We start from the raw sequence: 144,179 nt of genomic DNA on the forward strand, positions 1-144,179 counted from the left end.
AGCTGTTCAGTTTAATGGCAGTTCCATGTGATAATTTGTTGAAATTTGATGCATCAGGTAAACAAGGCAAAGTAATTAGGATTTTCACACAGTATCACAAATTTTGGGTTTACAGATGCTGTCAAAATATCATGGCTGTTTGAGCAGGCTACTTTTAGTGATCATAAAAGCAGAAGTTACTTAACTAAATTTGTGATTTCCCTTTCTTGAATGATAATGATGCTAAACTTAAATGATTTTACTTGGTTAAAATGTAATTTACTATCTGAAATTTGGCTTAGCTCAGCTTGAAACTAAATGTGCAGTTGGTGGTTTAAAAAAAGTGACAAAAGCTGCTAAAATATTCAGCACTAAGAATATCTTTGACTACTTAGATGCTTCTGGAGCAGTGGCTGAATAGGGTAGTAATGGTCGTCGTACTGCACTACAACCTTCTCCTCTCTCCCATTATGCTGTTTGTATCATGCTTGAATGAAAATATATTTCAGTTCCCTGAAAGCCTCTTCTCTGCAGCTTGAAACTTTCAGCAGATGAGAGTATTAGAGGAATATTTTTGCCTCTGCTTCTGCACTGAACTGAGAATGCTGCAGGACTGTGAAAGGATTCAGCCAAACTGCAGAACTTCCCTTGCCCTTCTCTTGAGCAGCCCACTCTATTAGCAGCTATTGTTAGCTAGTCATAGGAGATCCATTCAGCTAGTCTAATTAATTCAACAGGTTCTATTCATGAAATGTGTAAATGTTGGAGATTAAGGAGATAGTAGCTATCTCCAAAATGCTTTTGCATGCATATCTGTTTCTGCACATTCATGTTTCAATGCTGACTGCAAATGTCTACAGTAAAACCATGAATTGGCCACTGCTTAGCCACAAGTATATCATCCATCTATTTCTCACTCAAGTCTTCAGACCCTAGTTCATATAATTCTTTGATCTTAATGGAAAGAGAAAGGACCAGATCATCCCTTACTTTCTGGTATTGTTATGTAACTAGAGGTGGGCTGTAATGCAGATTTGTATCTGAATCTGGACTGCCCTGAAGCTGGAGAATTTTGTAATCTTGGTATTGTTTTCATTGGTCATCTGCTTCTGAATTTAGGGCAAAAAAGTACATGGGAAAAAAGAATCTTTAGTGGAGGGATTTCAAACGTTCTTCTGTTCAAATGTGTTTGACATAATTATCATCTCTTAAACCCCAGTATGTTAACATACAGTCAAAGGTGTCCTTTCTTCTTTGTTTTATTCAGATTCACTCCGCTTCTGGAAGAACCTCAAAAATCTAAAGAACTTCTGCCACAGTTCAGCATTACACTGTCAACAAGTTCCCATTCCATCAAGAGCAATGAGCTCCACAACACCAGGTCAGTTTGTTTACGTTGATGCCTCCCCACTGCAGATCAGTGTTCTGTATAATTCTTGGTGTTGATAAAATTGATGTGGCAAGTGATGGATAGCCAACTGCAGTTCACAGGATATGACTGTCTTATAAAACAGGACAATGGCTATCCAGGCAGAAAAGGCCATTTGGGGGGATACTTTATTTCAGCTGAATTTTAAAGCTGGTATAATCCTACAGAGCTTTAAAAGATGGTTTTATAGAGTTTATTAGGAAATTGAATAATCATGATTGGACATACGTAGACATCTGAAAACAAATGGATTATTTATATTTCTATTTAGTTGTTAATTTATTTTCTGCCTTTGCACAATTGCTTTGTGTAAATGAAAAACTGTAGCTCTAGAGCCATATATGCCCACATTGGGCTTTCTCTGAAGAGCTTCCTCCTTTAAGCATGTGTAATTAACTATGGTCTCACAACTGGCTTTATCCAGTGCCTGTAAAATGAATTACTGAAGGTTCACCTGGTAGAAAATAAACTCTTAGTAGCTTTACCCAGTATTCAAACTTCCAAGAAAACAGAATGCTGCATATGGAACATGCTTTGACTTCAGCTCTTTTGAGGAGTGAGAGTCCCCAGTTTGAATCTGTGCAGCATCCCATATGGTTCACACTTTGTTCACCCACACTTGAAGTGTCTATTTCTAGTACTGTTGGTAAAATAACCCTTTACAGGTGGCTTATTTTATGACTGCTTTGGTTTTGTGCAAACAGCCTATAAAAGCATCAGGGAAAACACTGTAATACTTAGTGAGCTGAATTTGTCTGCTAGATGCCCTATCTCACAGCAATGCAATTTAGTGAGGATTTTTGGAGAATCATGGATGGTAGTCTTGAAATACTTTTGTGTTAAATGGACTTAATCATAGCTGGGTTTCATACTTGGGCTCTTTTTGCATACAGTGCAGTTTGGTGCTTGCAGTGAGTTATCCATACAAAGCATGATGGGCATTCAGCAGAAAAGCATGTCTTTGTTTTATCTGTGTCACAGTGGTGACGAATGAAATTATCCTCTACTTTCCTAAACCTTCAGTTCCAATTCCAAAATACTCCACATGACTGGGTATCTTTCCAATATTTCTTACCTAACATTAGATACAGTTTGCAGAAAGAGCCAAAAAGCAAATTGACTCTCAAAAAAAGAAAGTAACTTTTCCAGTATCGCCATGAAGAAAGAGATTGTAAATATGCATTCTTGTTTTCTCTTTCCAAATCCAATAAACAAGAAACATTTAAAATAATCAGATTATCTGTAAAGGTATTTAGAAACTTTAGAAACATTGTTTTCAGTAGGAGATAGGTGTCTAAATGTCCTTAAATCTAGTCCATTGTACCCCCATGTCATTAGAGTTTGCCTGTGAAAACTGCAAGTTGTTTCACCAATGGTGTCAGAACACCTCTGTGGCATGTACAGAGTTGCAGTATTCAAGGGCAACATCACCCATGGAATTCTTTTCCTTTCCCTGAGTGAAAGGGAAGTGAGCAGGATTTATTTGGACTGAAGTCTGACATCCTCCTTGAAGTAAATGCTGTGGAGTAAAGGATGTCTCCTTGTGTCATCTCTTCTGTCCTTGAATTGAGGGACTCTGAGGAGTGTTTTGTGTTCTGTTCTGTCACCTTTTGGTAGGCACCCAAACTTCTGCTTTCAGTGCAGTTACTGTAATAGACTGGTAGGTAATAGAGTGGTAGGAATGGCTTCCCATTTCTGTGACCATTTTATGCCTGATGATTAGAATTTCTCAGAAAATTAAGCAAATTTTGTATTTTATTACATCCATAGTAAATGAGTTCCCCCTTTTCAGTCTTTTCCAAGCTCAGGATAAAGGGGGAAGTTTGTTGGAGAGGGGGGAGGCTCTTGATTGGGCTTCTGCTGATTTTGTTCTTTCTTCTGCTGCTGAGGACTGCCTTCCTGTCGTAACTGCTGTACTTTGGGCTGAATATGACTTTGTATTGTCATTTGTATCAGTTTTACTGTTTCATTTAATACTTTTATTTCAACCTGTGGGTCTTCTCTTCACAGTCTCCCTTCTTTGTTGGGGAGGGGTCATTGTGGAGTAGAGCAACTGCTCTAGTTTAGCCCCAGATACAGGGTAGACATATAATTGCTTTCCATTCATACCTAAGTTGTCAGAAAGTCCATTGAAAGCCCTGGTGTGGAAGAAGAAAAAAGTATGCATGTTTTGTTCAAATGCTGTCTGAGAAACCTCCTTGGATAGGATTTGTTTGCAGCAGCAACGTGCAGAAGTATTTCCTTACATTGTATGATGCAATGAACAGGTCTCCAGTGTAGCAACATCTACTTGCAACAACACTGTAACCTATTAAGTCCATCTCAACACTTTGAACCTTAAGGGACCAGGCTCTTGCTTATCTGTAGAGCTATATAAATGCTGAATCCCTACAGGGGAAGGTGCTGCTGCTTGGTAGTTTGCTTTGCTTGTTATAAATTGTAAGATCGTTAAGGAAATGTTTACATCCTGTTGCCATTGCATGTTCTGAGCTGATCTGTGTGCATAAAAAGAATTGGACACAAAAGGAAAATACTTATTTGTTCTTGTAGAGAATAGTTAACTTACAGTTTTGAGAGATTTTTTTTTTATTAATACTAAATAATACCCAGTGGTGAATCCAAAATACCTCTGTGAGTCTCTTAACACTTGTAAATATGTCTTCTATTAACATGATGTTGTGGTTGAAGAGTCATAAATTCATAGAATGGTTTGGGTTGGAAGTGACCTTAAAGATCATCTAGTTCCAACTCCTCTGCCTTGAGCAGGGATACCTTTCACAAGACCAGATTGTTCAAGGCCTCATCCAACCTAGCCTTGAATACCTCCAGAAAGGGGCATCCACGACTACCCTGACCAACCTGTTGCAGTGTCTCAGCACCTTCACTCTATCTGTTGTGTGCCTACCAGCTCATTTTCCAAGAATTCCAACCCTTACATTTTGTTAGTCTTTTCATAAAATGATATAAGAGAATTTTGAGTCTAAACCAAAGTAGTAAATGAAATACCAGAAGGCTAAAACTTCTGCTTCAAATAGAAATAGTTGTGTTTTGGCAGGTGTTTAAGTTCCATTGAAACGGAGTTTATAGATGGTTTTTGGACTTCTGGCTGTCATCTGAATGAATCAAATGCTTTTGTTCTCTTGCTCCTGAGCACTCTGAACTGTCTCTCAGGAACTCCCAGGCTGAACAACAGACTTTTTTCGAAACATTTCACCAGCTCGTCAGGATTTTGCACTTGCCTCAGGGGTGAAATTCCAAACCACCAGGGAGGACCCACTACTCTCAGGTGACACTCAGCTCTACTGCAAGCACATACAGGGCCCTAGCACACTGGCCCCTGAAAGGAAATGCAACATGTCACAGAAAATGGAAAAAAAAAGACAAAACACAGCAAGACAAAACCAAACAAAAACCACCACAAACAAACAAAAACCTGCAAACAAAGTGAAACAAAATAAAACTTACATAAAACTCTCTTAACAAACTTCAAACCTTAACTTAATCCTCTTGTTATCTTGCTCCTCACTGACTTGTTTATCTTAACCCTTTTGTCTCCTGCCACAATTGACTGTCTTAATTTTGACAGCTGCTTTTGAGCCCCAGTTGGGCACCAGAAGTATGTAATAGTTTAGTGTAAGGGCTAATCTGCCTGCTCCCTAAGTGCCAAAGTGAGGGGGAAAAGTAACACAGAAAACTCAGGGCTGAGGTAGAGAGATAAGAGTTTAATATAAGATCATAATCACAATGCATAATTACTTTAGCTAATAATCTAATTAATACAATGCATGATTATCTTAGTTTAGCCTACTTGGAGAAGCAGCACAGTGAAATACAGGAAAAACTGGCATAAAACAGAAACCCAGAAGCAGCAGCTGCCTGACTCAGGATCACAGGCTCACTCCCACCCGTTCTGCCACCACACCTGCAGAAAGCAGCCAACACCCAAGAAGCTGGAACCAACCCAGAAACAGCAACCAGAACATGAATCTTCCTATGTTGCAATCTGAACTTCAAGCCCTTCCATACTTTGCTCCAGTTAGCACTTTCCTTTTTTGAAGCTGGCATGACTGCAGCATGGTCTGAATAACAGCAGCAGGTTCAACTCAATCCATGACAAAGATACAATGGGAATAAATTTTATTTTTCAGTGGCATTGGCCTGTGGTGGTGTTCAGTGTGCATAAAGGTTTTAACAGTGTAGAAAGAGCAAAAAATGTTCTGTTAGCTGTTGGGGAGGTTGGGTTTTTGGTTTTGCATCTCAAAGCAAGAACAAAAATTGTACTTTACCAATACTTGACTATTAAACATTGGAATGGTCTGCCCAGGGAGGTGGTGGAGTCACCATCCCTGGAGGTGTTCAAGAGGGGATTGTACGTGGCACTTGGTGCCATGGTTTAGATAGTCATGAGGTTTAGGGTGACAGGTTGGACTCGATGATCTTTGAGGTCTCTTCCAGCCTTCTTGATTCTATGATTCTAAGTGTTTTATTAAGAACTTATTAAATATTCAACATTTGGTGTAATGCTAAACATACAAGCATGGATAACTTGCATACAAGAACATTAATGTAATTTGCTAAAAAGATTTTTGAATGTTCCAAACCAGTCTGCAGAATGCCATGAAATAAAGATTATGCCCTGTTTTATATTAAGCAGGTATACATATATTTTAAATAGATAAATATGTGCTTATGTTTTAATTAAGTTTAGGAAAGGCAATTCAGGAAATTGCTTTTGCTACAGAGTGAAAATAAGGTGCCATAACTCATGTCAGCTAATTCAGCTGTTAGAAAAAAGTTTTCAGACATAGTTAATGTTTTTGAAAGAAAACTTGTTTGGTAAAGATAATTGTTGAGGAATATAATTAGATTTCTGTGGTATGTGACAATCTGTTTAAAATAACACTATCCAAAATCAGTACAGCCTTAAATGAACTAAAAAAACATTGTACCTAGGGAAAATTGTTAGCCTCTGAAAGGGTTCCTGGTAGACACAAGGAATTTATCAGTTTAACACTGCTTAGTATTTATCAGTTATCTAGAGGAAAAGAAATACTAATTCTGATAAATCTAAGATCAATCATAGTGAAATAAATTTGGTGTTATAAGGTTAGATAAGCCCACTTGATAAAGTAAATTATTTTGAAAAATATGCATTTTCATTAAATGAAAGTAACAATGCAGCACTTCAGAAGGGAAACATCAGAATATGGATTAGAAGCCTCTAGAGGTTTCACAGGGCTTTTGCCAACACCAGATCAGGTTAGGCACGGTGTTCTCTACACAGTACACTAGAGGTTGGAAGGGATCTCTGGAGATCATTGGGTCCACCAAAGCAGGATCACCTAGGGTAGTCTGCACAGGAATGCATCCTCTGGATGAGTCCTGAAACCCTCAAGGGCTGGAGATTTGCAGAGCTTTCCTGGGCATTGTGCTCGAGTACCACATGGTCTTGCTGGTGAGAAGCCTGAGCCTTCAAGTTAGTTCGTGGCGATTGAGCCTTTTGCTGTCATCTAACAGTGCTGAGAAAAACATGCCTGCATGATTCATAGATTCATAGAATACCAGGTTGGAAGGGACCTGAAGGATCATCTGATCCAACCTTTCAGAATACCTATATTCTTTCAAGGTAAGAATGGAATATAGTTTAAATGAGATGGCCCAGAACCACTTGTGATGGTCCTCCCAGTACTTGCAGGGTGCTTTGAAACCATCTCCTTCATCCTCACCAAACGAAATAAGCTCTGCCTCAACTTCTCCTCATGGGTTGTATGCTATAGTACTCTGACTTGATTGTTCTCTTTTGATAGCTTTCTGCTATCAGTTTTCCACTGTCTTTCTGTACACAGGAATGCTTGATTATAAGAATCATGAAAAAGGAAGCTAGTGCCCTATAGTAGCTAATAAAGTGCTTTGTAATGATGTGGGAGCTGAATACCGAGGGTAAGTAAGCTTTTTGATTTGGTGGCCAGATCCAATGTTAGGGATGGAGTAGAGAGAAGCTTTGAAATAGTCAGAAATGAGTATCTCTTAGTTTCCTTTTAACACAGAAAAGCAATATGGTTAGGGTCAAGGTGAACTTTTCCTTTAATCTCCATTTAGACCAAGTGAGCAAAACTGTTCTTGGAGCACAGATTCTAATTCTGATAAAGACACTTCAGAAAGGGTGTTGAGGAATAGTTTACAGAAATAATGCAAGGTCTGAAAAAGATAACCATATTGAAAGAAGCTTCAGGAATTCAGACATTCTATCTGTTTTACTGGAGGCTAGGAGACAATGTGACTGATGATTCTTTTGCACATTGTAATTCATATATAAAAAAAATTCTGGTAATAAAAATTCGTGATTACTCCTAGCAGAACAATCTAATGATATCCTGTGGCTGTAGACAAACTCAGGTTAGAAACTGGGTTCTGTTTTTCAAGTGTTGACTACTATCCATTGGCATATACTGGATAATCATGAGAAATTAATTCCTCATGTGGCTCATCCTTACAAGCCAGAAGTCCCAACAGCCACCTAGAAGTAGCTTTGATTGTCACTAAATGTGTGACAAAATTTTAACTGCTCTTGTGGTATTGAAATGTCACTATTAAGTAGAGTTCTTTATATCTGAAAACACAGGTAGATGCTTGTGGTTCCCTGTGTCTCTGAAAACTCACCTACCTCCTGAGTGGCTTTACTCATCAGAGTGTGTTTTAATCACTTAAAAAATGTTTCAGTGACAAGACTTATTGTCTGTCAGTGGGAGGAGAAGACCAGACTTGTGTTGGAGAGCAGTCAGAAGACTGATCAGGGGAACAGCATTATTTGAAAAGCAACCAACAGGAGGTTACCTTTTGAGAAACGATTTCTCACAATGCCAGTGCCAGAATAAGCAGCTCTAGTGACTGCCTGCAAGTTGCTCTCACTCTTCTCATTGACTGCTTGGTCATGCCAGGGGTATTTATTTCTGTGGCCACAAGATGATACAGATTTGGGAACTCATCCAGGCTCAGCTGTTTCCAAGCAAAAAAATCTGTTGTTCTTAGCCTGGATTGATGTGGTTTACTACATAGCCACACCGTCAATAGTATTGGCAAGGTAAGGAAGGAAGAGGGCAGAAGAAAGAAGTGTTTAACTTATGTGCTGCCTCTGCAAGAAACCATCATGAGTTATCCTTTAGCAGGAGAAGCTTGATCAGCCTCTAACAGTGTGGGATTGTCTAGCCCTAGGTAAAGCTGGAGAGCAATATCAAGGACTTCTTCCCACTGCTTCACTTAATTGGTCATTTATGTTTACCAAGTATTAAGTTTCCCAGTTTCCATGAGGGATTTGGAGGATCAGTGAACTTTTTCTTTCAGCTCTATGTCTGAGAGAAATGGCCAGCAAGGTCACATCATCTGTTGCACAGTGTACCAAAGTGATATTTCAACATCTTGACTGCAGGCATTCTTTCATGTTCCTTAAGTTATATGCAGCAGAAAGCATCTGGAAGTATATGAAATACACTACTTCAAAAAATCATGCAATTAGTGTTTTCCTATTTGAAGTTATAATGTTACATTTTTTGTAACAGTTTCTAAAATGTTGCATTATACAGAAAGTTAAATGAGACCCCGTTAATAAAACCTTTCTTTTAGTTTCTTCATTCATTACATTAAAAGCATGAATGTTGATTATATTGAGTACCTGAAAAAAAAACAGGTGTGTTTGACAACTTTTAATTTTTTTTTCCCCACCCACACACTGCCTCCTAATATTGTCTCAAGCAGCCAGATGTTTCTGCAGAATGTTTCTGCAGTGATAATTTGTAACACTTTCAACAGGTAATTTGGAGATTAGGTAACTCAAAGCAGGACTATTTTGTAGCACCTTAATTTTGAAGCTGCTGACAATTTCAAAACTTCATTACAAAGTCTGAAATGTTAGTGTGTGGAATATCTTGATCTATAAATTAAATACTGCTTTGTAGCATTTAGTAAATGGAAGCCTAAAGGGACCTCAGAGTATGATTTAAATAGGGGTAAAGGACTCACGTTGTGGGGTAGATCCAAGTTCCTGCTGTACCAATAAAATTCTTGGTTTGAACCTGCCTTGGAGCATTTTTATTTTATTAAAAATGGGTCATCTCTGAGAAGACTGGACAAATACCTGTTTTAAAAGCTAATACCACCTTAAGTTTCACAGTCCCCCTTGGTGACCTGTTTCCATGTGTGCTTGTACTCAGAAACATAAGGTTCCTATTCTTTCTATTTATATTTCTACTAGTTGTATCTATTTCTGTTTAATGTTGCAGTTTAGATATGCCAGGTTTGTAAACTTTATTTCCAAGTTTGATGTGGTCTGAAACAGATTAACACAGAGGATCTAATTTTGGACTGTTTCTTACCGTAGGGGAGGATTTGGAAATATTCTTTTTTCTTTTCATTTTCTTAGTTATGGTAAAGCTGAGCAGCTGTCAGGGGTCCTGGGCTAATGCCTAATTTTGGAGAGGACTCTAGTTTCTGTGGCTGTGATGTGTAGTGTTGGTGTGGTCAACCTCAATGTCTGTTCCAGTGTTGAGTTTCCTACAGATGCAGGCTTCTGACTGGGAATTCTGGCAGAAAGGAAGGCAACCTGACATGCTTTGACAAAACTCTCATTCATGAAACATGGGATATTTTGAGTTTAATGGTTTTGGTTTAACACTTTGGCAGTTTCTGCCAAAATAAAGCACTGAGCTATTTCAGTATTTCTGAATTCCTACCCAAAGTTACCAGTTGTAGTCAAAGGTTGTTTGATCTGAAGACAGAGCTGGTGACCACTGCCATGCTATTTTCTCTCCTCACTTGTTCAGTGTTCTTCTAGGATAGCGTTTGCCACTGTTTCTTTCCAGTGTTCTCTTTACTAGATAGTAAAAATAGATTTATTTATTTTTCTCATATATTATGTTTCTAAATATTTTCCTATTTTCAGTTTTCTCCTAGATTCTTAAGCTGCCACCTGGAAATAACAGGGGAATTTCTGTGGTATAAAAGTAAAATTATGCAAGTAATTGTTTATTACTCTCTCACTACTTAGCCCTCAATTTGCAGACATCATCACTTTGAAGTGTCTAGATCATGGATTAACCAGCTTCTCTGCCTCTCAATACCTGATTATAGGGCATTCCCATGACTTTAGTGATGCATATGACATGCTGACATGTGGCTTTCTCTGTGTACTGCAGTTTAAGGCTGCATCTGTGCTGTGCAGAAGCAAGTTCACAGGTTTTTAAAAAATTCAGTGTCCATGTCGTCCATTTACAGAAGTTTTGATTCTTTCTACACTGAGCAATGAAGAATGATCTGACATGAGTGGGAAATTGATAAAGCATTACTAATTTGGAGCGTGGTAGGGGAAAAAGATGTCTTCTGTAAGTATGGAGACCTGTGAGTTATTGTTGTATGCGCAGTGTGGTGTGACTTGCATTGCTTGCAAGTCAGAGGGGTGAAATAAAATTTATGTTAACCATTTCAGGAAATGGTCAGCTCTGACTCAGGAACAGCATTAGTAATCCTTTGTCTTGCTAGACTGTGCAGCCTGTATGCAGTCTGTGTTTAACCAGATCTTATTAAGGATAGAGGGAGCTGAGTCTCAGTAGTGATGCCAGCGCTGTATTTCTAAAAGTGATTAATAGAAGAAGCATAAAAGAACCCTGCTTAAAATAAAAAGACCAAGAGCACAAATGATCAGAAACCTATATAAACCCCCAGCTCCTCTGTATGTTGAGGCAGTACTATTTTGAGGCAGTACCCTGCAGTTAAGGCCAGCGCACAATATACACACTAAGCTGCATGAAGAAACAGACATCAGATATCTTTCACAGCTTCCCCTAAGGTGCTTGCAGCTGTTTCTCTAACCTTGAAGTATATCTTTAGTGACTTAGGGTGAATACAGCTCATTTAGATATCCCCAATTCAGCTTTCAGTAGTTACTGTAGTTGTAGAAAGCACTTCCATTGCTCAAAAGCTGCCTCAGATCCTGTTGAATATGCTTTTTCTGCATTGGAACATCAGCAGTTGCCCTAGACAATTATTTTTTTGTGTGGTCAAGTTCACAAGTAAGTGTAAGCTAAGACAGGAAAATCCTGAAATAGCCAGTGAGTACTTTGTCTTCTCTGTTCAGCTCTTTTGTAAAGAGAAGAGGATAGTGCTGCTACATGAAATACTACATCGCCTTTCCCCTGTGTTATTTCTGTGACTTCATCAATGTTTTACCTTTCCATAGGAGGACCAGGAAAGAAACTCTCCCAACCAATCAGCTGGATAATTTAAATAAAATCAGTATTTGCATGTAGAGGTGAATTGGGAAGAAAGATACTGACACACTGACTTGAAAGCAACATAGAGAAGGGAAACTGAGATACAGTGGAGACCTTAAGCCATGGCAAGGAGAGAGAAGTAAGCACTGGACTTGTCTTAAGAGAATAAATAACAAGGACATAAGAAAAAAAGCTATGGAGAGAAGACATATTCACAAACATAAGAATGCATGAGAATAAGTGTGTCTAAAGTGTGAGTAAGGAAAAGAAATTTTTTAAAGGAACTTCCTGGGGAAATAGCCTCCCTTCCGCTTGGCACTGGCCCTTAATATCTCAAGGGAACTGGGACCAGTTTCTCTGGTGCTGCATGCCTAGCTGCTGAAATGGAGGTTTGTTTCAAAGTTGACTTAATTTACAGATAGCCAGTACTTTATGGTGCTGAAAACATTCCCACTGATGAGATTCTAAGATGTTTAGCTGCTACTAAGCTTTCCAAGTCAGCTGTACTAGTGAGGTAGCTCAGTGGATATGGATTAGAAGAACAAATTCCTTTAATTGCTTGTTAAAGGGATATCTGGATTACTTTTGTAATGTTTTTGTATTTTCCTACCTGGGGAAGTGTTCCTGGAAGCAGTAAAACCCTTTTACTTTCACAATTAATAGACCTTTCTGTGTAACTTTATCCAAAACCAAACTCTGGGAGTGTACCCTCTCGATGAGTGCTAGCAGCTCCCTTTGCCAACTCATGCTGCTTGCTTTGGTTTTGAAGAGTAAGGGGTCAGAGGTGCAGGAGGTCACATGTACAGTAGTCTATGCCATATAGGTTAAAAGTCCATGTAAAATGTAATTAATGTAAGAAAATTGTGGCATGGATTAGTTTAAGCTTAACTGTGTTTAACTCTATTATACCTTATTGCTGGCCTTCGCTCCTCCTCACCCAGAGAAGGCTCTGGAGAGACCTCATAGTAGCCTTCTAGTACTTGTAAGGGGCCTATAGGAAAGGATGAGGAGAGACTTTTTATCTGGGAGTATAGTGATAGGTCAGGATAAAGTAGTTTTAAATTGAAAGAGGGTAGATTTAAGTTAGATATTAGGAAGAAATTCTTTACTGTGAAGGTGATGAGACAGGAGCAGCCCAGAGAGCCTGTGGAGCCCCCTCCCTGGAAGTGGTCAAGGTCAGGCTGGATAGGGTTTTGAGCAACTTGATCTAGTAGAAGGTGTTCATGTCCTAGGCAGGGGAGTGGGAACTAGGTCCCCCTTCTAACCCACACCATTTTATAATTCTATGATTAGTGTTCTTTGATGGCAAAGATAGTATTTCCACTACTTTATAAATATGGCTGCATAACACATGGAGATAAATTGTCTGGGGACTCTATGGATCCCTTATGAAAAAAAAAGAAAAAAGATGTTTCTGGGGAGGGATTGGGCCAGAAGAGATGTACTTTCTTCCTAGGACATCTCACCCAATATTATCTCTGAAGTGAATTATCTGGTTGTCTAGCACCTTTTTCTTCCTAGGGTCTGGGCTCTCCAGAGATACTCTCTGCAGTCCTGTAAAGAGCCAGGAGGTACAGATGATGTTTTATTTAACCATCCCTCTTTGTTGTGCAGTGACTGTGCCACAAGAATTGCACAAAGCTTTTCTCTACTGTAGGCGGTTGTTCATTTATTAATGTAAACACCATGTGCTTTGGATGTGTGAGCCCTAAAAATAAACTTGCAGAGTTAAAAATAGATCTCTGGGAGTACTGAGATGCTGCTTAATCAGAACCAGCTGCAAGCTGTCTAGAAAATGTAAGTTATATGGAGCCAGATGGCTTTTGCCCTTTTTGCTTTAGACAGCATGTAATTTGGGTAACTACAGCTACAGTGATGTATTTTCTCAGTCAAACTGTTTGATAAACATATTTGTTTCAAACAGACACTTCCAATTAGAAAGCCAGTAAAATGTTAATTTATTTTAATATTTCTCCTCATGGGTAAGCCAAAAGGAGAGTTACATAATGCTAAACTCAAAGGCATGCACACGAACTGCTCACAGCTGTATTCATCAGGAACTAGATTATGACTATGCATCTTTGTACAACGGGGCTCTTACTCTGGGAACAATCCCACTGAAAGCATGGGAAGAATGATTGAAATGAAATTGTTGACATAGTCAATGGGACTTGTGTGCAGTAAGTCTGCAAGGGTGAAGAATTGCACAAAATATAGGAAATGTGTCAGAATAATACCTGGTCAAGTGTACATGCAAAAAAACCAGCCTGTATGATTTCAGGAGGGGTTCCCTGTAGCACTTCTTAACTGATGATATGAAAACCAAAAGCTGTTCTGAGCTTGGCAGTTTTCACAATTCACCATCCTGCTGTTGGGCACCTGTCATCAGACCTTGTTTAGGAGTCTTGGTGGCTAGTCAGGAAGCGGGAAACTGAAGCTGAAGTCTACTTTATTTGATTTGATTAATAGAATGCCATGAGGATGATTAGGGGCCTTGAGCATCTCCCCTATGAAGAGTGACTGAGATCCCTGGGGCTGTTTAGTCTTGAGAAGAGAAGACTGAGAGGGGATCTGATCAATGTCTATAAATATCTGAGGGGTGGGTGTCAGGAGGAGGGGGCCAGGCTCTTTTTGGTGGTACACAGCGATAAGACAAGGAACAATGGGTTCAAACTTGAACATAGAAGATTTCACCTCAATGTGAGGAGAAACTTCTGTGCAGTGAGGGTGACAGAGCACTGGAACAGGCACCCCAGGGGGGTTGTGGAGTCTGCATCTCTAGAGACTTTCAAAACCCACCTGGATGTGTTCCTGTGTGGACTATCCTAGGTGATCTTGCTTTGGCAGGGGGGGTTGGAGCTGATGATCTCTTGAGGTCCCTTCCAACCTCTGATATACTGTGATACTGTGATACTGTGATTTGGACCCACCTGGGACAGAGATTTTTGTGTTGATTTGAGAAGCTTGAAGTTGAGTACTTCAACTTGCAATCATCATAACTATTTGTGAGGTCTACTGATCTGCCTCTAGGGGAGGTTTTTAAGGCCAGGCTGGATGTGGCTCTGAGCAGCCTCACCTAGAGTGAGCGGTCCCTGCCCATGGCAGAGGGGTTGGAACTAGATGATCCTTGAGGTTCCTTCCAACCCTGACAATTCTATGATTCTGTGAGCATACTGTGAAATTGCACAGCCTCCAGACCATTTCAGCTGTGTGTGTATAAATTGCTAGTTGCTCTAGTACTTACCTGATTACAGAAAAACCTGGGCAGAGGAGGTGGAATATATTTGAGGAAGTGGCCTCTTTTAGGAGTAGTCATCACAAAAGCAAAGCTGTGCAAACGTGAAAAGCAGTGATCAGGTTTTTACGCCAATATGTCAGATGAAGACTGTTGTCCAGAAGTCAGTCTTGGTTTAAGCAAAGGCTTTTGGGAACCAGGTTCTCACTTTACAGGCAGACAATACAAATTGCATACAGCTGGCATGAAGCAGTTATATTGAGTGATTAAATATCTCCACATCCTTCTTCTATCAGTGTTTCACATTTCTGTGACTGGATTTAGTTAAGATCTTTCTTGATGTTCTAACAATGGTTCAGCTTTTTTAATCCTTAGCACTTTTTGCTGCAATTAAATGAATAATTATATTTTCTGAATGAAATGTCTTTTTCTCCATAAAATTTTCTGTCTTCTCCATAATGATTTTTCTTTCTCTGCTTCATCCAATATCCCAGAATTCCTCAACTCTAATGTCTACCATGCAAATTGTCATCATATAAATTTTTAAGCCTCCTATGAGAAACCACACAACTTACAACCTGTCTCTGAAGTTAGCTACCTGAACTAGCTTAGTGATACTGTAAGATGAATTTTTGTTGGTTTTCTTTCTCCCTAAATGCTTATATTTAAATGTATCTGTCGTGCAGAGCTGTCTGAAACTGGTAGTGTGCATTCTCTCCTCAATTCTTTTGCACCTGTCATGCTCATGAGTCATGAGCTTTTTTGAACTGCAGGAAGCAGATTAATCAGTCTTTTTGTGGCCTGTAATTTTTTTATACTAATTGGTGCCAAGCAGAGTTTTTGGTTGCAAGCTTTTTTGGAAGCATTTTAGTATGAAAATAACTTTGAAAAGTGCTTTGAAAATGTGTTAATTTACTTTTCTTTTTGAATTGCACTTGTTTGGGCTGAAACAACTTGCGATTTAAGAACTTGCAAATCTGTCCTTGCCTGAACATGATTGCAGGTTCAATTTACAAGTGGGACTTAAAATAGTAACACTTGTAGTCAGGTTATAAGGTGTTTTAGGTTGAAATCAAATTAGAAGAATTTACTGGTTTTTGACAGCAGAAGTGATAAATCTGTGCAGATGAATTTTTAAGTAGCTGTATACATGACATGCAGTCTTAAACTGATGAATGCTTGGATTAGATCATCCCAGCTGTAGGAAGAATTCTATGATGATTTGATTGCTCCAGGCTTTCTCACTTAAATATTTTGTCAGTTACCTAAAAATGGTTCCCTATTTACCATAGGAATGGGTCATAATTATCCTAAAGAGGAGGGCAAGAAGGAAAGTGGAAATAAGATCTGAGTTCTTTGGCTGAGATTTCAGGATTGTTTTTTAAGAGCCTGGTAGAGGAGAGAAATACTGCATTGCATATCTACTACTTATCTCCCTTTACCACTTTCCTGATGAGGAGATTAAGATTAGTCATGAAATTATCTTTACATTGATTGTGCTGTTCAACAGATCTGAATGGGTACAAGCAAAGAATTATGTTGTAGCTGTAAAGAGATCTGCAGTAAATTGTGCCACAGGAGCAGGTTACATTTAAGGGAAGAAGCAGCAAGAAGGGATGATTTTGACCAAGTAATTGACTTCTGAATGTGGTTAATTGTACTCTTTTTTTTTTTTAATTCAACTAACTTCCTTGTCAAACACCACATGAAGTATCTATGTGTTCCACTTGAAAGACATCACAAGAAAGATGTTCTCATGTCAGTGTTTTGTGCTGTGCATTTTTGCTGGAACAGCTCAATTTCATTAAAGTTCAGAAATAATTTTTGGTTGAACTGGTTCTTGGTTGTTTGAAACCTGTTTAGTTTAGCTTAATTCTGATCTAACGCTGATCATGTTGAGATGTGCATTCACCAGGAAGCTGTGCTAGAAGAGGACTGGAAGCTGTGAAAGCCACACTGCATGCAGAAGTGAAGGTGGGCTAGAAGGAGGCAGCTTTTCCATAGCTTGCAGGTCTTCTTGTTATCTCAATTATATGAACTCATTACTCAATTTAAGAATTATGAACTTGCTTACTGTGAAATCCTCAATATTTCCAAGTATTTAGCTTTTAATTCAGGATACTTCCTCGTTCCATTGTAGCAGAGAATTTCTCAGGCAGCTGAAGCTGAGAGAACTGAGCCTTAGTTGTACAGCAGTCTGGTCAGATGTCTGTTCCTTCCTTCTTTCTTCTTGTGCCTGGCCTGAGAATTTTTTAAGCAAAATGGTTTTAGTATTATTGGTAAGTGGTGGGTAATTTTAGACTATTTTGCTACCTGCTTGAGTTTGTTCATACATGTAAATTAATGTAGTTCTTTGTAAAGTTGAAGATTGGTTTATGCCTAAATATAGATGGGTTAAAAATTGAAAACAGCAAAATGATTACAGATTTCACATAGTGCACTACTTTTTTTAGGTTTTAAGACTAAATCCCCATGTTTTGGAAAATGGTGAATTTTTCCAAACTGAATATTAGGAATAAAAATATTCACGTATACAGAAATGGTTGTTTTTGTTATGACTCTGCACGTAGCTGGAAATCTCCCTCTGAGATTACTTTTACTATTAGTCTAAAAGTGCATCCTTCTCCCCATTTTAGCATCACCACCAGAAAAGAGAAATTGATTTTTAGTTTTTTTTTAAATTTAATAATGTAAATGCAAATGTGCTCTTTTAAAACAAAATAAAGCTGGACAAAAGAAAGCTTTAATAAAGGCTAATACTTTTTGTAGAGGTTCTTATATACATTATAGTGCCTTCTGTTAAAACTATCCAGGTCTTTCTGCATGATAGCATTTCCATGGCTTGTTTACACAAGGACACTGCAAAAAATTAATCTTCACTAACTAGACATGAAGTGAATTAGTTAAATTGCATTAAATCTTTGTTCAAAATTAGTTTCTTTAATTTATATTAGTTTGTTTTGGAAGTTGACTTAGTTGCATGGAATTAATTTAATCCTGAATGAGTACACATAATGAAGTTTAACTAGTTTGATCACTCTTCTTTACCAAATAAATCTGGATTGTTTTCCTGTATTTTGATTTTCCTTTGAATTTCTATTTCACTTGAGATGAGGTTTCTAAAAATGCTATTATACATGAGCTTTTTGGGTATGGGTTGTTTGAGGGTTTTTTGGTTGTTTTAAACTCGCTATGTTACTGTAAGCAAAACCATTTGTTCACCCAAGTTTGGCTCATGCTTATGTCTCAGGAAATCCAAACTAACTGGAACTAGTAAAATTACTCTGTTGTAGCATCACTGCAGAATTATCCTAAATCACTTGAACTGTTTTTTTTCCCCACCTAAAAATAAGAAAAAAATTCTTTCCTTTGAGGATGACAGAGTGGAACAGGCTGCCCAGAGAGGTTATGGAGTCCCTTCTGACCCTTACCATTTTGTGCTTATCTGTAATTCATAATCTGAATAAATCAAAGAACAGTCTGTACTGCTTTTGGCAGTAGGAAGTCAAGTCAAAGTGCTTCCAAAAAAAAAAAAGCAAAACCCAGAACAGAAGGCATTTTTGACTGTCTTACTAGATATGGCCGAGCACTGGGAATATCAGGGCTTGCCTGAGGTACTCGTTTCATTAGGTCTGTATGAGATCTGGCTCCTTCTTTCAATTTCAAAAAAGGGCCTCATTTAAATTGCAGTCTTCCCCTTTGTGCTTTTGTTTAAATGTTATTTTCCCAGTTCCTTTTAAAGTGATTTTCATTTTACTTGGAGATGTCTTTAGCATGGACAGCAATAATGACATTTGTGAAACATTGAGGAGCTGGATCTTCTTTTTTCCCCTACCATTGTAGCTGACCACAGACCAGTTTCATAACCTCTCTTAAAGTCGATTGCTCAGTTTGAAAATCACTACCAGATGTATACCACCCTCTTCTTGAATGTCAGCTATGCTTTATGGATACTGAAGTAGTTGGTACCACTGATGAAAGGTATAGTATTCCAGATCTTCCATTTTACTACTCCTTTTGATAGCAGAAATGGTAGAAGATGATCAAAAGAGGAGGATGTGGTAAAAGAGGATCATCCTTTGGTGACAGTTGCCACTCTTAGATAATTTTGTTTTTCCCAGTAGCTATATTTTAATCTAGCTTGATGTGATGTTGAGTGGGCTTCTTTCTCTTTGACAGAAGCCATGACTTCTGACAAATGGTTCCTAAAACCCTAATTTCAATGACCATGAGGTGGCAGATGAGCTAGAATTGAGGGAGTGGAAGTGTTTCATGGTGGTTGGGTGAGCAAAAAATCACTGGGAATGGTGGGGAGCAATGCTTATGTGTCATCAAATCATATCCATGCTGTGTTTAGTTAGTAATGGTTTGTATTGCTGTATTTGATTATAAGTGTGTGTTGTTCCTATATGCATATAAAGCCATACTTATTTAAAGAAGTATTTGTTGTTGCTCTTCCTCCCAGACAGAGGTAAAACCCCTTTCCTATGTTTATAGAAAATAGTTTTGGGTGGAGAGAGAAAGAAGCAAAAGGATCAGAAGGCTGGAGCACCTCCCAGACAGGCTGTGAGAGTTGGGGCTGTTCAGCCCCAACTCTCTGGGGAGAACTTATAGTAGTCTTACAGTACCTGAAGGGGGGCCTGCAAGAAAGCAGGGAAAGGACATTTTGCAAGGGCCTAGGATGAGAGGGAACAGCTTTAAGTTTGAGGAGGGGAGATTTAGACTGGGTATTACGAATAAATTCTTTACAGTGAGAGTGGTGAAACCCAGGAACAGGTTGCCAAGGGAGGTTGAGAATGCCCCCTCCCTGGAGGTGTTCAAAGCCAGGCTGGATGAAGCCCTGAGCAACCTGGTTTCCCTGCCCATGAGTATGGGGATTGCAGCTAGATGATCTTTAAGGTCCCTTGCAACCTAAACCATTCTATAAATCTGACAAACAGTTACACCCAAAAGGTCTTCTCAGCCTCAAGTAACTGTAAGTCATACTAAGAACTCTCTCTTTCTTACATTAAAGTGGTTTTTTTTTTTTTTACAAACCTATGTTATTGTATATTGCACTTTGCAAGGAAAGAGTTATCATACAATCCAGCAAATCACTGTATTAGTTGGAAAATTACTGTTTGTACTCATTGATTGAAGGACACTGAACCCTGTAGGTGCTTACCTGATGGCTGTATATTTAGAAGACCTCTTTTCCAAACTGGCACACTTAATTCTTCTCTCCGTTTCTCCCCATCTTTTAACAACCATGTTGAAGTCTCATTGAAATCTTCTCTGCTCAGTATGTGTTCAAAAGATTTTTTTCACATTTCTATCCTGAATGGATTATAATAATTTTGTTGGAAATGGCTTCACAGGGCTTGAGTTTCTGTATCGTTCCTGCATACTTATATTCTAATCTACTGGAAAAGCTAACAGTTTAAAGGTAAAAGAAATGCAAATGTTTCTTACACATGCATTCAGCATGTCTCCTGGATGCTTGAAGAGATAAAACTATTTAAATTCAAAGAAGTTATGAATATTCCTAATCAAAGCTTAAAAATCTGGGGTTTAGTTCACTATTTTTATTGATAGAAGATTCCTTTACCAAAAAATACAAGACTTTCGGATTGGAGTATGTAACAGTAGGCTGAATATGAATTTACAAAAGGTTAGTTTTCTTCTAGCTGGAAAACTAAATCTGTGTGGTGATGTAGAAACACGCACTTGAATTGAAGATACTCACATTTTACCAATAAATCTGTCATTCAAACTCCTAATACTTCTGTGCACGTCAGACTGTCTCCTGGTATCTGCTGAGTACTTTGTGATTGACAAATTCTTGGGTTATTTCAATGTGAATGTAGGACTGTGAGAAATACTTTCCTTAATAAGCACTATTTCATTTTTAAATTGCATGCTCTTTTACATTACTTGCATATATTTTAAAATATGCTGGGATTTGGTTTGATTTTTTTACAGTGTAAGAGCTGCAGCCACAATGTGTGACACAGGAATTGAACAGCATGTATTTTAGATGGGTAACTACAAAGGCTCTCATCCAAAGAATGGTTTGTTTTCATAGTGGGTCAATGACCTCGAAAGAATTATTTTTTCAGAATTGTAAAGAGCTGAATAACAAATTCACTGGGAATCAGCTCTAAAAATCTAGGGTAACATAGTCCCAGGCATTTAAGTTGAATAATGACCAAATGAATATTTCAGGTGACATGTCAGGTTTTCAACTAGCAATGTTGTTTGCAGGTTGTGATGCATTGGATGCCAAGTGCCCACCAAAGCCCCTCTGTCACTCCCCCTTCTAAGCTGGACAGGTGAGAGAAAACTAAACAAAAGGCTTGTGAGTCAATATAAAGACAGAGAGATCACTCACTAGTTACTGTCATGGGCAAAACAGACTTGACTTGGGGAAAATTAATTTTAGTGCCAATCAAATCAGAGTAGGGTAATGAAAAAATAAAACCTGAATCTTAGAAGACTTTTCCTCCACCCCTCTCTTCTTCACAGGCTCGTTTTCATTCCTTATTTTCTCTATCTCCTCCCCCCACAGTAGCACAGGGGAACATGGAATGGAAATTGCAGTCAGGTCATCACACATTGTCTCTGCAGCTCCTTCCTCTGCTCCAGTGTGGGGTCCCTCCCATGAGAAACAGTCCTTTAGGAACTTCTCCACCACAAATGCTTCTCATGGGCTACAGTTCTTCACAAACTGCTCTAGTGTGGGTCCCCTGTGAGTTCTTGCTGAGGATATTGGTGCTATTTTTTTAAAGTCTGGGTCTAAGGAGACTCTGAGAAATACATGGGGTTACTTAACACGCAGCAATCATATCTGCCTTAGAAATGTCTTTGAATGGTAAGGTAGATTCTGGAAGTGTGTTGAGGAGAATAATATGCATGCCCTATTCTTACTTTTCTTGGGACATCTACTTGTGAATATTGTTGAAGACAAGATATCAGCCTCATCTCACACTTCTTCCAACAGTCAGCTGAAGTTGTCACATGTTATCTTTGACTTCCTAATCGTTAATTTAAGAGAGTTTTGTAGTTCATTCCTGCTTAAAAAGAAAAAAAAAATACAATCCAAGCTCAGCTCATCACTTAGTGGAGATAACTGACAAATTAGTATTGAGAAATTGGAAGATGTGTATCTGCATTGCTTTTGAACAATGAATAGTTTCACTAGCTGAAAGCTTTTCCAGACTGTGGACCAGGACACTTAAACAACATTTGGTCAGAAATTTCAGTCTAGAATTTCTCCTGATTATGCTTTGAATTTTTTAATCAAATGCACTAGATTCAAACTGACCTTTAATTCAAGAATGTCTGATGTATACAGAGTTGAGATTGCTTAATTGTTTTTCCTGTTATTTTTCCATCTATTTGTTAATGTACAGTTTGGACCTATTTCTGGTTACAAGATCATCCCCTTACATGTAGACAAACATCATGCTCTTGTCTTGCTGCTAATTGTATTTTTGTTGGAGTTCTCTTTTGATTGGTAAAGTGTTCCTTACTTGGACTATGCCCAGCAAACACAGTAGCATTAAAGAAGTTTTTCTTACCTATCCATTAATGTCTAATATAGAATAGAATGATTCTGCTAACCAACAGTACTACATCAGCAAACATCTTGTGTAGATTTGATTCCAGCTTGCAATTTGTGATTATATTATGCTCCTGTGACAACAGAACATGCTATTTTCCCTACATGAGAGAAAGTGGTACAGAGGGTAAAAGAATTCTCCAAATTAGCCACATCTATGTGGCTGAAGGTGGGTTAATGGTAATGATTAAGGGATAGTGGTCCTGTTGTGATGAGTTGTGAGGCAGTTGTCTGACTCCCAAGCAGATAAATTATCAGGATAACTTGGTAAGAGGGAGTGGATTTCTGATGACTAAACCAGGATGGCAGTTGCACTTTCTGCTTTTGCTCTGCTGGTTTTGAATAAGCCAAGTAATTTACTTACCAGTAGTGCATGGAATGCAGTAGAACATGGAAAAGTGAAAACAAAATGTGAGTTCTTTACTGATGTCCCCTCCATACCTCTCAATAAACAGCCTCAGCTTCCTCCAAAGAGGCTTTTGCATCGTGCTGAGTTGTGTAACGTGGAACAGTCCTTAGGAGGAGTTCTGTAGTAAATGTGGAAAACACCGCAAAAGTATCTTACAGGACAGGTCATTCTGATAGGGCAATGCTCTTGGCAATATATTTTAAAAGAATAGCTTCATTTCTGTTAGATAAATGTGGAGCTAATCCCCTAAACCAGTCAGACCTATTGTGGTTCTGGCTGGAGCAGCTGATGAGGTATGCCTCCTCTCAGTGCTTTCAGTCACTTCTGGAAGTTGCTTGCCTCACAGCTCATTTGTTTCCTAGCAGTTTTATTTACAATCATAAACAGTTTAGAATAATTTTTCCTAGGGTAATAGTTGTCAGCTGTGAGGACTGTAGGGAAAACAGATTAAAGCCCACTGAAATTAAAAAATGGTAAGATGCATGGAAGGGTACTAGGGCTCTGCTGCAGGCCTGGTGCTGTACAAGCATGATAGAATTGCTGTGTGATGAAGCAACTGTATCTTTGCACTGTTTTCAGAGTTCTTGTGTCCAAAACATGTGTCTTGTGTTTGTATTTTCCTTTTGTTTATTTTGGGGAACTGCTTTTGTTGTTTGCTTGTTCGTTTTCTTGTTTGTTGTTTTGGGTTTTTTATTGCTGTGTGTTGTTTTTGTTGTTTTGGTTCTGTTTGTTAGTGTGGATTTTTGTTGAATGATTTCGTTGGGGGTTTTTTTTGGTGGTTTTATTTTTTTTTTTTGGTGTGGTGTTTTTTTGATGGTGTGTTCTGTTTGCCTTTTCCGTCTCTATCTTTAAGCAGTTCTTGAAAGCAGTGCTTTTTTCTCTCAGAACATCTCTGAACAAATGGAAACTTTCTGGTTATTTCAATGCTAGTTCTTCAAAACATGTTGAAGAGCTATGAAGGCAGATTTCATAGCTCCTCAGGGAGGTGCTACAGAGGAAGGTGAGTAGCCCAAAGTCACAGGATCCTGTACAGGATGTTAGGGGTTGGAAGGGACCTAGGGAGATCGTTGAGTCCAACCCCCCTGCCAGAGCAGGACCATACAATCTGGGTCAGGTCACAGAGGAACGCATCCAGACAGCCCTTGAAAGTCTCCAGAGAAGGAGACTCCACAACCTGTCTGGGGAGCCTGTTCCAGTGGTCTGTGACCCTTACAGTAAAGAACTTCCCCCTTGTGTTGAGGTGAAACCTCCTGTGTTGCAGCTTACATCCATTGCTCCTTGTCCTATCGCAGGGAGCAAGTGAGAAGAACCTGCCCCTCCCTCCTGACACCCAGCCCTCAGATATTTATAAACATTTATTAAATCCCCTCTAAGTCTTCTCTTTTCCAGACTAAAAAGCCCCAGGTCCCTCAGCCTCTCCTCATAAGGCACATGCTCCAGTCCCCTAATCATCCTCGTAGCCCTCCACTGGACCCTCTCCAGGGTCACTAAGACTTTTTAGGCTTAACATTATAAAATCAGGATTCAATAAATTACTTGGGTCAAAATTATTTTAAAGTATAAAATATACTTTCTTTTTATATGAGAAACTGTTTGCAGGCCTATATGATAGATTTCTGGTTCTGAAGACTTAAGCAGTATTGGGTAGCATATGTACAAATGATGTGATAGAAGAAGTGAGATTTTCTACATGAGGATGTGTTACTTTATGTGATTAAACTCCCCATAATGTGGCCTAAAATAGTTATGTAAGACAGAAAAGAAGGTGTATAGTCACTAAGAAGTGTATGCCTACTTAAAATAGAAAACAAATATGTTTTAGCTGGTTTTATTGTCATGATGAATTCTTGGTTTTTCCATATTGGAACAAATTTGAATTGATCTTGATGACCAAAATGGAGAGGAAGATTTTAAGTTTGTTTTCAAAGCCTGTAGGAAACAAGCTGCTACTTCCTTTTGAAAAACACTGAAATATTTTATTTCTATATGAAATATGTGGGGTATCTATTACAGTGAGGATAGGGAAATGCTGAAACAGGTTGCCCAGTGAGGTTGTGGATGCCCCCTCCCTGGACATGTTCAAGGCCAGGTTGGATGAAGCCTTGGGCAACCTGCTCTAGTGGAAGGTGTCCCTGCCCATGGCAGGGGGGTTGGAACTAGATGATCTTTAAGGTCCCTTCCAACCCAAACCATTCCATGAATGAATCTATGTTTTTAAAAATATGTAGGAAACCCCATGTTTCTCTGATTGTAATAAATCACTTCTAAAGGTAAGATAAGGCTTTTCGTTGCTGAAATGTCTTGCACCGTCACATTTGTGACTGGAAGGCAAAATGGCATTGGTGTGCTAATGGTAACAGCTGATGCAAAAACATCCTGGAAGAGGGAGTATGACTATTCAAGGATTGTGTAACACCTGATTAGCAATTACTGGGACAATGGTAATTTATTAAAAACATTTTAAATTTAAGTTGATACAGCTGCATGCATCAAATCAAAGATTTGGAAAGATGCTTATTTGGTATATGAACAGTTTTGTTAAATCTTGTGGATGTTTGGCATTTGCTTTCATCCACTCTCTAATGAGATAACTTTACAATTTGGAGTACTGCTATTTTCCATTCAGAAACACTTAAAATAGCAGAAAAGGACACAGTTCCTAATAGAGGATATGATACTGTTCCTGTCTGAAGGACTTCTGCTAGAGGGGAAATGTGCAAGATCTTGTCCTTCTTCCTCCCCTCCATCCTCACCAGTCAGCTGGGGACTGATAAACAACAGGTTTCATTGACCTCACTCAAAGCAAACCCAAGTTTGGTGGAAGGGGTACAGGAGCATGTTTCATTAGGTAGTCTTTTTTTTTTCTGTCATTAACGTAACATGGAAACTAGCCAAAAAAGCCACTAAGTTTATCTGAAGTAACACTTGCAGCTTTGTGGAAGTATGCAGCTGAGTAATAGAACCAAAATAGCAAGTTATTTTAAGGAAGAGCATATGTTCTGTAACAATGAGAAACTGGTGTACAGATAAAAGAAATTACAGATCTAAATATAATTTTCAGATGAGAAAGAGCTGTGGCTTAGTGCCACGAAGTCTTCTGGAGATGCAACCATTAAAAGTTGTTTAATGATTATTCTTCTAGCATAGTTATTTAAAGAAGCATCATTATTGGTAAACTGCTGTACTGCCTTAAAGGTGCACATTTTGAAGTCTGTAATGGTACATATAATTGGCACTTTTCATGTTTGAGTGCACACTGATATATAGGGTACCATGCAGTGATAATTGCAGGCTTTTTTTCTACAAGAAAGGTACATTGCAGAGCCATGCTATTTGCTTGCTATTTAAAGATACTGAAAGCCAAATGCAGCTATCTCCTCTTAGAATTAAAAATGAAGACAACATTGGAACAGATTCTTGGGTTAGTTGAGAGAGCAGCTTAGGTGTATGTGCTTAGAGACTGGAAAACAATTCCAATACAGTCACTTCCACAGTATCATTCAAGATTCTCAGTGCTTCAGCAGATAATAGCAAAGTTTATTTTGTTTAAAAAAACCCAAAGGTGTCTGGTGGAGAAGAGGTGAAGTACTCCTTTTAGGATGAAAACTTTCTTCCATAGAAGTTTTGTAGTTTCATGCAAGAGATTAATTTCTTTATTAAAAAGTTGTCACCAAATCCCCCAAAAATTCTTCTTTTCTAAGTGTTTCTCCTTCTGCTCTTTTCTTTCTTGAGCTTCTCCTTAAGCAATTAGATTTGCCATATGTAAAAGTCACAGTGATGCACAGAACAAGAGATTAGAAGATTAAGCTGCAGTTCAGTGTGGAATAAGGAGACCCTAAGGCATCAGCAGATAAAATCCACATAGAGCTGCTCTGTTCATCAAGCTCGGCACAGTCAGGGTAAAGCTAACTGAGCTTTGAAAGCCTCAAGAGTAGTTATATATAATATATTTATTGTTAAAATTCTACTGTTCAGGCAGTAGCAGTTTGAGGATATTAGACTTTAAGACAGTTTTAGCAAAACAAATCAGTTCTCATTTGATTTGTAAATACTTTTCTTCATTTCTGAACCACTTGGACATCAAATCTACATGCTGCTTGCTGCTGTCTGTAAGGAAGATGTCATCACACAGGACTTCACAAGATGAAATGTTGGCAGAGGAGACACATGGAATTTAGGGAGGAAAAAGTCAGGGAGAGGTCAAAGAATTTAGCTGACATTAGGCACATAATCACCCTCTCTCTTTTTTTTTAAACTGTTTTGCTTTTTCTCTCTCCCTCTCTCTTAATCATTGAATACCAGTCTGATCTCATTAGTGTCCGTGTTATAAACTAGCTGTGTTGCTTTGCTGGGCAGATGCAAGGAGAAAAGAAAGCTTACTAAACTAAGAAAATTATTGAGAAATTAGGAGAAAAGAGAAGAAAAAGAATCTTCTGTTTTTCTCCTCTGTTTTTTTTTTTTTCAGGTGTTTTCTTTTTCAGATGTTTTCTTTAATGCTGAAAGTATGAGACAAAGTAAATATAGTAACTTTAGCTCTTACATTTATGATTCCCTGAAAAAAGAAGATCATTTTTCTCTGAGCCAGAAATCATCTCTGCATCTAAAGCAGTGCCAAGAAAGGGAAGTATAGGAGGTAAGGTAGTCCTTTGACTTTTAAAGCTTCAATGCACAAGTGTGTATTTGGAGTTGTCTTCTAGTAATAAAGAAAGTTAAAAAAAAAAATCCCAGTGTGTTTAATGATGTTTCTGTATGTCCAACATCTGTTCCATTGGTACTTACTGGTATGTGCTGCAGTTCCTGGCTGGGCTACCTGTTTTAATTTCTTCTGTAAATTAGTATGTGGAAGAATAGCTGACAGGATGAGATTTGGACATAGAGGTTTCAGATGCTCCCTGGAAACTTACATGAGAAATTATTGGCAAAAATGCAGGAGAATACAAAAACACAGCTAGTCATGATAGCTGTGAAATCTGGGCAGTTTGGAAGGTCTTCTGGCCAAGATCAACAGTTGAAAAACGCTCTCTGACAGTTTTGATACCTGGCTTGGAGAAGTGGAAGATGCTTTTTGATAAGGGGCAACAAAATATTTTATGTGGTGTACCCTCAGTAGAGTTGCAACTAGTAGTCTATTTTACTTGTTTATTCTTACGATTTTAAAAAAAGCTACATCAAAAATGCTCCTCATTTGGAGATTTGTGCATCCATGCCATATGTTAAAAACATGATGAAGAGTAGTTGTAGAATCTATGCAGCAACACTTGTCCTTTATATCCCTTCCCACCCACACTGACATAACAGACGTGGAGTCTGTTATCCTCTGCACCATTTTTATTCCTCCTGCAAATGTAATTTTCCGACTATACCAGGTCAATGGTCTTAAAGTTGACCAGAGATTTTATATTTCTTTTTTTATTTTTCTGACTCACGCTTGGAGAACCTAAAAATAGACCCTCAAAAGCACTGGACTGGTATATCTGGAATACATAAGCTAGAAATTAAAACCTTAGAAGTGGCTGAAGGTGAATGTAGAATAAAAAATTGCAATGGGTTTTTCAAAGTACTGCTGCAAGCACCAAATCTGTAACATTTTATGCCATTTTTCATATTTCAGTGTGTCATTAAGGATTTAAAGGATTTTTTACAAGTGTTTTGGAAGCCAACTTTACTGTTTTTGATCTGAATTGCAGTGTGTAGTTCCCAGTGAGAAATTTTACCCACTTTGACTTGTACGTGCTGGTATTTTGGCCTATTTCTATAGCCCCTGCTTGTAAAGCATAAGGGAGCAAAAGGTGTTACCCTGAGCCGTCTCATCTCCTTTCAAGTTTTTACTCAGCATCCTGTGACAGTCATTTGTAGCAGTGGGATCATAATCAACCTTTAATGCTTGATTTGTCATCTTTCCCACAGTAAAGGCAGCTTCTAGAGTATATTGGGGTGTGTGTAAGGATGGAGAGCACAGAGCTTTTACGAGAAGTACAACCAAAGGCGATGATCATTTCACACACGTATGCCTGTGGGCAAATATGAAACTCGTGGTTTTCATTGTGTAAGCATTTTGCAGATGATAGAAAACCATAATACTTTTGTCATCAGCAGTTTTGTCTTGTGCATGAGATGCTTATCTCTCTGGCTTTTGACAGGTGGATGTGAAAACGTTTCCCCAAAGGTACAATGTAAAATGAATAGTAAATTTCACTTGAATTTTACTTCAGGTGTGCAATATTTTGCAACAGTTTCATATATGTTGTTTTGGTTATCCATGTTTTATTTTATTTTTTAATTCAAACTGTGCCCAGTGGCCCAGATCACATCACCAAAGGTAATGGGGAATGGAATCATAAGAGAAAACTATCTAGGAAAATGACCTAAAATAGTTTTGGGAGTTCCAGCATGCTCAGAGTCTTTTCACACAGTCAGGATCTGTGATAAGAAAACTGTCTACAAAATACAGTTTTCTTTTCTGGCTGTGGAACATGAGTGGCATAACAGAGAAAGAGATTCTAGTTTGTGACTATCACCCATGGAGGAGGCAGTGCTGAACCTTCTTGGAGTGACTCCATCCAGGAACAGCTTGAGAGATCTGCACCAACAGTGATCTAGACACAAGTTACATTTGTCTAGACTCTGGAAATACTCTATCTTTATAAAGTAAATTTGCTCTTTGAGTAACCTGAAGCAGGAAAATGGGAGTTACAATGTAATTTAGTGCTTGTTTAGTTTCAGAATTTCTGTCTGTTAGAGAAGCCTCAAACTGGTCAAAAAAAGGGCAGCTGGGGTTGATCCTGCTGCAATGTGAATGATTGTCAAGCTTGCCTTTTAGAGAGCTCTGCCTTCAAAAGGGCTGCTGCAGGCAGTGCTGCCTGCGCTTTGGGAACAGGAAGACTGGAAGAGTTTTGCTATTAATTTTTTTTTTCCAGAATACCAAAGTGCTCTGACTAGTCCTCTGTGAAATTAATTTGGAGTTTCTTCAGCCCGTTAGACCAAAACTTTTAGTAAGAAAAAGCCAGCTTTTAAAGACTCCATTTCTCTTGTCCATGTGAACACCTTTTTTTTTGGATGTTGCTGTTTTCCCTTTTTTTTTTTTGCCCCCCCCCCCACCTCGCACCATGTGTGCAAATATAGTATAAAGAAACAGCTTAGGGAAATGAAACAAGCTGTCCAAATTTGTAAAAGTTCAAGGAATTTCAGTAATGTGTAAGTGGCCTAAATGGGGATTGAAACAGTTTAGACATTTTTATTTGTTTTTATTTTAAATAAGGAGGTCTGTAATGATTCTCGAGACTCATTACAGCAAGAATGATACTGAGAAATGAGCTTGATGCTTGAATAGTTAGCAGTTACATTGGAAGAAAAATACAGATGTAATATACAAACCAAGAGTTTTTCTACTTTATCATGTTCTGGGTTTCAAAATGTGCTATATTTTTTTCTGCTGTGGTGACATTAACCTAGTAGAATATCTAAGCAAGCATAGTAGTGTTTGCACATGCAGAATGAATAGAGTAGTAGACACTATAGTTAACTATACCAAAATGGATGCCCTGTATTGTGGCTAGTGAAGGAAGCTTTACGTTCCTGTGCTATCTCCAGTACAGTGATTTACATCCTTTATCAATATTAAAAGTTTATTACTTCTTATCAAGCAGACATTGAAAGTATTTTTTAATTCTTTCCTCTAGAGCAGAAGATAACATCCTCTTCATATGATGCACTGGTAATTTAGCTCTTTTGAAGTAACTGTTCTATCTCGTGCTGTCTCATAATCTATAGAATGGTGCAAGCAGATAGCCAAATGCAGAGCATGCTCGTAAGAATCTCCAACTTTTTCGTGAGTTCCAGAGCCCCCAGATTTGTGGATTTTTAGGAAAAAATGTGAAAGGTTTTCATGGATGAATAATAAACTGCTACTTTTTTTGGGGGGGGATGCAGTTCTGGTGTATTTTTTGTCTTTTGGAATATAGTTAGCATGCATAAAGCACTGCTCCCCTTTGGTGTTTATAGGAATGTTTCAGTTGACTCTTTGATTTGTTTGAATAAACCTATATTTAAAGTGTGCAGGTAGTGATGATGTTAATATAGGTAAGGAATTGCTGACTTCTGTGACAGTTCCTCTCTGTTCTCCACCTAACAGCTATTTTGACTTAATTGGGTGGGTTATGCCTGGTTTTAAAAGCTACAGAGTATTATTACACTGACTAGGGAGCTGGTGAAAGTACTGTAAGAGGTCATCTTCCCTGTCCTTCATAGATGAGGCAGAATCAACGTGGCTCTACTGGAGTCAGTAGGGGAGTACACATACTGCTCCAGTAGTCTTATCCTTTGGTTAGAGTTGATTGTGTCCCAGGTTTTACTGTAGAAAGCTTTCTGAGGTACATTACAACTGAAATTCGTGGATCATTTACTGATGGAAATCCAGGGAAGATGCCTAAATGCTCTTCTGGACAGATGATTTACTTGATGCTTTTATAGCTGATATTTGTAGCAGCAATGCACTGTGATTTAGGCAGTAGTAGAAAAATCCAGGTATGGAATTCCTGGGGCTGTGCTATTATATCCAGCATTTGGTTACCTTCTGCTGCTTTTAACTATTTTCAACACTTGCTCATCCAACTTGCGAAATGATTTTGGTTTTTAAGCCTTCGTGGTAAATGAAGCACAGCTGTTAGAATATTTGACTTGAAGACAAGTGTCAACACAGTAAACATAAACACTGGGAAAACAGCCAGGTAGTTCATCCTGGATAGGAGAGATACAAAAGGGAAACAATATAATTCCCTATTGGAATAATGTGAATGTGCCATTCATTTCACAAATAATAAGCAGAATATGATGTTGGGCATAGCAAGGAATTAAAAATGGAATATATTTAAAAGATGTTGGAATGATGAAAAATCTCTTGCATTAGTAATTGCATTCAATAACTCTACTAATTCAAACATGTATTTTAAAGAACTGGGTTGACAGAAATTCTGTAAAGCATGGAGAAGGGAAAATTCTCTTCGGTGGACAAGCAAAAAATATAAATACCTTCAGGCATGAAGGAGAAAATATTTGCACGTGTAATGGTTATCTCACAGAGTGTGTGTGGCACATAGGTACTGCAATACGTGCTAGAAGTATGAGAAGAACTTCAGCTTTGACTGAGGTAGTGTCTTTCAGAATTCTTTCAGAAATTAATAGGAATAATCAAAAAGCCTTAAACCCACATTTTCTCGGCATGTACAACATGGCTGGACACACCCACCTTGCCTGTTTTCATGAGTGCTTAGTGGCAAGCCATCAAAACCGCTCCAAAGCTACCAAGCTCAGATCTCTTTGCACCACTGCAACTATTACAGGGAAGGTGAAAGCTGTCCTTAAGCAGGAGTGATTGCAAACCAACTATGAGTATGTATGTTTTGGAAATCTCAGAAATGTTTGCCCATCAAGGAAAGGAAACTGCAATGGGGAGATAGGGGGAGTGCACAGCAGTTTTAGTGTGATGCACTTATGCACAATAAATGTTTACTCTACCAGGAAATTGCTTCAAAACCATGTAAGATCACCTTGTCCAAATTCCTGCTTTTACTGAGGAAACTTGGGGAGGTTATGAAAAAAGAGTTGTTTTTTCACCAGGTTCTGGAGGGTCTCTTGCTTTCCGGATCCTGCTGTCTTTTCTTCCCAGGATAAGTGAAATGATTGCACAGAAGCTGTTTAATAATAGTAAATACTTAAGAAATTGATAGTGCTATTGTAAAGTCTTTTGCACTGTCAAGATACAGCAAAAAGGACTTGGCAATATTAATCTGAACGCTGCTCTGCAGGGAAGATACCATGTTATTAGAATTGTTGTGTGGCAAAAGGATGGTGATGAAGGTGAAAAGGAAGGTTGTTGGGTACATTGAAAATTGCTCCATAGGGATTGTCCATTGAGTTAGATGGGCAGTCCCTATGGATGGAAGAAACAAATGTGAGAGAGACGAAGTGTAAGAGTATCTCTACTGAGTGGTGCAAGGCCATTCTTTCAAGGAAGCAAGAGAGCTTCTGTAGGCTGGTGGCTTGGGCACTGCATGTGTTGCAGAGGTAGGGACACAGAGTGTGGTTCCTTGTGCCTTCAGTCAAGTGTTGGTTGTTTGGTGTGATGGGGTTGTTGTGGCTGGGAGAAAAGATGAACATTTACCTAGTTTGTAACTTACCTCAAGTACATAAATTGACACCCAGACCCCTGAGGTGCTTAAGCGTTGAATCTTTTCTATATTTTACAAATGGCAGAGAAAAGCATTGAGTAAACCAAGGAACAACAAACGTCAAGATAAACTTGGGCTATTTTTCTGGCTTAGCTTTAGCTAACTTGCCTTAATCCGGTTTACATTATTTCAATGCACAAAACCAAAGGGAGATGTCTTAGTTTTTTTTCCAAATACTGTTGCTAAAAGTAGAAATTCTTTGTTTAAAGAAGCTTACTAAATCAGGAAATGGAATTTCTGTTAATTTCTTCCAGAATTTCTTTTAGATGTGGTGATAAACATTGTGTATTAGAGAAAATCATGGCTCAGCAGTGAAATTGTAATTTGAAATAAATTCCAGAGAACCAGATCATTACCTGAAATGAAGTATGCAGTGCATGTGTGAAAATGTATTTACTGATGTGGTGTTAAGGTGAAAATTAAACATAAAATTATTTCTTTAAAAGAAAAAAAAGTTATTTTTTGTCTCTCATTACCATTGGTTGCTTTTGCTGTATGATGTGACTATAAAATACTAATATTTTATTAGCACCCCCTATTCATGTACAGATAAACCAGTAGAAAACCTCTTGACTCTTGACTCCAAAGTAAGCTAGATCAGGTCTGTTATATAACTTGACTAGATATTTACAGCTAGTTTATTTTCCATCCCAACTAATGCAGAATGGTTTAAATTTGATTAATTTCAGTTTAAAGCAGCAATGAGGAAAAACTGCTCCTAGATAGATTTGGGGGGTGGGGGGGTTGTTGGTGGGATTGTGGGATTTTCTTTTCTCTTTTCTTTTCTTTTCTTTTCTTTTCTTTTCTTTTCTTTTCTTTTGTTTTCTTTTCTTTTCTTTTCTTTTCTTTTTCTTTTCTTTTCTTTTCTTTTCTTTTCTTTTCTTTTCTTTTCTTTTCTTTCTTTTCTTTTCTTTTCTCTCTTTTCTTTTCTTTCTTCTCTTTCTCTTTTCTTTTCTTTTCTTTTTTCTTTTCTTTTCTTTTTCTTTTCTTTTCTTTTCTTTTCTTTTCTTTTCTTTTCTTTTCTTTTCTTTTCTTTTCTTTTCTTTTCTTTTCTTTCCTTTTCTTTTCTTTTCTTTTCTTTTCTTTTCTTTTCTTTTCTTCTTTTCTTTTCTTTTCTTTTCTTTCCTTTCTTTCCTTTCTCTTTTTTTCTTTCTCTTTTCTCTCTTTTCTTTCTTCTTCTCTTTCCTCTCTTTTCTCTTTTCTTTTCTTTTTCTTTTCTTTTCTTTTCTTTTCTTTTCTTTTCTTTTCTTTTCTTTTCTTTTCTTTTCTTTTCTTTTCTTTTCTTTTCTTTTCTTTTCTTTTCTTTTCTTTTCTTTTCTTTTCTTTTCTTTTCTTTTTTTCTTTTCTTTTCCCCTTCATAATAAAGCAGAGATTATTACTTCTTGGATGTTGTATCTACTATCTTTCTGTGACTATAGGTATTGAAGATCTGGTCTGAGACACGGCAATAATCCTGCAAAACTGATGTGGTGATTCTGTTAGTATTTTTTAAGAAACAAAAGGAAGAACTGGGATGGTAAGCTGAATTACAAGCCCATGGAGTTAGGTACTGCTGTAAGAAGTGGGAGGGAATAACAGAACCAGCTAGTTGACTAACCACTTCCCTTCATTGTTGCTTTTATTATCAGAACAGCCTTGCTAGCTTTCTAAACCACCATGAGTTACATAAACGAGATCGTGTATGCTCTAACTGGTAAGTTCCTTTCATTTAAGATCTGAATTGAAAACTGAATTGGAACAGATCCTCAGTGATTAATATTTGAATAGGATGTATTGCTTTTTGTTTTCATTAATGAAAAAAGATCTAGACACGTTCTGCCTTAGCAAAAAACTTCATGCTGGTTTAGAAGGGTATATTGCTTTGACAAATTACAGGGAACTGTCAAAACAATAGTAACAGTTGAAAAAAACAATGCAAGCCCATAAGATCTGAAAGGTGGTTTGACTGATGTTTTTTTGAATGCATTGAACAATGAACTTCATTCCTCTCAAGCACCGAGTCTCACATTGTGTTGTCCTTCACTAATTGAAGGCATCTATGCTGGTTGCTGTTACTGCTTGATGATTGGAAAATTCTTGTTTCATGGTTACTGTTCCAGGTCTCATTATAAGTAATTACTATAGGTAAAAATCCTAAGTAGTAGGTTAAATAAGCAAATGCTCTTCAGTATTTTCACCTAAAAATACATTAGATAACCTGAAGCTAAGTAGTCTTACAGTGGAGACAGAGTTAAGGCTAAAATAACCTGGCTAAGGCTAAAATACTGCTGTGCTCAAAAAACCCGTTCAGTCAACTATAAAGCAGGACTTGAAGTGGAAGCCTGGTGTCTCAGCAGCAGTACAATTGAAGACTAGCTTGTCTGTGGATTCTTAGTATGCAGTCAAAAGTTGTAACAGGGATAGTAGCTGTTACAGCTATTTTCTTTTTGGTTTATGTTTGTAATATAGGTAAATAAACAGTGGGATGAACTACTTTTGTCAGTATCTTTCTTGACTTAATAGCTTTACTTAAAATATATTAGCACCTTTTTAATGCTTGGGTTAGTTTTTTTTGTTTGTCTGTTTCTTCCTAGCAAAAACCTAAACCAAACCCCAAACACAAAAGAAGCAAAAACCACCCTGGCAATAGAAGCTTTACATAGGGAAGGCATCATAAAAAACAAGATAAAGACAATATATTTTAGGTTCGTCATTCGAGACACGTCAGTACCTTAATTGTTTTTGTTTTATTGCAAGCTGTCCATTCACAGTGATACTTTATAGTTTCTACAATGTTTATTTGCAAAGTGATTTCTATGATTTCTACTTACATTTGGATATTTATTTATGAAAGACAAAAATACTAAGCTGAATTTTTCAGGAGTTTCATGACATTGATAAAAGAAGGGTTTTGAAATTATTGTAGAGAGTAGGTTTAGACTGGATCTTAGGAAGTTCTTCAGTACAAGGGTGGTGAGACTCTGGAATAGGTTGACCAGGGAGGTTGTGGATGCCTCCTCTCTGGAGGTGTTTAGGGCCAGGTTGGATGAGGCCTTGAGCAGCTGAGTCTAGTTGAGAGGTGTCCCTGCCCATGGCAGGGAGTTTGGAGTAGATGATCTCTAAGGTCCCTTCCAACCTAAGCCATTCTGTGATTCTGTGATATTCTCATACTGAAAAATAGTAATTCCATTGGAATCTTGCATAAGAAAATATGGTGGACTCTGGAAGGTTCATCTAGGAGACACCTGACGCTTGTCAGACACTTTTGCCTGAAAATACGGATGTAATGAAAAGGCTTTTGCATAACTTAGCTTTAACACTGATGGCTTTGGAAAGCCATCGAGGAAAATATCCAATAAGTCCTATGAGGGCAAAGCATAAAATACCAACAGTAGTGAATAAGTTATAGCTGCAGAATGGGTTACTTCTTGAGGCCATCAATATCCCTCATCTGAGCAACACAAAGGTAATTAGCAAGTAATTTGTTACTGAAATAACAAAATAAGCTTGTTTTCCAGACATCTTAACCCTTAATACTACTCTCTGTTTCTTTACATCAAAGTTTGGTGTTGTTTTATTAAGTTCTCCATCTACAGTATGTCAATCTTCACTGATGCTGGATATGGGGTAGAGGTATGGTTTTGCAGATGACTTGTCAGTGTTAGGCTAATGATTGGACTTGATAATCTTAAAGGTCTTTTCCGATCTAGCTTTGGTGGACCTGTGAGAAGATACATGAGTGAGGAATTTGGACAATGCTGCTTTCATTTGCAAGTAAACTGGAGTTCTGCAAAGACATGATAATCCCAGACTTCATTAAAGCAAACAAACCAGTGAAAAAAAAATGGCCTTATTCTTCAGCCCTCCACCTAGACCCTTGAGGAACACAACTACAGCAGCCTGGTCTCAGAGGTGGCATTGAGAAGCTCCTGGGTGTTCTCCCTGATGCTTAGTAAAGGCAACCCCACAGTGGGAGCACTAGTTAAGTTCTCTTTCCTTTCCCAGCTGCCATTTTTGAGAACCTAACATGTTTTACACCCTGTCAGACCTGGCAGAAATCATTCTGTGAATTCAGAAGTTATTGTGATGAGGGCATAACGGATAAGTTTCATTTCCTTAGGAAACCAGGCTAAAAATAAGTTTTTAGCTCTTCTGTGTGCAGAGGAAGAATTTGTAAATGTTGGTACCAACTTTGTTGCAAAATGTGTGGCAAAAAGTGATTGTTTTAAAAACATGACATTTCCCCCTAATAATGTGGGGGACCTGTTGTTTAATTTTAGCAAGTCTTTTCCTTCTTCTCCCTATCACTCAGATATGCCTTGAGATGGCCTCAGGAACAGCACTTCTTGGTTTTAGAAACAGCTCTTGTGCCTTAAAAGTCCTAAAATGTAATTGATAATCTATGTTAGCAGAGCCTAATTACCTCTGGAACCCTAAAGCTGTCCAGTGTTTCAGACTGGTGTTCCCAGTCCAATATTTCATGTCAAAGCAATTGTTGTATTACCCATTCCAAAAAGTGTAGTGTTAATAACCCTAACAAGTGTAGATGAAGGATGAATGATGAGGGGAAGTTCTTTAGTATTGCACTGTCAATGTTTCTGGAGACACATGGGAGAAATAAGGCTGTCCAGGAGTTCACAGTTTATAGGAGAAGATACTTAGGAGGTCCATCAGAAGGTCTCTTGGCAATTGCACATTCCTCTGATTCATCTGTCTATAATCTCCTTCCCTGTCATAGGTATTTTGAAGGTCCAGCCTCGTTTGTCACCTTCTGTAGTTACTGTGGAGAGCAAATGACATTTAGGCCATGATTAGAATTCTGTTTCCATGGTGCTCTCCTGCCATCAGTGCCTGAATGCTTATAGGAAATGTAACTTCAGGCATATTTAGAATAAAGGTGAGGTTTGATGTTTCTTAGCACTTTAATCCAAAAGGAAGCTTGTAGTTATGGAGCCCAAAGTAATTATTTTGGAGGTCATGTAAGTTGTAGGAATTGGTAATATTTTAAAGCTTCTCTGAACCTTCTGAGATTCTTCCTCTGTATCTCAGATACTGTCAGCACATCATTCTGTCAGTGTAAGTTTCAAATGGTAATAGAAATTTTTGCCTAATACAATTCACTGAGTAGTTTGATTATTTTTTTTATACAGTTTTCTACCCTGTATTAGTGCAAGGTGAAATGGAACAGAATTAGTTTGAATAGTCTACAGGAATTCTATAGGGCAGAGTTAAAACTGTCAAATGATAACTTAGGAATGATAAAATAGAGGGTGGAAAACATTTGTCCTAGTTTGTCCAGAATGACATCTCTTGTGCCATAAATTGGTAAGTGATTTTATTCTCAATCATAATTTTTTAATCAAATATTCTTGTATGAGGCATGATCGTTGCACATCTGCATTTAGAAGTAGAAGCAGGAGCATACAGCTTGCTGAGAGCTTAAAAAGCCCTGTATTTACAGCTGGCTTTGATGCACTCTTGCAGTGACACAGCAGATGCTGACAATTACCATCACTACAACCACTCCTTAGTGTTGGTACATTGTTCAAATTGTGCTCAGTTAGCTGATTTGATAACCAAGGCTGTTTCTAGGGCTCTCTTATTTCGTGATTTGTAATTACTTCTGGCTTTGTAAATGAAAACAATGCTGCTGCTGATTCTGTAATTTGTAATCCTGGTAATTGTAGATTTTCATTAACTTATTTGTCAGGGCTTTGTTGTGCAGAAGATTGTTACTGCTGCTGTTATATTTAACAAATGATCATACAACTCAGGAGAATGCCTTTCTTTCATATGGGATCTATTTGCAAATCATATGTATTTTGTACAAATAAGACACAAAACCTGCAGGGTTTAATTAATTGTTTTCATACAGCAGAAAATATTGACTGAATAAATCATTTGGAAGTAAATAATACAATTAGTTGAATAACTGAGCAGCATTATTCATTTCATGCTTGGTATTATGATTCAAATTCCTTTCATATCTGTCTTCATAGTGAGTAAAGAAAAAGCTCCATAAGACAACTATTTTAGACAGATGAAGATGATATTCAAGAATAAACCTTTAAGGTGTGAGGTCATAAGTAGGTTTTGGGGATTGCAACCATTTTTTTTTTAAACTCTCACAGATTTCTTTTTGCAGATCTTCTAGTTAGACTGTTGGTTCAGTCTGACATGATGGTTTGAAAGGATGAACTTTTATATCCAAACTTAAAGCAAAGTGGGAGTAAAGTTTTGAAGTTGTGCCAGGAGAATCTTTGACTGACACATGAAGATTAATTTTTCTTAGGGATTTTTTACCCTTCACGGTGTTTTCCCAGACTGAAGAAGATTTTAGACTATGAACCAGATTTATCCTTTTATGTACTCACTCACTCTGAATTGCTGCATTTAGAAATGTTACATGCAGTTGAATGTTGTTTAATAATAAACTGATAAAAATTCTGCAGAAGATGATCTTTTCTCAGACATGTATTAGTCTGAAAAGGCCATGCACTACTCCCTTAATGAATATTTATGGTTTATAACCAAAACCTTCTCTCTCATGTTGTGCATGTCTAGTAAGAGTACTTGGTGTGGAGATTGAACTTTATTTTCCATGATGACATGTCAAGACTTGGAGTGTCAGCTGAAGACTGTTCTTCCTCTTGCTAATTAACCTAGGTCATTTTTCATGCCTATATACCTGTAGACCAGAACAAATATGTGAAATGCTAGATGCTATTATTGAATTAACTCTGGATAAGTTAACTTGAGGGGAGAAATATGGAATATTTCCAGAATCTGACTTGGCTTAAAAATGACATTTAGTGTTCTTACTATGCTATTACTCTTGGACACATAGGCAACAGTCATGTAGTCTACAGGTTACGTATGTGAAGGAAATAAAATACCAAACCTTAATTTGGACAGTAATGTGTTGTCTGTGTAAGTAGAATCCTCTGATTCTCAAAGAATCCTCTTCCTTCACTGTGATAATCTGTTCCTTCTTTAAGATAGAATCCCAAACTCTGGTTTTAGTTTTATGTGATTATATGAGGACCTAGGTTATCTACTGTCTTGTTTGCAAGGGATTACATTAACAGGGATGCAGGCTATATGCATGCAAATATAATTTATTACATTTTTTATATGAAGCAGTGGCTTATTTGACAATTTCTGTTCTTTTCCAGAATTTTTCTTTATTCCTGTGTAAACAAAAAGCCCCTTCCAAGTTACAGACCAAAAAAATCCAGTTCCAAATCCACGAACAATTAAAAAACCCCTCTTTATTTATACAAAGCTCTTGCTGAAGTACAATTTGTAGCTGTTTGGATATAGTGCATCACTAAGCTACTTTTTTTAGGGGGTGCAAAGCTGCAACTTCCTCTTGGGCCTTTGTAAATCTTAGGTGATTCAGAAAGCTACTTTGAATCTCTTTTCTAGACCAAAGTACAGTGTTGTACTTCCCAGCAAGTTACCCGCTTCTTTCCACCCCATTTTAATGAAATTAAGTCGTGTTCCACATTTAATCTGTTTTCAGATTTGATTCAGCGGTTTCCAGTCATCATTCAGCAAGATTCATAATCCAAATTCTTTATTTATAGCTGTAACATCAGTAAGTCCATGTGTCTTTTTTAGACGGATGAGAAGTTTACTCTTTCCATGCTGCAAACAGCTGGACGATGATTCTGTCTGCATCTGGAGACTACAGAAAGCTGTTTTGGTACCATGCCCAAGCTAATCATGCCTATTTCTTAGCGTCAAGAGTTCTGTGCTGTCATAATTGGAGTTAAATAGCTTTCAGTCAGTCCAGGAGGCAGGCAGATCTTTACTGTACCTTCAGAGAAGTTAATAATATTTCCATTTAAATCCATGGCAATTTCTTCTATACCCATCCATGAACTTGTATGTGCTTTTGAATTTTGAAAGAAGGCCTGAAGATAATAATGGATCCGTTAGACCTTAGAATACTGACTAGAAACTCTACTCTATTAAAGACCTTTATAGTGAATTTGCAAAGTTATGTGCAGTACAGGACAGTGCATACAGGCCAGTGGTATTTGCTAGGAACCTGAAGTCAGAATTGTCTCTTGTGGAGTTTAGCAATAAAACTGTTTCTCCACAGTTTTGCTTTCAATGTTCTTCCCCACACTCTCATTCTCAGTCAAAGCTGTTCAAAGACATAACACACCTATTGTGAATAGAACTAGGAAAATACCTTGTCTTGCCTTATTCATTCTAAACAAAGAACATATGCTAAAGTCTAAATATGCCTGAGTGTTTGGAACTGGGGATGTTTTGATTTTAGAAGAAACTACATGTTAAACAAGTCAATCTTTTGAAGTTAAACAACTCTATATGCTAATGAAGTAATTCATCTAATTAAAATTCAGCTGGTTATTAAAAACTGAATTAAAATGACAGTGAAAGAACAGCCTCAGGTGTGTGACCGTGCATTTTAAAGTGCTACATTTAATGTTTATGCAAAAGGTTTTTATATTTTAGACAGTGATTAGCACCTTGGCTGTACTGTTTTCAAGATTTTTAATTTTTTTTTTTTGTATTTTAACACTGCATAGGATTTCAGGATTTGTTTCAACATTTGACCTACTTAGACAAAAAGTTCTGATTAGCACCATTTAATATACTCCCTCAGTTTTGGAGGTGCTTTTGGGTAATGTATTGTAGAGAAAAGTAATCTCATCTAGGAGTGTAAATGGACCCTATCACATTCTAAGATAGAGATTTATTTTTTTCCTTCTATTTCCTGTGCCTAGTTTAGTCCTCAGATGCACTCCAGTTTAATGAATCCCCATTCAACCATTGTGCTTTACAGACAGCTTAATTCTGTTTGCATACAAATTCTTTTCTTCCTTGGGTAATGAAAAAGAATCCCTCCCTTTGAAGTCAGGTGGCACAAACAGAGCCTAACAAGTTATTTGTTATGAAATTAAGCTTTTGGTTATTACTCATCTTTGTAGTTCTGTAAAACCTCATAGTTGGCACAGCCTAAAAAACTGTGTACCCAAAAGGCAAAGGTGATTGATTACTATGGGTGATACTTCTAGTTAAGCCATGGGCATGGAGAATACAAATTGGCAGTAGCTTTCCATCCAGAGTGCAGTGGAAGCAAGGTAGTTTGGAAAGGACTCTGCACTTCCCTTTCTTTCTTTGCCTGCCTTCCCATGAAGTGGAGCTTTTATTAATGAGATAATATGCATTCAGCAGGGAATTGAGAGAGTTCCTAAATATTTCTCATTCCAAGTCAATAGGCGTGGGCAAGAGTGCTTCCTGGCAGCAAAAGTTGATAGCTCTTCCATTTCTTGCCTTGAATTTCAAGGCTGGCAAGAGGAATAACTGTCTTAATCTTCTGCACTCTTTCAGCTGAGACTTAGACTGGCATTGGTGTGTGAAACTTTCCTATTACCTGGAGAATTTGCCTGAGATGAGGATGGGTAAATCCCAGTTGGTTGGTAGGTCATGTACAGAATTATAAAGATCTATGTAATATATTCTTGATGGTACCTTTTTTTAATTAAAAGTAACCTTCACAACTTTCTGTCTGTAGAGATTTATGAAGCTACAAAAGTACAAACTAATTTTAATCACTTGGGATTTTCCTTTCTGAATTCAGGAGCTAGACTTAAGCAACGTGATGTAAGTGTAATACATGATGAACATGTTTAATGCCAAAACTACTCTGAAGGCTTGGCAAAATTAAATAAGGCAAAGTTAATGAAGTAAAATAAAATGCTCTCTGCATGTTACAAACAGTATTATTACTTGGGTCTATTTAGACACAGTTTGTCTATTTATAGTAATGGTTCCAAATTTTCCCTCAATCATGAGTAACAGTTCTGAATTAATAAAGCATTGTGGGCTGCCCTGTGCTTTGTGTTAAACTGGTGTGTAACTTTTGGTGTTTCCCCTGGGCAAACACTGGCTTTATGTCCTGCTGAGATCTGTTTCTTTGCAGCATCAGCTTAAATATATTTTCTTACATACTCAGTGCAGTGCCTACAGGCTTTTGAGGACAATGTTTTTAATAGGGTCTGATGGAACAGGATTAGGGGTTAATGGTTTTAAACTGAAGGAGGGTAGGTTTAGACTAGATGTGAAAAAGAAATTTTTTACAATGAGGGTGTTGAAACACTGACACAGGTTACCCAAAGAGGAGGTAGGAGCCCCATTCCTGGAAGCATTCAAGGCCAGGATGGATGGAGCTCTGAGCAACTTGATCTAGCTGAAAATGTCCCTTCTTACTGCAGGGTGCATGAAACAGGTGAGATACCAAGGTCCCTTCCGATCCAAAGCATTCTGTGATTCTATAAAATACCTTTTAATGAGACATTAATTCTACATGGCAACAGTTTAAAAATCTATTTTCCAGTGCTGCATACAGTAGATACTTTTTTAAAAATTATTGTCAGAAAGTTCAAGACTGATTTATTTGTGCTTTTAATATGTCTGTGTATTTGTGTGTGATGAAGAAACACTTTCAAAGGTTTCTAGGTCATGCTCGCTACATGATGTTTCTGAAAGTGCCATCTTTTAGCTTTTTTCAAGGTTTTATGATTGCTACCAATCTAGACACATTCTGCATTTCCCCCTCAAAGTTACTACTTGCACTACTGTGAATGGAGTTGGATGGCAGATGTCTGGGATGCGTGTTATAAGTCCTTATGTCTTAATCACACCCAGGGACTAGAAGCCTGCAGAAAAGTTTTTATTTTTTGTTTACCCTCTTTCTCCTTCATTCCTCTCCATGTAGTGTAGATAAGGAATGCAATACTGGATTACAGTTGCACATACATCTTAAAATGTGACATCTGTGTTTAACTAATACTTGTCTGTCTACACTGTGTTTTATCTGCTCTGAAATCCCAGAACAGTGTTCCAAATTCAGTCATTCACACCACAGACCCATTCACTGCTTTGTAACGACAAAATGGAATGTTCTCTCCTACCCAGAGACATTTTGTTATTTCACTTTATCCGAAATCATTTTTTTCCATACTTAAAAATACTGTTTTGGGAAAGAAAACATTAGTCATGCCCAATCTAATTGGAAATTGGTATCATAAATATCTCATTTGTTCATAAACTTGACAGTGAGCAGCAAAACATCTTACCTGATTTGGAGATGTCAATGAGCACAATGCCAAAGCATTTAAAATAATATCTGCTTCGTTTACATTACATAAAAATTCTGAACAGTGAAACTATTTCCTGGATTTGCCAAGGTGGTTGCTTTGGCAAAATAATTTGTTATTCAGTAAAAACGTTCACTTTCCATAGTCGATTAATCCAGTTCAAGCCAACAGCAGTGAAATACATAAATTGTTTTTCAGGCTTCAAAGTACATCTGATGGACTAGCTAATGAAATCGTGACTCTTGTAAAATCATCTTCAGTAATAAATCTGTCAGACTTTATCAGAGAAAATGTTTGTGTTCTTGCTGTAGGTAGAGGTTTTTCTAAATGGAGATCTATGCAGCTTTTGCAGTGATTTGTTTACAAATAACTAGCACCCAAATGCCATAATTCTAAAGCCATTTCAACAGTGAGTTACAATTTTATAAAGTAATTTTCACAACTGAAGGAGAGTTGAAATATTGTAAGATCCGTCTCAATGCTGCCAAACCCTTTAGTTTTGATTTATTGGGGTTTTATAATACCAGATAAAAATTACGGTGGAAGCAGGTAAAGGAATTGGAATTTACATAAAGATTTTATTTAAACTGACTGTATCAAATTTGTCTCTGCATTCAGTATGTGTGAACAGTAATTGTTATTCCCTGCAGTATTTCACAATGCAGCTAGTCTTTATACGTTTTTTTTCTATTTTTTCTTCAGATTTGTAAAATAAATGTTAAATTTTTACTAAATTATTTCAATGAGTACGCTAACATTATCCCAAATAGATTAATACAATAACATTCTTTTCAATTGCTTTGTAAACTATTGGGTATCTGACAGAAATAGAGACCTGAACTTTGTATGGGAAGTTTTCAAGAATGTAAAACTTATTAAAAGTGAAAAAGACCACCTCTGGCAGCACATGTTAAAGTCTATGTAGTCTGCTGTCTTCTAAAAATTAGATTTCAACATGAATGCTTACATAATTATTTATTAAACATTCTTATTTGTAGATTCATTCATAGAATGGTTTGGGTTGGAAGGGACCTTGCAGATCATCTGTTTCCAAGCCCTGCTGTCATGGGCAGGGACACCGTCCACTAGACCAGGTTGCTCAAGGCTTCATCCAACCTGATACTGAGCACCTCCAGGGAGAGGGCATCCACCACCTCCCTGGGCAACCTGTTTGAGTGTCTCACTCCCCTCACTGTAATAGATACACCACACACTTCAGTATTTTTCAAAAGTGGGTTTTGTGTAAGCAGTGTCAGGAGCAGAGAAAGGCAAAGGCTGAAAAGATGCATTCATGAAAGAAGAGGCAACAAACAGGTACAAAGAAAATGCAAAGAAAAAAGATAAAAGGTACAAAACTATGTACACTTTATGTACATAAACTTGTGTAATTATTACATAGTTTTAGATTAGTTATTTTCTTCATGTTGTCACCTGTCAGCTGTCCCAACATGGATGCTGACATGGTGGCTGTGATTTTTTTTTTTTATAAAGGTAATAATCTGCTTACATCCTCTCAGTGCAAAATGAAATTTGAGTATGTGTAGGTAGATGCTTTTTAAGCATATGCTTAAAGTACTTTGTATTCATATGTTGTCGTATTCATTTTTCAGATCATCATAACAGTGTAGTTCTGTAACTGTGTAGAGCAGAGGTGCAATTCATTCATTAGGCAAATGTGGATGGTGTTGATTCTTCGGTCTGGCTTACTGACTGCACCTGTGGCCTATGCTAGCAATCACAGTTCCTGTATGAAGTGGCTGTATTTCTGTTTCCACGTTGACATTTTGGGTGCCAACAAAGTACTGATAGTGGCTTATAAACAAAATTCATAAATGGTGAAGGGTCTGTGACTGATTGATGGCTTTTCAAGTCATGGACTCCCACTGTGAAAAGAAAGAAATACATTATTGGAGTGTGTATTGGGTTTGGGCCAGGGCCAAACCACCACAGAGTGCCTGACAGTAGAAGTACATAGCACAGAGACCCACAGCAATGCTCTGAAACAAAGCAGTCAGTTGCTGGTCTGGATGGTGGGTCTGTGCCTCAGTGTCTTCAGTTGGATTTCATGAATCTCCTTAAAACACGGTTCTGCTGAATTCTTACAACCAACCTGATTGGTGGCCTCGTGTGACCTCTATAGCTTGTGCATGATCAGTCGGTGTAGGGTATCTTCAGCTGTGAACAAATAATTTCTATATCATCTCATCCACAACAACTGTTGTATGTGACCATTTCTTCATCCAGAGGAAGAGTTTACTATTTGCAACTATCAAATCTCTGTACAGCTTGGTTAATTCTGCTTCAGAAACAGCCTGATGGTCTCTCTGGAATGGCCAAAGACTCCATTGACAATGTTAATCAGCACATTGAAGCAGATGAGTTTGTTGAGGCACAGCAGGATCTACCTGGAGGAATTATTAGAGCCATCCACAATTCCCCTATGGCAAGCTCCTTTAGTAATTATTCAAATACTTAAGTATTTGCAACTCCAGTTGCAAATAAGTCCTTTTATCTCATCTCTGTAGAGATCTGCCTGGGGAATTCTTAGGACTTACGTGCACTGAGTGTGCACAAAGGCATAGCTCTGATACCAAGCTATACCACAATTAAAATATTGGTCCTGGAAAGAAGAGGAGTCAAGAAAAACTGATTGGGGAATTACAAATTTTTTTCTTTATTTTTAAGAATCTCCTTCTGCAACCTCAGAAGCAATCCATCATGGTGACTAGACAGTGCTCAGAGGCCTACATGGATGAACAAGGAGCTTCTAACAAGAGTCATAGAAAGGAAGCAAACATGAGATTGATGCAATGGCAGATGACTGAAGAGGAATAGGGAGATACCATGTTAGCAAAGCTAAAGGCCACTTGGCATTGAATCTGGCAAAAAATGTTAAGAACTAGAGCAATGAGAAGGGCTTCTGCAGGTGTGTCAGCCACAGAAGGAAGACTAGGGAAAATGTGAGCCCACTATTGAGTGGTGAAGGGAATCTGGTGACAGAGAACATGGCTTCTTCAATCTCTTCTTCACTGCTGTCTTTATTGATAAGACTGACTTTCAGGAATCCCAGGCCCATGGGACTATAGTAGGAAGGTCTGGAGCACTGAAGACTGATCCTCAGTAGAGGAAGATTGGGAAACTTGAATAAACATTCAAATCCATGGGAGCTGAAGGGATGCATCTACGAGTGTTAAGGGATCTGACCCAATGTCAGTGTGAAGGCCACTCTTGGTTATCCTTGAAGGGTTAAGGAATTTGGGACAGGTTCCTCAGGACTGGGAGAAAGCAAACTTTGTTCCTGTCCTCCTGCCCTGTGAAGGGCAAGGAGGAGAACACAGAGAAATGCAGGCTGGTCATCTTCAACGAGATCTTTGTAAGGGTGATGAAGCAAATATTCTTGGATGTCAGTTCTAGACATAGGAAGGAAAAGAAGGTGGTTGGGATTAGTCAGCATAGATTTATGGAGAGTCATGCTTGACCAAACTTGCCTTCTGCAATGAAATGACTAACAGTGAATATTTTCTATCTCTGCTTCAGTAAGACCTTCAGCACTGTCTGCTAGAACATTCTCATAGATGTACTGATGAAGTATGGATATAAAAGTGAACAGGGAGATGGACTTAAAAACAGACTGAGCTACCAGGCTCAACGTGTTGTAAGGCACAGCCCAAGAGGCACCAGTAACTAGTAGAGCGTCCCAGGGGTTGGTAATTGGTGCTAGCACTGCTTAAAAGGATATTGACAGGTGGGAGAAACAGACCAACAGGAATCTCATGCAGGTCTTTGCATTTCTTTTTGTTGAAATTTAGCCTGGGGAGGAATAGCCCCATGCAGCAATAGTGGTTACAGTTCAACTGGATGGAAAGCAGCTTTGCAGAAAAGAACCTGAGGGTTCTGGTGGAGAAACTGAACAGGAGCCAGCAAAATCTGTATGCAGCAAGGAAGGCTAAAGGGATCTTAGGCTGAATTAAGCAGTTTGCTGTTGGCTCTATTTTGAGAAGAGGACAATATATTGTGTCCTGAAAAATATCTATTTAAATATCTAAAGCAGATCTTTTTAAAAATATAAATGAGACATAGGTATGCTGACCTGTATGTTGTTTTAGGCCCCTTAGCTGCCTTTTTAAAGAATGATTTTATTTAAATGAAATACAGATATAAGCAGCTTTTGCAAGAGCTTAAAAATTTAACTGCTTTCAGGGAAATTAAGCTTTTTTATTTAGTCAGTTTAGATTTCCCATTTCACTTTCTCCTTCAAATACGATTCTCAGAAAGCAACGTGTAAGAATAAATAGGTTTTACAGAAAGACACTATTTGTTGGAAGTTGCAAAAACTGATTAGCTTATTTAAGTGTGTCTTTCAAAATCTGCTGTCCTAGACAAGTTACAGTTCAGTAGTAAAACCCATTTAATTCCTTATACTCTCTATTATAGTGATATACTGGGATAAGGCTCATCTGAAATATTGCTTCCACAGCTTGAAAGTCAAATCCTGCTTCTGTGGACCTTATGGTGTGTGGTACAGATCTTGTTTTCCTACAGCTACTGGAAATGAAAACACTGTTGGGCTGACAGTTGGACTCTATGATCTTAGAGCTCTTTCCCAACCAAAACAATTCTATGATTCCATGTACTGCTTTTGCTCAGCAGTTCTTAGAGTACCTATTACAGGTGATTAAGCCTTTTTTTGACTGTCTTAGCCTCTTCTCCAAATCCCCCAAATTTAAAAACAAAACAAAACAGAAAAGCAGCACATGCCCAGTACAGAGATTTTATGGAGCAATGCATGTGGAGTCACACACCATTAGTGCTGCTTCTGAAGAGGAGTACTGCATGAATTGTCTCATCCCAGGAACTTTTCTTTATAGTGCTATTAAACAGAGAATTTCTTCTCTCTGGTGTTTCTTAAAGCCAAGCCTGAGAGTCCAGCCTTTTTTGTTGGCAGATATTTCTTTACTGCTTAGGTACTTTCACAGGGCATTGCTAGAGAATCTGAATATCCGTCTATAGTGGGAAGGTACAGCAGAAGTTAAAAAACACTGCTTTTTCTTTTTAGAAGAAAAACATTATATAGGAAATCTCATATTCTCTGAAACAGTTGGGAGCCCTCTGTGTGGAAGTTCAGGGGTTGACATTTGCATCTGCCCTGCCCTGTCCCTCTTGACACGTGGTAGAAACCTTTGTGAAGCCCAAACTTAAAGGAATGGCTGAAGATTTGCCTTTTACAAAGCAAAAAAGCAGTTCTTTGAGGTGTTTTCAAACTCTGGTTTAGTTCCAAGGTGAACTCGAGGCATACGAATGGAAAAGTGTTTCAAGAGGAGATCTGATCAAGGACTTTTATACAGTTCTGAGATACAGGAAGCAAACTGAGGAGGTTTCTATAGCTTGGAAAGGTTCTTGTCTTGAGACTTAAATTTCTAGTACAACACTCAGCCCTGTAGTGTTGTGAGGAAGTGGAAACATTCCTACAGGACCCCAGGGTTCTCATGGTGCTCATCATAGGCAAGCTGGACATAGGCAATCTGAGGTAGGGGCCAGATCAACAAAGAACTCATAAGGCAGTATCATGGTGATGGGACGTGTTCTACTTTTAGGGCTTTGGTTCTTGTCTCTTGCTCAGAAATAATTCACTACTTGGAGAATCAATAGTCTAGGCTGAGTAAAATTTTAGTTGAAAGACTGGCAGGTAAAGACATTGTATATTAAGTAGATCCACTAAAAAAGCATCCACAGGGAACTGAAGCAATACCAGACAGATTAAGGGTGATAGATTTGGAATTTGGACTGATAGAGGTGCTGGTTAGGCAAGGAGTTTGGCATGGAGGAGCCATGTGGTTAAATTGAGGCTGCAGGTGAGAGGGGCTTATGTGCAAAAGGCCAGACTGAGAAAAGTGGTCTGCAAAGGAAGCTGGTGACTCCACTCAACATCTGTGGTGTAGAGGATTCTTCTGTCTTGGAGGGATGTTGAAATGGTAAAAGCTGTTTCAAAGTGGCTTTATTGAACATTTCAGGGAGCCCATTGAAGAAGTGCATAATTCTGTTTTCAAAGGAGGCTGTAGATAATGTTCCATAAGCTGAGTTTGGAATCTTAGTCACTGCATAGGGTGGGGAAACCAAAGCACTGTACAAATTTTTTGCGATGCTAAGTAGTATGTGGACATTTAATTACAGTGTTTGCCATACTGCATGTAAAAAGAGCAGCCAAGTTGGATTAGGATTTAATATTTTGAAGGTTTGCAGTTTCAGAGTGCTTAACTTTGTAGTCATAATACTCTTTAAGAGTTTTGTGTTAGTCAGGTATGTACATCAAAAGCATGAAAACAATAATGAAATAGAGCATTTCTGATTTTTGCTTTTGCCTGGTGGATAGCTGTTGATAATCTCAATGTTTTTATTCCTTTTGTTTTCAGGAACTTTTTGTTTGTTTTGTCAGGGAGATCGGGTGCTGCGTGGTTTTGGTTTTGGTTTCTCTTGTTTGTTTTTTCTTTTCCCCTTTTTATTGTTTGTGGTAGTGGTTGTATTTTTTTTTTCCTAAGGATATGTAAATGAAAAGAGGAAGCCTACCTAGTGGTATATATATAGTTTTCCTGAGCACCTATTGTAATTTTCATGATGTAAGTTATATATAGTAAACTGTAGCTTTAGGCAAAAAATGGAAACTCAGTTTTCACTGTCTATATATTTTACTACTTGCATTAGTCTTTTGCTTTAGCACTTGTATCATGAATATAGCAAAATCCTTCAAACTCTTCTGAAAACATTTTATCTCTTTGACAGCTTATTCTAAGTAGCTCAAGGAGTTGGGCTTGATTTTAAGGTCGTTTATGCAATTAAATATTTTGACAAATTACTACCAGTTTTATTCTACTGGCAATATTTTGACAGATGGGGGAAAATGTTTCAATCTCAGCAAAGTATTTCAAGATAATAAAAAAATTAAAGACTCGAAGGTAACGTCTTTGAACACACCACATTCAGATTTAATACTACAATGAACTGGAACTAGGACTCCAGTGTGCTTGCTGTGTTGTAGGCATATTTCATTTATTCTCCTTAAAAGGAGAGAATGAAAAAAAATTAAAAGAACTTACATGTATGTAAACGGCTTCAGGACTTACAAAATCCACTGCACTTGTTATTTGATTCCTTTGGTTTTATGTTATTTGAGCTAGATAGTGAAGTATTACCCTAGAAGCCTTATTCTCAGGCAAGTGTTAATTATAGATCACACAATTTAATATTTTCAAATTAAAGAATCCTATTATTCTAATATACTGTTATTGCAAACTGTGCCGAATTTGTGCCTAGAAGTTCTGTAAAGATGTCAGAAGCACCTTCTGCAGACTTTTTGTTGGTTGGTTTGTTTTCAGAGTTATGATGTAGGGTTTGTTTTCAGAATTGAGATGTAGGGATCCTTACAAAGACTCTTGAGGAGCTGTAGAGTGGCCTGCACAAGTAGAAATAAGCACTGTGTTGATTTGTCATGTTTGTGACATGCATTGTTGTGTGCACCTGAGGTATTTCACTGATGGAAAACATATTTACAGCTTCCAAAGATATACAGTTTACCTACAAAATGTAGCAGTTTACCTACATAAAGAATAGAATCAAATTTTTATGCAATTAAATATCAAAACTAGGACCTATTAGTTAATCTGAATTACACTAGACAAAAATTGAGCTTATGGAAAGGTCTTTTGCTAAAGGACAGCGCAGCAGAATCAAAAACTTTTAATGTTTGATCCATTCTTACCAAGATAGGTATCTGAATCTGAAGAGAAATACAGATCTTTTAAACAGTTGTATTTCAAAGCTCAAGTGGTAACATATGTAAGATTCATGTCATCACTGGAAAATAGGAAACTGTCATGGAAATAAAGCTGATTTCTCTGTTTTTGTATATGCTCATATATGTGCCTACACACATATAATACAGCAACAATATTTTTTTAATGTAAGTAGGTTTTCTTGTGCTTCCTATCATTTTTTTGCCAAACATTAAGCAGTGCCTAAGTTAACTATCATTCCTCGAATCAGTGAAATGCTGCAATTTCAAGTGTTTCTGAATCAAATCAAACTGAATTTTAATAGAAATTCCTACTTCAGATGATGCAATGGATTCAAAAGGCTCTATTGGTTCTGGTATTGTATATAATTTTTTCTGTGCTTTTCAAATACTGATTATGGTAATAAATTCTTCTTAAATATTGAAATATTTAAAGCCAGGGAGCTGTGGTTTAAATATTGCTGGTTTTATCTTTCACATAGCTGTATCTGGTTTTCATCCTTCAGAAGACAATTATCTGTGCTAAGTATATGTAAATAGGAGCTTGCTATCCTGTAGCCTACCTTCAGGTCTTCCTGTCAGTGCCCCAACTTGTGCCACAAGCCATGCCCATCTGGAATGCAATTCCTTAGTACGAATGTGTGGGAAGATGAAATGTGTCATGCAGTCTTCTCTGCCATCTAAATGCAAAAAATGAAACAAATACTGATGGTAATTAGTTACCAGGTTCCTTTTGGCTTGTAACAGACTCAGAATTGTGCCAACTGATCATTTGGTTTAAGATAATATCTACAAAGTATTTGTAATGTAAGTAGTTCTTGAAGAAAGTGAGGCCCTGCTGCTTCCTAGCTCTGAACAGTAAGTACCAAAACCACTTCAGTGACGGGCTTTTAACCAGCTTTCCCTGGTTATGTGAAAAACAGGAGAACTCAACTGAACAAATAAAAACCTTAGGAGGCCCAAGGTGCATACTATGCCTAAGGAAAAAGGTGGTCCCACCATTAACTGAATGAAACCAGAACTGTTTCATTAGTAGTTCATTGCTGTCTACAACTACCTGAAGGGAGGTTGTAGCCAGGTGGGGGTCAGTCTCTTCTCCCACGCAAGCAGCAACAGAATGAGGGGACACAGTCTCAAGCTGTGCCAGGGGAGGTATAGGCCAGGGGAGGTATTAGGAGGAAGTTCTTCACAGAGAGAGTGATTTTGCCATTGGAATGGACTGCCCAGGGAGGTGGTGGAGTTGCTGTCCCTGGAGATGCTCAAGAAAAGACTGGATGGGGCACTTAGTGCCATGGTCTAGTTGATTGGATAGGGCTGGGTGGTAGGTTGGACTGGATGATCTTGGATGTCTCTTCCAACCTGGCTGATTCTATGATTCTATTTGCCTTAAAGCTTGTAGTTTATACTCTCCAAAGCCTGAAATATGTTTAATATGTGTGATTTTAGAGAGAGTAGTGGAGAAAAGGCAGACAGGAGGTTAGAGATGGTTTTTAAGAATGAAATGTCTTCTGCAGACACCAGAGGAAATGCTTTGATATAGTAGATTCAAGGGGCAACTGTCTTAATAATGTCAGTAAGGAATTTTTTGGTTGATAAGAGTCTCAGACTGGTAGCCAGTGCTGTTTTTGGATATTAAAAAAAAAAAAATCTGATCTTAAATTGTTACAGAACAGTCTGACAGGATGATCTTGGAGACTCCTCAGGTGAACAAAGCTTCTGATTTATTTTTGTTGTGACTGGTACTTAGAAATGTGCACAATATAACTTCTATGACAAGTTAAGGAAAAAAAACATGCTGTGGGATGCATGAACTTTTATTTGCTTTAGCATTGTGTAAAGCAAAACTGTTTGTGGCATTTTGCTAGTGGCTGTGAGCATTAGATATCTTTTGTCAAGTGCTACCTGTGCTAAACCACATAGTGAAAACAAGATCAAAAGAGGCAAGAAGCCTATGTTTATTTGTGGAACTGCTATTGTTGACAGAGCAGGATTCCTGCTTGTGAAAGGTAGATGGTATAAGATTCTGCTGAAATAAATACCTCTATCAGACAGCCACATGTTGCCTCATTACGGCTTTGTTAGCTTGGTTTATAAGGCACTAAAATAAGCCTTTTTAAATGGCCAGTTCCACCTGGGAGCTGGTGAAGAGAAGAAATCTCCTCCTAAGCTGTATTGATATAGAAGGTAATGAAATGCAGTTTCATCTTTTTCAAGAGTAAATATTTCTTTGTTTTTTAAATTTGATTTGGAGTCAGAACTAGTGTATTACCAATATGAATTATGGTTACTGGGAGACTTTTCAGTGGCTCTGATGAGCAAGGTAGGAAATGAAGTGGGATATTTTGGAAATGAAAATAGTGTTTATGCCTTTGTAATGAAGTTTCTTTTGAAGTTCAACCTGTGCTGAACAGCTGTTGGCTTTCAGCAGGGTGGCCAGCATCTTTCTGGGCACTGTTTGATCAGTTCGATGGTCTGTGACCATGCCACATGGTAGCAACTCACACTCAATGTGGTATTCAAAACTATGGTGTTGAATCCATGGATTGGGTGAAGAGAAAGGTTAGCTAAATCCTAAGGGAAGGGGCCTGACTGGGTCAGTCCAGAACGAGAGGAATTTTTGAAGGGCAGATAGGGATACTGGGAAGAAGATGGAGCTGGGTCCTGGCCTGGTTTGGGTCTGTGTGTGCAGGGGTCAGATTCAGTGAGGGGAAGGGAGATCAGGCACAGTCCCAGAATGACTGAACAGAGCTGTGGAGATTGTTCCATGTCAGGATTACATAAATACCCCTGCAGAGAGATGATGCAGATGAGAGAGATGCTCTGTAGGTACTATGTCTGTGACAGCCCCAGTGTTATCAGGGGAACCTGCAAAACTTAGGCAGAGCTGGAGCCTTCACATCCTTTGGTCTTGTCTCAACTTGGGCCTTCCCTGGCCATCCAGACCTAGGCTGGGCTGGGTTATGAGCCTGTGGATGGAAACCATGGCTGGACAGGGCTGTGGGGAGCTGGAGGCCATCTCTGTTGAAGTGTTGCTCAGGCAGGGACCAGCAGCTCTGAGGGGAAGGCAGTCATAGAGAGCAGTTGCTGCAGAGCAGAGCTCCTCACAGGGTGGGTGCATACCAAAATTCTTCCCAGCTTCTTGTTCCCCAGCCATGACATGAGTAAGTATCCTGAATCTACCTCAGGCTTGTCTATGCAAATCATGTTCATACTTTATTTGTCATTAGAGTGAATACATTGGTAAAGTGTGTTCCTGTTGTCAAGTCTCAAGAATAAATATGCAAACTTAAAATGTTAATGTTGCTTGAATTTCATCTCAGCTCAGTAATGGCTCAGACAGCACGTAAAGAATCAGATTAAGGAGTAAAAATAAATCCTTTATGCACTTTGGACTGGAATAGGTGGTCTAACTTTTGTATATGATTAGCTGCTGGTACGTTAGCTGTAAACAACAACACACAACCTGCTAAAAGTTACTTCTGTGGATAATTTAAAGAATGAGAAAATCAGACTGTTTTTTCCTGTTTATTTGTTTTTTATGTGTTCTGAGTAGTGCCTTGCTCTAGTGCAGTCCATTGACCGCAGTGAAGTTACTCGTGCACCAGGACACCTTCAGTTTGAAGAAGGATGTTGGATATTTGCCCTGTCCTCTCGAGTCTCCCTTATTTGATCTGACAGTAACTCTCTTCAGCTGGCTGTTCTGGTGTGAGGTATACCACCTTGACACTCTTCTCAGATATGTAATGATGTATTCAGATGCTTTGAGAACATGCTGAATAAATACCAATAATAGTAATTGAATAAAAGATAAATCATGAGTTTATCATCCAACTATTTCTGATACATACTTTATCCAGTGCAGTAATAGTATTTGCATTCATTGACTTTTTCCCCCCCTCCCACCATGCAGAGCTATTTTGTCATAATAGAAAACTTTAGAAACTGCACCTGATTTTAGTTGCATGGATCCAAGGGAAGGCAGAAGCTTGCAGTGAAATGTTCTCTTTCTGTCAATGAGAGATACTGTGGTATGGTGCCTGATGGTCAAAAGGGCCATGTTGCAGATGCTGGAGCAGACAGCAGTTGTTCTGCTCTGGAGATGTATAAACCTTGTTGTAAAGTGTAAGCATCTTCTTCCTGCATTTGTAAGATTTGCACAGCTGAGTCAGGTATCTGAAGCATGGAAATGTGTGCTTGTAGGACCAACCTGTTCTGCTACTCCTAGGCTAAGTCCTGATTGGAAATGGTCCCCAGTGGTGTGTGTGGCTGGAGGAGATGTTTTAATGCGAGTGTTTCAAAGATCAGTGCCTTGGAGACATAGATTTGTGGAAATTCAGTAGTTTAAGTTTGTTGAAATTCTGTGATTTTGAAACTGTTAACACAAGGAATATGCCTGCAATCCCCCTTGATCTAGGATTTGCTTTCTTTTTTTAAAAAAAGCCACAGTTGTTTTTGATTGATAGTTTGTTAGTATTAAAAAAAAACCAAACAAAACTGAATGCGTTTTTTACAGTTTTGAATCTCCTTTTATGTAGGGTTCATCAAAAAGTAGGGTATATATGTAAACATTTCATTTCCAAGGGGTATTAGCCTAGTTTCTAAAGAAGAACTTAACATTTCCAGCTGGTAAGATTTAGCATGTGTGTGTGTGTCTTTACACCTCAGAGGCTACAGTTTCTCTTCAAGTTTTTGCTTCAAAACAGCATTTAACTTTAGTTTTAATTACCCAAATGATAAACTTTCATGAAACAAGGAGATGCTTTCCTGGCAGCAAGAAGATTAAAACAGAAACCCAACAGACATCTTCGCACAGCGGTAACTCTCTCACAGTAGTAATTCTCAAGCCACTTTTCTGCCTAATAGAATTAAAGTATGGAGTTGGTGGTGGTTAGCTGTATTTCAGTTGCACCTAAAGCCTTCAGCAGCAAATCAGGACATTACTATGCATGGTGTTAGGAGAGTGTAGAAATGAATGATTTCCAAACAGTGAGCTTTATAAGCACCTCTGTAGGTGCTTATAGGTCTGTAAGAGATGGCTAGAATTGCCATGTTATCAATGTTCCTATTTACAAAGGTTTGCTATAGTGTAGAATAAGGACTATGAAAATTATTTAAATGTACTACTGCTCTTTGATAAAAGTATTTGATCTATTTCTTGCACATACATGCTATATAAATAGAATCATAGAATGGTTTGGGTTGGAAGGGACCTCTAAAAGTCATTCAGTCCAACCCCCTTCTGCAGTAAACAGGTGTGGTGTATCTACTGATTTCCCATTCATGGTCAAATGCTGAAGTGAAAACATTTTGTACTTCCCATCATATATATATACTTCTCACTTAAGTTGCAAAAAAATAGCTTGAAGGAACAAAAGTTTTCTGTTGTCACTCCACACTATGTCCCTTTGAGAGGAAAGAATTTTTCAGGTGCAAACTGGAATAGTGCTAGGTGCAGCAGAGCTCAGCTGTGCTGGTGTTTTCCTTTGACAGAGAACATGAGAAGGAAGAGTCTTGCTCTGTATGGGATGCTTGCTCTGGACAGCTCTGAGAAATCAGAAAACCTAACAGAAATCCCAGTGCATTTTAAAATTGGAGTGTATCACATTGCTTTCAAAAAAGCTCCCGAAACTAAAACTCTCTTCTTGAGGCCATACTGGGAAAGAAGACCTAAATATGAATGTAGCCTCAGCATCTAACTGATGTCTTATATTCTCTTGGACCCTTCTACTGTCAGTGTAACCCTTATATAAAAACAAGTGCTGGAAAGTAACAATTGCATAATTTTGTCATTTTATCTGGTGGGTGGGAAAGATCTATCAAGCAGAGTGAACACAACTAGGTTTTGTGCAGCAACGGTAAGCCTTGGTTGCTGAGAATGGCAAAGCACCAGTGTGGTAGTAGGAAGTAGAGAAGTAGATGTGTTCAAGGTTATTCCTTTTTTTTTTAGTTATTATTAAAATTGTGCCCAGATGCCACACTTGCAGAGGTTATGCCATACTTGCATTTTAATTTTTAGTTTTAAATGTTTTTCAGATCAGTTGCTGGAACTTCAGTTGAGTTTGCGCATACGCAATAGTTTTTTTCAGATCTTCAACATCAGCTTGCATTTTAAAACATCTTTACAAAGGTGTTGCTAGTGAGAAAGCTATTTGCAAAGGGTGTAAGAATTGTACTTGAAATCTCAGATTTGGCAAACTTGCTTACCATATTTGAAGTAATACCCTGTCTCAAAAGGTCAGAGCTATTAACTTGGGCTTGGCATCACACCGACGATTCAGAAGCGAGGCAAGGAGGAGGCTTGTTCATGTTAAGTCATGTGAATGTAGCCTAGAACTGCAGTGGAAACAGTTGTATCTTTGTAATACTTTAATTATACATTCCAAATGTGCAAATTGCAATCATATCTGAATTATTTACATGACATTTCTTTCAGCTTTCCAACTTTTTCCGTGTATGTGAAACACATTTAGTAATTAAAACACACTTATTTTCTGCTTTGCCTTAGATACAGAGGTAGATCAAAGCTTATAAAAACCATAAGCAAAACTTAACATTGCACCCTCAAGGTTGAGGGAGAGTAAGCATTTTATTTAGTCTTTCTCAGTGACAGAAAATATTAGGGCCCTGAGCATTGCTCTCTCCTGTGGTCTGGCTGCCTAGGCTCAGTGCCAGTTTTGATAACACAATTGTTGAGTCTTGAGAAGTGGTAGTGAACCTGGAAGCTTCACTAAGATGTAGAAAGAAGGTGAGGTTGGTTGTTTCTCAAGGAGTCTGCCTGGGCATCTTTCCCTTTCACTAGTGTCTGCTCCATTCAAGTGGCAGCGCTGGCCTGGGATCAGCATGGACTAGCTTCTCAGAGCGCAGATGATGTCTGGCGGCTGTTCAAGAATTAAGCGCCCCACATCATTTACACCAGAACAACAAAAGGTTTTTGGCTTTTTTATCAGTGGGGGTCAGTTGCTGTGTGTACTGAATTTCAATTTCCCTGGCATTGAAGAAATGCTTTTAAAGATGGTGAGGCATGAAGGTAATTCAGAAAGGAGTAGCATATAGAGTAACTTGTAAGCAGTTTTTGCTCTGTGGTGTTGGGCAGTGAGTTCAGAAAGTATTCTTGTGACACTGATAATATTTTAGATTTTACTATGTCCTTAACAGGTGATTCTTTTGCTAGTGGCTCTGAAAACTAGCAAGATTTTGAATGGACAAAACCTTACCAAATAGCTCAATTATTTTAAAAAAATCCTGATTATGTCTTTTCCCAGTATGTTCAGTCTGACATGGAAAACTAACCTTTCCAAACACAATATTAATTAACGCTTTCAGCTTTTAATTCTTAGGCATGCCAAACCCAAAGGCAGATTTCTATGTGCATTATTGCCCTAAAAATAAACAAAATGTTCTTAAGCTCTAAGAAATGCTTTAAAAATATCTTCTATTGTGCTTTGCATTCCTATAGGTTAGTACAGCCAAACTGATTTTCCTCCTGACATTTTGTGAACTGAATTTCCTTTGAGGCATTGTTTCATGCTGTATTTTAGCTCAGAGTAGATTTTTATATGCAAACTATTATGTTCAGAAGCACGCTTCCTTTGACACTACTTTAAGTACACTTGCAGTGGCAGTAATGTATCTGCATGGCAAGAATCACTAAACAATAAAATTATGTAAATGAGACTATAGGAAGATTATTCATAAGCAAATGCCTAGATATAAGCTTAACATCTCCTATGTGGTTCATGTATTTTGTTAAAATATGACAAACAATCCTGGCAGAAATCACAAGAGAAATTAAGATCAAAGCCTAAACATACTAAATGAAATGTTTTCAGCTGATCAATTAATGCGCTTTGCTGCTAGCCTGCAACAATAAACCAAGCAGGAAATCACATTGGGCTGCTTTTATAATCAGGAATAGAAATGACAGTTATGGCTAAAAAGAGAAAAACTCATTGCATCTGTCTCTGTATTGTTTTTTAATTTTTTCCCATCATTGTTATTTTTTGTCATTCATATTCAGATTAGTTACCTAATTTTAGATGAGCAACTGTGTAATAAATGCATGAATTCTATTTGGTTTAAATATCCCCGTCTAATTATTCTGTGCTTTGATTATCAATCTCAGATGTTTAATGGCAAATGGCCTAATGGCAAAAAGAGTTTTTAGTAATTAAATTGTTAGTAGAATTATTGTAGAGCACACTGACACATAAAACATACTTAGTTATAACTATAGTCTGTAAAGGCTGTTAGTAGGAATGAAACTGAAAAGCAAGAAAGTAACAATCTAACACTGTATTTTCTGTCCTCTTTAGTTGGAGCTATCTTCTTGTCTTCAAGACAAGAAGTTTGCCATTTTGTAGGGTATTGGGCTTTTCCTTTTCTGGATTTTGTTAGCTTTTCTTAGTTGTTGAAGGACAGCACTGCTGGAAATCACACAGAGCACAGAAGACACTTGCCATTTGCTCCTGTAAACTGCCACTGCAGTGGTAGTAAATGACAGTTGCTTTCACAAAATTGCTTTTTCCTTTTTTGGAAGATACGTCATTGAAAGAAAGATGTGGGAAGCTATGCTATTGAAAGGAGAGCCGTGATGTCCTTTCATGTAGGATGGTAAGGTCAGTATGGATTTTTGAATGAGATGCAGTTGCCAGAATTGTAAACTGTTGTGTTGATTTCCATAGCATCAGAGAAGGATGAATAGTGAAACAAGAACATTCCTTCTCACCTTCAGAATGAATAAAGTGAGTTGCATTGCATCTTAGTTTCTCAAGTAGAAGGTGTAAGAAAGGAAAAAACAATGCTTTGAGTGTCTTCAGGCCAGAAGATTTTGGGGTTTTGCCCCTCTGTCTTTTTGCTGGCTTTTACATGCTTCCTGCACTTCAAAACAAAGGAGAGTAAGGAAGGAAAAAGGGTAAATGCTAAGTGTCTGTGATTCAAAGAGTGATATAAAACCACTTTCCTATTTGCTGCCACTCTGTTGCTGTGTGAAAGTTCTGTAAGTGAAACTGTATGTCTTGTGCACCTTTTGCTCTGAAGGCCATTCCTTCCTTGCTTTCCTTGCCCCTGACTCCCCTGACCTCAGTTGTTGCACTGCTGGTTAGCCTAAGTCAGAAAGTCCAGCAGAACTAGTATGATGTCAGAAACATTTAGGAGAGGTTTATACCTAGGCTTTGTGCTGTGCCATGTTTCACTAGGTGGGAACTGATGGTGTAAATCACATGAGATCCAGAATCGTGGCAGTTTTGAGTCCCAGTGGAGCATATAGCCTGAGGTGCTTTGCTGAAGCAGGGAAGGGGAGGAAACATCAGGTTCTGAGGAGATGTGGCCGAGTGGCACGTCGTGCATGCACGTTCAGGTTAGACTCATGTTTTCATTTTTAGGATAGGAAGGAATTTTTCTCTGAGTCATACAGGCAGGAATGAATGTGGTTCTTTCTCTTCCTTTACAGCATAGAGCCTTGCTCATTTGCAAGGATCACCAGGCATATTTCACCTAACAAAATTTCTGCAAGGCTACTGCAACACCTTTGGTTTTGGTTTCTTCCTTCTCTCTCTCTTGTTCTCCCTCTCCCCCAATCTCTCTCTCCCACTTTGTTTTTCAGTGTACTTCTCCTTTTGAGGTTCATAATCTGTTATGTGAAAAGTCTGACACTTCTAAATATTTTGAGGAATTTTCTTGAAAAAATTAGAAGAAATTAGAAATTTTTGGATTTGGACATTTTGAATGGCTGCTATCAGTTTTGGTAGGTGTCTACTTGGGTTAAAATTCTGTTCAGTTGGTCTTTTTTTTGTCACAAAGAATGGATCTGAGTGACCCGGGCAGTGTCTCTGCCTATACTGGATTCCTGTTAGCTACTTTCAGAGCTTCTTGTTTCTTGCTGTCTGCACCAGTTTTGCAGTTTGTCCTCTGAGGTAACTACTTTGTCCATGACCTGGAATGCCCTATAATGAGAACAGAGGTACTTAACATAGTATTTTGCATTTGAATCTGTTTGCCACAAAAAATTTAGTTGTTACAGCATTAATTTCCTCTGTTGAGTTAGTCCTTGAATTCACTTGTGTTTTCTGAAGTGCCTCTATAAAGGAAAATTGTGAAGAGGATGTTACATCAGATTGCAAATCGAAGGCTTTTGATTTAGAAGTTTTTGCTTCAAAAGAAATTCAAGGGTTACTTTCCACCCCTCCCCTTTTTAAAAACATTTGAAAAATCTGGTGTATATTGTAGGAGTTGCTTGTGAGTATTGTAGAGAATGTGCTATAATATACACCAAGTCATAAATCTGTCACGAATCCTAAAAATCACAACAGCTGTTGTAGTGACCTTAACATTCACTCTGTGTTTATTAGAACTTTTTTAGATTTATATTTCCTAATTGTTCATCAGTAATGAAGTTCTCACATCTTGTAGGGGGTCACTTCCGTGTCTATATCAGGAGATACTCAAATGGAGTTTGATCATGCTTGTCAGTGGGCTTTGAAATCTAATTAGGCAATTATAGCTTAAATTCCACAGCTCAAAATAAACAGAGCTCCATCTTTTCTGTGAGCTATTTTCTAACAATGAAACCTGCTGAGTACAGACTAACTACAGCAGGCAATGCACAGATTTTGTTCATCAAGAATAAAAGTGATGCTGAAGTATGCTGCTACACACTGAGAAATGGCATGGACCACATGTCAAAAAAATGGCATTTAGCAGTAAAATGTACAGAGAATATAGAAGTCACCTATTTTATGCTTACTGCCATTTATACTTGCAGATGAATTGTCGTTTGTTATGAAGAAGGCACCTGCAAGTTTCAAAGGGTATTTTGCTCACTCCAAGCAAGTCTTCAGAGAGATTCACTTGAGAAATTAACTGCTTTAAATGAAACAGTTGATTGTCATTCCTTGGCCTATAAGTACCCAGAAACTTTTTGCCTCCAACAGTTTTCTGGCATTTTCTTTTTAAGCTCATGTGGATGTCAGGATAGGCACTGGTGTTTTGGGCAATGAAAAGTCTTTTAGACTATATTAGCACTTGTGTGTTGCTTGTATAAAAGCACTGTTGAACCTTTCCTGGTTGCTGACTCTATGATCATAGGCAAGATAACAATGAACCTAAAAATTCTTGCTTACATTTTGCATGCATTCAGAGACCTGTAGATGAAAAAACCTGTGCTAAACAGTGTGTTAAGGGAGTGCATCTGTCTGTATCACAGTCTACTGCTGAGCAGTGAGAACATACTGATAGAGGATTGCAAACTATCCAAGCTGCACCTGGGTGCCAGCTACATTTCCATGTGTCAACACAAAGCTAGACATGCTCTCCTGTTGAGAAGCAATAGCTTTTGATACTTCCAAGCTGTTAATCAGAGTAGCCATTGCAATGAAGTGGGTTTTCAAATAGAAATTTCTCATTATTTTGAAGCTAACATAATTTCAGACTGCACAGCATTAACAGCAGAATGGAATTTGCAGAATAAATCAGTGGAGTCTAGACTAGAACTGCAATGGCCCTCAAAATTCCTCAGATATTTTTCCACATGACGTTATGCAAATTTTGAAGAGGAACAGTTAAGACAACCAGCTTTCAAGTATCTTATTTATCATATTTCTGTTATGTATTTATGCAATTGTTTTTCACTTATTCCTTTGCTGGTGGCTGCCACTGAAAATGACCTAAAGCCAGCTTGGTGCAGTTTTGTGCTGCTTCTAACCGTGCTAGTGTCTTTCTTTTCTGACAGTTCCTTTTAAATTCATCTGATTGCATTACAAAAGTGTATTTATTTCTAAAAAAAAGAGTACACAGAGGAACAGATACTATCTAATTCAGTGTTTCAGTATACTGTGAAGCTGTGCCAGCCTGAATTAACTACATTAATGAGACAAAAGAAAGTTGTGGGTTTATTACTTATTTCTGAAGATCTTCTATGGGCTTAAATGTTCTGGTCACATGAGCAAAATCTTCCTTTTGGGTGCAATAGCTTTTAAGGAGAAACTCTTCATATTTCTACACTCATTTGCATCTTCTAACTACGTTTCTGTTTCCCATCCTTATTTTCTTTGATTTTTGTTTCCTGTGGTATTGTCAAGCTCTTATTGAACTACTTGGCATGACAAAGAATCTCTACTTCTTGGTTCCTTTTTAGAGTCTGTTAGTCTAGTCTGAAAAACCAGCATTTTATTCTAGATCTCTGACCATTGACTATGCTAAATTATTACATAATGTTGGATATAGTCATGTAGATCACTGGGAATTAATGATTCTTCAGCCTTCAGCAAAATTGCCAAATAACAGAGAGAAATCTACAGATGGTGCTTTAAATTAGGATTGATATGATAGAGAAAAAAAATCTGGAGCAGTGAGATTATTTTTGGGGCTCCTCATTATCTCCCAAAATCTGCAAAATTACAAAAAGATATTTTCCTTTTTTTGCTCTTCATAGCAACATCCACACAGCTGATGGGAAGGTGAGACTTAGTGCCAAGAGAGTGCCCAAACTTTTATCAGAAGTAGTTTGGCCAGCAGGACTAGGGAAGTGATTGTCCCCCTGTGCTTGCCACCTTGAATGCTGTATTCTGTTTTGGGACCCTCACTCCAAGGAAGACATTGGGGTGATGGAGTGTATCCAAAGAAGGTCAACAAAGCTGGTGAAGGGGTCTAGAGCACAAGTCTTAACAAGGAGTAGCGAGGGAGCATGCAAGTGTTTGGTCTGCAGAAGAGGAGGCTGAGGGGAGTCCTTATCACTGCATAATTTACCTGTGTAGTAAGGTGGGTGTCAGACTCCTTTCCTAAGTAACAAGCCATAGAACAAGAGGAAACAACCTCAGTTTGCACTAGGGGAGCTTTGGATATTTGGAAAAATTTTTTCATGGAAAGGGTTGTAAAGCACAGGAACAGGTTGCCTAGGGGAAGGGATGGAGTTACCATCCCCAGGGGTATTAAAAAGGAATGTAGATGTGACACTTAGGGATATGGTTTAGCAGTGGGACTTAGCAGTTTACGCTTGGACTTGATGATCTTAAACATCTTTCCCAACCTAAATGACTCTGATGTTATGATTCTATAAAATATCCATCCCAGTAGGATGCTTTGATTTTCAGTGTTTAAAAACAGTTTTTAGATTAGTCCTTCATACAGCATGAGTTACATTTGTTACTTCAGCTATTCTGATAGGCTAAGTCAAATATTCTGATGGGGGTCTTTCTTAAGCTTCTTAAGAATGAGTGAGATGATGTTTGCTAACTAGGATCTCTCCTGCTTAGCTTTAAATCCACAGTGCAATTTAATCAAAGATTTGGTTTCTTTTTCTCATGTGGTAAACTAGACAACTGTCTTATTTTACCCCCTCCTGAGAAAAATTCACAAATACTATTTTAAAGTAGCTTTTCCTGTCCTATTGACATTTTGATTCCCTCTGAAATGACTACTCTGGAGAAATTCTTAGCCTATCTCATTTTGCTTTGTTTGAAAGAGCTTAATGTGTGAAAGAGCAAGGTTTTATAAAGACCATTTTGAGCAGGGGAAATGTCCCTTTTCAAAATAAAATCAGTGGTAGGCAAAAATATGATAGACACAGGATGTTTGATATTTTCCTCTTAATTTTGGAAGATAGTTGCTGGCAAAGAATTTATCAAGCCTGGCAGCTGACTGTTGATTCCCAGGTTATATTTCCATTGTTAAGTTTTTATCCTCTGCTAGGATCTTAATATCCTGAAAGAAAGATGAGTCCTAGTCTTCTCTTTTCATTCCTCTTACGTTTCTCTTTCTGTGTATCTTTTCATCCACTTGGAATATCGTTCCTTAACTGATTTCCAGCTAATTCCTCTGTGGTCCAAACATTTGCTGACTTCTCTATCCTTAGAGCCCAGTCTAAACTGCCTCCCTCATCTTAGCCTGCTTTCTATCTTTTCTTGTGTTTTGGCATTTTTCAATATGTATGTAATAATTACTCAAGATTTCTGTACATTAGATTAATGAGAGAAAAAATGAGTATTTACTGACTATTTACATTTTCTTTACATTTATTAATCACACCTGGGTTTCCTCCAAAAGAAAATGGGTTAGATGCAGCCAGAAGTGTGAGAAAATGGTGTAACATTGGACTGAAATGTTTTACTGGTGAGAACCCCTTTCAGGTTATACAGACTGGTCTCCTCTGCCAGCTCCCTGACAGCATGGTCAAATTAAGTGACAGCAGACAAATCTATGGTGATGGCACTGCCAGATGAATAGTTTGCAGTTCTTCTTCCGGAGAGGAGAGCACTTCTCTATGAGGAGTCCCAGTACTGTTTAGCCAGCCTGAAGAGTTGTATTATAGACTCATCTGAGTTGGAAGTGGATTCTAATGGTCATCTAGTCCAACCCTCTCTGCAATGAGCAGGGACATCTTTAACTAGATCAGGTCACCCAGAGCCAGGAGCCTCACCTTGAATATTTCCAGGGATGAGGCCTCAGCCACCTCTCTGAGCAACCTGTTCCAGTGTCCAACCACCCTCATTGAAAAGAACTTGTTCCTAACATTCAATCTAAGTCTGCTCTTCTCTAATTTCAAACCATTGCCCCTTGTCCTGTCAGTGCAGCCCTTTGTAAACAGTCCCTCTCCATCCTTCTTATAGGCACCTTTCAGGTACTGGAAGGTTGTTATTAGGTCTCCTCAGAGCCTTCTCTTCTCCATCCTGAACAACCCCAGCTTCTTCAGCCTGTCTTTGTAGCAGAGGTGTTCCAATCCCCTGATCATTTTTTTAGCCCTCCTCTGGACCAGCTCCATCAGGACCATGTGCTTCCTGTATTGAGGGCTCCAGAGCTGGATGCAGTACTCTGGGTGAGGCCTTACCAGAGCAGAGTAAAGTGACAGAATCACCTCTCTGGATCTGCTGGCAATGCTTTTGATGCAGCTCAGGATGCCATTGGCCTTCTGAGCTGCAAGCGCACACTGCCTGATGATGTCCAGCAGCACCTTCAGTGGGACCTATCAATAAAGAAGGGGTAAGAGAGAAGGGTTGCACTTGCTTTTAAAATACAAAAAAATGGCTTGCTTGTGTACTAAAGGTCATGAAGACAAGTGGTAAAACGGCAGCCACCATTACTGCTAGCACTCACAGACTGCCATAGGGGCCATAAGGGTATTCTTTTCTGTTAATTTTGTCACTGTTAATTGTCAGTTTTGAATTAACAGTGAGTATCAGAAACCACAAACGTATTACTTTAGTGTAACTGTAAATACTGTGACCTTGAAAAAACTCTTTCCTTTCCTCCCAAGGCTTGCTTTCTGTTGCTGTTGCCGGTAGGACCATCAGAGCATAGACAGGCAGTAAATGAGGGAATCACTGCAGTCGTTCTGCCTGCTGCTGCCATCTCCCGGCGGGATCCGACCCCACAGATGGACAGGTTGCTTCTCCTTCTGTAGTGAGAGAAAGCTCAGACAGCACAGACCCATGTGTTTGAGGAACTAAAGGCTGTGCATAATTTCCATACCATATGTATGTGGGCTGTTGATGATCACGGTGTAAGTACAGCCACAGATAATTAAATTGCATCGCTTTACATACAGACCGCACAATGCTGTATTTCATTAAATATCCAAATAAAACAGAAGCCAAATCCTTCCAATTTGTTTGCATTTGCTGTAGTCCTTTCTTGGAACCTAAACCCTGATCTAACGAAATGCTGTCTGCACCCTTTTCATTTCCACAGTTTGCATTCCTACCAACAAACTTTTCCAATTCATTCTGCAGAGAAGGTCATCCTTATCAAATATATGTTTCTAGAATAAATATATATATAACCTTCTGTATATTTATAACTAGTATGTAGGAGGGTTTTTCTGAACAAAATCCTGTTGAGGCAGATGTCTGGAACTTTCTTTAGTTTTATGTCAAAGACACATGGCTCATCTCTTGTCTAAATTTGCTGTATGCAATTTACGTCAAGCAAAGATCTGGTCAGAAGCAGTTAGTTGCTAGAACTCCAAGTGGCATTACTCTGGAAAATTTCTCATGGATTTTAGTCACGGGATCGCTATGGTGATTTCAGGCAGCCAGATAGATGCTGCAGAAAAAAAAACCAATTAATTTCCATCCTGTCAGTAATTACTTTAAAAAGAAATTAAGATATATATTATTCAAGAGTTGTGTCAGGGAGTGTTTAATATTAAACTCGAGTAATGCTCGTGGCTGTAAAAATGGTGAGAAAAAATTGAAAGTCAGTTGCAACAGGTTAAAATCACAAAGTAGCCTGTACATCAGTGCTGCCCCTCTCTTTGTCATTTATCTCTCTTATGCACAAAATAGCAGAGTGTTCTCCAGTGTGTCCCAAAACTGCAATATTACTTTGAACTTGCTGTCAAGTGCCCTAGTGTTTGGAGACTATTGGAAGCACTTTGGTTGTGGTTCTTTGGGTAAACTCCAGTGCAGAGTGCTGTTTACGGTTGGTATTTGTTAAATCAGAACTTCTAAGAAGTGATATTTTCCTGAGATTAAATGGTTTTATTCATACTGTGGGGATCCCATTGTTTAAAAAGGAGTGTGTTCTGGGCTGTGCTTGCAAACAGGCAGCTAAAAAGTCTGTTCTGTGTTCGTGGGATTCCCTCTATTAAACTACTTCAGATGATTTCATAGTTTTATCAGGTAGCTTGTTATGAACATCATATTTGGTCCTCATTTGGTATAAATATCTATGAATGTAATTGCTTAGATAGTGATTATTAAACAATCTATTATTTTTCAAGTCAAAAGTGCTATGAATTGACTACCATGCCAAAACAGGAGGATAGTTATTAAGGATACTCTATAGGAAGTGCTGATGCATTTATTAATTTTTTCCCCTAGTTGTGGTTATGTGCATCACACTAAATATGAAAACACCATACTTACTGAGTGTCTTGGGATTCAAGCATTTTATTTTGGTGGAAAGATGGTTTCTATACTTTCCTATTAATTCTGTTGAACAGATGATTGCCAGATATTAAGAAATGTTGTTTGTCAGGGCTGGGAAATTGGGGTCATGATTGCCAGATAATGAACTGCATGTTTATCGCTGTTACTTGTTTGGTTTGGGGATTTTTTTTTGTGTGTGTGGATAAAGGAGGAAGTATTGATCCTGATACTATAAAATTAAACGCATTAATAACATTTAGGGGTGCAAGCTTAGAACTGAAGCAGAAAATGTTGTCTAATGTCTCACAATGAACTTGTCACTGTGAGGCAACAGTTCTAATTGTATAGCTAGACCTGCTCTTTGTTATCATAAAGTAAGGGGGTATTGAGGTGGATCTTCATGCATATTATGATGTCTTAATAGCTTGATATTAGTTGTTTCTTTGGCTTGATGGGCTCGTTGAGTCTTTCTGCTATGTTTTTTGCCTTCTCATTTCCCATGATACTACTGTGAATGTATCAGGAGAAGGCTGCTGCCTTGTGAGACTGGTGTCACTCAGCTGCTCTCCTCTGTTGACCTGTGATTGAGCAACACGAACTCATCAGCAGAGATAGCACTAGTTAAATTTTGTCATCCTTTCAAAAGCAGTTTGCATGGAGCCAGATCAGAGTAGGCGACTTCTCCTCTCTTACAAAGCAGCCTGTAGGGGCACAGGCATTTCATCCTGCTGCCAGAATTGTCAGAGGGACAGCACCTTCCAAGTCACTCTGCTTCCTAGTCTGGCTAGTTAAGCAAGAATGGCATCAGTGGGAAAGAGGAGACGTCTGTACTGGGCCATGCACTCCCTTGGGAAGGGGGCATGCAGTTCAAAACTCGCTGTAGCTGTCCTCTGAATTGCAATTTTTTGCCACTGTGCAGCAGTTGCTGTTCTACGGGTCCCTCTGGTGGCCTTAGTACTCAATTGAGTATTTTCAGGAAAGCTCCAGTTTGTCCTTCTGTGCGTTGTCATTAGCAGTGCTGCAGGTGTGGTGAGAACAAACCGGCTTGCAGCTTCCCAGTCTCTTGTCCAGGTTCAAGTCCCTGGTAGTGCTGCGGAGCCTTTTGGAACCGAATAAGAAACAGAATCACAGAATATATCTGGTTGGAAGAGACCTCAAAGATCATCTCCCAGCTCTCAGCCCAGCACTGAAGGGTCAACACTAAATCATGTCCCTAAGTGCCAGGTCCACACACTGCTTGAACACCCTCAGGGAAGGTGGCCTCACCACCGCCCTGGGCAGATCATTCCAATATTTGATAACCCTTTCAGTGAAGAAAACAGCAGGTCCAAACAGGGCAGAGTGGTTAAGTGATGGAGGTAACTAACTGAAACAAAAGGTTTAAGTACTTCTCTGTGTTAGCCCGGGAAGATTAGATTTTCTCAAAGCAGTGCAAAGGAGTTTCTCTACTATTTAGAAAAAAAAATGTGAACTACACTGGAGTTATTGTTTATTATAGTTCAAGATTATCGTGTTTGCCAGATATGAATCTGTGTGAATGCACAGACAATGTGTGTGGCAGAGAGGGATGGAAATACTCTTTTGGGGCTAATTAAATTCTGAGGATGAGAAAATGCACTACACAATCTGTAGAGTTTCTGGTAGGGTTTGGGTGGGGTTTCGGGGTTCTTTTTTTTTTACTTCCTTCTGCTCTCCTTTTATATTGATGATTATTTTTAGACTTTGCATCTCAGTTCAGGAGTTTTAATGCTACTTAAATTTTACTTTTGTTTTTATTCCCTTCCTCCAAGTTTATATTCAAAGCTGGTGTCATAAATTCTGGAATCTTCAGTTTATGGAGTTTTATTTACTCTTTTCCACCATCAACCTGGATTGCATTCCTCTCTTCCACAGCTGAACAAACAGAAGGCCATATCCATCAAAAACATAGTCTTGAACCAAGTGAGCTCATATAAACTGTGTCTTTAAACAGTACTGACTTAAAATTGATTTGTACTTATAGGACGAGAAGACATCTCAGATTTTCTTCTCATCTTCTAGGTTAGCTTATTAGTTACCTAAATTTAGCTTATATGAAAAATGGCCTTAGTAAAATAAAGTTTTACACAAGAAACTCCTGCCAGAAACAGTGGCTGTGTCTTTGTTAGTAGTGGGGTTTGTTTGATTTTGTTGTTTTGCTTGGTTGTTTTGGGGCTTTTTGTTGAGATTTTTGGCATTTTATTTTCTCTTCCCCTTTTAAAACTTTCTATAGAACTGACTCTGTCAGATTTATCTTGAAACAAGAGAACTGGGAAAAATCCACTACTCAGACACACTATTTTTGCCTTAGAAAACCTTCTGCATGTCTGTTGCTCTTTTAATTTTTATCAGTAAAACCACCATCTGAGCTGATGCATATAGACTGATGCAAATATATTTCAGTTGCCAAATTCTGATTAATACCCACTCATGTCTAAAGCTAGCTTGAAATTTTCAGGTTATCAGATAGCCTTGTGCTTTCCATTTTTCTAAACCGGATTTTTATTTCGAGTCTTTGCTTTCAATTTAATTTAAAGGAAATTATGTAGAGAGAAAAAAGAAAAAAAGAAAAAAAAACCAACAGTGACATTAAGTTGATTTTTGACTGAATGAAATAGGTTTTAGTAGTGCAATTGAAGGTCATATTTTACATATACTGTTTATTTATCTAATAAAATAGAAATAACACAGCCTGTTCTTTAAATCCAAAAGTTGCATTTGCATTCTCAGGAAGGCTGCAGTGTGGTAGGACCTCAAACAAGTAATTTTACCTCTTCATACCAAAACTCTCAGGATTCTATGTCCCATTCAAGTTTGTGCTCCTTCCTTTGTTCTGCTTGCTGGGAGGATCTGGTCCCTTCCTATACCCATACACTGTCAGCTGCTCCTCTAAACCAAGGTATTATGCAAGGGAGCTTTGATAGTCCTGGAATACAGCGTGGATTACTAAACTTCAAAGTGGAATTAAATCCCATGCACAAAAGAAACCTGGATATATTTTATTCTAGTTTTGTTTCACAGCTGTATTTTCCCAAGAAAGCTGAATTCTTGTTGGTTAGTATGGGCATTCAAATACATGAATTTTACAATTAATTATCATAATGTTTCACTCATTTTGGTACTTTTTATAGTTTATGCACTTTTCTTTATGTAAATGTATGACATTCAACCTCTAATTTTTACAGCATCATCATGTAGAAATAATCAATGAAAATTCTTCTTACTAGACAGTTTTATCAGTTTGAAAAGAAGCTAGAATTAATTTTTTAAGCACCCTTTTAGTTTTATTTCTAATTCTTAAGTAACTTTATTCTGCTACTTAATATCATGTATTAATTATTTTTCTATTATTTTTATTATATTGCCATAAATATCCTGGCTATGTGAGAAACACTTTCATCAAAATATATTAGGTTTGCTATACATCATTGGAATTGATTGTTATAACTTTTTTTTTTGTGTTCCTTCCTGACTAGATTGTCAGTATCTCAGTATCTGAGGTTGTTTAAAGTCTCTTATGTGTGGTAAAAGGATTCTACAATTAGCTGGGGCACTGCACCATGTCATTGAATCACAGAATGCCAGGTTGGAGGGGACCTCAAGGATCATCTGGTCCAACCTTTCTAGGTAATAGTAGTTTATATGAGATGGCCCAGAACCCTGTCAGTGTCTCTACGGCACAAATAACAGAAAAATAACGGAGGAGTTATTTTGTGTGTATGCACCCAATTTTTGTGTGGTTTCTTTAAAAAGCAGAAATAACCCCTACCATCTACCAGCCCTGTTCCCCCACCTTTGTTTTTCTAGATGTGAAGTTCACAAGATACTGACTTATAGGATCTACTGGAAGAGTAGAGTTCAAAGGAAACAGTATTTCAGTATGATGTTTGTTCTCTATTCCCTCCATTAAGTATTTATTGACTTAACAGTACCCTTTAAGGGGAGGAGGTATTTAAAAAACTGTTGCAATTTTTAAGGTCTGGTAAATAATAATAGCTCTAGGAATAGTTCTCTTTGATGAATGTCATTCCATACATTAAAACTATGATTATTATGCAAACATGTCTACATATTTGATATTTGCAAGTTTCTGGTAAACAATCAATGTGCTTTGCATGTAGACTGAACCTAAAATTGGGATCTGAGCCTGAATTTAAATGGAACGTTCAGTACACTATAGAAGCTGTGGCAGGTGAAAATTCATTCATCTGTTGTTGTATTATGAATTAAGATCAAAAGCTCAAATGCTTCCTGAATTGGATTTATGGTTTGAACTTATTTTTTGATATTATACCATAAATGCCTTATGAGGGGTTTCTTACTGTGGTTCTCAGTATCTAGTAGTTTTTTTTTAGGTTTCCTTATTCCACACTTCTTAAGCTTCCTTCCACTTCTTAAGGATTAAGAAAGAAAAAAAATCTTTATGGGTATAGCTGCTTTGAATTTCACTTCATTACAACAGTAGAGGGAGGCCCTGCCAGCGGTGGTTAGCTGAGTGTAGTCTATTGCCGTAAAGATAAACTGCGTAGGTTTCCCAGCAATGAGGGTCAGAGGGCACGTGCACAGCTATTTATTTGCTTTTAAAAGAGAAGGAATATGATTTATGCAGGATATTAGCTAATGTCATAGTTTTGAGCTTTGCAGGTGCGGCCATGGGAGCCTGACCCCCTGCTAATCCCCTGAAGTGCAGCGGGCATGCACGCAGGAGCTTTGTTGTGCCGTGCTGCTTCTTGACTTGCTTTGTGCAGTGGTTTGAGAGGTGGGACTGGCTGGGTTTTTCCTGGGACAGGCTTCCAAACTTCTGCTTAGGTTCGAATTAAGCAAGTTACAGACATTTGGGCAATGTGTTTGGATGGAATTACCAATACCCAAAGTTGCTTTTATTCTTGTCGTGTGTGTTAAGTTGCTTGGGTTCACTGCTGCTTCTGCTTAGTTTTGTACTAAACTTCTGCTGGAAGTACTTCCTCATCTCACCCATCTGCTGATGCAAAGCGTGCAGAGCAACCAGAATGGGAGTAATTAGCTGTGCCCTGGGTCCCTACAAGTGGGCCAGGCTTAATCCACACACACTCTTCAGGACAAGCCAGTGCTGATGTTTCCCAGATCTGAGTGTAACTATTTAAAAGGCCCTAATAATGCATTTTCACAGTGTGTTTTAATGGTGAATCGTTGTCCTACCTTACCGGCATTCCATAAGAGGTGAACATAGATGACCTGTCCAGTAAAGGCAATGTGAAGAGACACTCTGATTTTTAGGCCTTGTTACCTTTTTTTTGGTGTATGTGTAGACAACAAAAGTGGTTTGTAACAGGTTATAAACAGCAGTCTTACTGCTTCTTTTTCTTGTTGTTTTGGTCTGATGTTACTGTTTGTCTCAATGTGAAGTGGTGAGCTCATTTCCTTGTGTACTAACAGTGTATAAGCTCCAGCTGAGATGTAACTGGTAACAATCTTTTAGAGGAGCATTTACAGCAAAGTCAGGCATTGCTTTGCCTGATGTTTTTTGGTAGGTACCAAACATAACTATAGGTTGCCATTTGAAATTAATTAATTAATAACGTTTTACCTCTATTCAGAATAACAAGAACACAACGTGGAAGTGACGAAGTATATCAATATGACAGATGATTGAACTTGAAGAAAACAAATTAGTCATGTTTTCCATAAGAGTTTGGTTGAGAGATTATTGAATATAAAGATGTGGACATAATATGTTTTCACAAACAATTAGGAGGTCATGGTGACTGAAGAAGAGAGGCACATGGAATTTTTGCTCCTGGGATAAAGAAAAGGAAGACTACCTGTTTGCTTTTCCACACAGAGAAGAAAAACATCTCTTCCTCAAAACTGTAAAATGGGTTATTGGCATATCTAGTTATGTCAGAATCACAGTTCTTCTCCCTTACTAGGATGTAAAAGAGAGAAATACTTTTATAGGGGTATGTTAAAAAAAATTGGCTTTTACAAAGGGACAGGTAGAAGCCCCTAGAGGGAGCCCGAATTCTTCCGTTCCACCGCAGTGGCAAACTTCCACATGGAGCTGGAACTGTTTCCTAGCTTAAACTGCTTTTTCCTCCTGACACGGTATTTATTCGTACTGTTGTCTGTACTACTCACAATTTACCTGTTGAGCTTCACAGCCATTGCCTGTGATCCTTCTGGCAGGGAGCATACTGCAGGGATATATGATGTATAATGGAGGGGGCCATGAGTGTGCCCTGCCTCTGGCACAGAACTTTGAGGGGGTGTCCATGTGTGTGTGTGCTGCTTTGTGCATGCTCAGGGGAGTGAGGTGAAGATGTTCCCCTCCCTACCATGACTCACATCTGTTTCAGGTTTGAAATACAGCATTAAAAATTTCCTTGATGCCTTACTTCTTTTTGAAAACTAGAAGATACTACAGTTTGTGAATATTTGTGTTTTCTGTTTAGTGCAGCAAATGGGGAAAAATCCTACTTTTCAGCTTTATTGCCTCTCTATAAGTAGAAGAAGAGGATGATAAAGCTGCTTCATCCTCTCTCCACTCTTCCTCTCCTAGTCTTTGCATCTCAATCCTTGTAACCTGTTCATACACCCTTTGCTTCATAAGCACCAACCTTTTATCCCATGAGCAAATTTGCTGACAAGTTCACTGTAAAACACATACCCTTCTGGGAACGTCATGCTGTGAACTCAGCAAAATGTCTCCCTATACCTTAGCGAATGACCAAAATATTTTCAGAAAGGCTTTATTTCTATGAACCAAATACCCTGGTGGTTATTGGATTTGTCACAGCAGATAGGGTTTCTCCTGTATCCGTACTGACCTTCATATGCTATTGTGTTGCAAGCCCGCTCTTCATGTAATCAAATCAGGAAAAGAATGCTTAATTAAAAGTAAGTGATCTCGTTTTGAGAACCAGCAAGTAACTAATTTTGTGCACCATCATTAAAGCTTAGTTTTTTAAACTCTGGTGCTTTAGCATTTTAACTCCAGTTCTGAGAAAAACAGCAGCACATAGAAGGTTTTTTTTAATCTAAAGGCTATCAAACAGCTTTCAGCAGGACACCGCACATATACGAGGATGTGGGTCTCCTAACTCCTGAGCACCATAGAAATAAGCAAGCTAAGAAACACTTCTCTTCTGAGCAAAACATATGTACTCTTTAGCCATAAATCATGATATGCTCTCATTATATCACAAAGAGTTAAAGAATGCTAAGTAAATGACTTTTTCCTTCCTCCTGTGTGCTCCTGAGTCATGCTGCAAATGCTGGATTTGATGAGTGATCCAAAAGCTGCTGTTGCAACCTTGTATTCCCTGGGTGCAAATTAATCCTTTGTAATGTAATTGAAGGAAATCGATGACATTGTTTGCTGTGTCTTGGGTATAGAGCATGCAAGCAGGACAGAGTACAGACCAGTCACCACTCTGAGCTGCCACTGCATAAATGCTCAGGTTAGCAAAGATTTAAGTATTTAAATCATGAACTTCATTGTACTTTCTTAGTCTTCTTCTAATTAACTTTTATTAACATGATACAATATGCTTCTGTCCTATGCAAAGTGAAACATCCATGATGTGAAAGAGGAAAAGTTACCTTAGCTAGTGCTACTGCTAGCACTACTGCTAGTGCTACTGCTACAGCTAACAAGTAGAAGTGAGCCAGAGCAATGTGAATTCAACTGTAGTTCATTGAATTAAGTGTAAACTTTATCATGGCTTTCAGTAGGAGAGAATTGTTAGGAACAACCTCTGTAACTGAAGCTCTCTCTCATGTTTGATACCAGCTCTGAATAAATACTGCCTTGTTTTAGTGGCTGGGTTCTGTTCTTTAGCAAGCAAATTTAGAATGTTTGGTGTGAATGCTAGAGGGGAAGTATTCAAATTCGGAGTATAGAATATATTAGTCTGTGTTCCAAGCACAGAGATTATACTTTTAGCTTGAGAGGATTGTATAAATGTACATTTTAGGAGGGCAGACTAAAATCTAGCAGATATCAAGAAAACAAAAAGCAACATGAAGAAGCAAATTAGAATGAAATATTGTAGTGTATAAAATATGCTCCTTACAGGAACATATCTGAGTTTCATGTGCTAAACACCTACTCTTGACCTGGAACTGACCTTGAAGTTTATGAGCTAAAGGTAACAATTATGCAACAGCTAAAATATGCAGACAGGACTTTACTGCCTGAAAAGAACTGCTGTCCTGTGTTTGAATTAACACACTTTGCTGTTTATAAAAAAACGTCACTTTGTCCTATCAGAAAGTGGGGGGAAAGGAGTGCCAGTAGCTAACTTGCAGAAATCCCAGAGCAAAGTGGGGGGTGAGAGGGGGAGGATGTCAGATGCATCATGTTAGCTCAGTTCTACAGAAGTTACTGGCTCTTTCCTTGTCATGTTTCTGAACTAAACAAGTTTGCCCAGAGAATGTTGAGAAAGCTCAGTTGCAGTGTAAACTTACAAGGAGGTGAAATGAACCTTTGTCATCTAAAGCACTCAGATAAAAAAAAAGAAGCCTTGTCATAGACTTGGGTTTGTTAATTTTCATCATGTTTTACAGCCTCTGCAAGGTGTCATCAAACTTTAACCTTCCAGTTAGAGTGCATTCCTGAGGCACTAAGGCAACTATTGCATTTCCTATAGTTTGAAGCTCTTTTTCTGAAGACAGAAATTAAAGATGAGCAATAATGCACTTAGACTATGATTTGGACAGTGATCACAGGTATCCTTTATAATAAATTGCCTCAATTTGTCACCTTTCTGTAAACAAAAGAGTAATTCATCTGTTTAATCCCTGCCCCTCCACACTGTTGCATTGTTCTGCTCCACTCAGTGGTGCAATAGACAATTCCAGTCCGTAATGACATTTGGAAACTAGAGGCACTCGGGCATCCATAAATAGTTTTAGAGGAATACCTTTTTGTTATTCATACTTTCTAGCAACATGGAATCTCAAAGCAATGCAGGTGATTTGTGACATATGTGCAGGTCACTAATCCTAGCAATAAATGAAGTGTTGCCTGCATCCCATTTTCCTCCTTCTGTTGGCCACAGCCACCTGTTTTTCAGGAGAGGACTGCTGAAGGTGGTGTTTTAAATTTCCTTCTGGTTTATGTACTCTAAGACTTTGGAACAAGTCACAAAGTATCCACATCAGGCGCACAGCATTACTTGTATCTACTTACCTAGCATATATATAGGGAAGGTGCTGTTTGGAGAGTATTTTTAAGACAAAAAGGGTTGGAACCTTAAAGTCTGCTCCTCTCAGTCAAAATCAAATGTACTGTCTTTTGTATTGTCCTCTCTCAGCAACAAGAACTGAGAAAACTAATGCAATTTCAGAGCATTCCTTTGAACAGCAGGTGTTAGGTTGCTGTGTCTTTCCCAAACGCATGTTTTAGCTGCAGAGGAAAAAGATCAAATGCACATACTCTGTCTCTGAAAACATTTAAATCTCAATGTTTAAATGCATGGGCATATTTCCTTTATATTACACTGCAGTGCTATCAAAATATTCAATAATGATAAAATTGTTCTTTGGATTCTTTTTTCACTACATAGAGATAATGAATGTAACTATCCCATGAAAACAGGGCATGCTTTCCCTTGAGAACTCATTGTTACAGATGCTATGAACTGTCTTGGGTGTTATACACATCTTTCTTTGGTGAGAAATTTCCCCCAAACCATCATAGTGTTTTTTTTCGCTGTGTTTCTGCTGTCATGGAGAGGTTTCCGATTGGCTGCAAAATCCACTAGGTTATAGTGAAACCCTGACATTTTGTATGTTCTCCAAATTCAGGTGTGAATGCTACTCTTCTTTTGGAAATTTTAGTAAAATGAGTCCCATTGCCCAGCTGGCTATCCTGGGAACTGCAGAGCTGAGGGTTAGGCAGAATAAAACGCATTTGTTCAGTATTTCCAGGTTTGTCCTTTCTTGCTGCCTTAAAAAATGGTGACACTGCTGCTCTAGGCTTCATGGTCCTTAAGGTGAACGATGACATCTCAGATACAGTTCTTTTTCACTATATCTATAAAAATTGATAGTTATCTATGTATGAAAGAATTTCCAATGGGAAAAAAGAGAAGCTGGTTCCCTAAGGCTTGTGTTACAGTGTATTCTAATGAGCCAAGAGACCATTTATACCTTTGCAGGTTAAAGAGATTGCTCATGATACAACAGGCATGCTTTAACTCAAGCCCTGTGTGTCAGTTTTACTGTGGTGGAGTAGCTAAGAAATAATTTCTTTATTATGCAGTATGTATCTCAGTGCTGTGATGATTCCCCGTGTGGTTTTCATGACTTTATGCCTGCAATGCCATTTGGAAGGAGACTTTCCTCTAGAGTTTCAGAAAGTGCTCTCGGTGGATCCAATAAAGAAAGGTTATTGAAAAAACGCCAACAATTTAAATAATGCAAAGCAAAACTTCAGTTGGGAAGGGGTATGTAGCCTAGCAGAGGACAGACACCTCCTGAAGCATTCAGGAGCCCATCTTTCACTGACTCAGCTTTGGCCATGGTTATATCTGGGGCTAACAACAGAGTATCCAGCTGTGCAGCTGCTTGACAGTTCAAGGCTGACTGCCTTTCTAGTTTTCCTTTTGAATGCACACATTTCATTCCTGGAACAAAGTGGGAATTTTTTTGAAGTCTAATTGTCTAGCAGTATGGAAAAAAAATATATCTTCCCCTGGAAAAGGTCTGCATGGCTCTTGTTTGGAAAGGAATTGTCTTTCAGAAGAATAGAGAGCCCTTTGCTCAGCAACATCTGGTAGGCTTCAGTAAGATTCAGAAGCCATTCTTCTGAGCCTTGGCCCTGTAATGTGTCATTCATGCTATTTAAGGCACTCTCAGAAGTTAATAGGACATTGCATTTATATGATGTTTCTTCCTGAATCTTCAGGTTACTTGCTGTACTGGTTGTCCAGAATGCATCACATCTTTTTTGAGGTGGGAAGTTTAGACATGATGTCAATGTGTTGTACTGAGTTTTATTAATATTGCAATATTGACATATGACTCAGACTCTTCAGTGCTATCTACAGAGATCATGTTGTTGTATGTTTACTTTCCATGTGAATGATGCAACCTTGTTGCTCTTTCAGTTTGCTGAGCATAAAATGGTAGTGAAACAAAACCTGCTATTCACTATTCAGAATATTGCCTCTTAGAAGAAGGTGCTAGGCAGTGGCATTCAAGACTGAATGGTGTGTGAATGAGGGACTGTCTGGTAGTGCATCACCTACTCCAAGGCAAGTCACAGAATGGAAGGTTGGAAGGGACCTTGGAGATCATCTACTCCAACCTCCCCACCATGGGCAGGGATGCCTCTCAACTAGATTCAGCTGCTCAAGGCCTCATCCAGCCTGGCCCTGAACACCCCCAGGGAGGATGCTTTTCCTCGATGGGAAAGGCTAGAAAGTGCATGTTCAAGACACCACTGGATAAGAATGTGCACATAGGTGAATAACATACAGTAGCTGTTGGGCTTTGCTCTTGTGCCCTGTGTTTTTGATAGTGATGTGTTCATCTGCCAAGAAGCAATAATCTCAGTGCTTAAAAATGGCACCTATGATGATGAATATAGTTGAGGGTGGGGTTTCCTATGTATGCCAACTTGTTTTCTTAGCTTCACATATGATACAGCCTTAGTTTCTACTGCATATTAATGTCACCATGTGTGAGAAATACAACCCAGGGAAAGGATAAGTGTCTTTTCCAAAGACCACACAACACGTCAGTAGCAGAACTGGAAAGAAACCACAAGAATTCCTGGCTCCTTACTAGATTTTTAAGGCGTGTTGGAGGGCCTTATCCAGACATGTAGGGAATAGTTTCACGTAAAGGAGGTCTGAAGGGTGATTCACACCATGGTACAGTATAAAGAGGTGTTTGGTGGCACCTTCTACCTGTGGACAGTCTTCTGATAGACTGTTCTAACCGTTTGGTGGTATTGAGCTTCTAGAAATAAAGAAAAGGTAAGGTAAAGAGGTGGGCAGTAGATGCAGCAGATAGTGAAATTGTATGTCTTCTCTTTAGCAGCATTCTCACAATTTGGTTGTTTAAGGCAGTGACTATAAAAGACAGGACCAAAAACTCAACCATGCGCAGGACAGTGCTGTTGGCTAGGTGGTATAGATAAAAAGTTATTTTGTAACTGAATTCAGCAAGTAATGGGCATTGCCTCTCAGGGGCAGAACTGAACATTGATGTTGCTGTGAGGACAGTTGCCTATTGAGACAAAAGGTGTTGTTTGTTGAAAAGTTTGTGTCAATTCCTATCTCCTTGGATGGGAAAAATACCCTGGGGGTGGGTAGAAATAGAAGTCAGCACTCAGCATCATATGCTTTCAGAAAAATATTTATAGTGTCTTTAACCTGAAACCTGTTTGTCTTTAACCCGAAGCATTTGCATTCATTTACATCAGCACAAAAATCACATTCAAGTGGATGGCTTTCTTTTACTCAAATGGTGTAAATGACTAAGAGGAATTGGGGAATTAGCCCTATTATTGCCTTCTTTTCGATAAGTTCTTATAGCAATGGTATATGGTAGACTCCTTTAATTAAAGCAAATAAATACACAGAGAATTAATTGATGGCACCATTTAGAGTACCCATATGATTTGGAGAGCAGATTGTTTGTAACCTAATGGAAAGTTTAACAAGCTGGCCTTTTCCTCGGTCCACTGCACAAGAGAGCTGGGAACTGGCAGGCTCTCATGGCATAACCTGGCACTACTGAATGCTTGGCCAGATTCATTGAATATTGAATTATGCCTTAAAGCTACCTTTTTTTTTTTTTTTTTCTTTACAGCAGCAGCAAATTTAAACTTCATCTTTAAGTTCAAGATGCTCAAGCATGACATTCTTCCTGCTGCACCTTTTGCAGACCCTTAACTCAGTTTCCTTTGAACTGGGAAAAGGAAATAGCATGTTGTTTCTGGCTTGGCCTACCTGGCAGCTATCAAAATGAGGTCAGAGAACTCAGCATTTATAATAGTAGGTGGACTTTAAGTAGTTGATACCTGCTTTTTGCTTTTAGCTGCGTTTTGATTTTTAATAGAGCAAAAGAATTTACTCAAACCAGTAAATACAATACTACCTCCAGGATTTTTAGTTATCTGCATTTCACATGGCATTTTAATGTGCCATTTCCTTTTGCTACGCAGAGAGAGAGGCTTTTTTTTCATCCGTGCCAGTACTTTACTGGGAGAACTCCTAGACAACTTTTCTTTATTCTTGAAAGCCTGATTCCCTTCCCCAGCTGCTTTGGTCCAAGTGCAAACGCTAACTCAGCACTGGCAGACTCACCTTAGTGGGACTGCATTCCTTCCTTTGCAGGATTTGACACCAGGAGAGCAACTGGTGCTCTGGGCAAGTCCTGAGGGATCAATAGCTCTTTCAGTGGGATGCACTTTGATGGTGAGAAAGTATCCTGCTTTGTTAAGATGTCCAGATGATCAGGTCCTAGTCTGGACTGCACAGCCTGCTGTTTGCCAGGTCAAATACCTGTTTCTCCAGACCCTGGCCAACAAAGTGGAAGGATTTTTCTTACCAGAAAAAAGAATTGGAGAGTTACAGAAAAGTTTGCTATGAGAAGTAATCTGATATTGTATGCAAAACCTGAGCTTTGTCAATCTCTCTTTAGAAGCTGCTGTTTGTTTTGGTGAGAAGTGCTGATCTTCTACAATTTTGAGATTTCATGGTTTTTTCCATTTTAAAACACCAACAGGAAATACTGTGAATTTAATCCTGGAGATAAGGAACTGTGTAGTCATTGAAATGACAAGAGTTTCTTTCATAAATTTGGGAATTTTGTAATCTGATTTGATCTACAAGTGCAAGGAAACGATAGGAAAAATAAGGAACTGCCATAGCTAAAATGGCAGTTGCTCCAATTACTTCATCTCAGAAACAGAAAATTCTGCACATCCTTGACTTAATACCAAAGTATGGCTCTGAAATGTTTGGATTTTTTTTCTGTCACTTCTTTTTTAAATTGGAATGTCAAGTCAAGAGTCCCTTATGACTGGAACAAAGTGTTTCAGTGTAATCACATTTCAAGCTATATTTATCAGCTTCTTTGACTATTGAGATTTTATAGCAGCCAAAGTTTCCCTGCCCAGAATCCTAACACATGCTCGGAAGATATTTGAGAAACCTGAAGAGTTTAAATTTCTGTTGCAATTAATTTTTTTCAAAAAGAAAAAGAAAGGAAAAAAATCTGTAATAGGGCTGTGAATCTGGTTTTGAACTTCCTGTGAAACAGTAAAATATAACCATCTTGAGAGCAGGCATTGGATATCTAGGCAGGACCTAGGTACTCCCTCAGTCAGTCAGGGCAAAGTACATTTTGACTTGCTTTTTACCTTGTGCCATCCCAAATGCCCAGCTGTTTCTGAATTCAGGTTCCTTTTTGGAAAGCAGAAGTTACACTTGGGACCTCCTCCAGTTGAGAAGCAAACTGAATCTAGGTCTTCCACTTCCTTCTAAACTGGGCTTTCAGGGGAAAGTTGGATGGGATTTTGAAGCCGTATCTACTTTTCTGGGACAGCTCTGCTTTAAAAAGAAAGCTGCTCTGGCTGCATGTTGAAGGAAACCCAGCTTTGTTGGTATGCGTGTGGTGGTTTGGCCCTGGCTGGGGGCCAAATGCCCACCAAAGCCTCTCTATCACTCCCCTTCTTAGATGGACAGGGGAAAAGGGAAAATATAACAAAAGGTCATGTAGTTTTGGTCAGCTGGCCTGGCTGTGTCCCCTCCCAAGATCTTGCCCACCCCTCAGCATATTCCTGGGGCAGGGAAATGTTGGAGAAGTACAGCCTGGGTGCTTGTTCAGCAGTAGCCAAAACACTGGTGTATTATCAACACCCAGCTACAGCACTGCAAAATGCAGCACTAGAAAGATGCTCTGAGGAGACTTAACTCCAGCTCAGCCAAACCCAATACAATATTAGTTATGTACAGAGAACAGCCACCAATAAAGTGACTGAAGTGCTGCTCTGCCTAGTTTCTAGACTAGTTTGGGTCAGGCTCAACCGAAGTGCTGCATAGCTTGGACCAAAGCAGTCGTGGTTTACACAAAGACTGATTTTTGGGTAACTACAGTGTCCTCAGACACAAAGGAAAGTGCTCAGTGAGTTTTGGTGCTGCTTAGGCTGTATGGGAATTCAGGAAAACATGCTTTGGAGTTTGAAAATATTTAGTTAGTTATATTCTAGTTTGGATTGGGTCTGTGATATGACTTGAGTGTTGCATTCACCACGTTGTGCAAATGAATTACTTATGGAAGTATGTCCTGAGGCACTATGTACCCATTTAACTCTTTAGTAGCTGGCATATCAGCCTGGGCATGAGTGACTGCGATTGCTGTCCTGCATGACCTAATGTCCTTTACAGTGATAATGATATCATTTTACTGTGGTGAGCCCTACTGAGCACCAGAGTGGCTTTTTGAAGCTGGCTTGGAAATGTGTTATATGGTTACTGCGACTTGGATTAATGCTAATGTTTGGGATATTTTTGTTCTGTTACTCATTTTATATGGATTCATGTAGTTTAAGACCAGAAGGGGCGAACTGGTTGTCACATTCGACTGCAGCAATATAAGAGGCAATAAATGTTGCTCTAAGGCATTTTCTCCAGCATTCCTATCATTTTCAGCACATATTGTGCACATATTACCTTTCATCATGGCCTAATGCTGGTTTTGCTGTAAGGAAATTATGTGGCTGTGGAATAGAAACAGAGGTAATCATTATGTTGAGACAAGTATTCTGTTTCATAGGATAATCACTGTCAGTATATTAATTACCTTTTTAGAAGGAGAACATGGAAAATCAGTGAGTAATTCCATCTTATTCTGCAAGCATCAGTCCTGCAGCCATCTGTGCTCTGCAAATCTTGGACTAGGGTATTCTAAACTTCAGAAAAATATCTCTGTGTTTCTGAGCAGCCTTCACTGGATTTTCGAATGAGTAATGCAAAGCACTTGTGCACAACGTCTGTCTATCTGGCCAAACTCAGCTAATTTTCCTCTTGTAGTTTCTTACTAAGTCAATGTGTATCATGCCAGTTTGGGACAAGATAAGTCAGTACTGTGAAAGAAAACAGTTTTTCAGATTTTAATTCATGGCATGCCTCTGCTTAATGTTGTAAACATTAATTGAGAAGGCAGGCTTCACTGTGGGAAGGCTTTTGACACCTCCTCCCATAATGTCCTCACAGGGAAGCTTAGGAAGTACGGCTTAAAACTGATTTGAGAACTGGCTGAATGACAGGGTTCAGAGGGTTGTGATCAGTATTGCTGAGTCTACTTGGGGGCCTGTAGCGAGTGTTGTTCCCTAGGGTGTCAGTGCTGGGTCCAGTCTTGTTCAATATTTTCATCACTGACCTGGAAAAAGGGATAGAGTGTATACTCAGCAAGCTTGCTGATGATAGAAAATCTGAGTGGCTGACACACCAGAAGACTGTGCTGCCATTCAGTGAGACCTGAGCAGGCCTGAGACATGTTGGGTGGAGAAGGGCCTAATGCAGTTCAGCAAGGGCAAGTGTAGGGTCCTGCACCTGGGGAGGAAGAACCCCATGCACCAGTACAGATGAGGGGCTGATCTGTTGGAAAGCAGCTCTGCAGAGAAGGACCTGGGTGTCCTGGTGTACAAGTTCTATATGAGCCATCTGGGTGCACTTGTGACGAAGAAGGCTGATGGTATCTTGGGGTTCATTAAGAGTAGTATGGCCAGCAGGTCGAGTGAGGTTCTTCTCCCTTTTACTCTGCCCTAGTAAGGCCACTTCCAGAGTATTGTATATGAGGAAAAAACTTACTTTGAGGATGACAGAATGCTGAAACAGGCTGGGCAGAGAGGTTGTGGAATCTCCTTGAGATATTCAAAATCTGCCTGGATGTGATCCTGGGCAACCTTCAGGCAGGTTGGACTAGATGACCTCCAGAGGTCCCTTCCAACCCCTATCATTCTGTGATCTTTGCATACAATATTGCTATGGTCTTTCTTTCTAGAACAAAGTGCACACAAACTTACACTGTTTTTTTTTTTTGCATCCAGGGGAGGCTGGATAGAGCTCTTGTTAAAGCAAGCAGAAGTTTTTTGTGTTGCAGTCTGTTGGTGATAAACCTGGGTGGAGTGACTGGCTGCTGCACTGCATTGCTTGACTTTCTTCTGCCCTTGCTGGCAATATACCTAAATGTTGCTTGGTTTCTATTGGACAGAGGTTGTATTTAACCCATAGCAGTTTGCCTAATGAACCGTTTGTCCTCAGTAGGTGACACTTAAAAACCTTTAATGAGATATCAAGTGAATTGCAGCGGTAGGTGCTGATGGCCAGGGATACTGAAGTGCTGCCAAAGCAGTGCTGCTTCAGGAGTACTGAGGTAAAGCTCATGTTCAGAGCTTCCTATCATTTAAGCAACAAAGCTGTAATTACATAAACAGAACCACTTCACCCAGCCCAACGTGTCATTATGGATTTTCCAGCTAATCCTTCCATTCATCTTAATGGTGCAGAACTTGTGCTTCATGTCACTCTCTGCCTTTGTTCCACTCCTTCATCTCTTGAAACGTCTGTCATGAGGAAAGTGTTTATCTTGAATTATGTGTTGAAGGAGGTTAGAGTGCACGCTTCTGAAGTTTGGCATGAAATTCCCTAAACAAACCTTGCCAGTTGTTTCTTGAAAATAACCAAGGTATGGATTTCAGATTAACATTGTGCATTAGTGTTTTTGGAAGCACTATAAAATAACGTCTGTGGTGTTGGTGAATAAAGGAGTCCCACTGAAGTGCACGTGACATCCACACTATGAACAGATCAGCTTATTCCTTGTAATGAATATTATTATGATAAATGTTATCTTAATGCACAATGATTAACAGTTATTTCAGAGACTTTTTATTAACCTAAACATTTACTTGTATTACACACCAACTTAATACGGCACAAGATTAGAGCACTTTTCTGCTTGGATGTTTTTGTATTGGGCTCATGGTATTGTGTTGCTGTACAAACACTTGCAGGACATAACATACTTGGGGCGGTGGAGAGCACAGAATGAAGGCTGAGGGACCCACTGGAGCTGGAGACACAAAAAAGATTACACTAGGAACTGCAGAGAGTCTCTGAGTCACAAGCAGCTTGCTGCTGTGGAAGGAAATGTTTTCACTTCAGCCTCTCTGCTTCTTTTGTTTCCCAGTGGCTAGCTTTAATTTAAGCTGTGATGTTTTCCTTACCCTTCAGTTAGAGGTAGTCTCTGATGGTTTTCTGCAAGTTGCTCATAATATTCCAATTCTGTTCCTGCAGCTAGTTGTGACTATTCTTATGTGACACTTTATTTTCTGATTTATTAAAAAATAGATGAATCAGTATTAGCTGTGGTTCTGTGTCTTTTTATATATATATTTAGTATTAAGATGCCTGGAAAATTTGCTGGGGGGAAGGAACACACAAGCTCAAGTACATTTTTAAGAAATCAGGTATTTTCAGGAAGAATTTGGGGTTTTCAAGCTTTGTTTTCCCTAAATTCATGTGTAATAGCAAAGAGAGCAGGCTTATTAAATACTTAAATGCTTTCTTAGAAGCAAGGGTCCTGCTCCACTTCACTTAGGTTCTTTGCTGTTCAATTTTCAGCAGTTTACAGAGGTGCATGCACTAAATTTAAGAATGTGAACTTCTGTTTGAATCAACAGGACTACACATGCTCAACACTGAAACTGTGCACCATTCTCACTACTGTCTCAAATGTGTTCTGCAATCATATAAGCAATCCTCTGCTTCTTTTCCCCACAGTTCTTCTTTTGTAGTTCACAAATGGCACATTGTTAATTTTTCTGTGGATTAAGGATTTCTGAATGGCTGATAACAAAACAAAGGTAAAGTTAGAAATGCAGGTTGTACTCAGATCTAGATATTGATGATTTCTGCTGTCAAATAAAATTCTTGCAAACCTGTTAACATCAGTGGAATTATCAGCTTGTATTTGAGCTCAAGATTACTTCCCTTTAGGGTCTGATATTAAATTGAGCAGTCTGTGTAGGTACTGCACCTATTCTAAAAGTAATGTCAAGGTCTTATAAATCCTCATTAAAAGTAAGTATAAACCAAAAGAATTGAACAAGAGATCTGTGGGGTTTGAAATATCCACATTCTTTTCCAGTTAATTGTATTTATGTTTATTCAAAGTCTGCATATTATATCTTGTTCAAAGTGTGGAGCAGAAACTACTGCTTGAAATCAACTTTCTCTTGTTATATATAACTAAACCGTATTAACAGCAGTGGAAAACACAAATGATTACACTAGTATTTGTCAAAGGAGTGGGATTAAGGAAGACAGAACTAGAATGGTTGCCTATAATGGAGGTTAATATATACCTAACAGCAGCATAGTCAAAATCTGGCTTTATTTAGGAAGCATAATGGTGTACCAGTTTGGGAGTTTCAGGTTTATACAAATGCCAGTAAGTGACTCCTGCTTTAGGAACACAAAAGGGCAAGAACAGATGATTTATATGATGCTCAGGTGGCAAGAGCTGTCGAGAAACTTTATAAGAAGATTGAATTCCAACCCAAAATTTGTAGATCTTTGTGCTATGTGATTTTTTTGTTTGCTTGTTACTTAGTTGAGGAAATTGGTGTGTTCTGTAATTGCTTAGGAAACAAACTATAGTTCACTTTGCATACAAAATGTAGAGTATACAAACTATAGTGCTGTGGTGTTTGAAATATCAATCTTGTGTTGCACTATACCTCTCTATGTGAAAAGTAAGAGAGGTTTAGTGTGCCATGAATGGCATTTCAATGATCTAGGTCACTGACACAATTAGCTCTGAAAGGGATGTATTTGGTACTGCTCCCAAACTTTGAACTGTTTAAGTAAAGTCTCTTTTTATATTGATCATTAACATTCCTCAGCTGTTCCTTGAAATTCTGGTTGTCTCTGGATGAGAGTGTTAGGAAATGCATTATTTCTATTTTAGGAACATGGCATTTGCAAATAAATGCTTGAAATCTTTAACAGATTTATTCCTACTGTTACTGTCTTCTGCTGAGATCTGGTGGGCTACATTTTATAATGAAATTTATTTTTCATTTTAAAAAGTGTGGAAGACTTCCTGGAATGTGACCCTTACTGGTTCTCTTATTCTTAATGTGAAAATCACACAAAACATTTACAAACCTGATAGAACCCAAACCCTTAAAATTAAAAAACAAAACAAAACCCGAACCAAAACACACAAAAACCCCAAGCAAACCCCAACCAACCAAACAAAAAGAAAAAAAAAGATAAAACCAACAACAACAAAAAAGAGAAGATTTAATGGTTTCATGCTGCAGAATTCTTCTCAATTCTATCTTGTGTTGCAGCTTTTACACTGAAATCCTTTTCTTGGCTGCTGTTGCATACCAAATTAGATCCTCAATATAGCAGTGAATTCAGTGTTTGTTAGACTAGATTTTCCCCTAGGCAATTAAGCATTTAAATGAAAATTGTGACTTCATTAAAATAAGGGGCTTTATTCTGGGTAGATTTTAGAGTTACTAGTTTTTTTCCTTTCTACTTTAGTCCATTTATTTGTGATACAACCATAGTAAATACGATGGTGACAAGTGCCAAGTCTCTGTCATGAGGAACATATGATGGAAATGCTAAGTCCACGGTGTTTGCTTATTAAAATAGCTCCTGTGCATGAAAACAGTTCTGTTGAAAGTTAGATCATTAGTAAACTCAGCCCTGTTTAGAACAGGGGCCAGGCTAGTGTCAGGTCTCTGGTGCTAGCTTTGCTACACACTCGCCTAGCACTGGTGACACCATTGACTCTTGGATGAGGAGTTCCTGTGTGGCTGGAGGTGTATTTTTCTTCACTATTCATAATCCTACCCATTAAAAAGCTGTCCCATTGTCAATCTAGACTAGTCACACTCGTGGAATTACCTATAGTCATGAAATTTTCTGGAACAGAATTATTTCTCCAAAACATGAATGTTCAGTTTAGTTTGTTTTATCACAGTATAACAGATGATACCATCTGAAGTGACTTTCAAGATTTTTAATGATTTTGTTAGTGAAATGAAGTAACTTTTGGGAAGGATCATTAGGCACCTGTTGGGTGTGGTGAGCACAGGCTGAACAGGGGGAATATGAACGCACAGCAGAGTCAGAGCAGCAGTAACTTAAGCTACCTGTGAAGGTCTTTAGCTGTCACCAAAAGAAACCTTTCCCTAGTGAGCCAAAAGATCTTAATGAGATTATTGCCTGAAGGGTCATAGCACTTTTTATGGATTCTTGTGGCCAGAGTAGTTGGGGACTGGGGATAAAACTCATGATGGGGTATTTTAATGGGATTGTGAGAATGTTCATGATTTGGTTTGGGATGTTTTTGGGTGAGGATCGAATGTTGATGAAGTTGAGTCAGGAAGGAGAAAGCAGAGGGGAAAAGCAGTGCATGGTAGGATCTTGTCACTTGTAAGCAGGTTGCTGATTGTTACATGCCTCTGAGCACCCCACTTGAACACTGCAGTCTCTATTCTTTTAACCTGTTTCCAACCATCCCCTGACTGTCCCCTACATACTCTCTCTGCTTTGAGCCTGCCTGCCTGAACCCTGAGAAACTTGGAGGTGGGCTAGCAGGTCTGAGTGCCAGCTGCTGATGTAGAAAGCTGTGGATGTGAGGTCTTCCAGGTGCAGGGGATGGTGGGGCTGAGCTCCTAGGGGCAGCTGCTGGTCCCACTGAGCATCTGGGCTGGTATGGCTGCTGCTCTTTGCAGGACTCTGAATGCCTGTGCTGTGGCTGTTTCATATATAGGGTTTGGAAGTCAGGGATTACAAATAAAACTGTATGGTTAAAGACTGTTTATTTTCAGCTTGTTTCATATATGAAAGTAACTAGCAGGTGACTAATAAGAAAGAATTTTGTCCCCTGCCTTAAGTTGATTTACTGTTATGAAAGCAAACACAGATTTCCTCTCTTGTAGACTTGGTGCTCGAGACTGCACACAGGGTTTTGTACAGCATTCCTGAGATGCCTGAGTAAGCGTGTGGACTCTTTTATATAAATAATAGTGCACAGAAAGGAATATGTCTATATGGGAATATTATTTTTGTTAGGTTTAATTCTGCATGGATTTTGTGAAGGAAATGCAACATCATGCAAATCCAAGTGGAGAACTTTGATTTTTGGTGAAAGATCTTAAGAGAGAAAAGAGCAGAAGGTAAAAGGGTGTCTAATCAGAACAGTTTCTCCAAAATGGAGTTTGCTGAAAGATAAAGTAGATTGCATCTATCTACCAATACATGATCATATAACTGTTTGTAGATATGTTTAATATTTTCCTTCTATTGTTAGTGACTAATGAATAGATAAAAGTTCTCACAGTCATTAGAAATGTTTTTTGTCAAGGCACTTTAGGAGCACAAGTCAAAATGCAGTAGGTTGTTGTGAAGTGTCTTGTGTGCTTGGAAAAGCTGAACTATACAACCTATCGGTGTGCTGTTGTGGCCAAGAAGGCCAGTGGTATCCTGAGGTGTATCAGAAGGGGAGAGGTTAGAAGGTCCAGAGAGATTCTCCTCCCTGCTACTATGCCCTGGTGAGGCCACATCTGGAATACTGTGTCCAGTTCTGTGCTTCTCAGTTCAGGAAGGACCTCAGGGAACTACTTGAAAGAGTCCAGCACAGAGCTGATTAAGAGAGTGGAATATCTGCCTTATGAGGAAAGGCTGAGGGAGCTGGGGCTCTTTAGCTTGGAGGAGACTGAGGGGTGACTTCATTCATGTTTATAAATATGTGAAGGGTGAGTGTCGGGAGGACAGGGCCAGGCTCTTCTCAGTGGTGTCCAATGATAGGACAAAGAGAACTGGGTGCAAGCTGGAGCACAGGAGGTTTCACGTGAATATAAAGAAAAACATTTTCTCTGTGAGGTGACAAAACACTGGAACAGGCTGCCCAGAGAGGTTGTGGAGTCTCTTTATCTGGAGACAGTCAAAATCTGCCTGGTTGTGACCTGCTCTGAGTGATCCTGCTCTGGCAGGGGGGTTGGACTAGATCATCTTTCAAGGTCCCTTCATTCCCTAACGTTCTGTGATTCACTGGAGTCAGTGAGGAAAAGGTTTTTTCTTAACTGCACTTAAACTTGGAGAGTTTCAAATGGCATGGCGATTAGCCTCATGGTGTCAATCAAAAAAGTGTTGTGTGAGTTGAATGAGAAATGTTAATGCTTACAGGAAGTTTCTAACCTGCAGCCCCGTGAATATGCTGCAATATGTTATTGTTGAGAGAAAAGGGAAAAAACACAGTAAAAATGGAATCTATTCAGCTGTTCATTCTCTCTGACATTGCAACACTGAACCTGTGCTTGTGCTTTCGCTGTGAGGTGTTTGTGAAGGCAGTGGTGCTTGGAGCATACATGGGGAACCTGGGAGGTGCTTCCTTTAGGGTTATGATTGTGAATCAGTCTGTATAGAAATGGCATGTGGCAGTAAATGTGAGTCCAGAATCTTCACATGGTTTATACAAGAGTTGCCTTGGAGCACAGATTTCAAGAATAGGCATGACTTATTCAAGAGGGCAAAGAACAAACAAATTATAGAGGGTTTTTTTTTTCCTTCTAGAGAGCTATTAAAAGCTTTAAATCACTCCATTTCACAACAGAGTATTTTATATACTCACCAAGTATTAGGGAAACCAATAAACATTTTAGAGGGCTTTAAATGGTATTAGAGGTATTATTTTTTGTGCTTATATAAGGTATAAGTACCTTAGTTCAAAGGTAGGGCTTAGAGAGTGTCATAAACATAATCCTAAACGAACTAAAATAGATTTCTCACTCGTAAGTATGTCACAACTTTTAGGTTCAACACAGTGGATCTTCTAAAGCATTCAAAATATGTATTTATATCTTTCACTGAAAATTTGAGAATCTCGCATTTTCAGATGTGAAATTCATGTTCTAGGCCTGTAGTTGTATTCTTTAGAGTATTATGCATCCTTCCAAGTCAGGGGATATAACCATATGTGGATGGATAAAGGGAACAGTTGGTGGAAAGCAGAGGAAAACATTTTGATTAAACATTTGAGTGTTTTGAGAGATTTTTGTTGTTGTTTTTTGCAGTTTGTTTGATTTTTGAGGAAGGAAAGCAAATATCTGTTTGAAGCTGCTCTGAATGTTGAAAACTGTTTCAGAACTGAAACTTAGTGCAGAAGGCACAGATGAAATGCTTTCAAAACAGAAGATGCCCTATTGGTATGCTGGCTTGATATGTGTGCACAAGACAGGTAGATTTATCTATGTACAGTGTAACATGCATAAGCCAACTCAGATGTCTGGAGATGTCTATGTGATGGATCACATAGCCTCATGATAAATGAGATCATTCTCTGTGTGTAGCTGAATACAAACAATGTGTGTGCTTTGTGTCCAAAAACTTGTTGTAAGATGCCCTTGAGACTTGCTGTTAGTTAAATGGTTTTCACAAAATTATAAATAAAAGTGGAAATAGCAGCCTCCTGATATATCAAAGAGGATGCTGCCATGAAGGTGGAGCTACCTTTTTTTATTGAGGTGCCCAGAAAGGTAACAAGAAACAGTTGTCATGAATTGGAGATAAAAGGTTTAAAAAAAAAAAAAATCTGTATGAGGATAATTAAGCAAACAGATTACTCAGGGAGGTTGTGGAGCTTCTGCCTTGGAGGTTTTCAGTGCCCAATAGCATAAAGTCCTAAACAATGGCATCCAAATTCAGTGATGATCCATCAGAGAAGGAGGCTGGACTGGAGGTGTCCCAAGGTCCCTTTGAACTTGAGAGCTTCTGAACTCAGCCAAATTCTGCTTTCAAATGTACACCATTTCCTACATCACGAGTTGATGACTGTCATTCCAGCATAGCTGTAGTGTAATTTACTTCTCATTTTATAAGATAGAAACCCTTGTAGTTTTAAACATGGCTTTAGTTAATTACAGTATGGTTTCAGTGACTTCTAGGATGCACCCTTTTGAATTATTACCTGATGTTTCTTGTCATCACAGAACTCCAAGCATGAGCCTCTGCAGTCGTATTTAAAATTTTCTGCTGTCACTGGAAAACATCTTTTAGCTCACAGTGTCTTTGAATCCTAAACAACTTCACGTTTTTACTTCTGTGGATCCTCTTTGAACTGGCGGGTAGGGGGAGCTGTTGGTTGGAGTTCAGGCCATCTGGTTAATATTGGCTTTCTTTTTTTGTTATTATTCACTAGAGGACTGACTGTTTAAATGCTTGAGTGAAAAGACCATTTTTTCCAGTTACTGTGTTCAGAAAATATTAATTTGGTTACAGGAAAAGAGAAAGGAAGCATGAACAAGAATCTCTGATGTTCAGCTCTAAACTGCAACAGCTTTATCCTTGGGAAGAAGTAATTAGTAGCATGCCTTTACCTAGTACTGCCACAAGTCCTTTGAGGCTTGAGCAAAGTATTTGTAAATAGGATCTAGCCTTGAAGTGATACCTTGATAAACTTCATTGAGCAGATCATAAAACCAGCAGGGTTCATTTGTATTTCAAATTGTGCTCTGTTCCAGCATTTGGGAAGTGTTTGATTTGGCTGCATATCCTTCCCAGCTCCCACCTTGGTTCGGATTGTGCTTTTTTTTCTCTTTTCCTTTTCTGTGCTGGATGGTGCAGCTGAAGCAGTACTTTGCTTTCCATGCTTGGCTAAGAGCAGAATGACAGAGTTGTTTCTTCCCTAGGGGCTGGTGTGGGAAGGAGTCAGAAGTGTTTTTTCAAAGGGTCTTTCAAAGTCAGGAATAACTGATGCTTTTTGAATTTTCCACACTGTGGTCTGTAGCTTGCCATCAGTCATGTTATGTGGGTTTTGTCCCTATCTGCTTGTTCCTAGCAATTTTTAGGCATTCATATGATCTTCACCACCAAGAAGAGTCTGATGTCTTCTATGAAATCCTGGAAACAAAGAGAAGGTCAAGTAATGCCAATGTTCAGATCTCATAATATAAAATTCTTGTTCTGGTGTTGTGTCTGGCACCATATGATTTAAAGGTAAAGCCTGGGAGCAATACCTGAGGAAAGCATGTAAACACAGGAGCTGTGCCCTCAGCAGGCTTGTGCCCCACAGAGTGCAAAGAGGGAACAGCTCATTTTCTGGTGCACTGTTGAAGGTAGCTTAGCTTTCTCAATTGAAAACCACTTGTGCTACAATCAAATGACCACCCTTTGTTTCAGGGCAGATACTTCTTTATGTACTCTGTCTTTACGGCAAGGATCCAAACTGCAGCCACACTCAAAGTGTAAGCACTTGAGTTCAGATATTATTATACCTAAAATTAAACATTTTTAAAAATTAAAAAGAAGATAACAGTGCTCCTAGGTTTCTTGACCAGCTGTTAGAAATGATTGCCCACTTATGCATTTGTTTCCCACTCAGACACAGAAATTATGAGCAATTGTAAGCTCCGAGTGTGAAATCTGCTTGCCCAGACTGCAGCCTGACCCCTGCAGAGGGAGCTGGCGCAGAGGAGTTCTCGCAGGCTCTTCCCCAGCTACCTTGGGCTGTTGGAAAGATTTGGTCCGCAGGCACATGAGCCTTTTCTAGAAGTTCCTATTTCCTCGGTTTGAAATGTTGACTCTTTGCTTGCAGATAATCTTTTGATCCTTCTTTGTCTGGCCCACAAATTTGTAAATCATGTCATTCATGTCCTCATGGTTGCCAACTGTATTAATGTTTAAAAATAAAGCAAGACAGTGTATTTTCTTATGGCAGACATCCTGGAGCCCTCTTTTTTGGATGTTATAGGCATCATGCTACACAAGGGCCAACAGAAAATTCCTAGGCATAAAATTATGAAAACAAATTTATATGTAAGATATCCAGTTTTTAAAAAGAAGTGGGGTAAAAAGAAGGGTGTTGCAAATTGGGAAACTTTTTCGGGCAGCAGATTTTCAAATAAACAGCTCTGCTTCAACCAAAACTGCAATGACTCATAATTGTATCTGTATAACATTTCTCCCTCCCACTGAGCTGTTTTGGCTTTTCCAGCTGACTAATAAGAGTATCTGACAGTTGTCTTTATTTCTGATGTACTGGAAATGTACTCAAGGATTTCCAAAAACATTTTTAAAACAGGTATAATATTGTTGAAGAAGAGCTCATTGCATCCAGGTGCTATTTACTAAATGATTTCTTCCTCACCACTGTATTAAAAAAAAAAAAAAAAAAAAAGAGGAATATTTCAGATTTATTTCAGTGATTTAAAAAGATTTGACAGGCGTTCTGCTGGTGAGATTTGGCTAATTATTGATGGTTTATTTTCCAGGGGTTGTTTCTTTTTAATTTGGCAACAAGTGTATATATATATATATATATGAAGATAATCATGATAACACATTTACCTCTGCATACCTGCAGAAGCTGAAACCCAAACGTACCAAGCAGCAAGAGGAATAGGAAGGCAACACTGGCAATATCTGGGAGCTTAGGGCAGCAGAAATGCTTGAGAAAAGGGACAGCTGGACAGCCCACTTCTGGGACTACCCACAATTCCAGAATATTATCAGAGGTCTGTCTCTTCTTAGAGGGAACCACTTGGGGCATGAGCTCTCCTGATTTCTGGGATGCGAACAGAAAGCTGTAATAGGCTTCCTGCTGATCATCCTTTCAAATTTAGCAACTCACAGATGTGGTGCATTCTCTCAGCCCAGTCAAGGAATAGTTTTCAGTTGCATGCCAGTTTTCTGTTCAGCAGCTGTGCTGCTGCTGCGTGGCAGTGAAGGGCTGAGTAATGGGTTCCTCCTTCAGCTGTGGTGGTATTTGATGGGGTGGGGCTTGCATGGCTGCATAAACCAGGAATTTGTTTTTCCTTCATTTCTTTAAACACATTCTTACTTCATTTTGCTACTTTAAAATTGTGGGTTTTGCATTGTGAACTCATGCAAATTCAGGATATCCATCTTTTCAGGAGCTGGCAGGATTTTTCATCTGTTTATATATTATATTGGCCTTTAAATACAAACATTGGCACCAGGGTTTCCAAAGGCATCTTACTCTGTTCAGAACACAGAGGAATGCAAATGGCTGTTAATGCATCTTTGTGTGTTCTGGTAATTTCACTTCCATAAATATCTAGCAATGGACTCACAACTGACGAGCAAAACTTTGCAGGGTGTGCAGGGTGTCCCTGCACAAGCATATAACTGTGGAGGAGACTTAACTAAATGTGCATTTAACTTAACCACTATATGGTATATGCACGATTGAGAATTACAGGAGAGAAGAATATGCCTGTGAAAGTTTATTTCAGCAAGCTGAGGTTTGAAGGATGAGTTAGATGAATCAGTCATGATTTCATCAGATCAAAACCATACTTGTAGGATGTTTTGGTTCCAAGAGCACATAGTCATGTGCAGCAGTGGCTGGGAAAAAATATGCCTACATTTACTGCAGATTTTGCTTTCATAGTAGCTTGCATCTGGATTTTGGACTTAATTTCATGTACCCAGGATATTTAGCAAAGTTCATCTGTAGGAAATTTTTCACACAACTGTAAAACGTGCATTTTCTGAAGCAGCATCTTCCTGTCTGTGACACTGTGATAAGACATTCTTTTAATGAGGGTTGAAAATTGGAAGTTATTGAGTGGGAAATTCTAATCAGAACAGCAGCATGGTCTAGGCTCCTTCTGCTTCCATGTTCTTCCCTTGGCATCAGTTGAAAACTGGGGCTGGCCCTTGGCATAAGTTCCCCTCTGCCCACTGTAGATGCTTAATACTTTAGACAAGTGGCCTCATCTTGGTATTTCGGTTCTTTATTTATATAACTGAGCTAGTACGCTGCTTTTACCCTACTTTGAGTTTCACATCTGTTTTATCTCCACCCAACAGAGCTCTGAGTTGGTCTTTATTTCCTCCTCTGTTTTAAAAAGAGCCTTGCTTGGTGGTATTCCCATCTCAGGTGGGGCCTCTAACCATTGCCATAATAAATCAATCTAACAATAAATAATCATATTTTAAACTCACAATCCCCTAATATTTCTAGAGGATTTTACACTGTCTGTGCACCCTATTGTGGAAAAGGATCCTGCTTGCAATATTTCAACTAACTCATAAACATTTGATCAAAATTTATGGCAATAACCATAGTCTCAGGCCTTTCTGCTGTGAATACATTCAGTTCAGTAGTGTTTCAATGTAGAGTGTATGCTTTTGTATAAGCTTTATGTTCTTTAAAAACAGAGGTTTTAAATTAAATATGAAAACAATCTGTTCAGCATATTATATTCAGGTTGGTTGGTTGGGTTTTTTTGTTGTGTAATTTTTCTTTTTGGTGGGGTTTTTTTTGTTTGGTTGGTTGGTTTGATGTTGGTTTGGTTTTGTTTTTACTGCCTGTGCAGATTGTGTTTCCAGTGTATCAGTCTTCTCTGTGATTGTGCATAAGTGCTTTAGATGCCTTGTTGGGAGGCTAGATACCTTGATGTTGTTGGCAAAGCCATGGGGTGATGGACCAGCATCTGCTTAGGTATGATGACTGACACCTGAGTGTATCTGGTAAAGCCACACAAGGGGGGCAGGTGTATAGCTGCTGGCCGCTTGTGGAGCAGGCACCATGTCTGCCTCAGTGAACACTGAAGGCTGGCACTGTTGCAATGATGGCAGCTGCCCAGGGCAGCTCATGTGCTCAAGAATATGCCAGGGAATTTCCAGCAAGCTTTGAATTGGTGGAACAAGTGAGCAAGTTAAAAATATTTAGATTTTTGGTTGAATTCAGCATGGGCTGGTGTGTCAAGAATCCTATCCACTGGCAGGGCTTTCCCCTGGGGACATTGGCAAACTGCACAAGTGAAGGCAGGACCTGAAGTACACCAAACTTTGTCCTCCAATGGAGAAGGCAGGCCTGTCTTTCCCCCAGGCTAGCTGTCATTCATGTGACTCCTGGTAAATCCTGGGAGTCTACTGAGACAAGCTGGGAACCTTGTGTAGATCTACAATTCATTGCTGGTTCAGAAAAGTTGTGTTATCAGGACTCTGAAGATGTCCTAGAGACTCCCTTACCCTCTGCCCTCAAAGGCAGTTTGGTTACTCTTGAGCTTGAACCAAGGAGTAGTTCTACTACAGTTATCTGTTCCCTGCAGCAGTTCTTAGTGTTGTAGCATGGTGGGGTGGGCATTTCTACTGAAGCAATTGTATGCATAGCAATTTTTTTTTAAATTATTATTTCAAAAATTTGCTTCTCTGGTATTATGTTAGTTGCTGGGTGCTTGTTCATTCCATAGTGCCATGACAAGGGCAGATTGCATTTTTACCAGTGCAAATCATATTTAATAGCAAAGCCTTCTGAGAGAGATGGTGAAAAACAGTATGGACATCATCAAGATGTTTATTATTATCACTAAAAAAATAAAAGAAGAGCAATTTAAAATATTTTTAGAATTTTTATTTTTAATAAATTATTTTTTTTCTGCAGGCTTAATTAACCATTCAAATCTGACTGCTTTTTTATTTTATTTATTTCATTTTTTAAACTCCAAACAATGATAGGCAGGTACAATCTGAAGGGTAAATGAATTCTGGTTTCCACTGGCATAGTGAAACTTATACTAATTTAGTAGATATCATATGATCCATAGCTCTTTACTTTCCTTCTTAGATAGAATAATGTCATTTCAGAAGAACAATGGGAATTTCCAATGGATGGAAGACAGAGAACTGAAGAAATGAAGTGTTTAATGAATTGTGCTATAAAAATAGTAAATTGAGCATATATTGTGTATGCAAGTTCTATAAAAATAGTTTTCTTAAATGATATAAAAAAAAGTATCATGGTGCTTAAAAACTTGTAATCCTTCATTGTCAAGATGGGTAGGGCAACCAAACTACAGTTTTGGATTCAGCACTTTTGACCTTGATTCCTGAAGCAACAAGGCTAAAATGATAACAGCTTCTGCCTTTATCCCTCAAGCTTTAAAACACTTTGAGAAATTTCACCCAGATTTAGCAGAATAGCAGAAGTCTGGAACTCATGACAGAAAGACTCCAGCACAGGCAGTGGCTGTGTGATGGCTTGGCTTGCTAATAGCTTACTGAAAGAATTAGTGTTTGTTAGCACTATAAAGTGGTAATTTTGCTCTATGATTTTAATTTGTCTTCATTTTTCAAACAAATTAATTTTTCCTGGACCTTTGTTTTTTTTCAGTTCATAGGTACACACAGGTCAAAGTGATATGTAGTGTTTGGCACAATTAGAGTAGAAACTGACTTTGGGGGGAAAAAAGATATTTTCTAGTGAGCAGGGACCTGTGTTCCTGTTTGCTCACAGTATTAGAAGTATGTATATTTTAAAGCTAAATAAAAAAATATTTTGAGGAGTCATGGATAAAGAAACTATTAATTCTGTCAATTTATTTTCTTGAATCTTTGGAGGATCGTTCTGCCCTCCACTGACTCTGAAGCATGCTGCAAACTCACAAATTCAGACCAGTTAACAGCCTGAATTAATCTTGCTTGCCTGCTTTAAGTTCCCTCCTGCTACTTTCTGCTGCTGAGGGCAGCGTGCAGTTGGTATTTCAGGCTAACCATTAAAGAGAAAATAATGTGCTTCTCTTCTTTTGACCTAGGTGTTAGTCAATTTGAATATAAATCACTACTGTATACCAATTTTAAGCACTCATCCATAATACAGGTATTTTTCTTGAAGAGCATTATAATTTTTTTCCTGTTCTAGTTCAGTACCTCAGTCTGCAAGTAGTTAATTTGAATGTCGTTATACATAAAAACTATGAAACAAAGGTTTTGAAGTAATTTTCTCAGGTTTTAAGAATTTGCTTTTTAAAATTTATTTTTAAAAATAACTTTCTTTTCTTTTTTACACAGTGGGAATTTCACACAGCATTTGTGTTACTAATATATGCCGATACATCTCAACAGACAGTTCCAGTCACTGATTTGCATAACTGCAGCCAAAACATTTCCCAGTTTGGTACTGATATTACTAAGCAGTGTCACTCTCTCTTATAAAAATATTTTGTTGCTGTCAACTGAAGTAGTCCTTTTGCTCCACAGTTTCCATGTAGAAGCGCCCATGTTTCCTACTGTTAATTGCATGATGATTTTTCTAAACCATCACCCATAAACTGGGCAGTACTGAAAGACTTAATGACTGAGATATAGTCAGATAAAACATTTTTATTCCTGTTACCTAAACTAGATTATACATGTAAATGTTTAATGATGAACCACAGGCTAACTAGACCAATATAGAGTATGAGAAAATAGTTATGCTTTATTTGTACTTCTTACACGTGTTTCTCTAAAGCTCAAATTATCCCATGACTAGTGGAAGACAATCTGTTAATTGAAACCTAGGCTACTTTTTTCTTTCTTAAGGCCCAATTTAGACTAGATTTCAAAAACTAAATAAACAGCAGTCTGCCTGCCCATTAAGAAGGAGCGTGTCAGGTTTCTGTGCAATTAAGTCTTTTAAATAATCTCCACTTAACCATTCACAAGGGGCCATGTAATCTTTAAGGACTTACATTGCTGTCGCCTTTTGGCCCAGAGTGATGAGGATATGCTTGGGTGTTGCAGGGTGGGAAGGATTTGCTCACTCAAATACAGCTGTAGGTAAATCATCAATGTGTGCCACCAACACCATGTGCAATATTCACATGCAGAAAATGGTGACAGAAAGGTTTTGTTTATGCTGATACTTTAGTCGGTATGAAACCTGTAACAGATGTGCTGACTGGTTAGATACAGGTTTTAGGTGGGGCAAGCTCGCTCTCTCTGCAATTTGTCTATGTTGTAAAGTTTACTTTATTAAAGATATTGCAAATGTAGGTATACAGAAGGTATGTATGGCCCCTGTGCATTGCTGCACTGTTTCCCTGTTTCCTCAATCCCAGGGATGGGCAGGGCTCTCCTGTCTGTGCCCTGTGCCCTGCCTGCTGGCAGACAACTCTGGGTTGTCTGGATCAAAACTGACACTAGAGGCTTACAGGCAGAAAAGCCTGTACAGGGTGGGTTTCTGAGCACACTGGGTCTCCTTGGGAAAAAGGCGGGGGAGATTACAGAACTCACAGTGCAGAAGGAGAAACCTAAAGAGTTGGAAGCAGCAAGGCATTCGAAAGAGGGGGACCTACATGGCAGAGGTGTCACAGTGATCTCCTGGACAGGGACACTGGCACTGTGACTGGGAGCTATAGGATTGCCACTTGGAGCTGGCTAGACAAGGAAACTGGGACAGGAGAAAATACACTGCAACAATTCAGTACAGGGGTAGTGTAGAGTAGCTGTGCTTGGATTGCTGCAAAGACTGTGCAATGCTAACCGCTGCTTAAGGACCTAGGTCATCTCACAGGTAATACCCCAGATCAGCAACTGAGGAGTGGCTCCTCTTTACCTTCAGTCTTTGCACTGCACTTCTGCTTTGGTGGATCAGTGACCTGCTACCACTTCTTGCTAGACTTCACAAAACGCAAAGTCAAGCATGTGGCTGCAGTGTGAATCCGAGGAAAACCTGTAAGGAAATGCCAGGAGCCTGGAAAGAACTGTCTTTAGATCTCCATTGCTAGTCCCTGCAAAGAATAAGGTGTGAGTGAAGACTACAGAGCGATCAAAGATGAGAGAATAAAAGATGTAGTGGAGCAATGACTGCTGTGAGCAAATGTCTCATAAATTCTGCAGAAAAAGCCAGCACATAGAGGTGTGGTTAAAGATTCAGTTACAGGAGCCATACTCAAGGGTATTGAAGTGAAAGTTGTGCTGTCAAGATTAATTTGGTATTTCCTGCCTTTTTAATCAAACCTCTTAAAGTTTGAGTTGCTGTCTACGTGTGGTCACATACTGGTGTGCAGGTGTGTAGCATCCTATCACTACATCTGCACTGAATCACTATAAATCATTAGCATTTTATGTGCCAAACCCAAAGGAACATTCACAAAGTCAAAATGACAGACTTTTTTACATGAGGTTTTTACTCTTGCAATGGTTTAAATATATCAGAAGACATGTCTGGCTCAAGATGTTGTTGAGCTGAAAATAGTTGGAGACTGGGAAAACAGAATGTTTGTTCTTTTCTTACCCTTTCCTAGGTACCTGTGCATGAGTCACTGCATTAGGCTGGGTTCAGAACTAAATTAACTTGTACTCTGACCCAGGACATCCATTTCTATGTCAACAGAACTTTAATAGTGCAAACTAAATAAAGGCAAATTATTGACATGTTTTGACAGTTCTAGTGCCAACACTACCAATATCAGAAAAAACCAGCAATCTGAGAAAATAGTTATTTAAGCTTGCCAAAGTTCAGTGGAGCCTCTTGCATTTATTTTTTAGGAATCAAATGAGAAAAAAAAATAATTGCAGTTTCGAAAAATATACATTAAAAAAAGAAGAAGATTTGAGAGTGTTCATGTGTTTGTGATAATATCTGGAAAGAGCAGTCTTTGAAGATCGTACTGCAATGCTTAGGCTGCCCTATTGGTATTGCTGGCTCTGCTTTACCATGGGGAAATATTGGGCTTGGTCAAGCAGGTGGTCAGTGAAGAGATTATTTTGGACTTTTGGGGTCAAGCCTTCAGATCCAGACTCAAATCTTTGCAGGCGTGGAATTTCTTTGAATATTTGTCACTCTACTAATTTAAAAATAGCTAAACTGAGATTGTTTGGGTTTTTTTAATTAAATGATCGTTGAAAAAATTGCTGCTGAATTGAGTCCCTCCACGCTATATTTCAGCCTCAAGCAGATTTTTATGGCTGTGTAATAAAGCCCTGGAAATGGGGTTTTATAATGGAAAATGCAACTTAACCTTAAGTAGAACAGCACCTTACAATAACACGTATTTGGAACCTACAAAATCCCTTGCTCCCAGGGGTGGTTTTACAGTGAAAAGCAGTGTAATAACAGTTTTATTTATCATAAATACACAACACATTTTATGATGATTTGATTGTGTTGAAAAATTTTGCCTTACAGATTTTAATAAAGCATCCTACTGGTAAACATATTGCTGTTGGCTTGCTTTTCTTTTGACTAGAAGTCTCAGCAGAATGAAGCAGAAATTACTTACTTTTAGAAGCTGGTTAATAAAAAATAGATTTCCTTTCCCTTTGACTTGTTTATGAAGCTGAAAAATGACTGAGCACGTCACTGGTCTGTGGCAGAGCTAGATTTTACAGGTCAGCCAGCAATGAGTAAAACATTATGTTTAAGCTCAATATTTATTTTTTTTCATGAACATGAAACATAATAGATGATCTGAGATACCTGTATTAAAGAAGGAAAATTCCTACCTTCTGCAAAACAGAAGAAACAGATAAACATGGACTGGCACCATGGAGTAGCTCCATATCAGAGGGCAAGATTGGTCTTGCTCTACTGAATTGCAGGGGTACAGTGAGATCTGTGTTTCTCAGCCATATTCTGCCAATATCATAGTGACATCAAGGTTTGCCACGCACCAAAGCAGAATTCACATAGAGAGCTTCATTGCCCAGTAACTAACTAACATTTGGGGTCCCTTTCAAATAAGGATTATTGCATTTTCAGCTTTGCTTATCTTCCCATTCTGTATAATTTATAGATTAGAAATTAAGAAGTAGAAATTGGAATTTTTTTTTTACTGTACATAGTTTTGTTTCACTATTATGTTGGTCTTATCTAAATTGTAATAATTTAGAGGGGGGAAGAAAGTGTTATTTAACGTAATATTTTGGTTTGGTTTGATTGTTTCAGCTAAACTTGGGAGAACTTCTGAATCAAAAATATGTTCGACACCAGCACTGTATCCTGGTAAAAAAATGCTTTGTGTGTAAGGTTATGGTGCTTGCAGCTGAAGCTTCAGACTGTATGTAAAGCCCTTAAAGCCTGGAAAAAGCTATCTAAAATAGCTTGAATAAATGTAATAGTTCTGAACCAGAATTCTTATTGAACATCTAGAGAATCAGAAATAAATAGTATTGCTTCTTCCTTTTCAACCATTCTTCTGAGACTCCTTTCCTGAGAAGCCAGGAATCTCTCCAAGAGATTCTTAAAATGCCATTCCTACAAAATGTGAATGCAAACTGATACTGTTATTGCTTTTATTGGAATGTGAATTGGACTGATGACTAGTAGTGGTGGAGTATGCACTTGATATTATAGTAGAGATCTAGAAACAAGTGAATGATAAACTAGGTATTAAGAGAACGTCACAACTTTGCATTTTTGTGGTAAAATATTGTTTTGTCTGCACTTGTAAATGGTTTTGATCCCCTTTCCTTTATAATAGTGAAATGAAAATTACAGTAGATAAAAATAATATGAAGTCAGAATGTTTTCAATTAAGGTTTATAGCCTGTTCCTGAAAATGTTTGGCTTATGGGCCTTTGGTTTGTTTTGGTTGTTTGTGGGGTTTTTTTGGTTTGTTTTGTTGGTTTTTGTTTGTTTCTTTGGGTTGGTTGTTGTATTGTTTGTGTTTTTCTCCAGTATGGTAATCAGTTCCTTTCTCTCTTCTCTCCTACAAATATTGATTTTACTGTAATTCTCACAAAGGCAAACACAAAGAATTTACTAAGAAAACAGTCGACTAGGCAGAAGCTAGATATTTTTCTTTATTTGTTTCTAGAACTATGCCTGAAGATATTTTGAGCGTGCCATAAAGACCTGTTTGTGTCAGTTTGTGAGCCAGGTAAGGGAGCACAAAGGAATAAGTGAAAAGTTGCCCAGCAAATATTTCTTTTCAGTGGTAATAATAGGTGATGGTCCCCTGAAAAGTGATCTTTTAGAAGACAGCACACAGTAAAACCTGCAGACCTAAATTGTAACCTGGCCTGACAAAAGTCTCAGCAGTTTGAAAAATGCTAATAATGATTCTTTAAAATTACTTCATAGTTCAGCATTGCTGAATCCTTGTCAAGTTTTAAAGCTTTTTGTTACAGACTGCAAAGGCTGAAAGATGGGGGAAAGCTGACTCTAAGAAAACTTTTTTTACCCTTGTCCTCATAGTGGATTTTGTAGTAGAAAAAAATTGCTCATCTTATGTCATTAAAAAAATTGGTATTTTTTTTGATCAGTAATGTTTATATAAACCAGAAACTATTGTTTCTGAATTCAGTGCACCTTCATCAAATGAATTTTGTGGAAATGTTTTCTGTATTTTGTGAAAAGCTCTTGGAAGCAATGAAAATATTGTACAAGGCTGGAACTTTACCTAGTTGTTAATTGGCAGGTTAAACTTTTATGGGTTTCTGGTACCCTGGCGATACATGACTATTAAAAATTGCAGGTGGTTCAGGGGAAAGGGGGAGGTGAGTTCCTTTGCTAGTAATATATCATAAAAGTATATATTTCATGTGCCTGTTGTGAAAGTGGAGACTTTAATACTTTTCAACAATATAAGGTGATTAAAGAATCTTTATGGATCTCATTAACTGAAGTTTTTCTTTGTGAATGTTAAAAAAAATGTAACACTTATGGATAAGAACACAAAAAATAATTACCTTCTGTGATGCTTCCTTTGATTTAACAAAAGCAGTGTGGTATCAAATGGGCTCGTTTGTTCTGAGCTGAAATCTGTCCTTTTGCACAAAATTCTGTTGATGATTGGGCTACTTTCCCTAATTCTGGCATGATGGAGCATAGGAAGTGAAAGGGGTTGGGTAGTTGCATGCTCCAACTACAATAAAATACTGCAATGTGCTTCACAGAGTCACAAAATCGTGGAATTGTTGAGTTTGGAAAGAAGCTCTGGAGACCATATACTTCAACTTCCCTGCTCAAAATAGTGTCAGCTACCGGAGGTTGGTCTGGACCAAATCCAGTCAGGTTTGAATATGCCCAGAGATGGGGACTCCACAACCTCTGGATTCTGGTGTTTGAAATATCCCACACATTTTTTCAAGAGACTTGATTTTATTATTTTCTTATAATCATTTTGTTCCTGGTATCAAAACCAGCAGAAAGGTACATGGATGCTTGTTTGGAATGGCCCACAAGGGCCAGCATGATCTTTCTAATATTACCCAGATGTTAGAGGAAAGGTAGGTGGTTAGTAGCAAAGACAGAAGCTGTTTATGGTTGGACTTTTAATGCATTTTTATTCTATTGTCTTAGTTCTGGGGCTGCACAGCGTCTTTTGCAGAACACAAAGTGTTTCAGCTTGTGAAGAAGGTACACCAGGAAGTGAAACACAACACTAAGCTTTGAAAGAAAGCAATCCAGTCTGATCAGAGCTATTCTGAGCCCTGTTCATCTAACTTTACTGATTTCTGAAACCCAGAACACAACTAGGCACGAACCTGGAATGTGAAGCATAGCAATTCAAGAATAAAATAAACATATTTTGATGGAAATATCAAGACGTTTTGGTTACTGGAAAGATCTTGATTTTTCTCTCCTTTTCAAAGATTTTATTGGTAGCAGTACAGCAAGAACTTATACTGTATGTCTCCAAATACCCTTTGAAAACAGAAACAATGATCATTTACATTTACCAAGTAGCTTTATTTATAAAACATAGCTTTATCTCTCATACAATTAAAATCCAACATTACTATCTTGCATTCATCATTTTAATGATGCTTAGTAATTTAAAATTCAATGGCTGCAACACTGAGAAGCAGAAGATTGCTTGAAATGTATCTGTGAGCTATCACTGTACTGGAAGAAAAATGAGTCTACATGCATTAGCACAAAGAATACATACAAAATATTTCTGTGCAGTTCTTGCTCTGTGATCTCCACAGAACTTCAGAAAAGCAAGTGCAAAGAACCCAATTGCAAAACCACAAAGATTTAAGCTGTAAATACTGTTTGTGTTTTTCTCCAGTATGGTAATCAGTTCCTTTCTCTCTTCTACAAATATTGATTTTCCTGTAATAATACAGAATAATATGTTTGTGAGCAACTGTGAAGATACAAAAAAATTACAGACTTAAGTGTCTTGAAACAAAAAGATTAGCTGCAAGGATGCCCCCCAAAGGGATGTGTTTCTTAATGAAATAGAAATCTGAGTATATTGTTTTTCCTTCAGTAAGAAATTTTATACTTTTCATGACATGGAAGTAAGAACAACTCCCAATATTACGTGAATGGATTCCAGAAAGTTCAAAGCGTGCCACCAACGAAGCACTGGCTTGTAGACGCAGAAGGAATAAAATGGCCATTCAAGAACTGCAACTATATTTAATACTAGAAAATAAAGTACCACTTTTACATTTATTCCATAGGGCCTCATTCCAGAAAACAGTTCCATGAATAGAATTCAGTGGCACTGCTTATATGCATAAAGGTGTTAATGGGCAAGAGTGTTTCCAAGGATTGTATTTGCTATCTCTGTAGTTGAAAAGTTGCAAGAGTTTAATTCACTCCTTTTTAAATTGCGATTATAAAAGCCATGCAAATGCACCTGAAGCCTGCTTAGCTTAATTACATAATTATAAATCCAATTTTAACTGTTCTAAAACATAAGTGTTAAATTAGTATTTTGTCTGTTTAAGTAATTATTAAACAAGTAGTAAGTGTGAGTATGTTATCTTTGTTATTTATATGAGTTTCACTAAATTTCATTTAAAAGTCTTGGAGCATTTTCTCCTTTATAACTAGTTATTTCTCTTCAAACATGAGATATAAAAGAAATGTGGACTTCCTATATGCTCACTTTCACTTAGTACATGTTGAAATTATCAAGGCTTGTAAAAAATGCTAGGAATTTCAGATATTAAATGGGAGTTAAAGATCTAGGATCCTTACAAATTCTATTATTTGAGCAGTAAAATCTGCTTCTTCCATGATAATGGCTGTGTAGAATATGAAGAGTGAACACAATCAGATCTTGTTCTGTCTATTAGCCCTCAGCTTGTTGCCCTTCAAGTTCCCTGCTGCAGCATTATAATTTTAATAGTATGTAAAATCAGTCCTTCATTAGAAGAAAGTTCTTAAGCCAGTGAAATAACATCTTCACATTACCAACAATGAACACCAAGCAAATCCGTAATGAACTTCCTGTGCTACCACACATCAACGATTCTGGCTTGCTTCCCTGGTTTGTTTTGCTGCTTGAATTTTCAGCATTGAATCCTTAATGGTCTTGTTTCCTCATACTGATACAGAAATTACTGTTGTTGTTTCACATCTCAGTGATGTGAATTTAAATGGGCTGTGAACTAAGAAAAAAATCTCTGCATCATAGGTATGCTTGTTAGGGAACACTTCAGGGAGCTCTCTGAGCAGAACACTTTGCAGGAACGTGTCTGTGAGGGAGATCTCAGTCCTTAGTCTTGAGAGTCTCAAAATTTTCACAACAAACTCATGTCTGGTATTCTTATTTATATATTTAGAAAACCGCCACTCACTTTCAGCCTGTATTTTGGTACCTCTAAGCAGTTATGTATTATATTAAATGTTAGAACAAATGTTGGATAAAGTCATTGACATTCTGACTGTCTTGGAGGAGGAGAGCTTTTAGGAAATTTAATATCCTCACCCCAGAACAGGAAAAGTAATCTTACAGGTTTCAGTAGACAGATGGATGTATACACTATTTTATTTTTCTACACCAAGCTTAACAGTCCTGTCATTAATCATTTTGGAATCTCTGCATTGCTATTTTTAAGAGCATAAAGAATTTCAGTATTATAACATGATCTGTGCTAGAAAGAGGTCAAAAAAATGGTTTGCAATGGAGATTTGCTGCTAGAAATACATTGGTATAAAGTCAGAAGTAACTTTATAGTGCAGGACTACTGGGTGGGTGTTCAGTAATTTACTAAATTACAATAGATTTAATGCTGGAACATTTTTATTAATACTCCTATTTGTTTTTACAATCCAGTTACCTCAGAACACAGGAGTTTATTCAAAACAGGCATCTTGGATTTCATTTCTAAAACTATTTTGGTATTTTTTATGAACGTTGAAAACCCAGAGGCTCTGTGTGCTAAAAACAAAACAGACATTTTATGGCTTTCTCACTTTTTTCCCCCACCTATTATAAGACTATATGTATTGTGCTAGATTATTGAATGGAGGCAGCTCTGATTAGAGGCTGAGAGACCATGTACCTCATCAGGGAGGTGGTTGAGGCCCCATCCCTGGAGGTGTTTAAGGCCAAGCTGGATGAGGCTCTGGTGAGCCTGATCTAGTGTGGGGTGTTCCTGCCCATGGCAGGGGGGTTGGAACTAGATGACCCTGGAGAGGTGATCTGCTGGAGAGCAGCCCTGTGGAGAGGGACCTGGGAGTCCTGGTAGATAACAAATTATCCATGGGACAGCAATGTGCCCTTGTGGCCAAGAAGGCCAATGGGATCCTGGGGTGCATTAAGAGGAGTGTGTCCAGCAGATTGAGGGAAGTTCTCCTCCCCCTCTACTCTGCCCTGGTGAGACCTCATCTCAAGTACTGCGTTCAGTTTTGGGCTCCCCAGTTTAGGAGGGACAGGGATCTGCTGGAGAGGGTCCAGTGGAGGGCTACGAGGATGATTAGGGGACTGGAGCATGTGCCTTATGAGGAGAGGCTGAGAGCGCTGGGGCTTTTTAGTCTGGAAAAGAGAAGACTTAGAGGGGATTTAATAAATGTTTATAAATATCTGAGGGCTGGGTGTCAGGAGGGAGGGGCAGGCTCTTCTCACTTGCTCCCTGCGATAGGACAAGGAGCAGTGGATGTAAGCTGCAACACAAGAGGTTTCACCTCAACACAAGGGGGAAGTTCTTCACTGTAAGGGTCACAGACCACTGGAACAGGCTCCCCAGACAGGTTGTGGAGTCTCCTTCTCTGGAGACTTTCAAGGTCCGTCTGGATGTGTTCCTCTGTGACCTGACCCAGATTGTATGGTCCTGCTCTGGCAGGGGGGGTGGACTCAACGATCTCCTTGGGTCCCTTCCAACCCCTAACATCCTCTGATCCTTGTGGTCCCTTCCAACCCTGACTGATTCTATGATCTTTGAGGACTGGTCTTTTGCAGGAGCATGTACAAGATGTAAGGAGCTCAAGTGATTTCCCTCATACACATGCAGATGTGTGCAATTCTTAAGGAATTGACATCAGCAAATACAGACCTCTCACTTTTATGAACTTCCTGGAGTGCCATGTGTGTCAAACATAGAATCTGGTGAGATCAAGCATATTCTGATGGTGTCTTAGTGCTACGGTTAGCTTGTTAAAAACATCACTGGAACCTAAGTTTGAGGATAAAAGTAATCTTTGCAATGCACAGGTTTACTGCAGGAAATCTGTTTTTAAGAGCATAACAAGTTTACTAAACCTCCAGCTACTTTTTGTTAAGTTTAATAGTCAGCAAATTCAATACATCTCATAGAGATAAAGAACATGCAGCCTAAATTTCATCTCTGGGTTCAGATTCACACCTATGTGAGTTGAAAACACAAGATTAAGAAAGAAAAAGGGTAATCTGTGCATACTGATATAATTTCTCTCAGTTTTACTGTATGGATGGTAGTAAAGCCTAGAGATGAATCTATTTATTGAGTAAATCAAAGGCATTTTCTCCTTTAACACAGTACCTGTAGAATCTGTGTCTTTTTGCTAATGTGATGAAAACCAGAAAAGTGTCAGGTGCACCTACAGATGGCTATAGACAGAGTTTTAACATCTCATATGCTGAAAGAGCATTTTCTTGAGCAGCGTATATTCATAATAACTGTGTAAAATATAAACAAACTAAAATGCAGCCATGAACACTTGAGCTGTGATGCTGTTGGATGCTGTAAGTGAATATGGCTTGGGATTGTGCACAAATTCAGGGCTGATTTAGGAATTTTTTTTATGGAAGATGGTATTTTTCTTTTCTTGAGTCTTCACTAAATCAGTGGTCACAGCATTATAGCTGCAGTTCTGGATGTGCTTTTAGCTCTGTTGTAAAATGGAAACCAGGTGATAAATGTTTGGGACAATTAAATGATCTGAGGAGTTGAATTCCTGACATAATAAAGTCAATTACAGAACTCCCATTAACTGTAATGGGGCCAGGGATCCAAATCATCATCTCAGGACTTTGATCAAGAGTCATGGCATTTAACCCTGTTTTCATAGTAGGTAGAGCAAGAAGGTGATTCCTTGTCATTAATCGTCTAGAGCACTGCTCAAATGCTCATAGCTTGGAAAAGCAACATACATAGATGTTTAAAGGATTGTATTGAAGTATTTATATATGTCCTCTTAAGAGGTCATATATTGAGATCTTTTGCTGAAATGTCCAGAAAGTTGTTCATCATTCTCCATGTTGCTAGCAGCCTATAACTGCTGTGATATGCCTGCATTCATGTACAGAAGCAGTATTTTAGTCTTATACAGCTGTGTTGGGTGTTTTTTCCTTACTACTTTCAAGCTCAGATATTTTAAGTGGAAAATTAAAAGTGCATAACCAAACCCTCCTGAAACGGCAAAATCATATACTGCTAGGAGATACAAGATGCTGAGAATTTTAGTTTTAGAAACAATAGAAAAAGTCTTACTATTCACTTGTTTACTGCCCTTGTCTTTATTTCAAGCATATACTTTATGAATCTACAAATTATTGCCTTTATTGGAAAGTTTGTGTGTTACTCAAGATGACTTGTAAACTCGACTCAATCTTCCCTAGCAAGGGAAACAGGAAATACCAGAGAACACTAGACTCAGTAAAGCTATAAAATTTGAGAATGCAGCCCATTATTTCTAGAGACATTTCACATAACACTTTGGGAAGCAATGACTAATTAGTTTTTGGCTTTAACAATAACAGTTTTAGGGTATTTTGTTTTGCTTTTATAGCTTTCATATTAGGTGGAAGAGGGAAAGTGACTCTGAATGATGAAATATTGGCAGTGTATACACTTGCTTCTCAGTAGGAGCTCAGCTCTTTGATCCCTAGTACAATTACATTCATTGCCCAAGTTTTATTGCCATGCTGGAGAGTTAACAAGCAGCCGCTATGCTCACGACAGCATCCTAATAGTTTTTTTGTTCAGTAGGTAATTGAATATTTAAAATTAATGTCTTAGATTCTCTGGATTCTTGGTAATAATTAAATGTTCACAGTGTTTGGTCTTGACTACTTCACAGCAGTAAATAGAGTGTTTACCTTGATTTGATCTATGAAACGCTCCAACAATGCTTCTGAGTGTTAACTGTAACTAGAGCAACATTTTAGCTATTGTTCCTTTTTCCTGCCTGAATAGTGTGTTGAGTGTTATTCTCTGATTTTGTAAAATGACAAAGCTTGACTGCCAGAAAGCTCCACAGCTTTCTGATGAATATTTAAATGTGTTCTCACTTTGGGTTCTTTCTTACCACAAGAATGGATAACCAGGTACCAATTAAATTTAAAAGTTAGTAATATGATGAAGGCACATGTAAAATAACATTGCTCTTTTTTTTTTTTTTTTTTTTTTTTGGTTTGGTTTTGTTATTCACTCTTGTGAATAACAACCAAGATTCTGGTTGATACTTCAGCTAATTATGTGGAGGATATATTCTATGGGTGACTTTCTGAAAGGAAGCTGGGGAAGATGCCATTAGGCAGTAATTAGAACAGGAGACTGGAAATTGGGGTGACCTGATTTCATTTGCATTTCCTTGTCTTCTACTAAGTGATATTGAAAAAGTGACTTTTCCTGTAAGTGCTTTAAGTTTTCTCTTTACCCTTCTGTTTTTCAAATGTAAGATTTGACCTCTTCTCTATGAGATGTTTATCACCTATCACTAGTAGGAGAGGTACAGGCTACAGCAGTAAGAATACAATCAACCTGCAGTATTTTAAGTATAGCTTGACTTCCAAATATGTTAGAAAATTTTAAAGAATTTAATTTCTTTTACCAGCTGTTAATGGGATAGTGTAAAAATATGGGCATGAGCTAAAATATAAATAATTACCCACAGATCTGAAGGGTTCCTGTGTAATGTCATACAGAATGAGGTACTAGAATTTATGCCACAAGTTACAACTAATGTCGTAAGTAGAAATGCAAATATCTTTGTGACACTAAATTTTCATATTACCCTAAACCCACAACCTTTTCATGTTTCCACATTCAGCAGGCCTCACTGAAATAACCTACACTACAGATGGTTTTAATTTTCAGGGTTAACTGATAGTCTGACAGGTTGCACTTCTCTGTGTTCTCCAAATTATCCTGGCATAGGTCTTAAGAAAAAGAATGAAAAATAATATAGATAACTCTTTATTAAAAAGACACACTTTCTATTAAAACACTAAGTCGAGATAAACCAAGGCTAATATTCCAGATCTATCTGATCAATAGTTGTTTGCTCACTTGACAATCACTAATTCAAGGAAGGCATATTGGCATCAATACAAATGTCTTTCTCCCACATTAAAGAAAGAAATTACACACTGGCAGGTTTCTTTGTGTTTTGATTATATAGAAAGTGGTTTCTTGTTTGTGACAATGGAAGCATAACAGAAAATGCAAAAATGCTTTTTAAAGCATTTTCTCTACCTGTTCTAACACTAGGATGCACCAGCATCTCTAGCCATACTGGTGACCTTCATTTTGGCAAGTGAGAGGAGGATCGCTCCATGCTATTGTACGTAACAGAGGTCTCAAAAGACATGAGGAGATGTGGGCTTAGGCTCATGAGTACAGTGGTTAATTAACTGTAGGTGGGTAGGTTTAAAACTAGTTTCTGATCACACCTGAATCAGTGACTTCAGTGCTGTACTAGACAATGGGCACAGCAGAGCCTGCTGGGTACGGATGCTCTAAATCTGTAGATTCAAACCTCTGGTCATCTGCAGATCTACAGTGCCCAGGTAATGGGCTCAAGCTGTCACAGTTCCCTTTTCCAGTTAGCTTTGATTTTAAGGTCTTGTCTTTGTATGGCTTCAAGTAGATTTAAGCAATTTCTCAGTCAGGACATTGTGCAAGTAGTATGACTGAGTTGACAGTAGCACTGTGACAGGCCATATCAAGATTAATGTGTTCAGATTTGATGATTGATATCTACCTTACATTTATTCCATTCCTTTATTTTATCCATTTAAAAATAAACACTTGGAGTGTAGCCCAAGTAAGTTCTGTCCTGATTACTAATATGAGTAATACTGTTAGGAATTCCAAGTGGTTTTGAAATATTTTGTGAAGTTTGATACTCACTGGCATAGAAACATAGAAATAACAATTTTTTGCGATGAAATATTTTCTGATTTAGGATATTATCAAAACAAGGTTCTCTGGGTTACTAAAGAGGTAACTAAAGCAGTAATAAACCTAATAATGCCTGTTCAGAACAGTGAGGGACAGAAATGATTAAAAGGCCTTAGTTTTTTTAAAGACTCCTCTGCATGGGTTTATATTTGTAATTTGCCTTGAGAATTGTAGGAGCAAGAGTACAGGATACTTGAAAAGTAAGTATTTTTTAAGCTGCTTTATGTTTGAAAAGGTGAAGTACCCCCATTCCTGAGAGAAGATCTGTCTTGTAATTCAAAACCTAAGTGGCTGAGTTTGGTCTGTAGATGTTGTCTAAACCCCCGTCCTGCTGGCTGTATAAAGCTGTTGAAATGCAGCACATTATTGTGAAATCTACTATAGATCTAGAGCATTTTTCTTGGGAAAGGAGCAGGGTTGGTTTGCAGTATTTATTTTTCTGGAAGGTGAGAGGTAAAGCTGATGTGATGGAAATGACTGGCTCCCTCATTCTGAAACCTTAGAACCAGTTTGCACTAATTCACTGTTGTATGTGCCTAAACACATTAATAGGGCTAAAATAGACAAGGGCACCTAATGACGCATGCTGGGCTGGGGATAATGGACTAGCAGAGGGCTTTACTGAGGATCTGTTCCACTGGGAACAGAGCCTTTATATCCTAATTAAATCCCTGTAAACCTCCATTTAGTACTGGAAATCCAGTATCGGGTTTACTGAGCTGATTTTAATTAAAGTTGATGTTAGCCTCAACTTCATGTGGATTTCTGACCAAAATAGTCTTTTGCAAGCAAGGCGTGTGTGTGTGTGTACGCAGGCATGGAGTGTGCTTGTTTTCTGTTGCGTTTACATCTTCTGTAATTAAAAACAGATCATCCCTGTGTTTAAACTAGCAATTGTCTGACTTTGAAGGGACTACTGACAAGTTATTTTTACTCCTATGTTATCACCTGTCATGTTAAATCTAGTACCTGGTGAGGGCTCTGTGACCCTTATACTGGAAGAGGTGGGAGGGATGTTTGTGCTTCCCTGGTCTATAAATAACCAATCTTTGTGTAACCATTGTGGAACCAGATGTCATGTTGTAGAGGAATAAAGCATTACTCCTACACATAAATAGAAGTGTAATATCCCAACAAAGGAAATAGGGATTTTTAATTATTTTCTTTTAATTTAATTTTAGAGATCTGGTGTATTAATGTAGATTTTAAACAATAGTACACTCTGAGGGAGGAGAACCACCTGCTATCTTCTGGTCAGATGAAAAGGGACATTCTTAACTAGAAAAAAATATTTCTTTATTTAAAGTGTCTGTGAGAGATATACCCGTGTGAAACTGTAAAAAAGTGAGAAAGAGAGGTAAAATAGTCAAATGCTAAAACAAGAATTATACTGCCATTTGATTGTCCATATACACTTCATTCTTGCCTTTTATGCATAGCCATTTCACTTTCATTATTGTGACTTTTTTTTTTTTTTTTTTTTTTTTTGTACAAAACCTGGCTTGTTTGGTAATGCTTAATAGATGATCTGGCTGTGTAGGTTGCTCTGTAAAGCTCCCTTATTCTTTCTCTTTTCAATAAAGCTCTAATTTATGTACTACCCATCCTCCAGCCCTGCACTGGATACAGAATGTTGTGTCCTGGAGGATTTTTGATCATGGTTGTTGACTATTTTATGTTACACAGATTTTTTTTTTTTTTTAAATTTTTCTCCTCATAATGTTCTTAAAAGATGAGATGGTGTTATTTTTATTTTATAACTAGACAACTCGAACTCAAGGCACTGCTGTGGTGAGTTACTTTAGCTAGTTCTGACTGAGCTAGTTAGTCTACCAGAAGCTGCATAATAAGATGCCCTGTATTGTGCTTCCCAAATTAGCCTGAGTCAAGCACTGTGGTTGTGCTATTTTAAGACAGGATATCTCTGACTTGCAGAGCATTCTGCTGTTTAGATACATTCTCAGAGGTTATCTAAAATAGCAATACAGCCACTCAACCTTAAAAACTCAGTTTCTCAAAGCAGTTATAATATAGCTGTGTATTGAGTAAGATCCATTCAACTTCAGTTGCAAATATAACTTTTTCAGCAGAAAATCAACACTGAACCCCAGGCCAATCATACCAGATCATTCAGCACACACACACACACACACATGCCACTTGAGATAAATTTGGCTTAAACTCTGTATCCCAGAAAGGGCCTATGCAGCTAAAGCTGATTAGTGCACAGTTTAACTCTTGGGCTCCTGCAGCAGCATCCTGGGCATACAGACTAGGCTGGCCACAAGAGAGGTAGCATGAGTTCCTGGGCTCTCCATGAGCTCTCTGATGGGCTGCTCTCAGATAACCAGTAAGAAATACTGAGGGCAGAAGTATGTGCAAAATCCTCTTCCTCTCTTCTGCATTAGCGCCTCGCACAGAGATTCAAGAGCTTGGTATCCAGGCTCCAAAACTGTGGAGAAAATGTTGTTCTTTCAAAGCACAGACAGCCTGGGGAAAATGATGTTTTAACTAACAGAGTGGCAACTTTTCTGGAGAAACGTGCTCCCTTCCTGCAAGCAAGGTAGATAATAAGCCCACTGCAAACTACAACAATTAACAGCTCGAAGGCACTGCTGCTCCTTACTCCTGTCTTGCTGTGTGTTAATGGTTGTGCAAACAGCTAACATAAGCCACTTTTAATTTCATCTAAGGGTAAGATGCTTACCCTTAGATGAAATGCTTACCTCTGTGTTGGGGTGGAGGTGAGATTCTGGTGGTGCCACCTCCTGAGAGATAGCTGGGAAGAGAGCTGGGATGTTGATTATCACCCCTTAGCTGGAGTCTACTGCACATCACATTAGATTTTCACTCTAGTCAGTGTCATGCAACTGTAAAGGAGACAGCTGATTTGGTTAGCTGTGTCCTCTAGAGAGGGAAATTCACAGTCATAGAATGATTTGAGTTGAAAGGACCTCAAAGATCATCTAGTTCCAACCCCCTGCCATGAGCAGGGACACCTCTGACTAGACCAGCTTGCTCAAGATCCCAGCCAACCTGCCTTTTAACACTTCGAGGTTTGAACCCTCTATAACTCTGGGCAATCTCTTCTACTGTCTCACCACCCTCATGGTAAAGAATTTCCTCCTAATTTCTAATCTAAGTCTAGCTTCTTACAGTTTGAGGCCATTACCCCTCGTCCTGTCAGTACACGTCTTTGTAAAAAGTGCCTCTCTGGCTTTCCTGTAGCCCCCTTCTGGCTTGCTGGGCTGCAAGTGCACATTGCTGGCTTTCGTTGAGCTTCTCATCAACGAGCACCCCCCAAGTCCTTCTCTTCAGGACTGCTCTCTATCCTTTCTCTGCCCAATGTATGTTTTTACTTGGGATTGCCCTGACCCCGGTGCAGAACTTTGCAGTTGACTTTGTTGAACTTCACGAGATTGTCATTGACCTGCCTCTCAAACCTGTCAAGCTCCCTGTGAGCCATTGACACTCATTCTTTTGAGTGCAATCACCAAGCCAAATTCCCACAGCCTGCTCCAGTTGGCTGAATGGCTGCATGTAAACAGCATGGGAAAGGCTCATCAAGCCCTGGGCATTGGCTTGGGCCAGGTGAGTGGTGTGAATGTGCAAAGGGAAAATGTCTTGTGTGAAGGCTGTGGGGTGCTTATCCATAGCTCTCATCTTCCTGGAGACTTCCAGGAATCACTGGTCAGTCACTTCTGCTGTCCACAGGAGCCATATACAAGGGCAAGGAGAGAATTCAGGTCTCACAAAGTGTTAAGCTTCTATAAAGATGATGAAGACTTTTCTCTATTTGCAAATTCTTTCCCCATTCACACAAAGCTTCCTAATGCTATAAAACCCCAAAGAAGTATCCCTGCAGGTGACAGTCTCCAAGCTGAGCATGTGTGATGTTGAATTTGGAAAAGAAAAATACTGTCTGGCACAATACACTGGTTTTAGACTGACTAGACTCTGCCAGGGTCAAACCCCTTAACTACATTAATTTATCCATGCTTGACTCCACCAGTTGACAGCCAGTAGATATTCTCATGGTCTAGTTCACATTTCTGGCAGAAATTTCTGGCAGCAATTGACAAACGGTAAGCTCAAGATGAATCTCAGTCAGCGGTGAGACAGATTGGCATTTTTCAGATAATGGAAACAGTGAAAAATACAGGTCAGAAGGGACCTCTAGAGGTCTTCTGGGCCAATACCCTTTTTAAAGCCATGTCTACCTTAGTATATCAAGTTATATAAACAAAGATTTTTCTTACTAGTCCTCAGAAAATGTTTGTCCTCGCACAATGTCTACATGGTACTTCTCAGATCCGTAATTCAGCAAGAGATTTATTAGGCAATAGTGAAAGGCATTTTTCTGGTCAAGTGATATCTCTGGCAAATTTTGTTACCTAAGACTGTGGGAGTGTGGATTCTACAATACTGGAGGTGTTAGTGATAGGAATTCTGATAGATAAAACAGTTTTTTCCCTCTGCCCACATTTGCTCTCCAAAAGAGCTGTCTTAGCTGGCTCAGTTGTTTCACCTGCAGCTTTGCTTCCCCAAACCTTGAAAATGAAGCAGAGTTAAGGAAATGATTAAATATAATATAATGAAGCTATCAGACAACTTGAACAGCAGCTTCATCTCTTACTTCATGAGACTTGAACATCTCTCCTATGAAGAAAGACTGAGAGAACTGGGACTGTTTAGTCTTGAGAAGAGAAGGCTAAGAGGGGATCTTATCAATGTCTATAAATATCTGAGGGGTGGGTGTCAAGATGAAGGTGTCACTCTCTTTTTGGTGCTGCCCGGTGATAGGACAAGGAACAATTGGGTACAATAGAACACAGGAGGTTCCACCTCAACACAATGAGACACTTTATGTTGAGGGTGATGGAGCACTGGAACAGGCTGCCCAAGGGGGTTGTGAAGTCTCCTTCTCTGGAGACTTTCAAAACCCACATGGATGTGTTCCTGTATGGCATGCCCTAGGTGATCCTGCTTTGGCAGCAGAGTTGGACTCAATCTTTAGAGGTCCCTTCCAACCTCTAATATTCTGTGATTCTGTAATTGCCTTCTCTCATCTTGGCTTCCTCCAAGACTTTCCTCCCAAAGGTCTGGTGTGCTAAGTTTGAGGAGGTCAAATTGCTCATACAGAATTTTGTCCACTTTTGCCTTTTCTAGTCCTGCCAGTGACAAATCATCAGTCCCAAATATCCCAAATGCCACTTGAGCACATTTGGTACAGGAGAGGTCTTACTTGATTTACCATAGTCTGCATTGTGCCTGTAAAAATGATGCTGACATTTATGGCTCAAAATGAGTTTTCAGGACACCAGCATGTAGAGACTCTTTGACAGCAGGCTGCAAGGCATATGGAAGTGTGCAGCTCTTCTACTCTGAAACTTGGTTTTGACACATTTGTTTTTAAAATACAAGGAGAATAACGTAGCATTCTGAACTCCATGGCAAATGGGTCCATCACAGGTAACTTTATAAACCACACTAGAGTAACTGGCCATATATTGTGAGAAAGGCTAGTGTTTGGGCCAATAACTTTAGTGCTCATTTATTGAAGAGCCTGGAAGAATTTTAATTATTTGCTATGCGGTACTGACCAAAAGATCAAAGATCAAAGCTTGCTCGCTGTGCTAAATCAGCCTGATAAGAGTATAGTATTCTTCATGATTATCTGATCATACATCTGATTGGTTTTACATAATGCTGTTTTCCTCGTGGTAGATTTCTAATGATGTAGTATATCATGTCAGGGTTTATATTGTAGGGCTCCAGCAGATGGCAGAGGAGACAGGCATTGAAGAGGTGAGTTTTTCAGGTACTCCATTCAATTAGCACTAGAAAATTAGTGTTATTTGAGCTTCAGCAGACTTGCTGGTTTCACTTCACTCGGTTTCACTGAAGTGGAACCAGTGTGTAGGGTTTATGGGGGCTTACATGCCCTTCATGGTTGTTAGGCCTTAGTTTGTGAAAATAAAACGTGCTCTAATAGAGGTTGCCCATTTGGGATCTGAAAAGATTACAAAGATCTTTTACTCCAGTAAATTCAGGCACTCGTTTTAGAATCGGCTCCAGAGGGGCAAGTAACCTATGGGGACAGTCCTGCTCTCTAGGTTAAAAATACTTCATAAAAGAGGCTGTTGTAGGTTAAGGGGTTAACTGCTGTACCGTGAAGTGGAACTCCTTCTGTGGGGGGGTGGAAAGTCTGTCCCAGAGGGAGGCACAGGGCAATGCAGTGTGTTATCCCCTTCCCTTTCCTGTATTCTCACTATTTAAGAGGCAGACCTTCCGGCTCCTGCTTTCACTTTGGCTGCATGGGCGGAGGCTCTGCTGGCAGGAGGCTGTTTGCTGCTGCGTAATGGGGCCTGGTCCATTGGGAGGCAGTGGACTATTCCTTTTACCTTAATACCCTTTGTACTTCATTTACATTTGTAATTATACTGTTATTAACTTCCAATTCTGTGCACGTGTTTTTATTTATTCCTTTTGGGGTAAATCTACATTCTGTCTGAGATGGAAGCTCAAACCAGGACAGAGGCATAAACATAAAGGGCTCTGATATTTAGTAGGTAAGAGCCACAACCTGTCTCTGTTCCCATTTACATCACAGTAAAGCCCAAATAATGAAACTGGCATAGTCTGTAAGCATTGTTAGGAGATTCAGTTTGGATCAAGATCCCCTCTGTAATGCCATAGAACTCTCAATAAAAGCAGCTGTGGAAGTCTCAAAGTAAGAAAGAAAATGCCATGTACACTAATAAGCCCTAGGTAAAGCATAGAAAAGCTATATATTTCCTCTTCTAAAATGTTTCTGCAATATGCCCTGTGCTCACCTGAATGAGAAGTACAGACCTCTCAAGCCATACGAAGCAGAAGGATAGGCATAAATGTGAACCTACAGGTTGTGAACTTGGCTGAAGTTTACTGAAAGTTCACATGAGGAGATGTGAAAAAGATGAATGCACAGAAGGAGAAGGAGCAATATTGCAACAATCAGATTTTTTTGGAAGGGGCGTGTACATTTGTTGGTGAATTAAGAAGATCTATATTAGGACATGCTGATAAGGGAATTTACGGCCCCAGTTCATCTCCTGATGTATGTCTGCATTCTTGTTGAGCTTCCTGCAAACTAAATAATGTTCTGGATCTCCTGTGATGCCTTTTGCAAAGCAACATCTGTGGCCACAGCACTGTTTCTCTGGTGGTTATTCCATGCCCAGGGAAATTTCTTTATTCATCAGCTTGACAGCAAAGTTAATAAGTTTGTCCTTGAGAAATTCTGTGTTACTTTAAGAAGAGATACCAGAGCAACTCTGTCCATCAAATGCTTTTAGGGACCATGAGCAGCCATAAGTAAATAGAAAGCACTTTTGAAGAGAATGAGATTGCAGCCACTTATGCCAAGAGCTGAAATGAATTCTATTACTTTATACTACTGCTAAGGTGTCTGTAAATAAGTTGTTAACTTTAAATGCAGGCTACACAAACAAGGCAGTTAGAAGTTGTTAATACTAACCCTACCTTGATGGTAAAGAATTCCTGGCAATGTTTGGCTAAAGAAATAGATGTGCTGATTGGTCACCATATAATGAAATATGCATGAGGAATGAAAGCACAACAGCTACCACCTCCTTCAAGAATGTCTCAGGTTTTAAACTGTTTGAAGACTTTGTTTTCTCTATTAATTCCTGCCAAACAAGCATGGATAAATGCTAACTTACTGGATTTTTTGCCAGACTGCTGATGTGTGTATGAAAATAAATATTTTTTTGATCCTATGATAGCAGGGAGATTTTCCACTTCATATCTTATTTCTCTTCTCATGCAATAACAGTACCTATAACTAACATTTATCCATTCCAGAATGGCACTACTTCACAAATCACAGTATCCAAATAGATGTTTCAGGTCATGTTGCAGTTCTTTCGCCAGACACTTCATAGCTCATATTGAGTTAGTAAGACTATTTGTGAGGTGCTTAGTTGGGTAGTTGCTGTCTAGTTACTGCGGGATGCCAGGTGTTTGTCAAAATCTGTTGGGCAGTAGACGTCAACCCCACCTGCACTGCTCTGTCCAACTGTCTTCTGTATCTTTCTGCTATGTCTAATCCTTATTCATGTTCCAGTCTGAGCACCCAAGTAATTTGTCATGTGAGTAAATGATGTTAAAGGGGAACTGTGGCTAGATAATGTCACCATTATCATTTTTACCTATGTCTTTTGCAGTGTCTTGGTATAAACAGAAGCTTGTGAAAGTTTTAACTTTCGTTTTTGTGGTATTGTTGACTGGGACTTTGAGGAGTGAGAGTTCGCTTTGTTAGTTACATCTCTCTTATCTCTGAGCACATAGATCCTAAACCCACAATTTCTCATCCACTCACAGAATTGAGTCCATACTGAACAATGACAGAAGCTGCAGAATTCTGCACAGTAATCTTGCATGTTATAGGAGAGCTGATTAGCCAAGGAGTAATGGAATACTTGGCAGTGTTGCTGAGCATACTCGTTAAAGAGAAATTTGTACCTGCAGCAAAACTAATAAGGCATTATTTGAAAGACAATAATCATGTCAGAGCCAGCAGCTAACATACTTAATTCTAATCAGCTTTCACTAATCACAGAAGGTAAAATTAGTTATTAGTGTTGAGTCACAACTTTCTTTAAGTAGCAGTCTAAATCTAATTACTGTAAATTACTGTAATTTCCTCTTAATACCCTATTGTTGTCCACAAAGGTTTTGGTGAACCAGAGGCTGTTTGTACCTGAGTTGATGGTGTGCAGTCTTTTTCTTCAGTTTATTTGTATGATTGATGTGGCACAATCAGATACTAATTCAGATACTGATTTTGCTGCTGGAAAGTTTTTGACTCTCATTAGAGCGAAGTCTTTAACGTGATGTGTTTCCAACATGATTTCAAATTCGTGTAAACTAGTATCACTTCATGACCTTCCAAATTCAGTAAAATTCACATCTAAGTTTGTAGAAAAAGAAGGTTGCAGAAAAAGGAGGAAAAAGAATTCATTCTTGGAGCAAGTTTTATTAAAATATACACCAATTTAATTTTAACAATGTAGTTAATAAAAAAAAAAAAAAATCAAGGTGCTGCAGCAGAGAGTATTTCTGCTTCTGCCAGACTCCTGTTGTCTTAAAGAATAGTATGACCACAGAGTCTTTAGACTAGTAGAACTACAACCAGTGGGAATAGAATTAGATGAGTGCTGAAGGCATCCAAAAATTCTGTCCTAAAAATACATGGTTTACTTATGAGTTCATTCATGTGGTGAGGTCATACATTTGAACTTCATTGATTGATGCCTTTAACTCTTTACGTTGGAGCATATGAGGCCCCACGAAGTAGTTGTCTGGTGTAGCTGCTGATCTCCACCACACACAGAGCCTGCAGGATGGATGGCTCACTCTGGCCTGGAGAAGCCACCATAGCTGCAGAATAGAGGTGAGAGCATGGAGTTTGTGAAGAAGAATGGAAGGTCTTGGGCTGTGTTATCCCTGCCAGAATCTGGCGATCAGCTGTAGTGATGAAGGCAGCTTTGCTACCTTGGGTGTTGCAGCGTTTGTGTTGGACTCCAAGTGGCATCCAAAGCCTTTAATTCCAGGCAATGGAATCCAAATAGATGCATCTGCTGCCAGGTCTATATTGGGGATGGAGATCAGCTCTAGGCCCTTCAGCTGTGGTGGCTCTGGAGCAAAGTCAAGATCCCTGGTGTGTAACAGTGCCAGGGCCTTGCATAACTCTTCTCCTGGCACGTTTGGACACAGTGAACAGGTCCAATTCTGACACTGAGGGATGATGGGGACAAGGATGACTATAGTGAATATTTGCTATGCAAAATTTAGAAAGGAATAGAATTTTTAAAAACCTCATTTTCTCTCCTTAAGATGGAATTACATATAGAAGTTCCAAAACAAATTTTTAAAGTTTTTCCAAGTGTTTCATGGACATCTGTTGGGTTTTCTATGTGATTTATTTTTCCTTTTTAAAAAAATTTAAAAAAACCAATCCACTTTAAATTCCACTTTGCATTTGAAAGCTGTGGTGCCAGCACTTCTATAAATGAGGGTTAATATTACTCATGAGTTGTGCAACTTTTCCGGAGAAGGCAAAAGCACCTAAGACATCCCATTAGGTCATCTGACTGGTGGTCTCTTCTTCTTGAAGATTTTGCAGTGGATTCCAACTGCTGGACTGCAGTGGGAATACCAACACATTAAACCAGCATGGCTAGATCTGAAGCAGGTAATCTATACATGGCTTGATTTTATTAGCTGTGTATTTAAATTAACCAAAATAGGCTGCTTAAATACACCTATCTATGCTTGAACCACCATTGTAAATTATTTAAATAAAATATAAATCCCATGAACTCATAAGTGTAGATCTAAAGCATTAAGTCTTGCCCTGGAACGTCTTCACATGGTCTCCTTACTCATGTGAGGCACCACAAAAGATGGAGGACCTCTCTGAATGAACAAAGGGCTGTTTTGTTTGTAGCATGTTGCTGGGCTTGATCTTGGTAAGCTCTGACTTCTCAGAAAAAGTTTTATCTTTTCCATTTTTGGAAAAAAAACCTGTCAGCTGTTGCAGATTGCCCAGTCAGATTTTGAATATCTCCACAGATGGAGACTTAACAAGCTCTTTTGCCAAATTGTCCTAGTGTTTGATAATCCTCATAGTAATGAGGGATTTGTTTCTTGGGTTTTGATTGTTTTGTTTTCTTATTTCTAGACAGAATTGGCTGTATATCAGTTTGCTTAGAATCATAGAATCATAGAATGGTCTGTGTTGAAAGGGACTTCCAAAGGTCACCTAGTTGAACCCCTTCTGCAGTAAGCAGGGGCATCCTTAACTAGATTAGGTTGCCCAGAGCCCTGTCGAGCATCACCTTGAATATCTCCAGGGATGAGGCCCCAACCACCACCTATTCCAGTGTTCCATTACTCTCGTAGTAAAGAACTTATTCCTAACATCCAATCTAAGTCTACTCTTTTGTAGTTTGAAGCCCCTGCCTCCTGTCCTATCACTTCATTTGTTGCCCCTTGTTCTTTCACTGGCCCCAGACTCTGTCTCCTTCTTTACTATCTGATATTTATACACATTCATAAGATTCCCCCTAAGCCTTCTTTTTTTGCAGGTAAAATATTCCCAGCTCTCAGCCTCTCTTCCTATGACAGATGCTCCACTATGTGACCCAAATTCTACTTGCAGATATCAGGTGGTTCCTTTCAATCAGCTGCTAGGCAATTAAGCAGGCCAGTATGGTTTCACCTAAACTACTTAGAGGACAAGAATTTGATAGTTAAAAGTATTTAATTTAGTCAAAATAATCCACATTCTTTGAAGAGCAGAAAATGGAGTCTCTGTGCTATTATTTCCATCAACTAGGTTTTTTTTTTTTGTTTGTTTTGTTTCGTTTTGAAGTGTATTTAATCTCATTTCTCTGTTGGTAAAAATCTGCACTACGTGGCAGGAAATTGTGCCTGCTTGCTAGCCCTCACCCTTCATTCCTGGAAAAGGATGAGAGTATCTTTCGTTGCTCAGCTCTGACTTCATAGTCCAGTTAAAGAAATGCATGAGAGATAGTGAGGCTATTCTGCCAACCCAGAATAAAAGTAATGAGTCAGTCCTCAAAACCAGTAAGCACGGGAGGTATTTACTGAATAATTATATATTGTTTAAATATCTTTAGGCAAGTCTCATGTTTGCCTTCAGTCCTGTTCTTTTTTTAGTCTGAAGATCTCTGTCACGTTCTCAAGCTTTCACTTGGACCTTGTGGGATAAAAATACTTCTATATCAACCCCAACTTTTATAAGCATTTAATTTGTCTATTTATATGTATTCGTATATGCATATGTAAATTCTTAACTAACGTTCTACCTGTTGAATTCAGATATTTAAAGAAAAGCAGACGTAGTATCTAAGCAACCTGTGATAAGCTTGTGTGATGTAGTAAGTACTGCACAATAGGTGCAATTGCATCATCCAAAAGACAATAGCAAGATGTAATTATTTTTCTTGGAGATTATCAGTGATGGAGATTCTATGGAGATTATCTTATTCTCCACTGTGGATTCAATAATGCACCAAGTACAATTTTGTGGGCTTCAATCTTCAAGAATAGTTTTGTTTACTTTACTTCCATGTTCCTTAGATTTATTTACAGGTGTATATGTGTGGCATAAATCATCTCTCAAAATATCACAGGATCGCAGGCATATCACAGGATGTTAGGGGTTGGAAGGGACCTCTGGAGATCATTGAGTCCAACCCCCTTGCCAGAGCAGGACCATAAAATCTAGTGCAGGTCACACAGGAACACAGCCAGACTGGTCTTGAAAGTCTCCAGAGAAGGAGACTCTCCCTCTCTGGGGAGCCTGTTCCATTGCTCCATGACCCTTACAGTAAAGAAGCTTTTCCTTCGTGTGCTGTAGTTTACATCCATTGCCCCTTGTCCTACCACAGGGCACAAGTGAGAAGATGCTGTCCCTTCCTTCTTGACACCCAGCCCTCATATATTTATAAACAAATATTTAAATCCCCTCTCAGTCTTCTCCTCTCCAGACTAAATAGCCCCAGGTCTCTCAGCCTTTCCTCGTAAGGCAGTGCTCCAGTCCCTTAATCATCCTTGTAGCCCTTCATTGGACTCTGTCAAGTAGATCCCTGGCCCTCCTGAACTGGGGAGCTGGTGTCTCTGTTGTAATCTGCACTCATATCTCCTTATCTCACCTCAGAATATTAGAAAACACACTGAAACTTTACAACAAAAAAATGCAGTGTAAAGAGGTAATTCTTCTTTATTACTAGCCTGTAGAAATGCAAGTTCTTCAATTACATTATAAGGATTGCAAAGGAGTGGTTTTGTTCATTTTATTTTTCTTTGGTCTTTAATGTTTTCCTTGCAGTTATTTTGCAGAAGGTGTGAGCATCCTTGCGACCAGGCAACTACTTTCCTGGCTAAAATGTAAATACATGATTCACTGTCCCTGTGGAGCCATAAGCATAGGTCTTTAATGACATCACAGTTAATTATTAGTATAATGTTATGGGGACATATTTTTCCTTTAGCTGGCTGGGGATGCTATTAAATGAATGGGATGGCTTGCTTAGAAAACTTAACTGTTAGCTCACTGTGTCTTCAGGCATAGCTTGCCTGAAAGATGGCATGCAGGCATTTCATTCAGATTTCATTAGACTTACTGTATTCTTGAGGTTTTGAATCTCTTGAAATTTCAGGAGGATTTGCAAACAGGTTGAAAAACAAACTAGGTATCCTGTCTCCAGGACCAGCTCTAACCAGATGTCTGAGATAGACTTCTATGATATTTCTCCTCAGTGATCTCACAACCTCCAGCTGTTTTCATCTCAGGAGGGTTGTTTTGACATCCTTTAAATCCTTTTTCAGGGCATTCCATGGGTCTATTATCTAGTCTGTGAAAAAAAATGCATCATTTCACTTCATTTCAAGTGAATTTCTGTCAGTTTCTTTTTGATGGCATTTAGCTCATGTACTTAAAGACACTGAACAAGTGGTCCCCATCCACCATCTCTATGCTACTTATGAATTTGCAGGCCTTTATCATATCCTTCCTAGGATATGATACCCTTTTAAACCAGACTGAAGAGCTCTAACTTACTTAGTAGTTCCTTATCTAGAAGTCATATTTTCTCCTTGCTGACCTTACTTGAACCTTTCCCAATTCTATTATATCCTTTTTGAAAGGAGGAGACCCAAACTGTACAAGGTATGAACGTAAGCTGCAAATTTTATCATGGTGTGATGATGCTTTCAGTTTTGTTCCCTGTCCCTTTCCTAATACCATTTTCAGTGACTTATCCTTTTTCTGACTTCTACTGAGCACTCTGCAGGTATTTTCTTGTGGAACTATTTACAAATCCAAGATTTCACTACTGAGTAGTTGTGATTGTAAAATGTCCTTTTATATGTGAAGCTAGGTTTGCTGTATTTGTGCACATCACTTTCTCTTTCCCTTCCTTGAATTTATTTGTCCCTTTATTGCCTGTTCAGTTTCAGAAGTCTCCTCTGCGGTCATGCATGTTTAGCTCTTGTCTTTACTACTCCAAATTTACCATTTCATCACTGAACCCTGTTTCTAAGCGAGCCAATGTTAACTCTGTGTGCCCAATACTCATTTAGCCTCACTGCAGTGGCCTTGTTTTTTTCTTATCACATCCTGAATGTTAACTGGACCTACAGAGTCTCTCTGACAGACTTTTGTACCTCATGTATTTGGAGACAGAATTATTAAATCAATTTTCTAGTTGAACCTTATACTTTATTGGGTGGGATGGGGGATTATTGTGTTCCTGTATTTAATTTACTGCTCTCTTTGATTTTTATCTGGGCACTTCAGCTTTTTGGAGGAGGTCTTCTTGTTCTCAAGTTCTCCTTACTAGGAGAGATTAATTAGTAGGGTGTTTTCCATGTAATCTCTCTGCAGCCTCTCAGAGGATTTAGCACTTCTTAGTGTCCCATTTCTGCTTCAGCTGTTCTCATCCTTTAACTTAAATACAACTTTGAAACTATACTAAAGAAGAGTGAGAAAAAAAAAATTACCTTGTAGCCTTTGGCAGTAGTCTCACTGGATCAGGTCCAGCCAGGACCTGGCTGCTCAGGTCAGACAATTACTGTTTGTAGTTATGTCCACTTCTGTGAAGTTATGGTGTATCAGACTTTATGCTTCTGTGTTTGCAAAAGCCACAGCTTTTTGTATTTAAGACTTCATTATATCCTTACATGGTGTTCTTCAACAAGGGATTTCCCTGCAATGAAACAGGTCATATGTGTAAGCTCCAGTGAGTCGTCTTTATGAGAGGTGAACTCTTAGATCACTCAAGTGAATAATGATTTTGGTTTGGTTTTGGTTTTTTGGGGTTTTTTTTGCAACACTGTTAAAATGGTTCAGCACCAGCTCCTACTTGACAATTGCAACTATGCCGCTTGTTAAGCAGGACTGAGAAAATAATGCATCCAAGAAAGGCTAGAAATAGAATATTTGATTCGTATTAGGAGAAGGCATGGAATTAATGGATGGGGTAAATGGTGAGCAATCTTTGCATCTACTGCTTGGCTTCAGAGGTCCTTATTTTATGCATGGTTGGGGAACAGTGAAAGCCTTTTGTGAAATTAGGCACTGCATTATAAATCCATGAAGAATATCTAATTCTGCAGTTTGGCAGGTGCTGTAGGTCTTGGCTTTTCCCAGCTTCAGGGGTCCACCTGCTTCTGAAGTTGAGATGCTGAGGTTTGGTCACTGGCTATAGGTGACACCACACATTGTGCTTACAAATCTATGTATCCAACCATGTAGCCAGCCTTGAAGTCAAGGCTGCAAGGCTTTTACCTGGGCAGGCATCACAGCTCCCCACAGTGTGACACTAGGTACACAGTCACTTTGGCCATGGGTAACGGAGCTCTGTGTGCTCCTTACAGGGGCCAGCCTGGCACTCCTTTGTGGTGGCATCATTACACAGATGGACCATGAGCACCCAAAGGATGTGACACTTTCATATGTTTTCTCCATTAAAGCAAAATCAGATTGTTACTGCATTGCTCTTAGCACTAGGAAAAAAATACAAAATGGAGTAACTTACAACTTATAGAGCAGTATAGTTTCGATTACAAAAACATTGTAAAGAAATGTTATACTAAAGAGAAAAGGAAATAAAAATCTGTTAGAAGACTAGAATATAGTAATTTGAATAATTTTATATTGCATAAATAACTGTTTATAGCTGGGATATAAAGATTGAAATCGTAAGTGCAGCACTAATTCGCTGCCAAATAATGAGACCTATTTTCCAAGACACGGATGTAGATGTTTTTCTATGGTTTTAGGCAATACTGCAGAAAATTATGAATATCATTTGAAGAAAATAATACATGTTTGGGAATATATTTGCTTCACATAGTAGAGGAGCATTGTGCTTCATGTTTCTGACATACTTGGATGAGGTGCAGAGCTGCTTCGGCCAGTGGTAGAAAGCCCTTTTGGCTTCACTAGGAAAGAGCTCAGCTCACATACTTAACTTTTTTTTGGGAAGTGTGATGTACATTTACAGCTTTCCCAGTCCCTGTTGGAAGTCAGACATTCTGAGCTCTGAATGCCTTATGTTCAGCATCTTGTCAGAAGGTCTGTAATAATTTTTGCCACAGTGTAATCTGAAGAAATCAAGCTTTTGTAAAAGAGAGGTGATAAAGTGTATGTTGCACCTTTTACATGGTAGAAATGTTGTCTGTTGTAATTGCTCCATCAATCTGATATGTTTTTGAAAGAAATTTCATACTTCATGCAACCCCATATCTTAGTCACATTTCCCAGTTTAAGTGGAAATAAATCACACTGTGTTCCAAACAGCTGTAGACAAAGCTAACGTGCATAAAAATGCATAAAAACTGTTAATGATTTAAATTTAGTGTGACATCCCAGTCCTCCTTGATTTGTGATGTCATTGTTATAAATGATTCTAATAATTTTAATGTGATATATTTGCCCTACTGAGTTATTTTACAAATGGGGTTAGTTTCAGAGTTATGTGGAAAGTTTGCATTTGAGGTGGAAACACAACAGAAAAGAGTATGAACTGTGATTCAATAAATTGCAAAGTAGCAGTAATTAGGCCGTGTTTTGTTAACTTCATAGTTCTGGCTTTGTTATTTTTTCATATTCCAATGTCTTTTTTTTTTTTCCTCATATACTTTTGTGCTCTGGGGTAGTTTAGAAATAGGTAATGACCTCATCGATCCTGTCAGGTGGTATACTGAAGTAAATAAGGTCATGTAAGGCTTAGCCTTAATATGCAATGTCATTATTTTTTCTCTGGGTCAAATAGCCCACAAACCTGCAGGGTTTCAAATAATTTGAAGCAGGTTTAGTCCTGTCAGCCACTGGCTTAGATTTTGAATTGAACTTCAAAAATTAAGAACATGTTAGTCTTTAGAAAAACATTTACCAAGTATTTGATATAAATGTTTAGCACGAATCCTGTCACTTTCTGCTCTGTTTTCCTGCAGTACTTAATCTAAATTTATATTTTTTATTATTTTTCTTTTTTATCTCTTTTTTTCTTTTTTCTGTTTTTTTCTTTTCCCTTTTAAATTTTTTTTTTCTTTTTTTCCTTTCCTCTTTTTTTTCCTGTTGACTTCTGATTCTGCAGTCAAATCCTTGAATCCCTTTTCCTGTACAACTTGGAAGGCACTTAGGATTTCTCAAGGTTATACTCAGTGTTAAAATCATCACAGTTGAGATTTCTTTCTAATTTTAGATGTGACACCATCTTTTGTGACACTATGTGACCATGTTAGTAAGGAAGGGATTAGGACAGAAACAGACATATCTTAAGTGATGTATTTAATACAAAAGAGGAATTCTCAAGGGGATGATTTTGCTGCACTACTGTGTTCTCACTCACATATAAATAACAAAACAAGAAGCAATCCAGCAACTTTTGTGGCCAAAATATCAGAATTTTCTTGAAGGTTGAGTAAAGTTTGACATAATATTTATGAATAGTTATCAAATATGGAAAACAAAGCAACAGCTAGCTTGGTGCAAGGCTTACTCTTGATGCTTTTCTCAACAGCATTGCTAGTGTATTTGTAGAGCTTATAAAGGAGTTCTCAGAGCTGCAGGCAAATAATAAGTTGTAGATGTGACCTAAGCTAGTTCATTGCATACATCTAACATTAGCTCACAATGGTTATTTTAAGCTTTTCTTTTAATATAACCTAGTAATTTCAATGCTATTTTTTGCTTAGTTGGTCTAAGTCACCTGTAAACATCAGGGTTGAATGTCTTGGTAGAATGATAGACCTCATTCTATTCTGTTATTGTTACTTCTAGAAAGTTTGATCTTGAAAACAGACTGAGTCACTCAGATGAGACTTTTAAAAAATTTATGTGCTGCTGTTGTATCTTCTGTTTGAGTAGCTTATCTTTCTTCTCTTTGTCATAATACTTGATTATATTTATCAATATTCAACTAATATAAGACAACTGGTGCCAGTCCTGAAGATGCTTAGATGATGACTTTTGTGAGCTGTTCAGTCCTTTGTGAGTGTAAGCACAAGGCTGTAAGGCTGGTTCAATATCAGGTCTCCTGTTGTTTCTGTAGTACCATATGTGTGCATTGTGCTTAAAGCAACAAATATGAAGCGCCCCCCTAAGAGCAGACTTTTGAAATGAAAATGTAAGGATTTAGTAGTTCATTATCTAATTTAGCATATCAGACCCATGTGTCAAGGCAGAACACACGTGGCTGCAATGTTTGTGGGCTGCACAGCATAATGCAAGACTGAGTGGAAAGAGGAACAGTGAAAGAGTGGTAGTGAATTTGCAGCCCCTACCCCGGTGGTAGTCAGATCTGCTGACCTGGCTAAAGGAACAGTGTTACTGTACACCAGGGTTATTTGCTGCCTTGAGCATGTTTTAAGCCAGGCATAGGAAAGGATCCATACAGAGGAATCATCAAAATTTGGACATCTCTAATTTATTTATTTTTTAATATTTTTTTTCTCTTAAAATAGATCCTAGACATATCTGCAAAGCTTTGCTGCATGCTTTGCAAGCTCATCCTGTTTGGTGACGTTGAACACACACTTTTAAGGCATTGTGTCTTGGTCAGTCTCAGACTGATAAACAGTGTGGTTTTTCCCAAACTGCCATTTTTCTGTGTTTGTTTTTCTAGCAGGCTTCCAAGTTGCATAGTAACTATCCCTCTTCTTCAACCACCTACTCACTCTCCTCCTTTTCTATTCAGAATGCAACTCCTTTTCTGTGCACTGTGGGAAAACAGTGTTTTCTCTCATGGAATAAATAGTCTACCTTTGTTTCATGTTGGCCAAAATTAGGGTTTTATACCTCTCTGTTTTCCATATAACAAAGGATAGACCTGACTCTGCAGAGGTGATTACAAATGATGAATATTAATTATACAAACCTCATAGTGTGTTGTCAGTGTCCTTACCTCAGTTTTGACATGATGAGTCTTTATAATAAAAAGGAAATTATGCTTTTTGGATGCTTCCTCTTTCACTTTTCTGTCCATTGGTATGGCACCAATTTATAATATAAAAACATTAAAGTCAAGAGTTGCTTGTTACTTGGATAGATGGCAAAACAGGAGAGGCCTCTCACGTTTTTGTTGGCCTTCATCAAACTAGATGTTTCCAGGAGGAAAGAGACACAATGATCAAAGCAACAAAACTTAAAAACATGATGTGGGATGATTTCTAAATGCTGTGACTACCATTGTCCTCTCAAAAAAAAAAAAAAAAAAGGGGGGAATGAGACATGACAAAATTGACTTTGAATTTGAGGACTCACAGGAAGAATTTCTAGTTGAGAAAACAATTTCTGCAGCATCTCTGTAGACTGAGGAAAGATGAAAGTATGCAAGTACAACGAGAAAACAAGTGGTAAGGAACACAATCTGAATTGCATTTGATGAAGAATGTTCAAGTTGTTAATAAGAAAGAAATTGCAGGGTACAATGTCTATTAAAGGATCAAAGAGTGAGAGACTAAGTTGTGAAATATAACTAGCGATAAATATAGACAGAAGAAGATTAAAACAGAATTAGTGATCAGAAGCTTCTGGGAGGAGAGATAGTGGAGCACTCTGGAGAAACTATATACAGCCAAATACAAGAAAAAGAAAGAAGCATTTATTTATGCACGAAAAGAATGGGAGACCTGATAAATGTTTGACTTGAGCTGTTCTTTGAGGAGTGCTTTGCATTTGCTTTTTGAGTTCAACATTCAGCAGAGATTATGGCTGTTAAAACCCTGTGAAATGAAGTCTGAATTAATGGGTTTGAAATAAATGTGACTTCTAATGATTGCAGGGTGTTTTCATAGCTGTAGCTGATGAGTGGAAGAGCTTTTCTTGCAAAAGAAAGCTGTAAGCAAGTCTGTGGACGGTCTCCAAGCCCCTGGAAGAACAAGAAAGTATCAATGACAATAGTAGTACAATTAACATATGAAACCACAATTTCTTCTTTTATCTGATGGAGAGGAGGGCACTTTATGTTCATCTTCACAATGACAGGGTCTCTTCCAAGCATTTTTTTCAGCCTAAGCAGAAGAAGTATCTTGGCTATATATATAATCTCCATACCTATTCATATATGGGGGAAAAAAAAAAAGAACCTGCCTAGTAATGTCAGTGGTTTTGTGAACAAAGGAGCACAGTTCCTTTTCTTGACCTAAGGAGGAGAGGTTTTAAGACAGCTGGTGAAAGAAAAGCCAAGTTATTTGGAGACTTCTTCCCAAATAAGAGACTAGCATGGAAGAAACTTCCTAAGTGTATTTTGCCAGAGATTTTACTAAGTGAAGCATGAAGGGAGTCAACATTTCAGTACTGAGTAAAGGATGGAGTTAAAGGAGAGCAGGACAAGCAGTCCTGTGTCTGCATAACTGAAGAGAGACTAACAAGAAAGGAAAAACAGATAAAACGGTCATCGGTCACTAATTTTCACTTGGAAGGCACCATCCTTTTTGGTGGGATTAGTAAATGAAGTGTGAAAGGATGACATTTATAAACATGGGCCCCACAACAATGCAGAGACTGTTCTGGTCAGTTTAAAAAGGAAAATCCTACAAAAATATTTGCCCCTATTTGCAAGTGAGGTTTCCAGACTCATATGATGGGTGTAAAGACCACCAGCTAGTTTAATGTTGACTAGAGCAGAGGCGGCTTATCGTGGTCAATCATTGTTCAAATAGCCTCATGCCAAAACTAGACCAAAAACTAAACACCATGCCAGGTCTGTGCTGCAGAAGAAATAAAGGGAGCAGGTGTGTATGACCAGAGCTGCAGATGAGTGGGCAAAAAACCCTACTTCAGTTGATCTCATTAATTTGTCCGTGCACAACAGATTTAAAGACAGAAATGTTCACCCAAAGGCATGCATTTTGTTTTTTACTATTGTGTTGTGGGGGTTTTATGCATTATTTTGAGCTAAAGTAGACTCTTTTTTATCACATCAAACATTTAGTGTCTATGTGAGTGAGAGCAACTGCTTGCCACGACTGTTGCAAAGCTGTCTTGTTTCTCCCTTGGAACAGAAATATCTCTTTAAGTTGTAAGCCTGAGAACCTAGAGAGAGACATAAGAAACTTTTTTTAGCCGTGTTTCTTTCCAAGTGGCAATGTTCTATTTACAGAACTACATAAAATGTTCTAAAGAAAAGGACAAGTTAAGGGAACATGGGTGAAAACAAAAACCTTTTGAAATAAGAAAGCACAGGCTTTTGTGCTTATCTAACTTTTGAGGAAAAAACAGCTCCTCTTGTGATTTGGGAAAATCCTAAGTAATTTTCTTTTGCTAAGAATCAGCTCTCTGAAATTACACAGACTCTTAAAAGCATTGACAGTTGTAGATAGTCATCAGAGAGTGTTGTCAGTTCAATTCCATGTGGAAGGATGCTGATCACCAGTTTGACTGCACTGTAGAAGTTGTTTGGCAAAAATATTTTGGCCTAAAGAAAGTGTAGGTTCTCCACTTCCATGATGATTGAGCACCCTTAAAGCACTTGTCCTCTAAATAGCGATGTGAAACGTCCTGCTGTTTATTCCCATTTGACAGACAGGGACCTGGAACACAAAGTCACTAGAAATTTGTGACCAGTGGCTTCAGTTCAAGAGTGGTAAATCCTGAGTGCTCTAGCAACCAACTGGGCTGTCTTAATTTTTGTTTATTTCTTTTTTGACCTTCATTAACCATCCCTCAAAGGCACTTTTAAGAAATATAGGATGAATACATAAACGCAACAAACTTCACATGAGTTTTTTCAGTGTTACCACAGGAAAGTAGAAACCTATAAGGAGAGAAAAAAAAATCAAAACCAAAGTCCACAAGGATTATTTGATGTATCTAGTGGGTATTTCCTGTCTGTATGTGAATTAAATGCCAATTCCCTGTCAGGCTAAGATTGTTGCAGGTCTTGCTTTCTGCTGGTGAAGAGTTACATTGCTTCAGGTAGAGGGACTACTGTTACCTTGTCAAATATGGGAACAGGCCATCTATATGAGTCAGAAATAGATTATTGGCTCTGCAGGGTAGTGGATGGCACGAGATGTGCTCAGGCTGGTTTGCTCTGCTATGTGTGACATCATGTAATGACGCTGTACTTTCCAAGAGGACAAGAATTCAATCCTTTTTCAGATAGGATAGGATATTATCATATCTTGTCTCCAAAATGAAAAACTGAAAACTGCAGTATTAATTGAAATGATGGGCAAAATTAGGTCTCTCCCAGTCTGTGTATCAAGCATAACAAGCCTTGCTGTGTATCGTTTTTCTCTTGCGCAGATGATAAAAATAAATACAAGGCTTATCAAATGGGGTGGCCAAATGATTGTCTATCAGCCTCTCCTGTGACGCCAGCAGAGCTGGAAATGTCCCTTTGCCCTCTCAGTGCATGAACAGCACGCTCTGATTGCTGCCTCATCTAGGACAGGAAAGTTACCCACTGGTGAGGGGGCTTTGCACATGAGCATTGAAAAGATGTGGAGGAAGCAGTCTGTTAGCTAGTCTAAGTCTTAAGGTAGCCTGAAATGTTATGAAAAGTAAAGGCATCAGCCAAGAGCTTGTAGAAGTTACTAAACAAAATATTCCATTTTCTGCATCATAAGAAAAGGCAGAGTTTGTACTGTAAAGAAACTAATTGATTACTGATCTCCTTTTCAGAGGAGACTTTAATTGGTTATTTAACTCTTACAGCTTAGATCTAAACCATGATGACTACAAACTGTTAGAAACTTGAGTTTCTAAACAAACTTTATGGATTTCTAAGATTTTTTCCCCTTAGTCTTCAAAATACATCTCTTGTAGACTTTGTATCTTTAAGTTCTGTTGCCTAGTTTCAGTAGTCAGCTATGTTGATTATATATATTGGCTTGGCCATATAGATTTTCTGTGATTAATCAGTCTCTTCACATCCTCTTGAATATATCTATAATACCACTGGTGAATAGACTTCTGGGGTAGCATAGCACTATCACGAGGAGCACTTTGCACTCCTGTTACTGGGCTTGTGGCTTGATGAGGCAGTGGAACTCTGTATGATAAAAAGGTCTTGCTTTTCTTGCTTGTGTTTTTGGGGTCATGCTTTTCTTGCTTGTGCTTTTTGAGCTGCATTGGAAAACTGATCTCATTTTCTTTAGAATGAATGGGTAAATGCACACAAAACCTTCCCATTCTGGACAAGGACAGGAGAGGAGCAGGAGCACATAGGGAACTCTTTAACATGGTGTTGCCTGCAAAGCCCCTCCATCCCATCCAGCCAGATACCATTTTACTGATCAACAGTGCAGCAGCAACAAGACTGCTGCAGTAGCTGATTTGATGTAGGTGTTCCATAAATATGTTTATTACACATGGTCATAAAGGCACAGTCTTATTTAGGGACACATGTCCTAAATAAGAGCATTTGTGCTGGATAAATGGCTCTCCTTGCATTCATGCATTGCCTAGAAACACAGCATTTCCCAGTGAGAGGAAATGGCTGAAGAGTTACCACGGTCATTCAGTCCAGCCCTCCACAGCTGCAGGTCACACTGTATGCCATTTAAGACTCTGCTGACCATCTCTATACCTGTTTCTCTCCTTGCACCACAACAGTACACAGAAACCCCCTTAGCATCCTGTGACAAGCTTGTGGTCTTTGGAAACAAACAAACAAAAAAAAATATCACAAAACAGCTGAATGCCAGAAAAAGAGTGTGAGAAATGAAAGCAGTTACCAAACTTGTTGGTTGCTGGTGTCTGCAGTGCTAAATAACTTGGCAAAAAACGAGATGGGAGCCACAGTACTGTAAAAGACTGGTGAAATATTTCTGTTGGCAACCATCCTAGTGTATTTCTAGCCTGAAATTCTTGTTGGTAGGTATGCCTTGGAGACTTCCCCTTGCAAATATAGTTAGTTGCTCAACTTCTCAACTCATTCATTTTCTGATGGGTCCCAGAATAGCATACTGCCTCTCTGAATTGCTGGAGGCTTTCTGCTGCATCTGAGAGGACACTAAATGAACAAAAGTGAATGTAATGATTTAGGCCTGGAGTCAATAAAATATTCAGTCATCACATGTTTTAATCTAGACGCTTGCTTATGTACCTTTTGGCTTAACTGTTTGTTTGTTTGTTTACGTCAATGTATCTACACTTCAATATTTCAACTGTGGTCTGTGACACCAGTAGCTGAAAATGTGTTATCTGTTTATATTTTTATACACACACTATGATAAAATCTCTAAGAGAAATACACTTTGTTTGCTTGTAAATAATGATTGAAAGAGAATACTGTGATTAGATTCATTGCCATAGCATTTTCTTTGAAGTTGTCTAAATAAAACCAGCTCTGCTCTGTTGCTTCAAGTAAATTACTCCTTAAATATAAGGTTGTCACTTTTGTCTGTAGTCTGAAAGTTGAGGCAAGCATTTGTTTAGGATGATAAGCAAATTAATATTGTAAGGCATGAGAATGCTATTTTTAGAAGTATTCTTAATGCCAATTATGAACAGAAAAATAAAGCCTGACCAAACCGAAGCCTGTCTCATCACACTGGTAATTTAATTATGTGGAAGTTTTTCAGCCTTATTATTACAGTACATCTGTGTTTAGCTAAATGGTTCCCAACTTTGCTGCACCCCTTCACCAGATAACAAAAAGACAGATTCATAGCTTTAGTTGTCATTTTTCTTCTGAGATGTAAAAAGTTTTCTTAGTTGTGGCAAATGAACCATTTGTAAACTGTTTGCTCATTCTTCAGTTTCCCAACCTTTCTGTCTTCACCTTTTTAGCCTTTTTTTTTTTAATGGAATGATGGTAGAGGTAAGGAGAGGAGACGGAAAATACAGGTTTGAGGTAAGCTAGCTAGTGATTTATTTTTTTCATCCTTGTGGACATAGTCCACAGGTGATACCTGCTACCTTGATCAATCTAGCTTTTGTCACTGGTTACTTTTAGCTAGAACTGCACTTGGGTAGCATGTAGTATTATTTTGTGGGCTGCTGAAAACACACTCAATTTTTTATACACTAATGACAATGCTAAGTTGTACTAATTTCAGATTTAAAAGGAAAAAAAATATCAAACGTTCAAATGTTCTTAGCAGTTTATTTCATTGACAACTGCTTTACAAGCAGGCAAAGGGCTTGGAAATGAAAGTGCAATCACAACATACACAGGCCTGGCAATCCATGACTGATGACTTAACATGAGACCTGACTTTTGATGGTGTAGAACCTGTGATTTGCTGACTGAAAGATTGTGTTCTCCTGCTATTATCACCTACTCTACCATTCTGTTCTCTTGACTACCAATCAACAATATGAAATGGGTGGCTGCCACGGAACCATGCTATTTTTAGAACAGGCCCTGAGCCCAAGTTTGATCCTACATTTTGACCACTCAGAAGCTTAAGCCCATCTAAAATAGTCTGTTGTCTCTGCGTGTGGCATTGGGATTCCAACATTTGTGAGTTACTTGTACCTGATTAGTGCATTTCTGCCCTTTCCCAGCAGCTCTGGATTGAAGTGAAAAAATAAAGGCATGGGTCTTTCTCCTAGATTTCTTGCAAGATATAAAGATACCTGATGAGAATTGATTAGAATGAGAGATTTGTGTGAATATGTATTCAATGTATGGTCTTCCTGGTTCCCTATGCTTTCAATGCAAATGATCAGTTCTGTCCTGTGCAATTTTTTAGCTGCTGCATAGTGCTTTGAGGCTCGAAACAAATTGGCTGGGTTTTTTTGTGAACAGTTCTCCCTCCAAATGACTGTGGGGCTTGAGATCAGCCTTGCCTCTTTGTCCTAGAGAGCTTGAGCTCTTGCCTCTTGCTACAAAGAGCCAGAGATGAGACAGATGAGGAACAGTTAGAAGCAGCAGCTACAGCTGCCCACATCTGCCTCCTGAGGTGTGACTTTGCTGGGTACTTGCTGTAGTCTCCCTCTCTGTCTCATCCCTTCTACCTTCTGTGTACCAAAGTGACGGTTGCATGCTATGGTTAATGAGCTTGAAGCATGGATAAAAACCTTCTGGGGGCTGGTCCTGGCCTTAGGAACAGCAACGGGATGCCTGTATTTACAAAAGTGAAGTTTGCCAAATGCTTTGGTCATATCATAGTATATTGCAAAGGTATTTTCAGTTACAGTAAATAGCTGCAATAAGATTTTCAAGGTGGTTTACTTAGCTAAAGGGAGTTAACATACTTAGTTCAAATTTGTTGTATTTTTCCTTTCAGAATTATGAAACCTTGCTTTCAGTTGTATTTTTTTTTCTCTTTTACAATCTATAAATTTGTTGCTTCCACAAGGAAAATTAAGATCATGTTGCTTCTTGAGGGAAATTCTTGTTCTACTCAAGTCAAGCAAAATAATTAACAGTTCACCCACTGAAGTCACAGTTCCATCCTTTTAGCACTGCCCCAAATTCACTGACACAACAGAAACAGCTCCCAAGCTGGTGTATTGGCAACGTTTTGGTTTGTGAATCTGTTCTTTATCAGAGTACAAGGCAAGGAAAAAACTTAGATGAAAACTGGGTCTGGGTTCACTGAAATATTTTGAAAAAAACAGGAGAGAACCAGGAGTGAACTTTGCTGCGGTGCTGGTCCGGCGAACCAGGAGGGGGTTTTGTGGTTTCGTAACAACATTATTGATCAGCATCAGATGTGACCTATTCACAGCATAGCAGCAGTCAATTTGTTACTGCTCCCAGAGGCATATTTGTCGATGTAACACTGTTTCTCCTTATGCTTGAGTGGTTCCCAGTGAGGGATGGAGGATCTGGGAGAGGAAGGACATCCCAGCAGGCAGCACAGTGGGACAGATTGGCATGTGCCCACAGCCTAGCACATGGCTTGGTATCTCAGGTACATTTCTTGGCCTGCACATTAAAGAAGGTCCTTCATAGTGCTTTAGGTAAAATATTTTTTTCTTTGCCAGGCTTGCAGTGGCTTGCAGTGGCAGTTCTCTAGCTATATATATCGCTTGATATTTAAGAAAATATCTTATGTGCTTCAAAATTTGACAGAGCAGTTGTCCCAGTCTCCATTGGTATCTTTCTACTACGAATCCACTATAGCATTACAGTGTGGTTATAACATGTTGTGTAAAGCCACCTCATCCCTTCATGAAGCCTGAGACCCTACTTTTGAGATCTAATTACTTGACTTAAAAGGGCAACTTTGAACAGCAAAACAAAGCAAACACACAATAGGTTGTATTTTTTTCTCAAAGACCTTTTCCCCCAGTATGTTCCCCAATAGAGTTTAGTCCATTGTGCTACTCTTGTAAAAATTATCAAATTTTCATAGCAAAATAAACGTATTTTGGATTAAACCAACAAACCAGCCACAAGAAAAAGCACAAAAAAACCACACCAAAAGAACCCCCACATTTCTGTTTTTCAGGAGAGGGTGGTTTAAAATTAAATATCTATTTTGATGTAGGATTAATTATTCTGCTTAGTTCTTATTATTCCTATCAGTTAAGCAATAATTCTTAGTGTTTCTTTGTAGCTTTGAAGGTATCTCCATGAACACTAGGTCTGACATATGGAAGCATTTTTTAGGGTTGTTTTATTCCCAAAGACATAGCCTCTAAATGTAAAGATAATTTGTAAGCTGTGGCAGTGACTAAAACATCTTTAAAATGTGTGCCCACTTCTGACTCGAATCTTTCTGATCTATGGATTTTTCTTAAAGCCTTGTTTCTTAAAATAAAGAGCATTTTACTACACCACAGGACATCTTGCCCTGTGTATATATAAACAGTGCCAAACCACTCCTAAACTTCTTCAGTAAACTTAGTAGCTCAGGTCTTCGAGTTTCCAATTTCCAATGGTTTTCCAAACCTATTCTATTCTTGTGGCATGTCTATTTATCCTCAGGTTTTCAGGATTCTTTTTTTTCACGTATCTATACTGCGACAAGTTACAGAATCTCAAGAATATTCACTTTGGTATATATGTACCACCCCACTCCTGTTACTCAATATAACCTTGTTTATACATCCAAGGATTTTAATAGTGTTTTTGGTCCCAGTATAATCACAGGAGCTCATATTTAGTTGGCTGTCTTCTGCTGTGATCCTAAATCATAAATCGCATAGACATTGGTTTTCACAATGTGGTTCTCCAGACAGCAAGGATGGCCTACATTTCTTGGCTTCAATCCAAAAAAGCACTTAAACCCAGGCATATATTACAAGCTAGCGATGGTATTCCTCTGGTTCCTTAGTCTATCATCCAGGAACTCTGTGTCCAGGTTGGTTAATCTGACCTGTCAGACTACCCAGCATCAGGAAGTCTTGTGTGAAACACTGCATGGAGGTACAGATTACCTGCTCAGTAGATGTGCAACAAGCTTGAAATGCCTGAATTACACTGAGTGTATTGCAAGCTGAGCTGTCACAGGTAATGGATTGCAAGCTATCATAGGTTATGTGTTCTAGGATTCCTTTATGTATGTCCATCCTGGTGCGTCTGGTGGAGCTAGACCTGTCAGACAGTGCACATATGCACTACTCTCTGTCTAAGGAAGCTGGGTATAATCATGGAAGACCCAGTAAATCTCACATTACTCATATGTCTACCTGCCTCATGAATGGTATAAAAGGAGCTAAGGGCTCTGCTGGTCTGAGGCATTTGTTTGTCTGACATTGCTTTTGGCTCTATGGTTTTTGTTGTTTGTATGAAATTTACCTCAGCCTTGCTGCAAAATATCGAGATTTTAGTTACAGCCTGATAAATAACTGTCAACGTAATAATTGAATTGTGTATGTAATTCCTAACCTAAATATTATTTATTTTTTTGATGTCTTTTTGTGGTTTTTTAAATTCTTTGAGCTTTGTGATTCAGGAAAGTACCTTTGAATTTTTGGTGCCTTTAAGCATGTGCTTAACATAAGCCTCATGCTTATTATCAAGTATGTGCTGTCCTGAATCTAGGACTTAATTTCTAGTAGACTTATTTATGTGAATAGAAAGGCATATTTTAAGAGAAAGAAGTGATCAGCTAGTTCCAAAACCCCTGAGCTAATTTGCATGAAAAAGATGCAAAGCTGCCTGTATTGTTATGTGAGAGATGGTAGAGACCCA

This window comes from Indicator indicator, chromosome 11 (genome assembly GCF_027791375.1).
Source record: "Indicator indicator isolate 239-I01 chromosome 11, UM_Iind_1.1, whole genome shotgun sequence".
Taxonomy (NCBI): domain Eukaryota; kingdom Metazoa; phylum Chordata; class Aves; order Piciformes; family Indicatoridae; genus Indicator; species Indicator indicator.